Consider the following 144,179-nt stretch of genomic DNA (forward strand, 5'->3'; position numbering starts at 1 on the left):
AAGGCTTTTTGTTACCATCATGACACTGAAGAAACTACATGAATATAGACATTTATTTTCCGTTCTAAGCACTTCAAAACCCCCACTTAGGAAAGCCATACTCAAACATGGTATTGACAATGATTTCATTAATCTAATATCCGAACTTTGTTTAAATTTGATCAAGGATAATTCTCAACAGTCAGAAGTATTTAATCGGCAGGCAAAGCAACATCGTTTCATTTTAGTTGCTGTGGCTTCTAGAAACAAAGAAAAAGTTTTTTTAAGTAAGTGATTTTTTCAGGCGTGCGGTAGCTTTTTCACACTTTTACTGCCAATAATTGCAGGACTTGTAAACAGCTTTCTCTAGATGGCTAAACCCTATAAATTGACTCCAATAGAACTCGCTCTTTCACCCGTGGAATACTTTGAGGACAATCTGAGTAAATTAATTGACAATGAGAATATTGAGGATGGTAAAAACTACTTTTACTTCAAGATGCACTTCACAGAGTGGACAAACATAAGTTCTATCTTGCGAAGGCCAGTGGTATTGATCACAAAAAAAGAACCATCTCCTCAGGATTCTTCTGCTGCTGCTGCTGGAACACACTAAAAGAAGGAGGAATTGGATTCAATTGTGAATACAGAACAAGGAAATTCCTTGTTCTAATAACTCGTAGAACAAGGAAATATTCAAAATATCACGAAAGGAACAAATTACACTCAATGACTGTATAAAACAAAAGCGCAAATTAAACTGAGGAAAATTCCAGACACGAATTATATATTAAAAAAATTATAGGGAAGCCGCAAAAAGATAAACCCTATCTCTGAGCAACTTTTGGCTCGACATAGGCACAAATTTTTGGTAAAATACCGCAGACATGGAATATATGTCTGCTACAGAAACCACACAAATTTGTGGGAATCAGGATATGATAAACGTACATTTTTATTAATAAAGAAAAATTAGCAAATGCAAGGCAAAACTTAATTAAAAGTGTTAAAAAAAATTATCTGAAAAATTTTAGTACTTTTCTAACACAAAACGTTTAGAAGAAAAGTTTTTTTTGAATAATTTCAAAAGATACAGGTTGCAAAAATTAGACAACCTCCTCCCACCTCTTAGAAATATGGAGATAATGAATTTGATCATTTGAAATATCGAAAAAAAAAAGAAAAAAGGGGTTCAAGTTGAAAATATAGCCAGACGAAACTATAAGGAAAATAAACTGAATGAAGTCAGTTAAACTCTGTTATACGCACTTATTGAACTTGCCGAACGAACTAGTATGAAAACTGTACTAAATAAGTACAAATAAGTAGCAGTAATACTACGGAGCCACCGTTACATTGGTAAACATGGGCCGAAATTAATAGAAATATTGGACAAATACTCAAAGTAGCCAAGAAAGGAAATTTCGCTCTCATATGTGGAAGTCGTTTTCAGAAAAATGACTACCATGACATAAATTGAAATTAATGCACATAAAAGCCTTAAGAAATTTAAGTTGAAACCTAAGAATTTTACTTAAGTTTAAAACCACTAAAAGTGGGGAAGTAAAAGTTAAAATAGTCATTGTCACTTGTATATCAAAAACAAAATTACTGTTTGCCATGAAGGCCAGGTATTTTCGGCAGAAGGGCCACTTTTTCTGAAAAAAGAATAGCCCAAAAAAAAATTGTAGCCACAAATTATTAAAACTAATTATTTTGTGTGCAGGTTCATAATAGTCTTTTTAGCTGTAGCTGATGACAAGAGAACTCAGAAACGTTATAGGAGCTACCAGAAGGCAGCCCTGGTAAGCAAACCTTCAGAGTACGGGTACAAGTCAATTGGTAGTGCCAAAACAGGTAAAAAGGCGAATAGCTAAATTCTGAGCTTATCAAATCTAAACTGTAAGCTAAGCCTTGTCCAAAAAGGACATTAAAACTGGAAAAGAGAGATAACATTCGAACAGTCTTTTAATTTCTCTCAATGACCAGACATTCAAAAAAATTTAAAGGTTGAATAAACAAACCAACTGAAAGTAAGCTAAAAAAACGCTACTGACGAAATATATAGTCACAAATGTATTTTGAAAGCCTTTAAATAAATATGGAATTTGCATCGTATAAAATTGTAAATGTATAAATTTTAATAACAGTCGTATTGTAAGAACTGTTGCTAAGCCTTTAAATAGCAGCTAATCACAGTTCTCTGTTATAGTGTATAAATCCATTTGTTAGAGTTAAAAACAAATTGTGTAAATATTTTAATTGCAGTTTAAGACTTATCAGATTAAAAGTCTTGCTGGAGTGATTTAAAATTTGTACAAAGAATAAACATTGCAGTATTTAAATAAATTTTAAGATTACATAGTTATTGTCTGTTTTAAAACAATTTAGTTATTAATCAACCTAACTTATGTAATTATAAAGAATATATAAAGATAATAAATTAGTATTTTGAGTGTTCTGTTTTAGAAAAAGAGAGTTATAACAATTTTTAGTTTTGCTTTGTGAGAAATCTACTTGAAAAAAAATGCTTCTTGTGTGGTTATATTACTACATAGTGTCTTAAAGTAACTTTTAAAAATTTTAACCAAAATTTATGGGGTAGTTGTTCTATTCAAGTTTTGTGACTTCTGGTCAAATGATAAATCAGTGGTGTTGTTAAAAAAAAGAAAAATATTCGGTATTAATGCTTTACTAATATGAGTGTTTAATATGGTATTAAGTGTTTAATAATTAATGCTAATTTTAATATGTAAAGAATACAAATACAATGAAAATAAACCAGAAACGGAATGTTTCTATTTTAGCGGCACATTGTGTATAGAAAACGAGTAAGCAAATAATTACAACGGTTGGCACTACGAGTGCATAAATATGAAAGTAAAAAAGTACGTATAAATAGTGAAGCGAATTCCTTGCTATGACAGTAGTAATACTTTTGATTGTAATTAAATTGTTATTTTGAGCGTTTTGCTAATGGAAAAAGAAAGTTATAAAGCATTTTAGTGTTGCTTTTTGAGAAATTTACTTTGAAAAAAAAGGCTTTGTGTATATTTAAATTACTATATAGTGTTTTAAAATAACTTTTAAAATTTTAACCAACTTGTGTTTTTTAGTAAATGTTATATCTAAGTTTTGTTACTTAACAATGCTTGTGTAAGTTTATTACACAATGCTTGTGCATATACTATGTTTTTAATTTACATTAAATTTCAACTAGGATGTAATGTTATTTGTAAATATAATGTTTGACCTCGAGTCAAAGTATTAATAATTTTTTTTTTTGTAAAATAATCAGTTAAGTATTAAGTTTGAAAAGAAGGATCCACCAAGAAACATAACGTTTCGATTTAAACGAGATAATATTTTTGGAGTAATTAAAAGAGAGAAACGAAATGGAAAAAAAAACTTTACAAAATTGAGTTTTTTCTTTCTACTATATATGTAAAAATATATGTTTTAGATGTATACTAATGAGAATATTTATTTTAGATACAGCCTTAGCTATATTTTTTTGTAAATCAAATTTTTAATAACATTGTTTTGGGCCCATTCCTCAATTATTTCTTTGCCGCTTTTTTGGAAAGTAGCGAACTTAAAAGACAGTTCAAAGATATCCTAATACCATCAGAAACCAAACCATACTTGATCAACTGATATTTGGAAACTACAGATCTACAAAATCATCGAAAGTGAGATAAAAACAGAACTTAATTTAGGCCTAGAATATGTGCTACATAGCCAAATGGCTTATGTTATTCAAATATGTGAAAATGCTTTGTGCTGGAAAAAAATATATGTGAAAATTTTAAAATCAATAATGTTATATGTGATTTACCCAAGGCATTTCTAAAAAAAAACTATATATACGGTATATCAACCACATCACACAGATAAATTAAATTATTAATGGGAATTAAATTTTAACTAAAAAAAATTCAAAAAACTATTCTAATATAAATCTAATTTAAGCAAAATCACTAATATTATGTATAAACCGCTTGGGGTCAAGTAAAACAGACGATGCATATGAAGAGGGTAAAAGAGTAATTGTTAGTACTAGAGACAGAGAAAAGGAGAAACAAGGATGAATTTCAAATTGAAATCCTTCGACAAAAAAAAGAACATGGCCTATATTGGACCAGAAACATAACCCTAAGGAAACCCATTGAGGGTAGATGCACATAATGACCCAAAGATGGCAGCATAATAGCTGTAAACGATTTTAAGTTTTTTAAAAGTAAAATATTGAGAATTGGGACAATTCTTCTTTAAATGGGGAGTATTGTGGTAAAGCTTTCTAATATTAGTTAATTATTAATTTAGTAAAAATATATATGACGCAAATATGAAGTTTGGAAATACCACTTTTTTTATTAAGATAAGAAACATATCCTGCTAAGCTCTGTTTAACGGTAAATTGAGTAATTACCACTTCCTAGCATTTACATGGGAAGGTGTGGTTGATAAAAATGTATAAAAGATACATTTTATCGGAAGGAAAAATCTTATACTAACTCTATGCCGGACTGACCTCTGGTCCGTTGTTTTAGAAATACTTTTGGACTTTGTCTTATCATTGTAAGTGTCTAAGTATCTTATTTATATTTTATTTTTGTTTTATTGAGACTTGTGGCCTACTTGGGACAGCCAGTCCCAGTAGACAGATTATAGCCGATTATATTATATGGTAAATGAATAAAAGTATTGTATTTTAGATTACCTCTCTACGATCTATTTTTAGCCTCTCGAACATACTCAGTCGGTACGCCTCATTAGTTCGGTCATAGCCTAAGGCACGCTACAAAAGTTTATTTACCTTAGGGCCAGAGTTTATCTCCCCTATAAAGGGAAAATAAAGGCATCTATAACTACAACCCCCAAATACCACAAATAACACTTCACAACACGTTACACGTTAATAAATAATACATAATTACCCTTTTCAAAAACATTAGTTGTTCTATTAATTCGGACAGTATCACCAACACTGAATTTTTTCTTGACAATCGTTTCTTTAGAATATTCTTTAAGAAAGTTGTCAATTTTCTCATGATCAGAATAATGAACTTCCGTTGGGGTTGAATTGGACAAGGATCGATGAGGTCGTTGATTATAAAACAACATGATTATATCTAAATCATGAATAAAAGCAGATGTATTTTTCAATGTACAATATCTTGAAATTAAAAGTTAAATAGATCGTATCAATCGTTTGGCCACTGGAGCCGTCAACGGGCTATGACTTTCACAGAGTAGTGTACTATTTTTCACTAGTACTTGTTTAGTGTGAGGGTTAACAAATTCACTACCGCGATACGTTTAAATTTTTTCATAAGAATCCTGTTCGAGAATAGTTTCTATAGCCTGATCAACTTCAACACCTCTCTTCGAGCGAAATAGAATGGCATATGAATAACGACTATAAACACTGATTGCAAGTAGAATGTACTTGTACGGTGTATTGTGACGTCTTTGAATCTCATTTAGAGTTAAGAGATCTGCTTGCATTATATGCAATGGGAAAAAGGCTTTAGTTTTTCAATAAAAATTAGCACGAAGCCTATGATTTCTATGCAGAGTGTAACTTGATTCATTTTGTAGATAGTCTTGTACATTTTTAGTGTGAACACCAGTGACTTTGGAAAGAGTGGGGGGGGACTTAAAATTCCCGCTTCGCCAATATTTTCATAAACACGTCTCAGACAGGAAGCTGGGAAGCGTCAGGTGGTGGCCGGGAAGCGCCTTGGGCCAGAAAGAGCCGCGGGCCGGAAAGCACCGCGGGCCCGCTGCGGCGGGCCGAAGGGGCATTAAATAGTGGAATTTATGAGTAAATTGCTCTGCCTTGCACACATTGAAAATTGTTTGTGATAAAAAAGAGAAAAAAGAATTTAAAACACCCATCATCACCCTCCCACCTAATTTGTACTTTTAAAGAATTTATGTTAATTTTTGTAGACCTAGTTATTTTCTTTACTCTACACATTCAACTCGGTCTGAGATTAAATAGTGACCGTGTGGTAGCACCTTCACACCATCCTCAAGTACATAGACTTTATCTGTTATGGCCGAGATGGCGTTTTTCTCAACTCTAACTGTGTAGTTGTCAAATTGTAAAAAGCAAATCATCATGAATTTCGCTCTTGGGACTAAACTACGTTCCACACAGTTTCTATACACACTCATCTCAAAATTATTTTTTACAAAGTGTGTAGGTACCCCCTTGCAAACTTGTTTGATATCCTTGTTGTGCGTTTCCAAACAGTATACCTTCGGCCCAGGAAACACACCACTGGATATCAGATCGCTACCTGTTTCAGAATTTAACATTAACAATTGATTTGGGGCCTGTCGTTTCACTAGCTCTGGGTAGCGGGATTCATCCCAATTAGTGTATCCCATTCGTGAACTAATGTACTCGCCATTTTCACAATCATTCAATAGATTTTCAGTTTTAACTTTTAACAGGATTGCATCAGTGTCCCCATAATACACTTGAACTTGTCCCTCAATCGGCCACTGTACCTTGCATACATTATAATAAAATGACAATATGAGTTTTTTAGATATTTCAGTTATTGCACTTCCGCCTGCAGTATTTTTATTTAATACAATGTTTATTTTCTTATGGCGCAGGAGCACCATATCAAAGTATTTGATTGTGTATGACCTTATGTTTGGATCTGTAAAGACTCAATTACAACCTTTGGAGGTTGCTACAATTTGACACCAACTGCTATTTTATACAATCTTGCATATTTTAATGAAGGTTGAATTTAAAATAACTCTTTAAAGTTCTTTTTTAACCTTCGTTTTCGCTTGTGAACGCTTGCTGACGAAGGTGTCAATAAACGTTTTCATGTAAGGCTTTTGATCAAGTTGGAGGTCACTTTGAAAATCTGGGACCTTGAAAACGTCGAACAACATCCTTTATAAGTAATAATCACGAGCGATTATATTTCGTCTCTACCGAAAATTGTAAACTAGTTTTGTCCTTATAGTACTTTGTGCAAGATTACATCTCCCACTAAAGACAAGTTGTAGGGGCTCCGAGAGTCCCTGCCAACCAGTCTACTCATGCACGGAAAAACAAAGTCTTTTACCGAGTCATGGATTTCCATGGGTATTTCACCGTCAATTTCAAAAAACCATCAATCTGCCCCATTCTCCTCAACGGTAGCAATGTTGGGGAAATTAAAAGCAAATGGATTGTTAAGTCATCTATAAGTACCAAATGGCAAACAATTGTGAGACATTGCCGACGGATAAAGAGAATTCATATCCGAAAAAACTGCGTCTGACTTTTCATCAGCGTGCTGTCCAGTCGGATCAGTTTTCATGATACGATCCCCGTAAGAACATGCCCACCCCTCATTGATCTCACTAAAAACAGATGATGATCCACATCGGCCATCAGACCTATTTATTATTTGCTGATTTTAAGTATCAAGTCCATCACCAGATGAGGAGCGGAAAAATAATACCCTAAATCCAACCCGAATTCCCCATAGATTTTATCCGTATTCTTGCACACAATGTCCAGAAGAGTGAGAACGTCACTAGCAAAGTACAGTTCACAGAAACTCTACCCATGTTTGAACCTGCTCTTTGCCCAAACCCTCTTAGAAAGTTCGTAGTCTCTAGTGGTGCACTCACTCTCAGTAAGAGAATTTTTAACAGCTTCAATAGGCGGCAATGACACCTCATCTAGTCTCAAGGCCGAGTTTTAGTATTCATATGCATATATGCCCTTACACGTTAATAAATCATACATTTCACCATCGGGGAAGCACTGTTTAAGGAGGGGGAAGCTATAAAAAATGTCACTTTTCTGTACCTGAATCAATTGACTTAAGGACTTTGGGAAGAAACTGCAAGAGTCTAAAAACGGATTTTGTTCAGGCACGTGTTACCCTTGTCAAATGTTTTCCACATTAATTCTAGCAGCAGTAGCTTCTCCGATGATTTGGGTATAATATTATATGAAAAAGAACCATCTATCCTTGCGTCATCTACAACTCCAACCTTGACAATGCGGGCCAACGCCGGTAGAACAAACTTTAAGTCATAATTGGAATTGTGTATAAAAACAGGTACGAAATATTGCTTTCTAACGTTTAAATTGCACGACTGATGTGCAACCCCTCTATAGTTACTCCCTTTCGATGTAATTTCCTGCCACAAATGATCATGGTCGACCACCTTCCTCCTCCCTCCGTTCCCAACACCATCATCAAATTCCCCCTTGCAAACCCAACATATTTTACTATTTTTAATAGCCAATATGTCATCTGGTGATAGGAACAAGGATAGTTTGTGTAACGAAGGCGCGAAATGGCCCTGATCGCTGTTTTTATTAGACTGACCAATGTAGAGCGCACGAAGTCTTTACCACCCAATGCCTCAACTTCTTCCAGCACTTACATTGTATTTCTAGAATGTCGCTATGCGTAAGCGCGAAAGCTGTGACCTCATTTATTTTAACATGATTTGAATTCGAAGAATCGTAGACGTATTTGATTTTTACTTCGCAGTTCAAAGCGATCTTATTGCTGTATAGGAGCGTGTTTTAAAAGTTCTTAAAACATAAGATCGCTCTATCTCCGCTTACCGTCTCCACAGCCTGGTATCCATGACGTTTACTGTGTTTCATGTGATGCTTTAACTTTGAATCAGAGCGAAATCTTGTGAGGCATGTCGGACAGTAATAACATACACACCCATTTTACCCTTCCCCAAAACCCTACTAATATCGGTAATTGGATTAAAATATCCAATTGAATCAGGCTCTGTGGGTGGCGTGTATAGAAGCCGCACCCAATGCTCCACTGATTCAATTTAAGGAGCCCTAACTAGAAATAATACGCCCTTCTTATCGGAATGCTGACCCTCCACAAATTCGGTTTCATACTGCAATACCGTGACACAAATCTTTAAATGTGCATTAGCCCGCTCGAAAATATCTATTCCTTTTAATGTCACGGGAAACTTACCATTTAAGCAAAATAAAAATCTACTATGGGGAACTTTGAACCCTTCCTACCATTAACTGCCAATTCGTCCAACTTTTTCTTAGAGGCATCTTTTTGAAGGGGTCTTTAGGCACAAATTAAAAATGCATACTTGAAACACTGTAGCCTCGTATCGAAAGAGATTCGTTGTATCCCCTGACATCCCTCTAAATCTGAATGATATTTTAAAACTATAGCCCTCTCCCCATGTCCCCCTCTTAAAGTAAAATCCTTTTTAATTTGCAAATATTAACATTTAAATTCTCTATAAATAAAACTACCGACCCGCTACCCCCTCGTTATAATTATAACACATTTTTAAATACAATACATGAAAAAAAAAATACAATTTCAACTATTATTTTATTCAGAATATTAATAGGGGGCACCCCCTCCCACCACCCCAGAGCCCACTCCAAATACATTAACCATATTGTTTGTATTTAAAGGAGTGATATTGTTCAATTATACTCTTAAAAAGGTGATATTTCTGTAAGGTGCATAAGAAACATTTAGAGCCGAATAGCCTATAAGTGTATTGGAATGCCATAACACATTTTTTAATACGATACATGAAAAAAAAATACTATTTCAACTATTATTTTATTAAGAATATTAATAGGGGGCGTCCCCTCCCACCACCCCCAAAGCCCACTCCAAATACATTAACCCTATTGTTTGTATTTAAAGGAGAGATATTATTCAATTATACTCTTAAAAACGTGGAATTTCTGTAAGGTGCATAAGAAACATTTAGAGCCGAATAGCCTACAAGTGTATTGGAATGCCATAAAACACATTTTTAAATACGATACATGGAAAAAAAAATACAATTTCAACTATTATTTTATTCAAAATATTAATAGGGGGCACCCCCTCCCACCACCCCAAAGCCCACTCCAAATACATTAACCCTATTGTTTGTATTTAAAGGAGAGATATTATTCAATTATACTCTTAAAAACGTGGAATTTCTGTAAGGTGCATAAGAAACATTTAGAGCCGAATAGCCTACAAGTGTATTGGAATGCCATAAAACACATTTTTAAATACGATACATGAAAAAAAAAATACAATTTCAACTATTATTTTATTCAGAATATTAATAGGGGGCACCCCCTCCCACCACCCCAAAGCCCACTCCAAATACATTAACCCTATTGTTTGTATTTAAAGGAGTGATATTGTTCAATTATACTCTTAAAAACGTGATATTTCTGTAAGGTGCATAAGAAACATTTAGAGCCGAATAGCCTATAAGTGTATTGGAATCCCATAAAACACATTTTTAAATATGATACATGAAAAAAAAATACAATTTCAACTATTATTTTATTCAGAATATTAATAGGAGGCGCCCCTTCCCCCAACTCCTCCTCTTTTTTTCTCTACAATAATTACCCTGGATTATTGGCTGAGTTGGACAATGATCCGGTCATTAAGTTTGCTTAATTAAGAGTGCAGTGAAATGTAATCTAACGAGAAAGCACGTAGCCTTTCTAATCAAAACAGCTGATATGAACATGCGAATTTTATCATAGATGTATACTTCGAAAAGCTTGCATAATTACAGAAGTTCCCTTTATGTGTGAAACTCAAATGATAGATACGAATAAAAAAGGTTATGTTCTTATGTTATTTGACGAATAATGCATATTTGCTTACCATTATAATTCTTTTATTGTCCATTAGAACGAGTGAATAAATTGATTCTTATAGGCTTATTACAACTTCTATTAATCAACTGACCCAGAACGATCAATTTGTTCGATATATAATGCAAAACAACATGATTATAACTAACTGTAAACCGGTATTTCTAGAATGAGACCATTCTTTGATTACGCAATATGACAATTTCTAGTTTTTGGTTAAAAAAAAAAACAAAAAAAAGATACGTTATGATGAAAGTGCCTCAAAAACCCGTCTGGTTGCTTTATTATAATAACCCGGAGGATTACAAACAAGAATTCATAAATAGGATGAGACAAACTTATAAAATAACTATGCAAGAGCTGGAAAAATGTAAAATAAAACAAGTGCTTGGCCACTAACCCCCAGTCGAAGGAGTCATAGATTTAAAGGAAGAACATCTTGTCTATATAAGGAATAAGGTAAAAAAAAAAGGCAAAAACATTTCGATAAATATCTTGGGCAATACGGACTAGTCAAAAGGTACAATAACGAATATACATTTAAAACGGAAAACCCCGATAGTGGAAGAACTTACAAAGCGCATGTTAGCCGAATAAAAAAAGCCAAATTTCCAGAGAGGTGGGTATCACATCCCTCCTCTACAGATTCGTCAGATGCAGAGAACTTTGAAGAATTTTTAGCAATTAAAATCTAGTTATTCCTAAGAAAAAATCCCTAATACCAGGATTTTTTCCTGAAATAAAAACACCAAAAGATACAAAAAGTTATTCATCGACGAGCGCAGGAGAACTAGATTATACGATATCTCCAAAAACCCAATTTTGCCCCGATAGAATTCCAACCCCTTGTCCACCCAAAAGATCTCCAGACGATATGGTTTCCCCTGCAACACCAAAAGAAGGGCCCTGTTATTGCAGGAAAAATTAAACAGAGCTGCAGAAACCCCTGGTATTACTGTAAAGAAAACTTCCCCCAAGGATTCAACTAAAACAAATCTGCGAGAAGCTATGGATTTAATAAATTTCCCCATAGAAACGAGTCAAAGTACATTGCCCGAGAATAAAACTCCCAAGGATGACCAGAAAGGACAATATCATGATATAACTGTGTCCAAGGTCAAGCCTAAACGATGGACTTCATGGAAGGAAACCCTTGTGCAAAAAATGCCCCATCCCCCTGAAGACATGGCATTCAAACAGTGGAGGAACTCCGCAAAAACCCTTGATTCCTCTCAAAGCTCTCAAGAATCTTTCAAATCTCCCGAGTTGAAAACTCAAAACGAGGACTTAGGGAATAAACCTTCTACTTCCAAAGGAGTAGAAATTTACGAAGGAAGGGCAGGTGATACCTCAAAAATGCACGGTGCAACTTCTAAGACTTATGATACAGAATCATCGGAAACTAGTTCCGAAGAGTCTGACAGCGAATCAGACCATATAGTAGTTAAAGAAATAGGGAAATCAAGACCAACTTCAGCCGCTGCGCATGCGAAGGAAACAAAATTAAAAGGGCAAGAATTTTTGAAAAAACAATACAAAAAGTTTGATCTTATTTCGCTAGAAAAACCGAAAAAGTAAAAACCACAAGAAGTCGAGGAGAAAGTAACGACACAATCGGGTAGAACGGTTAAAAAACCCGATAGATGGAATTACACTTAATCAGTATAGGATTAAGAGATTTTAATGGATAGGCGTCATAAAGGAATAATAATTTAAAAACTTTTAATTTACGAGTAAAAAATCACACAACTATAAAAATGCTGTAGAGAAATTTTGTTCAACATATATCAGTTCCCGAAAACAAATTCTAATTAAAAAGTAATAATGCATATGACTAATTCGAATAATTTCCTTTGATACAAAAAGCTACATGTACCATTCCGGTACGATGTGTCCAGTCCAACTCAAAGAAGCCGGAGCGTTGGCTGGTGGTTCGGAGTGTGGTGGGTAACGATATTATCGTTATCGTACCCAGGCCAGACTTCGAGCCACAAGTGGCTCCCAAATCTCTACATTCCAGGACAATTCCCCATTCCAAAAAAAAAAATTTCGAGTAAAGTTAAATATAAAATTTGTAGAGGCACTGTTAACTATAAGGAACAACCCAAAGGTCGGACTTAGAGTTTTCATAAAAATAACAATGTCTCATATTGCACTCCTAAACTATACCCCCAAAGCAGTATGATCAACCGTAAGGCAATATAGTTTAATTCAAGATATAAGTGGCTAACGAGAAAGGTCTGATGTGGAAAGCTCGTGATGGACTGACGAAGACAAGTGGTGTTGGACCACGTTTTGTGGGAAGCCTGGGGAGGAACTCAAAGCCCGGGCAGCGTTTAATTTGTTGGGTTTTGGCGGTCTCCCCGGATTTTATATGAAAAATTGACCCATGTCTTAACAAAGATTGATGTAAAAAAAAACAGGATAAAAGTATAATTATGTGCTGCTAGCTTACTTATTTATATGCTGCTTACTCGAAAAATATAATGCAAAATTAGATTGTATAGCGATTATTAACTAAGCTTTAAATGTATATCTCAACTGGTCATAAAGGCATATAACAACCAAAATAAAGCTTGGAAGTCCCAACTTTACTTCCATAACCTATCTAATCCAAATATATTTATTCTGTTTTACGCCTACAAACCAGTTTTCTTTGGCCAATGCCACAAAACGGTTATATAAAAAAAATAACCTAAGTTAAAGTGCTCTTGAAAAAATATAATAATAACAAAGTATTAAACAAACGAATTTTGCAAAAAACGGGTAAAATTAATGATAAATTAATTCTAGAAACAAAAAATAAGATGAGGCTTAAGAATATCATCATAATCCTCGTTGTTCATGCAGTGGCCAAAGATATTGTAAAACATGGAGTAATATTCAACCATCAAAATTCATTGCTAGCCAGCCATGACGCATGGGAGATCTTTATGAAATTGGACTCCAAACCCTTCGAGACCTTGTTTCAACAAGTAACAAGACTAGAAAGAAACACGAATGAACTCAAAGAATCGACCAATTTCTGGTGGAACATACTATTGGCCGTATGTTTCGTATTCGCGACTTCCCTGACCATGAGAATCTTACTGACTTTTAATTATGGCAAAATCCCGAGACTAAGAATGCGAAAACCAAGAGAAGAACACAGGGAAACAGCTGAAATGCAGAGGTTAAACCCGGAACCCCCTGAGAACTTCTAAGTCAAGAAAAAGGGAAGACATTAGAAAACGAGTGGGTATAGAGGTCTCCACTCGTCCTTGCTATGTGTTGTTCCCTCATTGTAAGGTTGTTTACGTAAAACCGTGTGGTTATGACGCTGCAACACGCGTTTCTTAAACAGGACGGACGTGCGTGAACAATGCAGGCATGAAATATGTTTTAAAATTAGACCTCAAACTTAATAATGTAGAGTAAATTATATTTATTTAATAAGTATTGAAGAATTAAATAAGCCCTTTATCGTCGTTTCCTTTCTCAAAACAAATTTTAAGACATCTCTGTTTTAGATTTACCAACGGGAATTATTTCGTTTTATTATAAACAAAGTTATATATTAATATCAGTGTATATTTTTATATTATCTTGTAGGGTAATCTTCACCCTAAAATGCACCCAATCGTATTGTTTACTATGTATTAAGACTACTTGAATTTAAAGAACGTGTGATTCTGCCTCGTTACTTTTATTACAGGAAGAGGATTGACATATTGGATATCGAGCATTACAATGAGTTTTCCAGTGCAGATACAACCTAGTTGCATCTATTTTCATCATACCTCAACCAACGAAGAGTACTCACCATACACTCCAGTCAATTTTCATCCCAGCTTCGTCTACAAAAACAACAGTTACCTTTGATCGTTGTTTCCTCGACCATGAACCATATTACGTACCAGGTAACATTATATTTGAATCTCAGCATCCATGGCATTATTGAACTATATAATCACATAAATTCTGAGAACCCCATCGATCAGTACAAGATATAAGTACATAAATATTGCCTTTGATAATCACTATGGACCCATATACCATATGACCGTATAGCTATGATTTTTGATGACCCCAAAAACTATTTATGTGTCACAGACTTACGCGTCGAATCCTTTTCGATCATCTCTCGAAATCCATCCTATCCCCTCTATGTGGAAAGTTCATATCTCTGTTATCCCATAAATATTACAAGATAATTTCTGAAAAATGGACCTGGAAACCAAAATTAACCCCAGTGACCAACCCCTCAGTGACAATATGCCCCTCCCACAAGTTAAAGACAATATGTTGAAGGAGTCACTATAGTTTGATGTCGACCTGTTCCAAATCCAAACTTCAATTCCCCCGTGATTAACCTAGGAATTACCGCGAAGGTTAATAGACGCAAGCCATGAGCTAGCAATTTTATAAAAGACACAAATGAACAATTTTAGACGAGGATAAATTCTCTATGTGCATCAAAATATCCCAAAAATGATATGCTGAGAAGAAAATAAACGCACTCCCAGTGTTCTACTCCTTAATGATAAGGCACCCTAGTAACTATCAAAAAGCAGGTGAGAATGAACTCTGATAGCATATTCCCACACCTGTAGTTGGAAGCATCATTTCCCAGTTGACAATTAGAGAAAGCTCGTCGTGTGAACACAATCGTGCTTGAACTCTCCCATGAAGAAACCATAACGTAAGTGCTTTAAAAAGTTTGCCAAGACGAAAAGAGTGAAGGACAATAATTTACAACAGAAAGATTGAGTACGCTAAAGAGACTCAAATGGTGATGAAATAGATGTGAATTTACATATGTTACTTCTTAATAACTTTATGTTAACTATATGTTACTCCCAATATCCTATCATTAACGTTGCGTAGCAAACATCCCCAGTGAAAATGTTCTAAGGTTACCAGTGAACATGGTAAATCTAATGTTGTGTGTTTTAATTCGTTCTTGTATGTAGTGTTAAATATCCAGATAGAGTTATGTGCAGCATAGTCGAGCTATTCATTTAATGTAGCGTAGATAGAAGGTAGTGTGCCATATAGACAGCAAAATAAAAAAAAAGCCTTGTAAAATGGGAATTCAAAAAAAATCTTATGTAAAGGTAGAATAGCCCCAACCTTGTTGGAAATGTAAAATAATCAGTGTTAGATGTAGAAACAAAAATCTTTGGTATAGTAGCTAGCCTAAAACCATGAATAATCTTAGTCCGGTAGACGAATTTTAGATAGGGATGTAGAATAAAATAAGAAAAGTAATAGAGAAATCTTTTAGCACTCCTGATTAAGCCATAACATAAATATAAACTAATTATGTAGAAGAAATACTTAATAAATGGCGAACATTTCAAAAGCCCAAAGGCAAGCAAGTCGTAATGACGAGACGTCATTAAATAATGGGAAGAGTAATATGTACCGTGAGTAACATACGACATATTTAAAATACAAAGGTTCTTTCCTTCTAAAGATGATTCGGACAGAAATTAAACGTCCCCTAATTGAGTTCAAATACCGCTTCCAAGAGTCTAAATTCTTAATCAGCAAAAAGAGAAATTGCATTCTAGCTTCAGTCAAACAACGACGCTAAACGGTTTGAATTTCGCTAAGATAGTTAGTAATAAAAAGATGCTACGCACAATATTTCTGAGGAAGTTTAAACTATAAGAGCCATGTGAACTTTTGAATCATCAGAAATAATTAAGACAGATTATTAGACGAAGGGTTTGCATCCTTGGGCCACTTGAGCCAATTGTGAGCCAGTTCTTACAGCGCAAGACAAAAAACTACGTTTGATAGTGGGGTAAAAGTGCTTTTTCAAATTATTCGTAAATCAGATTCAACATCATTTAGAGCGGAATTATATTGGCATCCAGGCATTGTGATTCAAGTTATTATGCAGTCATTGTAGAGACTTGGTTATTATTGCCGTCATTTGAAGTGACCCATTGCTGTACACCTAAACATGTAAGTCTCAATAAAACCATTGCTTTTCTATTTTGTGTTTGTTTTATTTTATATGTTTGTATCTAGCCTGACGACAGGTAATTAGTTCGCATATCCCCAAGGTACGCTCCCAAGGAATCTGATCTCCAGATAGCTCGAGGAGAAGAAGTAACATTTATATGGCTACGCATTTTATTTTCTCTCATTAATTGAGGGTGGCGCTAGCCTTGGTGGCACGATCTTTAGCGCTATAAGTGGCGCTATCGGAGAACTTATAAGGTGTAAGTTCACGGCTTTCAAGGTATAATTTTAGACTTGACGCGATCAATCTTCATTACCGCAATTAGGACGGCCATAAAACTTTTATCGCTACAACACCAACCCAGACATGCAAACAAATAGAATCAGACATTCAACCAGATAAAGACAGTCAATTTATATATACAAACCGACAAAGAAAAATACGTGGACTTGAAAACCTCATCCCAGACATGCAAATAAATAGAATAAGACTTGTAAACAGAGAAGGACATGCACTTTACATATACAAACCAACAAAGACAAATACTAGGACTTGCAAACACCCACTCAGACATGCAAACAAATAGAATGAGACATGCAAACAGAGAAATACTGGCACTTTAGGTATACATAAAAACAAAGACACATACTTGGACTTGCAGAATACCGTGCCAGACATGCAAACAAAAAGAATCAGACATGAAAACAGAGAAAGATAGGCATTTTAGATATACAGACCAACAAAGACATATACTTGGACTTGCAAACACCAACCCAGACAAGAAAAAAAATAGAATCAGACAAGCAAATAGAGAAATACAGGCACTTTAGATATATAAACCAACAAAGAAAAATACTTTGACTGGCAAACACCAACCAATAAATGCAAACAAATATAATCAGACATTCAAACAGATTCATATAGGCACTTTATTTTTACAAAGATCCAACGACAAATACTGGGAGTTGCAAATCCCAACCCAGACATGTAAACAAATAGAATCAAACATGCAAACAGTGACAGACAGGCACTTTAGATGTACAAACCGACAAAGACAAATTCTTGGACTTGCAAACACCAACAAAGACATGCAAAAAAAAAGAATCACACATGCAAAAAGAGAAACAGAGTATCTTTAGATATACAAAACAACAACGACAAATACTTGTACTTGCAAACACAAACACAGACATGCAAACAAATAGAATCAGACACACAAACAGAGAAAGACAGGCACTTTAGATATACAAAGCAACAAAGATAAATTCTTGGACTTGTAAACATCCACTCAGACATGCAAACAAATAGAATCAGACATGCAACTAGAGAAAGATAGGCACTTTAGATATACAAACCAACAAAGACAAATACTTGGACTTGCAAACACCAACCCAGACATGCAAACAAATAGAATCAGACATGCAAACAGAGAAAGACAGGCAATTTAGATATACAAACCAACAAAGACAAATACTTGGACTTGAAAACACCAACCCAGACATGTACACAAGTAGAATACGACATGCAAAAAGAAAAAGACAGGCACTTTAGATATACAAACAACCAACGACAAAGAATTTTACTCTAAAAAACCAACAAAGACAATCAAACACAAAGAATATTAAATTAAAAAATAGAAAGAAAGGAACTTTAGATATACAAACCAACACACAACGATAATTGGACTTGCAAAAACCAACCAAGCCAAGTAAAAAAATAAAATCAGACATGCAAACAGAGAAAGATAGGCAATTGATATATAGAAACCAGTATCGACAAATACTTGGACTTCCAAACACCAACCCAGACATGCAAACAATTAGAATCAGACACCCAAAAAGAGAAAGAAAGGCACTTTAGATATACAAACCAACAAAGACAGATAGTTGGACTTGCAAACACCAACCCAGACATGCAAACAAATAGAATCAGACATGCAAACAGAGAAAGACAGGCACTTTAGATATACATAGCAACAAAGACAAATACTTGGACTTGCAAACACCAACCAAGACATGCAAACAAATAGAATCAGACATTCACACAGATAAAGACTGGAAAATTAGATATACAAACCAATAAAGAATTATAGTTGGACTTGCAAACACAAACCCCAGCGTTCAAAAAAAAAGAATCAGACATACTAAAAGATAAAGATAGTCACTTTATATGTACAAAACAACAAACACTACTACTTTGAATCGCAAACACAAACCAAAACATACAAACAAAAAGAATCATATATTCAAACAGATAAATATTTTTTCATTAGATATAAAAAAAAAAATATTAAAAGAATATGTAGTGCTGAACACCAACAAGGACAAGCAGGAGTAAAGAAGAAAAAAAGAAAACAATGAAAGACATGATATTAAGAAATTTGAGCCATCTATGGCAGATTATTAGAATGTCAGAAATAAGCCCAGCTTTACACAAAAACAGAACAAAACATTCAAACAGAGAAAGACATACAATTAATATATACAGAACAACAGATAAAAATACTTGGACCTGCAAATACCAACCCAGACATGCAAACAAATAGAATAAGACAAGCAAACAGAGAAAAATGGGAACTTTAGATGTTAAAACCAGCAATGACAAATACTTGAACTTGCCAACACCAACCCAGCCATGCAAACAAATATAATCAGAAATGCAATCAGAGAAATATAGTCACTTTAGATATACAAACCAGCAAATAAAAAGCCTTGGAAATATAAACACAAATCCAGACAATCAAACAAATAGAATCAGACATGCAAACAAATATAATCAGACATGCAAACAGAGAAAGACATGTACTTTAGATATACAAACCAACAAAGACAAATACTTGGACTTGCAAACACTAACCCAGACATGCAAAAAAAAAGAATCAGACATGAAAATTGAAAAAAACAGGCAATATAGATATACACACCATCATAGACAAATACTTGGAATTGCAACAACAAGCACAGGTAAGCAAACAAATAGACTCAGACAAATAAACAGAGAAAGACAGTAACTGTACATATAAAAACAATCAAAGACATATACTTGGAATTGCAAACTCCAACTCAGACATGCAAACAAATAGAATCATACATGCAAACAGAGAAAGATAGGCACTTTAGATATACAAACCAACAACGACAAATACTTGGACCTGCAAACACCAACCCAGACATGTAAACAGATAGAATCAGAAATGCAAACAGAGACAGATATTCACTGTGGATACGTAAACCAACAAAGACAGGTACTTTTTATTGCAAACATCCACCAAGACATTTATACAAATAGAATCAGACATGCTAATAAATACAGATAGGCACTTTAGATATACAAGCCAACAACGACAGATACTTGAACTTTCTAAACACCAACACAGACATCCAAACAAATAGAATCAGACATGCAAACAGAGAAAGAAAGGCACTTTAGATATATAAACAAACAAAGACAAATACTTGGACTTGCAAACATCAACCCAGACATGCAAACAAATAGAATCAGACATGTAAACAGAGAAAGACAGGTACTTTAGATATACAAACCAACAAAGACAAATACTTGGACTTGCAAATGCCAACCCAGATATGCAAACAAATAGAATCGGACATGCAAAGAGAGAAAGACAGGCACTTTAGATATACAAACCAGCAACGACAAATACTTTGACTTTAAAACATCAGCCCATAAATGCAAACCTATAGAATCAGAACTGAAACCAGAGAAATAAATGAACATAATATATAAAAACCATCAAAGAAAAAAAATAGGACTTTAAAAAACACAACCAGACATGTAAAAAAATATAATCAGACATGAAAACAGAGAAAGACAAGCACTTTAGATGTACAAACTGACAACGACAAATTCTTGGACTTGCAAACATCAACCCAGACATGCAAACAAATTGAATCAGACATGCAAACAGAGAAAGACAGGCACTTTAGATATACAAACCAACAAAGACAAATACTTGGACTTGCAAATACCAACCCAGATATGCAAACAAATAGAATCAGACACCCAAACAGAGAAAGACAGGCACTTTAGATATACAAAGCAACAAAGACAAATTCTTGGACTTGTAAACATCAACTCAGACATGCAAACAATAAAGAATCAGACATGCAACTAGAGAAAGATAGGCACTTTAGATATACAAACCAACACAGACAAATAATTGGACTTGCAAACACCAACCGAGAAATGAAAACAAATACAATCATACAGGCAAACCGAGAAAGACTTGTAATTTAGAAATAGAAAACAAAAAAGAAAATTACTATTAATTACATACAACAAAATATACTAGCACAAAAAAAGAAAAAGAAATGACGGAAGAGAAATAAATGCAATTTAGATAAGAAAACCAACAAAGAAAAAATCTTGGACTAGCAAACAACAACCCAGACATGCACACAAATAGAATAAGACATGAAAACATATAAAGACAGGAACTTTATATATACAAACCAAAAAAGACAAATACTTGGACTTGCAAACACCAACCCAGACATGCAAACAAATAGAATCAGACATGCAAACATAGAAAGAAATGCACTTTTGATATACAAACCATCACATAAAAATACTTGGACTTGCAAACACCAATCCCAGGCTTGCAAACAAATAAATTCAGACAAATAAACAGTGAAAGACAGGTAGTTTAGATATAGGAACCAACAAAGACAAAAACTTGGACTTGTAAAAATCAACCCAGATATGCAAACAAAAAGAATCATTCAATCAAAAAGAGAAAGATAGGCAATTTAGATACAAAAACCAACAACGATAAATACTTGGGCATGCAAAAACCAGCCGAGACATGCAAACAAATAGAATCAGACATGATAACAGAGAAAGACAGGCACTTTAGATATACAAACCAACAACGACAAATACTTGGGCATGCAAACACCAACCCAGACATGCAAACAAATAGAATCAGACATGTAAAAAGAGAAAGAGAGGCACTTTAGATATGCAAACCAACAAGGACAGATACTTGGACTTGCAAACACCAACCGAGACATGCAAACAAACAGAATCAGACATGCAAACATAGAAAGACAGTCACTTTAGATATGCAAACCCACAAAGACAAATACTTTGAATTGCAAAAAACAAACCCAGACCTGCAAACAAATAGAATCAGACATGCAAACAGAGAAAGACAGTCACTTAAGATAGAAAAACCAACAAATACAAATACTTGTACTTGCAAAAACCAACCCATACATGGAAACAAATAGAATAAGACATGCAAACATAGAAAGACAGGAAATTTATATATGAAATCAAACAACGAAAAATACTTGGTCTTTCAAAAATCAACGCAGACCTTCATAAAATTAGAATCTAATATGCATATCAAGAAATAGAGGCACTATATATATACAAACCAACAAAGACATATAATGGGCCTTGAAAATGCCAACCCAGACATGTAAAAAAATAGAATATAACACGCAAGCAGAGAAAGACAGGCACTTTAGATGTACAAACCGACAAAGACAAATTCTTGGACTTGCAAACATCAACCCAGACATGCAAACAAATTGAATCAGACATGCAAACAGAGAAATACAGGCACTTTACATATACAAACTAACTAAAACATATATTTGAACTTGTAAACACTCACCCAGACATGCAAGAAAGAATAATCAGACAGCCAAACCGAGAAAGACAGGCACTTTAGATTTACAAACCGTCAATGATGAATACTTGGACTTGCAAACACTAACCCAGACATACAAGCAAATAGAGTCAGACATACAAACAGGAAAAAACAGTCACTTTAGATATACAAACCAAGAAAGACAAATAGTTGGACTTGCAAACACCAACCCAGACATGCAAACAAATAGAATCAAATAAGAAAACAGAAATATACATGCACTTTGGATAAACAAACCAACCACGACAAAGACTTGAACTTGCAAACACCAACCCAGATTGGCGAACCAATAGAATCGGACCTGCAAACAGAAAAAGACGAGCACTTTAGATATACAAACCAACAAAGACAAATACTTGGACTTGCAAATGCCCACCCAGACATGCAAACAAATAGAATCAGACATGCAAAGAGAGAAAGACCGGCACTTTAGATATACAAGCCAGCAAAGACAAATACTTGGACTTGCAAACACCCACCCAGACATGTAAACAAATAGAATCAGACATGCAAACAGACAAAGACAGGCACTTTAGATGTACAAACCTACAAAGACAAATATTTGGACTTGCAAAACTCATCACTGAAATGTAAACAATTAGAATCTTAAATCCAAAGAGAGAAATATATTCAGTTTTTATATATAAAGCAACGAAGAGAAATCCTTGTACTTACACAAATTAACCATAACATGAACATAAATAGAATCAGACACACAAACAGAGAAAGATAGGCACTTTAGATAAAAAAAGCAACAAAGATAAATTCTTGGACTTGCAAACATCAACCCAGACATGCAAACAAATAGAATCAGACATGCAACTAGAGAAAGATAGGCACTTTAGATGTACAAACCAACAAAGACAAACACTTGGACTTGCAAACACCAACCCAGACATGCAAACAAATAGAATCAGATATTCATACAGAGAAAGTCAGTTAATTTAGATATACTAACAAACATATACAAATACGTGGACTTGTAAACACAAAATTAGACTTACAAGCAAATAGAATCAAACATGCAAACAGAGAAAGACAGGCAATTTAGATAAACAAACCAACAACGACAAATACTTGTACTTGACAACAACAACACAGACATTAAAACAAAAAGAATAAGAAATTCAAACAGAGACAGAAATGCACTGTAGATATACAAACCAAAAATGACAAATACTTGGACTTGCAAACACCAACCCAGACATGCAAACAAATAGAATCAGACAAGCAAACAGAGAAAGAAAGGCACTTTAGATATATAAACCAACAAAGACATATACTTGGACTTGCAAACACCAACCCAGACATGCAAACAAATAGAATCAGACACACAAACAGAGAAAGACAGGCACTTTAGATATACAAAGCAACCAAGACAGATACTTGGACTTGCAAACACCAACCCTGACATTCAAACAAATAGAATCGGACGTGCAAACAGAGAAAGACAGGAAATTTAGATATACAAACCAACAAAGATAAATACTTGGACTTGCAAACACCATCCGAGACATGCAAACAAATATAATCAAACATACAAACAGAGAAAGACAGGCACTCTATATGTACAAACCAACAAAGACAAATACTTGGATTTGTAGAACACCAACCCAGACATGCACACAAATAGAACCAGACATGAAAAAAGAAAAAGATAGGCACTTTAGATGTACAAAACAACAAAGACACATACTTTGAATTGCAAACACCAACCCAGACAAGCAAACAAATATAATCAGAAATGCAAACAGAGAAAGACAGGCACTTTATATATTAAAACAACCAACGACAAATACTAGGACTTGCAAAAAACCAACCCAGACATGTAAAAAAATAGAATCAGACATGCAAACAGAGAAAGATAGGCACTTTAGATATTCAAACCAAAAAGGACAGATACTCTGACTTGAAAACACCAACCCAGACATGCAAACAAATAGAATCAGACACGCAAACACAGAAATACAGGCAACTTAGATATAAATAACACCAAATACAAATACTTGTAATTGTAAACAGCAACTAAGACATTCGAACAAGTAGAATCAGACATTCAAACAGAGATTGAAGGTCACTTTAGATATATAGGCCAACAAAGACAAATACTTGGACATGAAAAAACCAACCCAGACATGTAAACAAATAGAATCAGACATGCAAACATAGATGGACAGGCACTTTAGATGTACAAACCGACAAAGACAAATTCTTGGACTCGCAAACACCAACCCAGACATGTAAAAAAATAGAATCAGACTTGCAAACAGAGAAAGACAGGTACTATAGATATAAAAACCAACAAAGACAAATACTTGGACTTGCAAAAACCAACCCAGACATGCAAACAAATAGAATCAGACAAGTAAACAGAGAAAGAAAGGCATTTTAGATATACAAAGCAACAAAGAGAAATTCTTGGACTTGCAAACATCAACCCAGACATGCAAACAAATAGAATCAGACATGCAACTAGAGAAAGATAGGCACTTTAGATATAAAAACCAAAAAAGACAAATTCTTGGACTTACAAACACAAACCCAGACATGCATACAAATAGAATCAGACATGCAAACAGGGAAAGACAGGTACTTTAGATATACAAACCAACAAATACGTATTCTTGGACTTGCAAACAACAACTCCGACATGAAAACCATTAAAACCAGACTTGCAAACAGAGAACGATATGAAATTTAAATATACAAACCAACAAAGACAAATAATTGGACTAGAAAACACTAACCCAGACATGCAAACAAATAAAATCAGACAAGCAAACAGAGAAAGATAGGCACTTGAGATATACAAACCAGCACAGACAGAAACTTGAACTTGCAAATACCAATCCAAGACATGCAAACAAATAGAATCAGACACACAAACAGAGAAAGACAGGTACTTTAAAAATAAGAAGAAACAAAGACAAATAGTTGGACTAGCTAACATTAACCCAGGTATGCCAACAAAAAGAATCAGACACTCAAACAGAGAAAGACAGACACTTTAGATATACAAACCATTACGACAAATACTTGGACTTGCAAACACCAACCCGGACATGCAAACAAATCGAATCAGACATGCAAACAGAGAAAGATAGGCGCTTTAGATATACAAACCAACAAAGAGAAATACTTTATCATTCAAACAACAGCCCAGACCTTCAAACAATAAGAATGGAAACTGTATATAGATAAATATCGTCCCTTTAGATACATACACAAACAAAGACAAATACTTGGACTAGCAAAACATAAACCAACACATACAAAAAAAAAGAATCAGACAAGCAAATAGAGAAAGATAGTCACTGTAGATATACAAACGAACAAAGACAGATACTTGGACTTGCAAACACCAACCCAGACCATCCAACAAATAGAATCATACCTGCAAACAGAGAAAGACAGGCACTTTAGATATACAAACCAACAAAGACAAATACTTGGACTTGCAAATGCCAACCCAGATATGCAAACAAATAGTATCAGACATTCAACAAGATAAAGACAGGCACTTTAGATATACAACCCAACAAAGACATATACTTGGACTTTCAAACACCAACCCAGACATGGAAACAAATAGAATCAGACACACAAACAAAGAAAGACAGGCATTTTAGATATACAAACCAACAAAGACAGATACTTGGACTTGCAAACACCAACCCAGACATGCAAACAAATAGAATCATACATGCACAAATAGAAAGGCAGGCACATTGGATATACAAACCACACCGACAAATACTTGAACTGGCAAAAACCAACCCAGACATACAAACAAATAGAATCGGACACGAAAACAGAGAAAGAGAGAAACTTTAGATATAAACAAAAACAAAGACAGATACTTAGACTTGCAAACACCAACCCAGACATGCAAAATAATAGAATCAGACATGCAAACAGAGAAAGACAGGCACTTTAGATATATAAACCAACAAAGACAAATACTTGGACTTGCAAACATCAACCCAGACATGCAAACAAATAGAATCAGATATACAAACAGAGAAATACAGGCACTTTATATATGCAAACAAAAAAAGACAAATACCGGGACTTACAAATATCAACCCAAACATGTAAACAAATAGAATCAGACATTCAAGCAGAGAAAGACATGCACTTTAGATATACAAACCAACAAAGACAAATACTTGGACTTGCAAAACACCAACCCAGACATGCAAACAGATAGAATCAGACAAGCAAACAGAGAAAGACAGGCACTTTAGATATACAAACCAACAAAGACAAATACTTGGACTTGCAAACACCAACCCTGACATTCAAACAAATAGAATCAGACATGCAAACAGAGAAAGACATGCACTTTAGATATACAAACCAAAAAAGAAAAATACTTGGACTTGCAAACAACAACCCAGACATGCAAACAAATATAATCATACATTAAAAAAGAGTAAAGATAGTCACTTTAGATATGCAAACCAAAAACTATAAATACTTGGACTTGCTAACACCAACCCAGACATGAAAAAAAATATAATCAGACATACAAAGAGAGTAAGACAGGCACATTATATATACAAACTAAAAAAGACAAGTACTTGCACTTGCAAATACACTAACCCAGACATGCAAACAAATAGAATCAGACATGCAAACAGAGAAAGATAGGCACTATTTGGGGGCTTTGGGGCATTTGGGTGGGTCGAGGGGCCTTTGGGGGCTCGGGGGCCCTTTGGGGTTGGGGTAGGGGGCCCTTTGGGGTTGGGGTAGAGGACCTCACAACACTGTTCAAATGGAACTTGCGTATTATAATGACCACGGAGTTTCACCCTCAAACCATCTTCTAAATCATCTTCTAAAATGCATCAAACTATTTCGCTCAAATCATGTTCTAAAATGCCTCAAAACAGTTTTGCCCAAATAATCTCTAAATGTAATTTATGCGTGTTCCTTTTGTTTTGACATCCCTGCGCTGTCACATTGGAAATTCCTAGGAAACCCTTTCCCGCGTTAATCTCTTCATCTCTAAGATCAAAATATCTCTTCCCCACCGTTAATGTGCATGTGCAAACTTCATCCGGAGACAATTCTCCTGGACGAACACCAAAGACATTAATAGACTTCGCCCGGAGAGAATTCTCCTGGACGAACACCAAAGACATTAATAAACTTCGCCCGGAGACAATTCTCCTGGATGAACACCAACAAATCAATTTCTCGGAAATCCATTTCCCCTAGGGATTCTATGCCCATATATGGTGTTCCTTCCGGAACTCATGAGGTTCGGTTAGGTTACGCAATCAATTTCTCGGAAATCAATTTCCCCTAGGGAGTCTATGCCCATATATGGTGTTCGCGTGGGAACTCATGAGGTTAGGTTAGGTTAGGCAATCAATTTCTCGGGAATCCATTTCCCCTAGGGAGTCTATGCCCATATGTGGTGCCCCGTTCGGACCTCATGAGGTTAGGTTAGGTTACGCAATTAATTTCTCGGAAATCCAATTCCCCTAGGGAGTCTATACCCATATATGGTGCCCCGTTCGGACCTCATGAGGTTAGGTTAGGTTACGCAATCAATTTCTCGGAAATCCATTTCCCCTAGGGAGTCTATGCCCATATATGGTGCCCCGTTCAGACCTCATGAGGTTAGGTTAGGTTATGCAATCAATTTCTCGGAAATCCATTTCCCCTAGGGAGTCTATGCCCATATATGGTGCCCCGTTCGGACCTCATGATAGGTTCCTACCTTAATTTTAAGGCAACAATTAGTTTTTAAACATAATGGGCAAATGAGAGGGTGGGCATGGGCGGAGGACTAGTTGCCCTCCAATAACTTTCTACTATTAAAAAGGGCATTAGTCCTTTCTATTTTCAACCGAATGATCCCTTTTCAAAGTTCCCAGGACAACTCCTTCGATAGGAAGTGCCCTGGTCTAAACAACAACAACAACAAAAAATAACTCATTATACCCACATCGATCTTTACTATATAAATGTCAAGCCTTCCAATCGCTTTCGACTATTAAAAAGGGCACAAGGCCTTTCAATTTCCAATCGAATGAGCCCTTTCTGAAACGACAACGCTTTCTATAAACACCTTATATGCCCCGAGGGCATAAATTACAACCCTTACCCTAAGGGCAGTTAGGGTAGTTGTGATTTATGGTTTTGGCGTGAGAGAGGGATTAGTTGCCCTCCAATTGCTTTCGACTATTAAAAAGGGCACTAGCCATTTCAATTTCCAATCGAATAAGTCCTTTTTGAAATTTCTATGACAACGCTTTCTATGAAAACCTTATATGCCCCCAGGGCTTAACTTACAACCCTTGCCCTGAGGGCTCTGGGGGCGTGGGGGTTGTCAACCTTAAAGACCTAATTTCCAAAGCTTTCAAATACGTTGAACAAAATGGCTATATAAAAATTTTGATTGGATGTGTTCGGGGAAAAAGTGGACATAAGAGGGGGGTTAGTTATCCTCCAATCAGTTTCAACAATTAAAAAGGGCAATAGCCCTTTGAATTTGCACTCGAATGCACCCTTTTTGAAGTTTCTACGACAAAGTTTTCAATAAAAACCTTATATGCCAACCCTTGCCCTAAGGGCTCTGAGGGGGAGGGGTTGTCATCCTCAAAGACCTAATTTCCAGAGCTTACAACTACGTTGAACAAAATGGCTACCTCAAAATTTTGATTGAATGTGTTTGGATAAATGGTGGGCGTTAGAGGGGGGTTAGGTGCCTTCCAATCACTTTCGACTATCAAAAATGGCACTAGCCCTTTGAACTTCCGATCGAATGAGCCCTTTTCAAGTTTCTACGACAAAGCTCTCAAGGAAAACCTTATATGCCCCCAGGGTATAACTTATAACCCTTGCCTTGAAGACTGTGGGGGGAATGTCCTGCTCAAAGGTACGCTATAATTTCCAGAACTTTCAACTACGTTGAACAAAATGGCTATCTCAAAATTTTTATTGAATGTGTTTGGGGAAATTGTGGGCGTGGAAGGGGTGTTAGTTGTCTTCCAATCACTTTCGACTATTAAAAACGGCACTAGCCATTTCAATTTCCATTAAAATGAGATCTTTTTGAAGTTTCTACGACAATGCTTTCTATAAAAACCTTATATGCCCCCAGGGCATAACTAACAACCCTTGCCCTGAGGAATGTGGGGGGGTTGTCATCCTCAAAGACCTTATTTCCAGAACTTTCAACTACGTTGAACAAAATAGCTATCTCAAAATTTTGAATGGATGTGTTTGCGGAAAAAGTGGGCGTGAGAGTGGGGTTAGTTGCCCTCCAAACGCTTTCGACTATTAAAAAGGGCACTAGCCCTTTGCATTTCCAATCGAATGAGCCTTTTTTGAAGTTTCTACGACAAAGTTTACAATAAAAACCTTATATGCCCACAGGGCATAACTTAAAACCCCTACTCTGAGGGCTGCTGGGGAGTGTCCTGCTAAAAAACCAAATTTCTACCTGGAAATCAACTACACTGAACAAAATGGCTATCTCAAAATTTTGATGGGATGTGTTTCAGGAAATGGTGGGCATGGAAGGGATGTTAGTTGCCTTCCGATCACTTTTGACTATTAAAAAGGGCACAAGCCACTCCAATTTCCAATTGAATGAGCCCTTTTCGAAGTTTCTACGACAAATTTTTCGATACAAAGTGCCCTGGTCTAAAGGAAAAAAATGATAAATAATACATTGTGCCAACATCGTTCTTATATGCCCCCAGGGCATAAGTTAGAGCCCTTGTCCTGAGGGCTGATGGAGAGTGTCCTCCTCAAAAACATGATTTCTATCTGGAAATCAACTACGCTGAACAAAATGGCTATCTCAAAATTTTGATTGGATGTGCTTGGGTAAACGGTGGGGGTGGAAGGGGTGTTAGCTGACTTCCGATCACTTTTGACTATTAAAAAGGGCACAAGCCACTCCAATTTCCAAATGAATGAGCCCTTTTCAAAGTTTCTACGACAACTTTTTCGATACAGTACCCTGGTCTAAAGGAAAAAAATAAACAAATAATACATTGTGCCAAAATCGTTCTTATATGCCCCCAGGGCATAACTTAGAACCCTTGCCCTGAGGACTGATGGGGAGTGTCCTCCTACAAAGCATGATTTCTATCTGGAAATCATCTACGCTGAACAAAATGGCTATCTCAAAATTTTAATTGGATGTGTTTGGGGAAATGGTGGGCGTGGAAGGGGTGTTACTTGCCTTCCAAACACTTTCGACTATTAAAAAGGGTACTAGCCGTTCCAATTTCCAATCGAATGAGCCCTTTTCCAAGTTTCTACGACAATTCCTTCGATACGAAGTGCCCTGGTATAGAAAAAGAAAACAAAAAAAAATAAATAATACATTTTGCCAACATTGTTCTTTGCTTAGGCAGCGCGATTGCATTGCCTATGATTTTTGTTCGTTTAAAGCTGGATTTGCATATTCAATTTAAGGTTCACTCGTTTTAAGATTTGTTTACTTATTTATATTAGTAACTATTGGTTGTTATGATTGTTTATTTCTGTTTGTCTTGGGTTTCATTTATGCCTCAATAGCGAAATATTTTTTGTTCGTTTTAAGCTTGATTCGCATATTCACTTATTCAATAAATAAATATTATGATTCGCATATTCAATAAATAAATCTCAAAACGAGTAAAGCTAAATTTGCACTTTACTGAAAAAAAATACAAATGAATGTGCATTGTCAGTTTAATATACATATTTTGATATTTAGTAATCAGAATGTTAATATTATTTGATTTATTAAAGTTATAAAAGAAAAAACATTTATATTTTTTTCAGTAAAGTGCAAATTTTGTTCTGGCCTTGGGAAGGCATAGGGGTTTTGCGCCCAATTTATGTTAATTTCTGATCGTTTTGAATTTGACTCACTTGTTTATTATAATTTCTGTTCGTTTCGGGTTTCATCTATTTATCAAAGCTGATTTGTGGTAGTTTCGAGCTTGGTAGATTATTTTATTTTATTTTTGCTCATTTTTTGTTTAATGGAGTTCTTTACTTATCTTTGAAAAACCTGTTTTGTAGAAAATTTTTTTTAATTAATTTTTGTTTGTTTTATGTTGACATAGTCTTTTCAAAGAAAAAGAAAATAACACTTTAATTCTTTTCGTTTTTTAATAACTTATAGTTTTGCCTTCTATTTGTATGCTGGAGAAAAATTTTAAGCAATTTTTTATAGCATACATCCTTTTAAAAATCTGGACACAAATAGTACTGATTAACTTAGTTTCATACCTCACCTCTAGTCGACCTACAATGGAAAACTTGATACCATTCGCAAAAAAATCTGTTTACTTTCTTTGATAGCTTTGATACACTTACATTATTTTGATTTGGTTAAATTTTAAGGGTAGAAGTATCCTCGAAAGTTTGAATATAATACCCTCAGTCGTTCTTTGGATACTGCTGAGACGCCTTATTGGGAATTAGCATTACCACATTGCATTTTGATTTAATCTTGAGGCAACATTTAGTTTTTAAACATAATGGGCAAATGGGAGGGTGGGAGTGAAAGGGGGATTAGTAACCCTCCAATCACTTTCGACTATTAAAAGGGCCTCAGCCCTTTCTATTTTCAATCGAATGAGCCCCTTTCGAAGTTCCCACGACAACTCTTTCGATACGAAGTGCCCTGGTCTAAACAACAACAACAATAAAAAATATTACTAATCACTTTCGACTATTAAAAAGGGCACTAGCCTTTGAATTTCCAATCGAATTAGCCCTTTTCTGAAGTTTCTACGACAACTTCTTCTATAAAAACCTTATATGCCCCCAGGGTATAACTTAAAACCCTTGCCCTGAGGGCTGTGACGGAGTATCCTCCTCAAAAACATATTTTTTATCTGTAAATCAACTACGCTGAACAAAATGGCTATCTCAAAATTTTTATTGGATGTGTTTGGGGGAATGATGGGCGTGGGGGGGGGGGCTAGTTGCCTTCCAATCACTTTTGACTATTAAAAAGCGCACTAGCCCGTTGAATCTCCAATCGAATGAGCTTTTTTTGAAGTTTCTACGACCTCCCGTTCTATAAAAACAGTATATGCCCCCTGGGCATAACTTAAAACCCTTTCCCTGAGGGTTGTGAGGGACTGTCCTCATCAAAAACATATTTTATATCTGGAAATGAACCACGCTGAACAAAATGGCTATCTCAAAATTTTGATTGGATGTGTTTGGGTGAATAATGGACGTAGGGGGGGGGGGGGGGCTAGATGCCCTCCAATCACTTTCAACTATTGAAAAGGGCACTAGCCCTTTGAATTTCCAATCAAATGAGCCCCTTTTGAAGTTTCTATGACAACGCCTTCTATACAAACCTTATATACCCCAGGCTATAACTTAAAATCCTTGCCCTGAGGGTTGTTGGGGAGTCTGGAAATCGTCTCTGTCCTCTTCATTGCCAAGTATTTCGTACCAAAGATCACTGGGTGATCTTCGCTTGTCAGTGATTAGAATAGAATATAAAAGTTTCTCACACACAGATAGAGACAAACGCGTTTACGTTTTTCACCGCACAGAAATATTCTTGCATCCAATAATTGCCGCGCGCGGAGTTAATATAAGAATCTTAACTGACAGAAAAAGGATATCGATGCATATCTACATTGACAGTTTTCCTTCCGGTTTTTTTGGCTGAAAAAATTCTTTTTTTTGCAAAATAGTGCTACTTAGCAAAAAAAGTGCCACTTTTGCTAAAAAGTGTCCTAATAGTGTCAGGCGTCCCGAAAAGTGCCATTAAAAAAATGTCAAAAGTGACACTAAAGTGTCAAAGGTGGCAACCCTGCTGCTAATCAGCATTTCCAGGCTCTTCCCATTGATACAAATAAACCAGTTAGACAGGATTTGTTATGAAAACATCTACGCGTGTCTTTCCACTCTGGAGTCTTTCCAACATGAATTCAATACTAGGCCTAGGCAATGCAATATCTTACTGTAAAAATATCGTTTAATACATTTTGGATACATTTGGAATACATAGTTTAATACATTTGGAAGTCAGGTGATGTGAAATGATAAACTTTTTTTTAAATGTGAGTTTCTGTTTTGTTTTGTCAAAGTAGCCTATTGACAGGGGAATAAACGCAATTTTGATTCATAGAGAATCAATCAGAGGCTAGGGTTAGGGTACCGTAGATTTGCGCTTCTCCAGAAAGAAAAACTAGGCTATAAAGTGGGGGGGGGGGCCGAGGCAGTGGCTCAGGGTGCCGTGGTTTGGAGAGGGGGGGGGGGGTGCTGCGGCTGGGGATTTGGTCATTTTATCCAATTTTTCGTATTGGTTTGCCGTTTTTTATTATTGTTGATTTTTTTTGGGGGGGGGGGGAGGGGCGTACTCCAAAGAAAATAAAAAATGAAAATCATGATAATACTCGCTTCTTCCTGCAAAATTCTACTTTAGGATATTTCTGGATATTTTTGAACAGGGGTGGATCCAGGATTTTTTTAGGGGGGGGGGGAGGTGCAAAATAGGTTGATCTTAGCTTCATTTTCCTAACTTAACCCCTTTCAAAGATATCCAAAAGTAGCTACTGTAGAATTTTACCCCTTTTTTATGCTCTTTCCAAATATAATAATCATTTTTGTCAGAAATAAATTTTACCCCCCCCCCCGATATATACCAATTCAGGGTATTGATTTGCACATTAGGGGGGGGGGGGGGAAATTTAAACTTACTTATCATTTACATACAGAAATAAAATTTACCCCCACCCCCCTAGGCCTAGTGTGCAAATATATAGGCCTATCCTGAATTGGTATATATAGGGGGGGGGGGGGGGTAAAATTCATTTCCGACAAAAATGATTATTATATTTTTGGAAAGAGCATAAAAAAGGGGTAAAATTCTACATTAGCTACTTTTGGATATCTTTGAAAGGGGTTAAGTTAGGAAAATGAAACTAATATCAACCTATTTTGCATCTCCCCCCCCCCCCCGTTAAAAAATCCTGGGTAAAATTCTACATTAGCTACTTTTGGATATCTTTGAAAGGGGTTAAGTTAGGAAAATGAAACTTTCAGGGATGGTTCTACAGGCTAAATTATGTCCCAGGAAGGTATTTTGGAGTAGCCTACCTACCTCCACTTCTTATTCCTCTCGAGGGTCCTGACCTTTGATGACCTTGATAAATCTGTGTGTTATAAAAGTGAAACCTTGCAAAACATATCTTCTACTTAAATGAAGTACAAAAAAATTGTTTTCAGCTTCACAACTTTGCTCAATCCCAATTTATAAGGTTTAAAAGATATGCAAGTACATTTCCTAAATCATAAAAAAAAACATTGATATGGCTTAAGATTCTTCTCAAATAACTAGAATTGCATTTTCAGAACTAAAGCCAGAGAAAAAGAAACTGATAACTGAAAATTAAGGTAAAGTGTTGTTTTGTCAAAATTTGTCAATACCTGCCATGAAGGCAAATTTCAGGACCCTCTAGATGGAGAAGGAATGGAGGTAGGTACTTCAAAACACCTTCCCAGGACATACTTTAGCCTGTAGACCAATTTCTGAAAGTTTCATTTTCCTAACCTATAATCCCTTTCCAAGATAGCCAAAAGTATTTAAAGTAGAATTTTACCAAAAAAGGCATTGAGTGGTATGTTTACTTGGTAGTTTCCCATTATATGGACATTTTTAAGGAAACCAAAAAACCAAATTTGTTTATAAACTTTGTTTATATTTGTTTATATATTCATCCTATTTTATTTTATTTCATTAGCATTGGCGTGGGACCAAGTTTCTAGGGAGACTGAACTATCAGATAGGCTAAACAGTAAACACAGCTTGGACATTTTCATTTATTTAACTATTTATTTGATATTTTTACTTTTTGATTTATTTGCTTCTTTTTTTGCTAAAGGTGGAGATAGGGCTAGATACCCTTACCTACCTCCACTCCTTATTCCTCTCGAGGGTCTTGACCTTTGATGACCTTTATAAATCTGTGTGTTATAAAAGTGAAACCTTGCAAAACAGATCTTCTACTTAAATGAAGTACAAAAAAATTGTTTTCAGCTTCACAACTTTGGTCAATCCCAATTTATAAGGTTTAAAAGATATGCAAGTACATTTCCTAAATCATAAAAAAAAACATTGATATGGCTTAAGATTCTTCTCAAATAACTAGAATTGCATTTTCAGAACTAAAGCCAGAGAAAAAGAAACTGATAACTGAAAATTAAGGTAAAGTGTTGTTTTGTCAAAATTTGTCAATACCTGCCATGAAGGCAAATTTCAGAACCCACTAGATGGAGAAGGAATGGAGGTAGGTACTTCAAAACACCTTCCCAGGACATACTTTAGCCTGTAGACCAATTTCTGAAAGTTTCATTTTCCTAACCTATAATCCCTTTCCAAGATAGCCAAAAGTATTTAAAGTAGAATTTTACCAAAAAAGGCATTGAGTGGTATGTTTACTTGGTACTTTCCCATTATATGGACATTTATAAGGAAACCAAAAAACCAAGGAAACCAAATTTGTTTATAAACTTTGTTTATATTTGTTTATATATTCATCCTATTTTATTTTATTTCATTAGCATTGGCGTGGGACCAAGTTTCCAGGGAGACTGGACTATCAGGTAGGCTAAACAGTAAACACAGCTTGGACATTTTCATTGCTTTAACTATTTATTTGATATTTTTACTTTTTTATTTATTTGCTTCTTTCTTTTCTAAAGGTGGAGATAAGGCTAGCTACCCCTTCAGTGGAGGGTGCATTCCCTGCCAGTAGAAGCAGGATATAGCCTACAACATATCCTGGTCCTACTGGACAGTATCTGTGCAGTTACTCATGGCTAGAACTCAAAGACCATTTGAATTACCCCTATTCCATGCCTATCTACCTTAAAGGATGCCCAAGGATGGATGGAGGATAGACTACCAATCAACTAGTGAAAGGACATCATTTTTATACTTTTTAGAAAGTTTTGCCCAAGGATGGATGGATGATAGACTACCAATCAACTAGTGAAAGGACATCATTTTTATACTTTTTAGGAAAATGCTTAGCCTATGCCATCTTTTGGCACACAGCCTAGATGTTCTCATTTCTTTTTGTTTAGTTATTTATTCAATATTTGGGTAAAATTATACTTTAGCTACTTTTGGCTATCTTGGAAATGAGTTAGATTAGGAAAATGAATCTTTCAGAGATGAGTCTACAGGCTAAAGTAGGCTATTTGTAAATTTTTACCAAATCATATTATTTATTTATGAATAAAGTGAAGATGCCACTTGATCCCTTTTTTATGTTTTTTTAGTCAGTGTATATATTTGCACATGAGGGGGATGTGGTAAAGTATAAAATGACCTCACTTTTACATCAGAAATAAAATATGCCCCTACCCTCCTAATTTGCAAATATATACCCTGAATTGGTCTATATAAAGGTGGAGCTAAAATTTATTTCTGACAAAAATGATTATTATATTTGGAAAAAGCATAAAAAAAGACATCAAGTGGTATATTCACTTTATTCATAAGTCAATAATATGATTTGGTAAAATTTACCAAAGTATGTCCTGGGAAAGTATCTTGAAGTACCTACCTCCACTCCTTCTCCCTCTAGAGGGTCTTGACCTTTGATGACCTTTAAACATTTTTGTGTTATAAAAGTGAAACCTTGAAAATTAGATCTTCCATAGATGAAGTACAACAAAATTGTTTTCAGCTTCACAACTTTGCCCAATCCAAATTTATAATGTTTTAAAGACATTTCCTAAATTTTTAAAAAAAAAACAAAAAAAAGTGATATGGCTTAAAATTCTACTCAAATAGCAGGAATTGCATTTTCAGAATGCAATTTCAAAGCGGATAATTGAAGCCAGAGAAAAACAAATAGATAATTGAAAATTAAGGTAAAATATTGTTTTCTCAAATTTTCAATAGGTAGGCTAGACCTTTCATGTAGGCAAATTTCAGGACCCTCTAGAGAGAGAAGGCATAGAGATATATACTTCAAATTACTTTCCCAGGACACACTTTAGCCTGTAGACCCATCCCTGAAAGTTTCATTTTCCAAACTTAACCCCTTTCCAAGATAGCTAAAAGTAGCTAAAGTACGAGTATAATTTGACCCAATAGTTGCACTTTCTGGTTTATTTGCTTCTTCTTTGTTAAATGTGCAGATTATGCTAGCTATCCCTGTTATGTAGTGTGCAGAAGCCCTGCCAAGAGAACCAGAATAAAGCCTACAGTATATCCTGCTCCTACTGGACAGTATCTATTCATCTTACAGCCCAATTGATTGAATAATACACAGTAAATAAGTTTTGTTTTTGGTGGTAGCTAATCTACATCCTTATCCTTTTCATTATGCTAAACAAGCATATACTAGTGCATAATATATCACTTAATGGTGTTAAGAACTTACTTTCAATATTTGCCACAATGAATTAATTTTTGAAAAGTTGCAGCATTCTCCTAATGCAATTATATTTAAATAGGCTAAACTTTAAATTTAAAGATATATATACATATATATATATATATATATATATATTAGCCTACCAGCGGCTTCACTATAAGTTAACTCAATTTCCATATGTTTCAATTTCAATTCCAAACAATTTCAATGTTTCTTATTTTTAAAAGCTAAAATCTAATTATATTTTACCTGCCATCTATTATAGGGGTTTTTCCGCCGTCCAACAGAAAATTGTTAGCTAACATTGTTAGAAGATTTCTCTAACAAATCCAATGCTTGTTGAAGGAAATTGTTGGAGAATTTAAAGCGAAATATTCAAAAACAATAAAGATGGCTACTTTTTATGCTTATAATATTGACAAAGAATCGAGGACATCAACTGTTTCTTACAGTAAGTATATTCTTTAGTTAGTTTCCTTAAAAGCCAAGGTTTCCTATTTGACCTTAGAGTTAATGAGAAGTGATTAGAGAGTTTTAGTTGTTTTGTTTTAAATTCAATAATTTTTCTTGATATAGGTTAGCCTTACAGTTATTATTGCAACAAGTGTGAGCCACAGTTCTTTAGTGGGACCATGGACTTTTTATCCCTTGCTATTCTAGGCTAAAAAAATTACTTGGTTGCAAATATGGTAACAGTGTAGACTTACAGCTCTCCTAAAAGAAACATGCCTTAGGGTCATTGTTGCAACAATTGATAGCCACAACTATTTAGTGGGAACTTGGCCTATATATCTATTGCTATTCTATGCTAAACAAATAACTTGACAGGAAATATGGTAACAGTATAGTTACAGAACTTTTAAAGGAAAAATGCTATATAAATTACTAGCCTATATTTTATGTAGCCCTACTAGCCTACATATTTTATGGTTGGGGTTTCCTCATGAAATTGTCCTTGGTAATTCAAAGATCTACCTTTCTGACTAAATTGTTTATCTTGGTATTCCTATTGGAAATACCATTTCTCACACTTGCCATCTCCTAACAGAAGTCATCAAATGCTGCAAATCAGCTTCCTATGCTTCTATAATGTCCACTAAGCTTTGTTTCATTCACCATTATCTTGCATTGCTGTACAACACTGTTGGTCTCCCCCAGATCCTCTACATTGCACTCTTCTTAAAGATTCTTAAAAATGCCAATAAACTGAAAATCCACACCACTTTTTTCTGTTTTGCCAAATATCTACTGTGATATCCAACTTGAACATAGAATTCACAGCTCATCAGTTGTTTTCACATAGCAGATGTTACTATAGCTGTTTCTAAACTTATGGAGAAACATGTCCAGAAGGTTTCAAGATATTCTTGGAGCCAGCTTCTTTAATTCTAGCTATGTTGCCATAGTTGTATAGTGATAATTTACTCTTTTTTTCTTATTCTTTCTTTGTAGTGCTTTGTCATTTTATTTTTGTACTAAGCCAGGTTTTCAATAAATAATAAAAATAATGTATTTGAGAGTTAAAAAATCAATTTTTTTTATATAAAAAGAAATAAGGAAGATGATTTGATTAATGTAAAATTTATATATATATATATTAATAATAAAAAATTTGAGATTGTTTAACCAGTGATCTGAAGGAGTTGGTATGTTTGTGACAAACCTCAACTGGAAAAGATTCTTATCATTATCATTTTGATTTTAATCTGTTGTTTTTAAATTTGTATGTAATTGTTTTGGTTATATTCCTTAAAAGCCAGGTTTTCCTACTTGGCTGTGGAGTTAATCACAAGATTAGTTTAAGCTCTAAATCTTACTTTATCAAAAGTTTGCAATCAGCCCTTTTTTGCAAAATTCACTTTTATTAAGATCAGTGAGGTTAAGCTCTTAATTTACTTATTGTTATGGAGGACTGGAGAAGCCTATGTTGGGTACTGTTTTTTATTAGCCTATGTTAAAGCATTGGTATCTGAGGTAAATGAAAATAGTAGCACAGCTGGGTAGATGAAACTTTCAGGAACTACCTCTTTGTTTGCAGTATGAAAATCAAACACTGAAATTGTAAGAGTTTCAGTTAATTTCTGTTCAATTAAACAAATGTTCCAGATAAAGCCTTACAGTCATTATTTCAACAATTGTGAGCCACAACTCTTTCATGGGACCATAAACTATTTATCCCTTGGTATTCTAGGCTATACAAATAACTTGGCTGGAAGTATGATAACAGTGTAGATTTACAGCTCTTCCGTAGGAATCATGCCTTGAGGTCATTATCACAAGAAGTGTGAGCCACAACTCTTTAGTGATACCAAAGGACTATGTATCCCTTGCTATTCTAAGTTATACAGATAACTTGGCAGGACATATGGTATCAGTGTAGCATTAGAGTTGTCTTAAAAGAAACATGCCTTATGGTCATTATTGCAACAAGTGTAAGCCATAACTCTTTGACTGGAACATGGACTAAGCTATATATCTGTTGCTATTCTAGGCTAAACAAATAACTTAGCAGGAAATATGGTATCACTGTAGTTGTAAAGCTTCTAAAGGGAAAGTGCTAGATAAATTGAACTAGTAGCCTATATTTCATCTAGGGCCTACTAAATACATTATGGGTGGGCTATGATTCTAGTTTTTATATTTAGAAAACCATTTTTTACATATAAAAGGATATAAAAAAGAATATTTTAATCTCGTTTTTTATGTAGAATACATGTATACATTAATAGTAGATAACTTAAGATTTTTTAACTAGTCATCAGAAGGAGTTGAATGGTGTGTTATAGAATCAACTGGAAAATAATTGTATTGTTGTCTTTTTGATTGTAATCTAATGTTTTTAGTTGCCCCCCCCCCATTTCATTGGTAATGGATACTTCTCTCCTAAATTGAAAATTCCTTTGATTTGCACCTTCAGTGAAAATAAATTTTTGGCCATTTGATGAACTGGTCTGATTTTCTCTCTATATGAGAGCAAACCCTCCCAACATTATAGTCCCCCCATTTTATTGACAATGGATACTTTTCTCCTAAATTGGAATTTTCTTTGATTTGTACCTTCAGTGAAGATAAATTTTTCTTTAATTAAATTCATTCCTCAGTTTTACTGGGTCAAAAAGATGTAAATTAAGTTGTAAAAAGAAATGTGGACAACTTAAAAGTCATAGCAATTTGATATGATCAAAAATCTGACAGTTTCGTTTATGCAATCAAATTACCATTTTTAAACAGGTCGGTACACTTCCTTCAAAGGTGGGATAATTTATGTAAAAGCTTTAAACAGTTACTTTATGAAAGCTTATGTAGTGGTGTTTTAGTTTTCGCCTAAACTCAATATAGTTTGCCAATTAATAAATGCTTTGTGCCTTTGTTTCGCTTGCTGGCATTAATAGTTAAATTCTATTTTATATAAGCTACAAACACTTTGCAACTTTCTATTATTTGAATTTCAAAGCTTTGGCGTCAGTTGGGTATTATCAAGTTGATATAAACTCACTGCAACACTATCTTGATCAGAATTTTCGTTTGAATTTCCCGCCCAATATCATGTTTCCGCGAATTGTTAGCTAACAATTCTGTTTCTGCCGTCCAAACAAATTTTTGTTAGCTAACAATTGGACGGCGGAAAAACCCCTTATGACGTCTGTCAAGTCATATGTCACTCATGGGCGCCCATATGGGGGGCAGGGGGGGGCGGCTGAATGATGCTGCCTTATTTTTATATTTTTGTTCTGAGATTTCTATTATATAGCATTAAAATTAGCAATTAGACAAAGTTTGCCCCCCCCCCCCTGGAATTCAGCTTATGGGCGCCCATGATGTCACTACATCATCACCTTCATTTGCTGGAGTTAAACAAATCATTTTAGTAATTGGATTTAGGCCTACTATGGAAGTTATAAGCTTTTATAAAATATAAATTTTTTTTTAGGGAGAACTCAAGCTGCATGAAAAAGGAGAGATAGCCCTCAAATTTAGCCATCTCCAATCATTCTCTTATGATCCTAGCTCAGCCACTATCAGTGGCTGGGTTCATGTTTCCGTGAGGGAAAAACAGCCTAAAGGTTATTATTGATGAGGTGTTTGCTTGAATTGTATAAGGATATGCTTATGTTATCAAGTTCTAGATTTGAAATTTCTAAAATATTTGGGTTAAATTCTACTTTAGCCACTTTTTACTATCTTGGAAAGGGGTTAGGTTAGGAAAAGGAAACTTTCAGGGATGGGTCTACTGGCTAAAGTGTGTCAAAAACAACATTTTACCTTAATTTTCAGTTATCATTGTATTTTTCTCTGGTTTTAGGGTAGCCTCCTTGTGTCTTATAGCCACAACACTCAAGGTCTTCCTCTGAGTAGGCTAGAACCAGAATATCAGACCATTCAGTTTGAAACTTTACTCCAACAAATTAAGCTTCACATTCAGCCAGGATCAATAATCATTTCATTGTTGGAGGGGCTACAAAACAGCTGAGCTGGAACAAGCAGGTTTCACACATTTGACAATGAACAACAAAAGTAATTTCCTTGACCCATAAACCAGTTCTTCTATTCAAAAAGTAGAAATAATGTGGACAAAGTTGAGGAATAAACAGTACCAAGGTACATCCCACCATCAATAAAAACATACCTAGAAGACTACATGGGGCAAGCAGCAGTAACAGCAGAATTGCCTTAAATTGCACTTGCTAGTGATAGGATGGATCCTGTGCCTGCCAGCTTCAGTGATGATGGCTAGTTCTCTGTGGGGTCCCAAGCAGTGGTCCATAGTTTATTGAGCCACTCCTTATCCACTGATGACTTGAATGCCTCCGCGCTGGTAGATGTAACTGTTTTTTCACTGAGGGAATTCCACAAGCTGACAACTATTTGAAAAGAATTTGTTCCTTAGTCCGGTATTTGCTCATTTCTGGAAAAGCTTATGGCAGTAACCACAAGTTCTCTTTGAATTGTTCAGTTGGAAAAGGTCAGGAATGGTATCCTCAGCCTTCAGAAGCTATTATGCTGTTATCACATCACCTAATTTGCATCTATATGTTAGAGATGGTATTCTGAGCTTGCAGAGACAGGATAGACATGGGACATCACAGAGGCCTTTAATACACTTTGTTGCTCTCCTCTGGACTGATTCCATTGCTGCTTGGTCAGTCTTTTTGATGGGGCATGCAACACATAATCTGAATTCTAGCCTTGGTCAAACTAGACTCTTATACAGCTTAGTAATAACATTTGGAGATCTGCTAGTGAATGTTCTTTTGATTAAGCCAAGTGTTTGGTTAGCCTTTGCAATATTTGCTTGTGTATGAATATGGAAATTCAATTTATCATCTACCAAGATATCTCTCTGCATGGCTGCTGGAAATAGCTTTGCAAGACCCATCATTACAAAATGAGTGGGTTTTTCTTCCCCAGGTGGAGAGTTGCATTTTACTGCATTTAATTCAAGCTTCTAAATATTAGTCCAGTGAGTAAATGCATCAAGGTCCAGTTGTGTTGACTCAATATTTTTGGCTGCGTTTGCACAATCAATAAGTTTTGAGTCATCAGCATAGAGGCTTACTTTGCTATTAAGGATTTTTGGCACATCATTTATTTATATATATATATATATATATATATATATATATATATATATATATATATATATATATATATATATATATATATATATATATATATATATATATATATATATATATATATATATATATATATATATTAATATTATATATATATATATAAAAAATTTACAAATTTTAAAATTTTCCACAACTTGCACTTTTCAAGGACGTATCTTTGTTGAATTTTTGTGGTCTAGAAATAAAACCATTTTTTTTTTAAATCAAAGCCACATTTTGGGGGTGCTGATAACTGGTATATCACCTGAAATACGATCAAACAGTTCCTGGTAACGAACTGTAAGTAAGGAGTGACCAGCGGTGTAATTCCATTCTGAATTGAGGGAGGGGGGGCTAAGCAACCTCTGTGGGCCCCCCAAAGTGGCCAGCTCACAGTTTTTCAAGAGCAACATTCCTTCACAGTTAGCACAGGCTTCTACCAAAATCAACTAATAATAGTAAGAAGCAATTTAAAAGTTTTGAATAAATACAGAGAACTTAAGTTGGAAAGTAATTTACAGTTTTATTGGAAAACTAGGAACCAACGAGGTCTCGTTTTTCCAAAAATACCAACCATAGCCACAAAATCCAATGATTTCACACATTTTTTTTTTCACTAAACACCAACATCAGATCACTGAGCCTTTCGTCACCCATTGTTGATCTTTAATACGTAGATCAGGCCTAATTTAGAAAAGAATCCCATTTCAAGCCGTTGTGATAGGCAGAGTAATGAAGATTTGTATAATTTTTAAAACTTCAGAATATGCTATCAACACTGCCTTCACTAAATTGTGAAGTTCTAAGAGATCCTTTGGCCTATTGCCTAAAGACTCTATATATCTTCTCACAAGATCTGTTTGCAAGGCAAACAGGATTATAAAATAAAAGTTCAAAATAGGGATAAAATCCTTTTTAATAGATAGTGTAAAGAAATTCACAAAAAATACCAGATATTTCCGGCACATATACAGTGACCGTCATCAGTAGTAAAACTAAACTAAAACAATTTAAAACAAAAGTTTATATACGAAATCAAATAAAATTACATATTGTTTTATTCTCTAATTCTTTTCAAAGCAAAGGCAGAAGCTAGCCTCTTTGACCTCCTTGGATTTGGTTCATTAGCATTCAATGATATAACATTTGGACAAAGGTCAACTACATTGGGTGAATTGAACTCCACTCTGTCAGATTTTAATAAATTATCATAGATACAGTTCAGCCCATATTCAACTGTATCCCGATTCAAAGCAATATTCTTGAATAAGATTTTCTTTATTTCAAGAGTTTCACGAAAATTTTGCTTTAAACCCCGATCTCTAGAAATCAAAGAGACATTCTTGAACAAATAAAATGGTCTGGAAAATTGAAAATATGTTCTGAAAGGGCTGAAGTAAAATCTTCAGACTTAGAATCTTGCTTCAAAGCCAAAGAAATAGAATCTTTATGCTGTAATAATCTCATTTCCAAACTCTGGTTAGTACGTCCCACACATGAGCTTCCACAAGTACATGGGATCTGATAAACCCCACTTTGTTGCCCCAATGAAGTTAGATCCTTCCCAGAATTTAAAAAACTACCCAAAGTATTATTACTCTTTAAAGCTACCCTTAGACTATTACTCTGTAAAATTTTTAAGTTTTTCACTTAGCCCGGGTACATATGGTAAGGAACAAAAAACATCCTTCTCCCGAGTTGTCTCCAAGACTTTCTTAGAAATCTCTAGAAACCTTTTTCTTCTTTTTGAAAAAGTCTGGTTCCCAAGACTTTCTTAGAAATCTCTAGAAACTTTTTTCTTCTTTTTGAAAAAGTCAGAAAAGACAACTCCTCCGCAAAAAATTTTGGAGAGCAAAATTTATCGTCATGGAAAGGCAGTGTGGTCTCTGAAATTATCTACAAACAGGGTTGTGTCAATGCAAAATTCTTTATAATGCGCTGCCACACTAGCTAGTCAGCTCGTATTGAGAAAGTGCGTCGGATCAAGATCTAATGCAGAGATTCATTCTTAACAGTGAAAGAGCATTCGTGAAGCGGCGTTCAAACTCACAGCACAATCTGTCTATCTCAAGAAAATAATCCCTTCTGAAAGCATCTTTAGTTGATTCTTTCACTTCAGCATGGTCACTTGTTCACAAAGTTGACAAGGTTATAAAATGACGTAAGGTGGAAGCTACTCACTGTGCACGCTTTGGTCTTTTTCATGAGGAACCAGAATTCTGAAAATTTTGCAAAAGGTCTTCAGTGAGGCCACACTCACAAAAAATTATTTTGCTTTATGAAACATTACATCAAAAGCTTTTTCAGTTTTCATGTCAATAATTTTATCTCGCGTAGCTGCAGTAACACCAGTAGCTCTAGAGAAAACTAGGTCTACCACCTGCAGTTGCTCAAACAGAGATATTGTGGCAAAAAACAATTCTGCTAGATGGAGTGTAAATATAAATTCCAATGTCTGAAGACTGGTTGCGAGTCGGTGTGGCTGAGCCCACGCCTGAAGAATGTTTTGGTAATTGATGAAACAGTCAAAGCACAGTTGCATCTATTCAGTACTTTGTTCACCGATATTTATCAGCATACCAATCTTGTAGTAGATGATTTCTCCAACTGAGGAACAGTTATGCTAGTGGCTTTCTGAGCATTAACAAACAGTTGGTGGTGTAAATTGCTATTCGCGATAAAACAATACAGCTCTTGAAGAATGGAGAAGAAAGATGCCATTCGTCTCAAGTTCTAAATACAATCACCCAATACAAGGTTGAGTCTATGAGCACGGCAGTGAATATAAATTGCATTTGGTGCAACTGCTTTAATACCAGCTTGCATACCTGAATGTGGCTGCTCATGACACTGGCTTCATATTTTCATAGAGAAATCGAAAAACAAATTCCCCTCCCCCTTCTGGATGTCAAACAGTAAATTCACCCCCCCCCCACCCAAAATGTTCTTGAATTGACACCAATTGGTAGGTCTCTTATTTGTTTGTTTTTTCATGTTTTTCTCGCCTTTTTAATAAGTTTGTTCAAGCCAATCCCCCCCCCCCCCTCTCCCATTAATAAGGCCTTTCAATTGTGAAGTAGAAATTTTGGTCTTTGATTGTTGGTAAAAATTTCTTTTTAACTGTCCTATTAACAAATCTTGTGTTTTTTCCATATTTTCATTTTGTATAATCTTGGGTATGAAAGATTAGGTACCGTAAAGTCCTTCAAGATTTTTATCGATTCTTTTAACTGTCCTTTTATGTAATATATTTTTTCTTATCTTTCCTAAAATCATAAAAGAATAACTGGTCTGAAATTCTCACTTTGATTGTCCCAAAATTCAAGAAGCTAAATTTCAAGACAATGCATTACAATTCAGTACAGATTTAAGAACACACTCAAAGAAATAAAGAGTACATAATACATATATATAGAGGGGATCACTGCCAGAATCGCGTAACCGACATGTCTAATTTTGCTATAGATCCGTTCTGAATTATAGATCTATAGGCACCGTGGCTTTTACAACAAGACAATAAAATGTGTCATGAAATATGAAATAGGAAAATAAATAAATATGTTCTGGAATAAAGTTCGCAATAGATTGTTGTGAAGTACAGCTCTATTAGAAACGGAGTTGTTTTAATTGAAAACACAATTTTTTTGCTACTTAAGATCAAATCAATATAATTTTGACTACTGATTTGGGGCCAGTTCTAAAATCAGAGGGGGACTATAGCCCCAGCCAGCCTCTCCGAAATGACGCCGAGCGACCCGGTTCAATAGTAACCGAAACTCTAACAAACAGAATTTTGATACCAATAGATCCATCAAAAGAATCAGATTTTTAGGCTGATTTCAAATATACAAGTTTCATCAAGTTTAGTCTTACCCATCGAGCGTGCCTGAGAAAATTTCCTTATTTTCGAAAAAAGGGGGAAACACCCCCTTAAAAGTATATTAATGAAAATCACACCATCAGATTCAGCGTATCAGAGAACCCTACTGTAGAAGTTTCAAGCTCCTATCTGCAAAAAAGTGGAACTAAGAATCTCTTGCCAGAAGAAACATTTTTTCTTGCCAGAAGAAACATCACGGAAGTGTGTTCATTTGTTTTTTTTTGTTTTTTTTTCTCAGGGGTGATTGTATTGACCCAGTGGTCCTAGAGTACCGTTGGAGGGCTCATTTGAATGGAAATTAAAAGTTATTGTACCCTTTGTAAGTGACCGAAAAATAGAGGGCAACTAGGCCCCCTCCCATGCTCATTTTTTCACAAAGTCACCCGATCAAAATTTTGACAGAGCCATTTTATTCAGCTTGATCAAAAAATATAATAACTATGTCTTTGAGGATGACTTAATCCCCCACAGTCCACAGGGGAAGGTCTGCAAGTTATGAACTTTGCCCATGTTTATATATAGGCTAGTATTGGTTATTGGGAAGTGTGCAGAAGTTTTCAGGGGTGGATTTTTTCTTGTAGTGGGGGGTGAATGGGTTGGGGCTACGCGGAAGGATCTTTCCATGGGGGAAGGGACATCACTATGAAGGGGGTGCCGGATTTCCCAGCATTATTTTAAAAAAATGATCAGAAATTAAATAAAAACAAACAACAATTTTTTCAACTGAAAGCAAGGAGCAACATTAAAACTTAAAATGAACAGAAATTATTATGTATATGATTGGGTTCGCCCTCTAGTTAATACCTCGCTTTTTACGCTAAAGTTTTTCTTTTGTACTTTCATCAGAGCTATTTCTTTTTCCATCTTTTGTCATCTTTTTCCAACATCTTTGTAAGGAAAATAATCTTATTCTTCGCATATTTATTTGGAGGCCATTTCGCATACCCTGAAATGGCCTCCAAATAAAGTAGGAAGTAAAGAAAATTTGTTTTGACACATTTATAGCCTTTACTTACATTACTGTAACGACTTGTATCTTCTGTTTCAAAATGAGTACAGTAGGGGAGACCGGCCCACGGCCCGGCCCGGCCACCGGCCCACGTTCGCCACTTTTCTGGTTATTTATTTTTTGTAAACACAGTTTTTGACTTTAGATAATTCTGGTCTGACAAAAACTGTGTCTGACTAAGTGATGTGTCTGACAAAATAACTGCAATGCCTCAATCATCAGCACAACTTTACTTGCCGAAACATAATTATACACGCTATCTATCATGTTGCCTGTTTGAACGAACGAAGAACCTCATTGGCAGCTTTCAAGGTAGATCACTCTGTTGCCAAGTTTTAGCTCTCTGATTTTAGCGTTTGAGTTGCGCCGTGGCTCTTTTAGAGAACAATACGTTTATATCATGGTAAGAGTAAGAGTCTCATGGTCATCATACTAAGAGTGCTGTTCCATTGAACATTCATGCTGTTTGTGATAGATGGACTAAGATTACATGTCTTGCAGGTAGCTTCAAAGATATCATGGGGTTTAGAGGACACTTCCAGGATTCTAACCCTTCACCAGAGACGGAGCTTAATCTAGGTACTGAGTTCCCACTATCACTGTCAAGGTCTGGATTTTTTAATTCCGAGCTGAAATCATCATAATTGCTGCAGTCAGTGCATCCAGTTTCTTTAGTGCAGTCAGTGCATCCAGTTTCTTCGGAGAACAATCTGCTTTCCAAGATCAACCAATTGCTGCAAATTCAATTAAAACTCCTTTAGTTGCTCTAATGAAAAGACGGCTTTAATTTTGGATTGATTTTCACAAGGGCAAATCTTTTCTTCAGAATATGTAAGATCAGCGCTACTTGTTTGATGACAAGTATGAAAAATGCAACAAGAATAGCTAGACTGAGCTACGATGCTAATCGTAATCAAAACAAAGAAAATGAAGAAAATTGATCTAAGAAAAAGAGAAACAGCAAAAGTGGTAAGAAAAAACGGAACAGAAACAGTAGTTAAAAAACAGCTACCTGTTTTCTTTTTTTTTTTCATTTTTCTCCCAAAAACGGCAAGAAAAAAAACGAAATAGAAACGGTGCTGACCCCTACCCATACAGAACGAAGTCTTTCGTGTTAGGCAACATTTGTCAGTTTTTCAGTTGCTGTTTTATTCATTTAGAATTTTTCTGTTGCTAAATCTATACAGATAAGAATTTTTATTAAGCTTTTATAATAGTAAACCAATACAATATTGATTATTGTTGTGTAAAAGACAACCTTAATATTTCGGACACCGTATAGGGTAAAGGTGACTGGTATCGACGTATCTTTTTTTTATTATTATTAAGAACTCCAAGAACATGTCTTTGGCACACCTTTAAAATCAGCAATTTTGGAGAAAACATTTGAAGTTCAACTTTTATCTTGTCTGATACGCACATTAATAATTTCTGTGTATTTACTCAATGGAGAAACATCAAAGTCCTTTTATCTATATTTTTTGTTTTATATAGTGTACATTAACATTATTTCTTTCAAGTTTTAACTTAGTTTACTAATCGTATTCTTTTTCAGGTAAACCCGTCACGGCTGCCTGTTGTTGTTGGTTGCCTTCTAGATGTCGACTGCTCAGAAGATATAATCAAGAACCTTATTTTCGTTGTCCGTGGTCAGTTTTCCACTGATGAACTTGTTGCTGAAGTTGAGAAGCGCAACCGCGTGAAGCTTCTCTTACCATCGTTGGAGGCTCGTGTTCACGAAGGCTCTGTTGAGTCAGCGACTCATAATGCTCTAGCTAAGATCTACATCGATTGTAACAATAATCCAGAGAGGTTTTTGAAGTGAGTAAACTCTATTTTGTTAATCATGGTAAGTAGTGACACCTTCGTAAAAATGGTAAAAAAGCTTACCATGGTAAAAATGGTAAAAAAAAGCTTAAAAGATTAATTAATGAAAGCTTAAAAATATTAAATATTAAAAATATTAAAAAATATAAAAAAGCTTAAAAATTGCTGAAGTTGAGAAGCACAACCGCATGAAGCTTCTCTTACCACGGTTGGAGGCTCGTGTTCACGAAGGCCCTGTTAAACCAGCGACTCATAATGCTCTAGCTAAGATTTATATTGATTGTAACAATAATCCGAAAAGATTTTTGATGTGAGTAAACTCTATTTTGTTAATCATGGTAAGTAGTGGCATCTTCGTAAAATGGTGAAATGACGCAACTACTTTCGATCAATGGTATAACTTGCGGCAATTCAGCCCGGAGTGAGTGCTAAATTATTTGTCGGTTAATGTTAGACTAAGCACTGTTTTGGCTTAATAAGAACTTTGGGGGTGACAAATTTATCATTTTGTGGATATTGAAGGCTATAGTACTGAGGTGTATGCAAATTATTTTCCAGTTCCTTTTTTCAATGTTAAACAAGAAGCATAACTAAGGCAAATGTTGCCCCGAAATCAGTCTTAAAAAAATCAGTCCCTCCGTCATCCCAATATAATGTGAACCGAGTCTTTTGTTTTATTCCCCTTGTGGACTGTGATAAAACCTATTTTTGGAGTAAGGTGCATATCAAGGACATGGTGTTCGCCAGGTCCTAACTTTTGAGGACACGTCCTTGTTTTTAAGTCATAGTTTTTCAAGGGTTGAATAATCTCTTGTAAAGGACTGTTCAAGAGCGGAATTTCGTCAGCTGTGACTAAAAAGTCTTACGATGACATTTTTTTTGGAAAGCTTGGATTTAGGATCTTTTCTTAAACTTTTTTCGCATGCTGACCAAAGGTCTGCGTTGCGCAGGTACCGATCTCCTGATTCAATGCCTTCGGCCGGGAGTGCAATGCGTGGAGGGGGGCAACCCACCCGCCGGGGGGGGGATTTAGCATCCCAACTTCTCAAATATATCGATTAGTTCTCTGCTTCCTTTCTATCTTATTGGGCTCCTGAGATATTTAGATGTTTTATATTTTCTAAACTATGTTACATCCTTTATTATCCTTCACAAAAACATTCTGAATTTTGACTTTTTTCTATTGAAAAAATCTGCGCAATTATTTTCAGTATCTTACACACAAAAAAATTAAAATATGGACCTTTTTTTTATTAAAAAAAAAATATATATATGTATATATATATATACCTTCATACCATTTTTTTATGATCTATTTTTTATATTATTATTTTTATAAAGTTAGTGTGCATACTTATTTGTTTTATAAAATTGTAAGATATATCATTTCTTCTGGAATTTTTTCAATACCATATCTTGGGCGTTTAAAAATATGTTTTGCGTAAATGCGTCATAATAACAGTCAGCGAACTTGAAACTTACTTTTAGTTGTCCACTTTTAGTTGTCATACTTTTGTGATGTAACCTATTACCGCTTAAATTAGTTTAGTCGGATTGTGCTGTTTCAACTGTGGTCTAAAATGTGTCGCATATTTCTCAGCGTAATTTATTGGAATACTAAATTTGCTACGAGTTTCAGCACTTTTAATTTTGATTCACTTCAGTGGGAGCTTCCAAAAAGGCTACATATATAAGTTGATCAATTCCCGGAGAATAAATAAAAATTGTCTCTAGTATCAAGTTTTGTCTACCACATTATGTAGTCTGCAACCCTTTGGCTTGGAAGCTTAGGTGGCTCGCACCTCAGCCCAATTCTTTCCCTCGGTTCCCTATGCCTATCGTTATTATTGGATCTCTTTATAATTGTAATTGTTTTAAAAATAACATTTTATCGTTCAGACTAATTTATATAATAGTTACCATTCCTGAATTCGTTAGAAATGAATTTTTTTTTCTCGCTGACTCGTTTTTTTTGTTTTTTTTTATACGCGTTATTTTAATGCGCGTTTTCTAATTTTTAATTACTATTGGCTATGGTTAGTCCTTAACTAGTTTGGGTCCTTAACTAGTTTGGCTTCTTAACTAGTAGTCCTTAACTAGGTTGCTACCGTTGCAACCATCATGAATAATTGGAGGCATGAAGAAGTTTTGTCACTTTATCATTTGTGTAGTCCCTACATGTATAGCTCTTCCTGGATAGACTTGCAAAATGTTTGCAGAAGTAAAACGTTTTATGTTCTTGAAATAATTTACTTAAATTTGGTCACTTTTTTCTGTCCGTGCATCCTGCCAAAATGCACAATGTTAAGGGTGGAAGAGATTGAAAGTACAATGGTTGAAGATATAAGATATCGGTGATGCGGAAACATCCAAAAATTTTAAGGAAGATATTCTCAAACAAAATATAATTTTCGGGAACATGTTGCAACCATGATGCAACATGAACATGTTGCATTCGGAAACTGTTGCAACCATAATGAATAATTGGAGACATGAAGTTTTGTCACCATATCATTTGTATAGTTCCTGTACGTTTGACTTCCTGGATGTTGCTGGAGGTTGCAGCTACTGTTGCAACCATGATGAATAATTGGAGGCATTAAGAAGTTTCGTCACCTTATCATTTGTGTAGTTCCTACACGTATAACTTCCTGGATGTTGCTGGAGGTTGCAGCTACCGTTGCAACCATGATGAATAATTGGAGGCATTAAGAAGTTTCGTCACCATATCATTTGAGTAGTTCCTACACGTATAACTTCCTGGATGTTGCTGGAGGTTGCAGCTACCGTTGCAACCATGATGAATAATTGGAGGCATTCAGAAGTTTCGTCACCTTATCATTTGTGTAGTTCCTACACGTATAACTTCCTGGATGTTGCTGGAGGTCGCAGCTACCGTTGCAAGCATGATGAATAATTGGAGGCATGAAGAAGTTTTGTAACCATATCATTTGTGTAGTTCCTACACGTATAACTTCCTGGATGTTGCTGGAGGTTGCAGCTACCGTTACAACCATGATGAATAATTGGAGGCATTAAGAAGTTTTTAACCATATCATTTGTGTAGTTCCTACACGGATAACTTCCTGGATGTTGCTGGAGGTTGCAGCTACCGTTGCAACCATGATGAATAATTGGAGGCTTAAGAAGTTTTGTCACCATATCATTTGTGTAGTTCCTACACGTATAATTTCCTGGATGTTGCTGGAGGTTGCAGCTACCGTTGCAACCATGATGAATAATTGGAGGCATTAAGAAGTTTTGTCACCATATCATTTGAGTAGATCCTACACGTATAACTTCCTGGATGTTGCTGGAGGTTGCAGCTACCGTTGCAACCATGATGAATAATTGGAGGCATTAAGAAGTTTTGTCACCTTATCATTTGTGTAGTTCCTACACGTATAACTTCCTGGATGTTGCTGGAGGTTGCAGCTACCGTTGCAACCATGATGAATAATTGGAGGCATTAAGAAGTTTTGTAACCATATCATTTGTGTAGTTCCTACACGTATAACTTCCTGGATGTTGCTGGAGGTTGTAGCTACCGTTGCAACCATGATGAATAATTGGAGGCATTAAGAAGTTTTGTCACCATATCATTTGTGTAGTTCCTACACGCATAACTTCCTGGATGTTGCTGGAGGTTGCAGCTACCGTTGCAACCATGATGAATAATTGGAGGCATTAAGAACTTTTGTCACCTTATCATTTGTGTAGTTCCTACATGTATAACTTCCTGGATGTTGCTGGAGGTTGCAGCTACCGTTGCAACCATGATGAATAATTGGAGGCATTAAGAAGTTTTGTAACCATATCATTTGTGTAGTTCCTACACGTATAACTTCCTGTAGGTTGTAGCTACCGTTGCAACCATGATGAATAATTGGAGGCATTAAGAAGTTTTGTAACCATATCATTTGTGTAGTTCCTACACGTATAACTTCCTGGAGGTTGCAGCTACCGTTGCAACCATGATGAATAATAAGAGGCATTCAGAAGTTTTGTCACCTTATCATTTGTGTAGTTCCTACACGTATAACTTCCTGGATGTTGCTGGAGGTTGCAGCTACCGTTGCAACCATGATGAATAATTGGAGGCATTAAGAAGTTTTGTCACCTTATCATTTGAGTAGTTCCTACACGTATAACTTCCTGGATGTTGCTGGAGGTTGCAGCTACCGTTGCAACCATGATGAATAATTGGAGGCATTAAGAAGTTTTGTCACCATATCATTTGTGTAGTTCCTACACGTATAACTTCCTGGAGGTTGCAGCTACCGTTGCAACCATGATGAATAATTGGAGGCATTAAGAAGTTTTGTCACCCTATCGTTTGTGTAGTTCCTTCACGTATAACTTCCTGGATGTTGCTGGAGGTTGCAGCTACCGTTGCAACCATGATGAATAATTGGAGGCATTAAGAAGTTTTGTCACCATATCATTTGTGTAGTTCATACACGTATAACTTCCTGGATATTGCTGGAGGTTGCAGATACCGTTGCAACCATGATGAATAATTGGAGGCCTTAAGAAGTTTTGTAACCATATCATTTGTGTAGTTCCTACACGTATAACTTCCTGGATGTTGCTGGAGGTTGCAGCTACCGTTGCAACCATGATGAATAATTGGAGGCATTAAGAAGTTTTGTAACCATATCATTTGTGTAGTTCCTACACGTATAACTTCCTGGATGTTGCTGGAGGTTGCAGCTACCGTTGCAACCATGATGAATAATTGGAGGCATTAAGAAGTTTTGTCACCATATCATTTGAGTAGTTCCTACACGTATAACTTCCTGGATGTTGCTGGAGGTTGCAGCTACCGTTGCAACCATGATGAATAATTGGAGGCATTAAGAAGTATTGTAACCATATCATTAGTGCAGTTCCTACACGTATAACTTCCTGGATGTTGCTGGAGGTTGCAGCTACCGTTGCAACCATGATGAATAATTGGAGGCATTAAGAAGTTTTGTCACCATATCATTTGTGTAGTTCCTACACGTATAACTTCCTGGAGGTTGCAGCTACCGTTGCAACCATGATGAATAATTGGAGGCATTCAGAAGTTTTGTCACCTTATCATTTGTGTAGTTCCTACACGTATAACTTCCTGGATGTTGCTGGAGGTTGCAGCTACCGTTGCAACCATGATGAATAATTGGAGGCATTAAGAAGTTTTGTCACCATATCATTTGTGTAGTTCCTACACGTATAACTTCCTGGATGTTGCTGTAGGTTGCAGCTACCGTTGCAACCATGATGAATAATTGGAGGCATTAAGAAGTTTTGTCACCATATCATTTGTGTAGTTCCTACACGTATAACTTCCTGGATGTTGCTGGAGGTTGCAGCTACCGTTGCAACCATGATGAATAATTGGAGGCATTAAGAAGTTTTGTAACCATATCATTTGTGTAGTTCCTACACGTATAATTTTCTGGATGTTGCAGCTACCGTTGCAACCATGATGAATAGTTGGAGGCATTAAGAAGTTTTGTCACCATATCATTTGTGTAGTTCCTACACGCATAACTTCCTGGATGTTGCTGGAGGTTGCAGCTACCGTTGCAACCATGATGAATAATTGGAGGCATTAAGAGGTTTTGTCACCTTATCATTTGTGTAGTTCCTACACTTATAACTTCCTGGATGTTGCTGGAGGTTGCAGCTACCGCTGCAACCATGATGAATAATTGGAGGCATTAAGAAGTTTTGTAACCATATCATTTGTGTAGTTCCTACACGTATAACTTCCTGGAGGATGCAGCTACCGTTGCAACCATGATGAATAATTGGAGGCATTAAGAAGTTTTGTCACCTTATCATTTGTGTAGTTCCTACATGTATAACTTCCTGGATAGACGTGCAAAAATGTTTGCAGAAGTAAAAAGTTTTTATGTTTTCTAAATAATTTACTTAAATTTTGGTCTCTTTTTGTCTGTCTGTGCATCCTGCCAAAATGCGCAATGTTAAGGGTGCAAGAGATTGAAAGTACAATGGTTGAAGATATAAGATATCGGTGATGCGGAAACATCCAAAAATTTTAAGGAAGATATTCTCAAACAAAATATAATTTTCGGGAACATCATTGAACAAGGTTGAAAATTACTACCTCTTTGTGATAATTTCTTTTTTTTTCGCTGAATTTGGTGATTTCTTTGCCGTCATTTGTTCGTTCCTTTTCACAAATCTTCCAACAACATATAATCCATCCAACAACATATGCGGAACAACATATGTACTCTCACTCAATCTCTTACTTAATATGTACTCTTACTCAATATGTACTCTCAATCGGTGATGCGGAAACATCCGAAAATTTTAAGGAAGATATTCTCAAACAAAATATAATTTTCGGGAATTTGGTGATTTCTTTGCCGTCATTTGTTCGTTCCTTTTCACAAATTATCCATCAACTTATCCATTTTTCTTCTTATTTGGTTATTTGGCGATGCATGATCTCCCTGCAATTGTTGGCCCTTTTGCAGCTGAAATCAAACTCCGGGTCGCGTATTACCAATCAGAGATCAATTCCCTGCTGCATCTAGCCTGGCAATTCCAAGCTGTTATTTCTCAAAACTTGTTTATGTCCTTGTGTTTTGATAGTAAGTTAGGTACTAAAGAAATGTTCTTTGAAGATCACAAGGTTTGTTATATTCTTGTCCTATTTCGGGTTTATAGTGGGTTGCGATGTCTAAACGGTATTCTTGACACACATCTACAAGGATAATAACCTTAAATATATTCGTAAGTATATTATGGAAAGAGCATCAAAATTGCTAATATTCACGTGGAATTTATTAAGGAGGTATATCCGTCTGTAGTGTGTGTATATTCTTCTCTTTTATGTAGAACTAGACCTCTTTCGTGTGGCACTAGGTCAATTTTGTGTGGCACTAGGTCTCTCTTTTGTGTTTTATCAGGTCTCTTTTTCTGGTTCGCGCCCGTTTTCTGATATGGCATTTTTTTTTATTTTAAAAAAGATGCAAATTCATTTTTTGTTTTGGTAATTGGTGCAACTATCTTTTTTGTATTCTGATTTTGATCCGAAATAGGCATATACTAAGAACATTGTAGTTTTTTAAATTGTTGAAAACAAAGGCTGAAGTAGTTTCAGAGCTCGGTCTGATTTGGTAGTGGATTTTCTGCTAAATTAACTTTTATGATGTGAGGTGTTTCGAGTTATAATTTCCATTTCTGTTTATTTGTGTTCATACGCGTGCTTGTCCCAAGTTAGATCTTTTCTTTTCCTTTCTTCTTTCGATTCTCATCGTATTTTGAATGCATATAGGGTTTAAACAAACTATTGTAATTATTTTTAGTTTGCGCTGAGTTCCGCAGAATAGCTTAAAACTTCCCATTTGGAAACATAACGTAATTGTTAATGATAAGATAAAATTTCAAAAAATGGAATATTCTTACTGAAAAATAGATGGCGGACTTCTTACCTCTACAAACACACATACGCTTAACGTCTGTATATTATGTTCCTACATATAATTACGCAATGTTTTCCGAGTAAATCGCTTGCAAGTAATTCGATTTGAGGAAAAAGTAAACGAAGTAATGACCGAAGTAATTTTGGAAAAGATAATAAGTTTTAACTACATCATTTTAGCTATTTATCTTATTCTTTGTTGTTTTTTTCGTATATTTTTATATGATGAATTTGTTGCTATTTTATTTACTTCTTTACTTTTTTTTGCAAAATAGAGAAAACCAGTTCTATGACAGTCATATTGTCGGCAAATATTGTGAGAAACGTGATCCACACTTGGCCTGCGTTGCATATGAGCGTGGGAAGTGCGACATGGAGCTGATCAATGTCTGTAATGAAAATTCCTTGTTCAAGTCAGAAGCGAGATACTTGGTAAAGCGCCGTGATCCTGAACTATGGGCTGAAGTTCTTCTGGAAAGCAACCCATATAGAAGACAGCTTATTGATCAGGTACTATATTTATTTCTCACATAATTGATAATGAATAGGGTGAATATATCATCGGGAACAGATTCTTTTAGCTCTCAGCGGTACTAGGACTGTAGCAGTGGTGGATCCAGGGGGGGGGGGGCGAGGTGACCCCCCCCCCTAGCGTAGTTCAGAGTAGTGTAATTTACTTAATTAACTCAAGTTTGCGTTAATTAAACTTACTCCTAACGCAAGTTTATTGGATCAACCTATTTTGCGCCATCCCCCCTAAAATATTTTTTATCGGATCAACCTGTTTTGCCCCCCCCCCCCCCCTCTAAAGAAAATCCTGGACCCGCTCCTGGACTGTAGTTCTTCGTATTGCTTTAGTTAAATAGCTATCGTAGTACTAAAAAAAGAACACTAATTTATGCTACTCTTACAATTACAAAGGAAATAGAAAATAAAAAAAAGGTCTATTGTTAAATATGCTTAAAAAATATGGCACGAAGGAATTTACGAATTTGTTCGTACGGCACTTAACAGGTTGTAGTTTATTGTGATGCCTAGTAGTTCCGCTGATCTGTACAGACGGTGGAAAAATAGATGGGTATTTCTAGTTTCCTATTAGTGTTTTCTCAAATTTTATTATTAAATCATGTCTTCGAGCGAGCGCTTAATCTCGAAGAGATACTTTTGAACTTGGAAGTGCTTAATATGTAGTAATGTAAGATGTAGTAGGATTAATATGTAGGATGTAGTAAAACATCAGTAGCAGTGACCGTCATGATGACGGTCAATGCATATGTGACTGAAACATCTGGTATTTTTTTTGTGAATTTCTGTCACTCTTTGTGAAACACTGTCTATTAAAAGGATTTTATCCCTATTTGAACTTTTATTTATTGTCATGGAAAGGCAGTGTGGTCTCCGAAATTATCTCTTTAACAATTTCCACGTCTTAACTTCATCTTGGAAAAAAAGTTCTACAGGGGTTCAAAATACAAGAGAGATCGGAAAGAATGAGTTTTTTAGACATTGTGGGAGCGAAGGAAGATTTATTTAGTAAGGAGGAGCTAGAAAGGAAAGGGAGGAGCTAAAAGGATTGACAAATTGTAAGGTCACAGGGGCTGGTAGCGTAATAAATGAGTTGATGGCTACCAAGTTACAAATAAGATACTGGAGCTTCATAGTGCTTTGAATAGATTGGGATGGAGGAGGAGCGTGCGTAGCTGTGTTAACCTCTAGCGGCTTGGTGCTGCGATGAGTTGTTAGTAGTAGTAGTAGTAGTTGTAGTAGTATGTGGTTGCCGAGTTGTCTTGGTAGGAATGACGAATGTGACGGTGAAATTCGGACTGAAGTTATTTCAGTCCGAAGTCCCCAATAAGTTTCCAAGGAAACCAGATGAAGCTGGTTCTGACCTTCATAAGAAGTTAAGGAAGAGCCAAAGATATTTTTACACCCTTTTTTTGAATATTCGTAATTTTATATTTCTGGTTTTTGGTAAGCAAGGACGGCAAATGAGAGACAAGCTTACTAATGGGTCGAACGTAACAACCACAAAATATTTCTTAAACTAATCGTAGAAATACTAATTCTTTTAATAAGAAAAGAAATTGTTACAGAAAGCTAGTAGATTTAATTGTTTTAGATGAATGAGAACAGAGCTTAAGGTCATTGTCTAAGTAAACGTCTAAGAGTATTAGGGGTATGAAGAAAACAACAATAAAAAACAGGAAGCTTCAGCAATATTTATTTTGCTAGTGCTGGGATGAGGAATTGAAAGCGTCTTAAAAGTATAAATATTGCTATATTATATATATATATATATATATATATATATATATATATATATATATATATATATATATATATATATATATATATATATATATATATATATATATATATATATATATATATATATATATATATATATATATATATATATATATATATATTTTTAAATAAAGTATAAGTGGCACTATTGAAACTTTGAAGAGCGGCAATACCACCATTAGCCATGGTAATTTCTCCCTGCTTTAAATTTGGCTTCAAGATAAATTGTAACGGTTATGCTGCTCGGGCGGCGTGGAGTGTTTCTAGCCGATTTTAAGAAACTTAAAGCTAATTTGTGAAATAAAATCTACTTGTCTTTCAACTGAAAGCCGGTTGAGGATGATGCTGGAGGGTCCACCATTTCACTTCATGCCTCGAAGCATACAAATCAGAGGGTGTTTTAGGAGAACAGAGCACTTGCCCCGGGCGCAGAAATTTTGGGAGCGCAAAATTTCAATATTATTAATAACAAAAATTCATTAAAATTGCAATAAATTATTAATTAGTTAATAACTTGAAAATAATTTTTCTAACAAATTAAAGTTTTGTTAAAGTTTGACCCAAAAAGTTTGTGGGATTCAAGTGGGGGCAATCAGGTTTTTTTTCCCCGGGCACAATAGAGGCCAGAGCTGCTGCTGATACAGATTAAAATAGATATATCAGTCCGCCTCACACTCGGAGGATTGAAATTACAATGTCTGAAGATATAAGAAACAAGCATGGACACTCTTCTGTTTTTCTGAAGAAACAGAAAAGAAATAAACAGGGCTTGAATGAAACAGAACAGAAACAGAACAGGTCGACAAAAAACAGAAGACCTGTTTCTGTTTATATTCTGTTTTTTGGTAAAAACCGAAAACCGCTTTTTTCGTTAAAAAAAAAACAGCTGCTTAAACAGCTGTTTTTCAAACATTTAAAGGTTAAAGAAGAAAAAAAAATTAATGACAAGTTTTGGTTTATTATCAGTACTATTGCAGCATTTTTCCGCCAAAAAGAAGTTTTTCAATAAAGGGGCGAAAAACTGTCTATGCCCACAACATCGCCATCCTTTTTTATGTTTATTTTCTTCCGTTTTCCCGTTATTTTTTTTTCCTAAAATACCCTTTTATGTTTGTACAGAATCTCCTCGAATTTCCTAGAAATGCATACTAGATACTTGAGACGTTTTGAAAATAAAATGATTTTGGTCGTCAAATTGCGCAGTCAGATCAAAGTCATTAGTGTTTAAGCAGTGGCCATAGTTGCTTTGGCGGGAGACAATCTCCCCCTCCAGACAATGCTTTCCACTTCCCCCGACCTGATGTTTCGAAGCCATCTGAAACAATGTATGAAAGAAGAAAAATGCACGGGAAAATGACACTTCTTACCGTCAAGTTATATATTTTCGTTGCCTTGCGGGTTAAAACAACTTCTTAAGAATAATTATTTCCTAGCCAATTTGTCTGAGAGACAAATCAAAAGGAAATTTATGGTTTAAGGGTACTTCGCATATTTTTGCGCCACTTTGCGCTAGAGAATAATTTTCTAGGCCCTCCACCGAATTCACTCTTAAGTAAATATGTAAAATGAAATTTCTGAAGTTCTGAATTTCAAAGAAACTTAGACCCTTTGCTACACAATACTTTCTTTAAGCATTCTCTTCTCTTAAATAGGTTTTCAAAGGGATGTAAATATAAGTACAATTGCTCTTTCTGATTACTTATTTCGAAAATATCTTTCGCTTTGCCGCAGAAAATACTTTTTCCAACCCATAAGCTTGTTTTATTATAGAAAGTGTTACTACTTCAAACTTTTGTTTTAAGAATACTAGTGGGCATGCTTTTGATTATTTAGGCACGTTTTCATGGTCCATTCCAAAGGAAAAGGGGTAGTGGCAACCTCAACTATCAGTGTTTGAGCAAGTGTAACCTGTCTTCGGATAGCCTGTGCTGCACCCTCGGTTTTGAAAGACTTACAGCTCCCCACTCTTATTCTCCATTACTCTCACCGCCCTCTTCCTTAGACACTCCATCAGTTTATTCAGATTCTTCAGCAAACATATCTTCATTTCCGGAGTTTTCAGAACAAGGGACAGAAAGACTGTCTGAATCATTTTCACCAGTTGGATCGACATCTTCGACTTCATCAAAGGATTCCAAGCAATCTTCTTCAGGGATGTCATAGGCTAAGCTTCGAGTGGACCAAAATCCAATAACGCATGCAAAAAATGAATGAAGACAATGTTAAAAACATGAAGTTCAGGATAGGGCTCATATACTACAGGATTCGGTGACATTGTTCCCAGAATCACTCACAACGCGGAACATCTTATCTGTCATTGAAAACTTGCTGATTGCAGCTTGGATTGCTGAAAGGATGTTAGTAGTTGTATGAGAATGCTCATTCCTCTTGAAATGTGAAAGATAGTGGTGCAACCTCTGCTCATTTTTCATCTTCATGTGGTAATTGGCAGTGATACCTATAAAGCCAGGTCTTTTTGCAGACAAGCAGTGAAAAGTCAAGATAGTCTGAGTGGCAGATCTTAAAGTAGCCTTCTGAACTTCTTTTTTTCTGGCAGCAAAACTTATATGACGTTGGACGGTTCCCCCAAATGGTGTTTTCAAGCCCCCTGTTTTTTTTTTTGTTGTTTTTTTTAAATAAGCTGTTTCATATCTGGTTTATCAAACACAGTAAGTAGCAATTTAAACAGCATTCAAACCTTAAACAGGGTTTTGCAGTAGGGCATCCGCAAACCAGCTTGTTTTGATCAATTGGAAATAAAGAACTCTAATAAAGACGTCTCTCTAATAAAGACGGAAATAAAGAACCGTATCTCTGCTCTTCTTATTCCAGATTTCTCTAATCAATTGCCCTCTGTGTCACTTGCTTTACTATCTGGAGCTTTCCCAAGGGAAGCAGCCTGACTTGATTTATTTTTTTAGTTGGTTTGGGTTTGTTATGTGCTGCACCAGACGCGTATACTTTATCTTTGTGCATATCAATTGTGTGCTTCCTTTTAAGATAGTATATAAATGTCATGACAAAGACTCCCTTAGCCTTTAGGGACGCTCATCAGAAGTTGCACTTAATACTTTCTTTGCTTCCTTTTTTCCGTAGGGTACCTAGAGAGATGTCTTGGAACATCCAAGTCGTCATCAGAAAATGACATCATGCTTGTCTTAAAACAAAGGTTGATTTTAGGATTTTTCACAAAATTAGAAGCACCTTCCAGTAGCCTACCATTTTGAAAGTTGCACCTCCAGCCAAATATCTGATCTTTTTCACCTCAGTGGCGTAATTGGGGGGAAAGGAGGCAATTTCCCCTTGAGCGGTTTTGTTTGCGCCTTGAGCCAAGAAAACCTGTCGGCAAATAAAAGCAAAATGACAGCTCCTAACTACGGTTTCCTAAAAACTTAGACAATTTGCACGACAATATTAATTTTTATGGGAATTTACTTGTCTATAATAGGTATTTAAAAGACAGATACAAGAAATAATATACTGCTTAGCTACAATTTTTTTTTAATTTATTGTGTTGCATGACAAAAATTACCGTCTTCATCCGAAGATTTGTTATCTTACAGAATGAGAAAAGTGTATCAGCATTTTATAATACTTTGGCCAGCTAGGCCAGAATCAGCTAGTTAGGCCGCTGTTTCAACTATAGGCTTTTACTCTAGTTAACTCTAGGCAGATTACTTCCGATGTAATGTAGGATACAGAGGCCCTACCAATAGATTCAGATTATACAGTAATAAGTGCATTGTTTGAATCCTGCTTCACCTAGACAGTATCTATGCAACTTTGTTGCTCAATTGACTGAATGATATACTCTAAAAAATAAGTTATTTTAGCGTAACAAAACTGCACCTTTACTGTTCTCCCACTTAAACACCTACCTACTCTCATCTGACTTCTAAGCCCTAATTTTGCCTAGCAGAGTGCCATCATTTTACTCACTTCTACTTTATTATTAACGCTCCAATTCCAAAAACTGTATGGGGCGTAACCACGCTTCTTCAAAATTTTATATTATGATTTAAAACACAATTTTGTAAGTTCAAAATTTCTTAATATCTCACTCTCAAATCAGTAAAGTAAAATCGAAAACAGAAGAAAAACAGTTAGAAAAAAACAGAAACAGGACAAAATAATTATTATAAAAACAGAAACAGAACAGAACATGTAAATAAAAACAGGTCATCTGTTTCTGTTCTGCTTCTGTTTTTTTTGTAAGAACAGAACAGAAACAGGTACTTTAAAAACAGAACAGAAACAGAAAACAGAAACAGTGCCCATGCTTGGTAAGAAATCGGTTATGCGGATATATTCCGCATATTCGACTGCAGTCTGTGTATATTCTTCTCTTTCGTGTGGTATTAGGTCTCTCTTTCATATGGTACTAAGTGTCTCTTTCATGTGGTGCTACCTGTGTCTTTCTTGTGGCACTACGTCTCTCTTTCGTGATTCGCACCCGTTTTCTTATTTTTTTAGTTTTTTTTTTAGTTTTTTAGCAGAAGCAAATTCATTTGTTATTTTGGTATTTGATGGTATTTGGTATTCTGACTTGGGCCCGAAATAGGTACATGTCAGGGTTTTTTTTGGGGGGGGGGGGAACAGATGTTGAAGTAGTTTCAGAGCTCGGTCTGATTTAGTAGCGGATTTTCGGCCAAATTGACTTTAATTAATGAGAGGTGTTTTTAGTTACAATTATTGTTTTCACACGTGTGCTTATCCCCAGTTAGATCTTTTCTTTTCTTTTTTTCATTTTCTCGGTATCGTATTTTGTGTGTATTAATTAAAACAACTTTTTCCACAAAATAAGTTTTGTAAAGAAATGTTAAGAACTTCATTAAACCAAAAATTAGCAAAAATAAAATAATCTACCAAGCGTGAAACTACCACAAATCAGTCGCGATAAATAAATGAAACCCAAAACGAAGAGAAATTGCAATAAATAACCGAGTCAAATTCAAAACGAGCAGAAATTAACATAAGTTGGGCTCAAAACCCCTTTGCCTTCCCAAGGCCAGAACATAATTTGCACTTTCCTGAAAAAAATACAAATGAATGTGCATTGTCAGTTTGATATACATATACTGATATTTAGTAATCAAAATCTTAATATTATTTGATTTATTGAAGTTATAAAAGTAAAAACATTTAAATTTTTTTCAGTAAAGTGCAAATTATGTTCTGGCCTTGGGAAGGCATATTTTGACTCGGTTATTTATTGTAATTTCTGTTCGTTTTGAGTTTTATTTATTTATCGATGTTGATTTGTGGTAGTTTCGCGCTTGGTAGATTATTTGATTTCATTTTTGCTCATTTTTTGTTTAATGGAGTTCTTCATTTTTCTTTGAAAAACTTATTTTGTGGAAAAAGTTTTTTTTAATTAATTACTATCAACAAACTATTCCAACTTTTGCCACACCAATCGAAGATGTAAGCACAGGTCCAGATCATTGTAAAATCGTAAGCCTTCTTTTTTATCTTAATTTTCAAAGTACTGAGATTTTAACACAGTTGTTTATTGTTCGACTCCCAGGAAAAGTTTCAATCATACAATCAAATCAATAAATTCATTCAAGGTGTTTTTTTTTCTTAGCTCTCAGCCAAATATTTCTTAATTTTCTTAATTCTTTTTAAACATAAAAATATTTCTATTTTCTTAGCTCTCAGCCAAAATAATACTCAGTAGTTTCTGTTGGTTTCCGGTTTTTGTCCCAATTTTACTTTAGTCTTGCTCATTTTAGGTTTTAAATATGACACTACGTTCTTATAATTTTTTTTTTTTTTAGAAAACCCTTTTTAATAAATTTTTCCTTTTTAAAAGACGTATTTTTTTATAAGTTAATTTTGGTAATTTTTGTAAAAATGTTTCATTGTTTCTGCATAAGAATTAAAATGTTGAAAAGTTATATAACTTTTGGGCAAAATCTGAATATTCAGTAAGAATTACCTTCCGTAATTTAGCGCAGAAATTTTTTAACAATATTTTCAGTATAAAATTTTAGGTACAGATTTGCTCCCATGAGTGGACGGAAGGGGGGGGGGGGGCAGAGGGGGGTAGTTGCCCCCCCCCCCAGAACTTCAAATTTAAACTAGATATGGTTGAAAAAGCAGTTGAAAAAGGTAGATGGTTAAAAAAGCAGTTAATAAAAGGTAGATGGTTGAAAAAGCTGGAAATAAACAGATGGAAAGACAGAATAAAAGTCAAACAAGAAGCAATTATCCATAATCAAACAGTTCGTGGTAACGAACTGTAAGTAAGGAGCGACCCGGCTCAATGGTAACCGAAACTCTAGAAAACGGGTTTTTGATACCAATAGATATATCAAAAGAATCAGATTTCAATGCTAATTTCAAATATATAACTTTCATCAAGTTTAGTGCTACCCATCAAAAGTTACGCGCCTGAGAAAATTTGGCTGATTTTCAAAAAAAGGGGAAAGACCCCTAAAAGTTATAGAACCTTAATGAAAATCACACCATCATATTCAGCGTATCAGAGAACCCTACTGTAGAGGTTTCAAGCTCCTATCTACAAAAATGTGGATTTTTGCATTTTTTGCCAGAAGAAAGATCACGGATGCGTGTTTATTTGTTTGTTTGTTTGTTTTTTTGTTTGTTTTTTGTTTTGTCCCAGGGGTGATCGTATCGACCCAGTGGTCCTAGAAGATCTTAGGAGGGCTCATTGGAACGGAAATTAAAAGTTCTAGTGCCCTTTTTAAGTGACCAAAAAAAATGGAGGGCAACTAGGCCCCCTCCCACGCTTATGTTTTTACCAAAGTCACCCGATCAAAATTTTGAGATAGCCATTTTGTTCAGCATGGTCGAAAATATGATAAATATGTCTTTTGGGATGACTTAATCCCCCGAAGTACCCAGAGGGAGGGCTAAAAGATATGAACTTTACCCAATGTTAACATATAGTATTGGTTATTCGGAAGTATACAGAAGTTTTCAGGAGGTTTTTTTTTCTGCTAGTGGGTGGTAAGGGGGGGGCGGGGGTTATGTTGGAGGATCTGTTCATGAAGGAAGTGTTCCTGGGGGCCGGGAAAGCGCCATGAAGGGGGCGCCGGACTTGCCAGCATTATTGATTGGTTATTGGGAAGTATACAACCATGTTCCGGAAGGATTTTTTCTGGCGGGGGGGCTAGAGGTGGGAGTTACTCTGGAGAATGTGGCCATGGAGGATGTTTCTGTGGGGCAAGGGACATTTCTATGAAGGGGGAGCCGGATTTCCAAGCATTATTTAAAAAACAATCAGAAATTAAATAAAAAAAAAACAAGTTTTTTCAACTGAAATGTTAGAAGGAATATTAGAACTTAAAACGAACAGAAATTATAACGTAGGTGAGGAGGTTCTCTTCCCAGTCCATACCTAGATCTTTAAGCTACAATTTTTTTTAGTGCTTTAAAAATAGCTCTCTATTCTAATTAAACGGCCTTTGTGATTCTGGGGTTTGTTAATCAATTTTTTTTTTTACTTTTAATTTAAATAGCGTGGTATTTACTAAGATCAGAACCCCCTCATATACATAATAACATATACGTAATAAAAAAAAAAAATAAAAAAGCAAGCGATACGGCTCAATAGTAATCGAAACTTTTAAAAACGGAATTTTGCCCCTACAAGAGAAAGAATTTTAATGAAAATCACACAGTCAGATTCAGCGTATCAGAAAACCCTATTACATAGGTTAAAGCTTATATCTGCAAAAATCTGCAACTTTGTATTTTTTGCCAGAAGAAAAATATACGAATATAAAAGTTAGTTACGTGAGTTAATTTGTAAAGACATCCATTTAGCGAAATAAAATTAAAATTTTTATGCAAATAAAAGCTGCATTAACTAAAAAACGATCAGAAATTAAATAAAAAAAACAAATTTTTTAAACTGAAAGTAAGGAGCGACATTAAAACTTAAAACGAACAGAAATTATTCCGTATATGAAAGGGGCTGTCCCCTCCTCAACGCCTCGCTCTTTACGCTAAAGTTTGACTCTGTCTCACAACTTTATTTTTTAAAACAATAAAAAACTTTAGCGTAAAGAGCGAGGCGTTGAGGAGGGACAGCCCCTTTCATATACGGAATAATTTCTGTTCGTTTTAAGTTTTAATGTCGCTCCTTACTTTCAGTTTAAAAAACTTGTTTTTTTTATTTAATATCGAGGAAAGATTTAGCTCTAATCCAAGAAGATTGATTAATGCTGAAGCTTATTGATGATTTATGATTTTTGGTGATTAGTTATTAATAAAGATTTCATAGGTATGATAGAACTTGCTGGCAATTTAAGGTTTTGTTAACTGCCAATATGACTTGAGCCCCCCACCCTTCATGAAAGAATCGGCTGCCCCCCCCTAGAGAAGGAGCTACGTACGCCCATGTATGCTCCCATACACTCAAAATTGAAGGTCTGTTTGCCCTCTTATCATTCCCTGAAAGATTTGAATCTATCCACTTATTCGATTTCCCACCCACGGGTCATTGCCTTTAAGGCCCTGAACCTCTCTTAAAAAAATAAAAATAAAAATTAGCCATAATGACTATCAAAAGTTTTTTAACAGCCTCTTAGAAAATTCAAATAGCCACATACATTGTGACTGCTTAGTGGATGAGCCTGAGACTTTCTATCCAAGGATCCTGGTTCAATCCTTAGTGTCGCAAGGAAGAGTCTCATATGGTTTGCTTTTAAATATTTTCTTTCTGTTTGAATCATTTTCTTATGTTTGGTTATATGCGGCTCAAAACAATTTAAGGTATGTAAATTCATAAAATCAAAGTTTTTTATCTCCCCTAGTTTAGCAATAAGGTGAGACAAGATTTTTTTTCTTCTTTAGTATGCTTGAAACTTGTATCTGAAGCTTGGATTAATGGAACCCTAGTTCACGAAAAAAGTGGAACCTAATACATAAAAAAAATTAGTTTGGTGGCATTGTCTCCCAAAAACTGATGCCCGAAAAAGGGGCCAATAAATTTCAAAACATGTTATACTGTTATCATTGTTGGATACATACTGTATATATATATGTTGTACTATCAATATACTGCTATGCTGTTTGGTTGTGTGGATTTTAGTTATCGGCTAAGGACTTTGATCTGCATACTATCATGAATTATATAGTACTAAATGCAATAATATCTCAAACGAAAGCAAATCCGGGGACACCAGGACTCTAAACACAAGCCCTCGAGGACATAAAATTGCAAGTTGAGCGCGCTAACCATTCGGTTGGGGCTACAGTTAAACATTTAGAAATTGGAGCCTAAAAGACATGGGCTTTGCGTTATAATATAGTGTTCAGTTGGGGGGGGGGGCGCTCAGAGTTCAGGGGTAATTTTTTCATCCCTAGTGTGAACACAATACCCATTCAAACGCTGATAACAACACCAGAACAGTTTATTATTAATTCCATTACATTAAGTTTACTTTTACTATGTATAAAAATTAAGATAGACCCCGGCACCGCGCCGGCGGATCGACCGAACGCCGCCAACGAGAGGCCCGGTCGACCGCCGCCGGCAGAGGTGGTGGCGTTCGGTCGACTTTAAATTAAATTTGCGGCAATTCTTTATTGCGTCAACCGCAAAGTCGGAGCTTTTCCTTCACGTGTGGTTTAGTATTTCGATTTGCCTAATTAGAAATCAAGCAGGGCTTGCACTATCCCCGAATTTTCGGGTATTTCCCCGAAAATCTATGCGTCACCCCCAAAAAAAATTTGGTTCCCCGAATCCCCAAAAATAACGCAATCACGGCGCCACCCCTAAGGATTTATCACGAGTGACTTTCCCTGCCAAATATTACTTTGCATACCATAAGTCTTCACTACTCTCTTGTTCGTTAATTTTCGTCTCTTTTGTTACTTTGCATAAAAACCAGATAGATGCAATATGCAATTGCAAATATTGCAATATACACAGTTCTTCATATGTGGACAAAAACAGTATCGTCTGTATGAAATGAGTTAAAATCATTTCGAATGCAGTTTCCCAATCGTTATTTCTTACATCATTCGGAACCAAGAATTTTAATTTCTAGTTGAATAAAATTATAGAACATAATCACTACTATACAGCTTCAGCCTTCAGTTGGATTTTGAAATTGACAGCTGGCAGATTGTTTCTAGAGCTTTTATGTTTGCAGTTTGTAAGTTTTCAGAATTTTTTTTTGTTTTGCTGTTTTTAGATAAGATTTTCGTAATGCTTAATACTCAACTGGTGAACACCTGATAGAAAGTACAATATTCTTTTTTAAAATTTTTACCCCCCCCCCCCCAAAAAAAAAAACCCTCTTCTATCGAGACAAAATTTAGCTATAGACTAAGCAATTTAGAAGGTTGGGGAATTAAAGATTGAAACGGAAGTTACCCCAAAAATATGATAAATAAATAAATTGTAAATTATTGCCTCTAGGGGGGGGATAGGGGGCTATCATTTTTAAAAACCTCATTTTTTTATTGAAAGCAGGGATGCCAAAAAGATAATTATTTTTTTTTCATTTAAAGTAGAGACAGAAGAAAATGATATCAAAGTCCCTGGGAAACCATTGAAATATGTTGATAGACCCAGGGCCCCCCATTGGGACTTGTTCATTGTCTTGGGTATTTTGCGAGGCTACTGGCCTAATTTGGTTTTTGTGTGTGGTCCCTTTTAATTAGATTCTTTGGATCATTGAATGCCACGGCGAATCTATGACTCAATTTTCCAATAATTTGAGGTATATCTTAATAATTTCGAAATTTTTGTGGTTGTCTTTGTACCCCTTTACTCATACCCTCAATTTTTTTTTTTTTAAATGAACACTAAGCTGTTTAACGTTATTTTGCGTGTTCGGTTGAAACATATAGTGACATAGTTAATTATTAAGTAAATTATTTTTCTAATGTAAAGCTGAGACGGTATCCTATCAAGGTGGTATCCAGAGGGGGGGGGGCGGGCGGTAGGGAGGTATTACATTTAAATGCTAATATCTAGAATTTTTTTTATTGAAAGCAGGGATGCCAACAAGTTTTTTTTTTTTTAATTTAAAGCAGAGACGGCATCCTATGAAGGTGGTATCCCGAGGGGGGGGGGGGGTAGTGAGCTATCATATTTAAATGATAATACCTCGATTTGTTTTTGAAAGCAGGGATGCCAATAAGTTATTTTTTTTTTCATTTAAAGCAGAGACGGTATCCTATGATGCAAGATTATCAAAATAACGCATCTGCAATGTTTCAGGATCCGCTTCAAGTTGAAGCAGACGATTTGTGGGGAGTTTGAATCTTAGATTCCAACTTGAAGGGAGGGGTAAAGTGTGATGCTGTATCCAGGGAAAAGAGTGTATGGGTTTTGAACCCATCACCTGGAAACTTTCGATGTATTTTTATGCACTTTGAAACAAATAGTTCTATTAATAAGCCGTTGCTTGATTTGAATTCACTTTATATTTTTGTGTGTGTGAATTTCGTTTTTCTTCAATTGCGTGGTCATGTTCTTGCGGCCTTTAAAACTAGACCGTTTCTTGTCTCGGATCATTCTACGCATTATCTTCGTAATTACGATAATGATCGGATTCCATTCAGTACATCAGTCACATCAGACTTCAACCCCCCGACTGCTGCTTTTTATGTGTGTGTGTTTTATTTTACTCCTCTTTGTTTTTATCTACTTTTTTGTCTTTTTTTTTTGTTTTTCCTTGTTTTTCCGGTCATAGAGCTTTGCAGGGGGGAGGGGGTATTTGACGTATGATATTTTGATGTTTTTTGTTGAATTAATAAATCTTGTCTTAATCTTGGGTGCTTGTGTACCAATGAAGTGTCTCTGTTCTCTAAATATTTTTTTCATACGATATCAGAATTGGAAATAGGCATAATACTCGGTACAGGAAGTATTTCTATAAACTCTTCATAATAATAGGCTGTATCAACCAACGCGTACAAGATTTTGCTGATAATGTCACATCAACAAAATGTCTCAGTTCTGTTAATTTTCTGTATGTTCAACATCAGAAATGGAAATAGGCCTAGTACCCAATGCTTAGTACAGAAGGTACTTCTCTACCTTCTTAATAAAAATAGGTTTTATCAACCAACGCGTACAAGATTTTGCTGATAATGTCACATCAACAAAATGTCTCAGTTCTGTTAATTTTCTGTATGTTCAACATCAGAAATGGAAATAGGCCTAGTACCCAATGCTTAGTACAGAAGGTACTTCTCTACCTTCTTAATAAAAATAGGTTTTATCAACCAACGCGTACAAGATTTTGCTGATGATGTCACATCAACAAAATGTATCAGTTCAGTTAATTTTCTGTATATTCAACATCAGAAATGGAAATAGGCCTAGTACCCAATGCTTAGTACAGAAGGTACTTCTCTACCTTCTTAATAAAAATAGGTTTTATCAACCAACGCGTACAAGATTTTGCTGATGATGTCACATCAACAAAATGTATCAGTTCAGTTAATTTTCTGTATATTCAACATCAGAAATGGAAATAGGCCTAGTACCCAATGCTTAGTACAGAAGGTACTTCTCATTTCGATTACCAGCTTTCAATTTTCTTATGACTTCATTTAAAATAAAAAGAGCTATTGGTACCTATCCAATTTATTGGAGCATTTATTTTTTTGCTTCAAGCATTTTTTTTCATTTCAGGATCGACTGGATGGTCGGCGCGGAAGGAAACGGACCAGGTCCAGGGGATCGTCTCGTAGTTCAAGTCGTTCCCGTTCTCCGCGGGATAAATTTTGTAGGTCAAGAAGTATAAGCATTGATCGAGCTAAAATTGGGAGACCATCAAGGAGCCGAAGATCTCTTAGGCGAACTGTATATAGGTATTTTAAGTCTTGTTTCTTAAAGGTTGTGTTAGGACTTTAATATAATATATGTATTTGTTCTAAATATATATTGATTGAGACTGTACGTGTGAGTTATCTCTAAAGCGGCGTTTCACATGTGTGTCTAGCTAGAATCTCATGTTTAGAAAGGCCAGAAATCAATGTCTAGGAAATTACCGTTGACAAGAAATTCATAGCCTAGCTAAAACTACAAGTTTAGTTTCAAATTTAGTTTGAAATTACAGTTGTCATTTCTAGCCAATCAAGAGAGCTTATGAAGGCAAAACTTTCAAAATTGTAATCCCTATTTTTACTGTCACAAGATAATGGATGAGACAAGCCAAAAATTGCCTTGGTGTGCTTCACTATTATGTCTGATGTTGCATATTTACCTAAAATGAAAAAAACAATTAATGAGAAAACAAAAATTAAATTTCAGTTTAAAAGTGTAAACATAGATGATGAAAATAGTGGAACTTGACACATTCTGATTGGCTGTAATCGAAAATCCTAGACTTTGAGTTCTAGAGTCTAGAAATGGATGTTTAGCTGTAACTTGTCTAGCCAAGCACCAACTTGTGAACAGGTAGTTGTCTAGCCAGTGATGTCTGGCCAGACACATGTCTAGACATGGGATTCTAGCTAGACCCGCATGTGAACGCCGCTTAACAGTAGGCTGTTCGAAAAGTTTGGTTTAACCCCGCTTTCTGGGGCTATAATGAGAGAAAGGTTGAGATGACTAGGGCGCGTTCTGTGGATGAAGGATGAAAGATTGTCCTTTTCAACCGACCGTCTAGGGCTGAACGAAAGAAGTGTTGTCGTCGGTTGAGTGAGAGGATGTTGTAAGAAAAGTTCTAAGGTAAATGGGAACTTTCTGGGGGGGGGGGGGTAAACAGAGAGACTTTGAATAGATTGGGATGGAGGAGGAGCGTGTGTAGCTATGTTGGCCTGAGCCGGCTTCGTGCTGCGGAGAGTTGTTTAGTAGTTGTAGTAGTATTAATATTTTTTTCTAAAATTAAAGAAAAGATGTGACATAATTGACATGATACCAAGCTGAAGAGTTTGTGCAACTAAAATCAGAAGATAATCGCACAGTAAAACAAAAAAAAAAATTAAAATAGGTTTTGAGAAACAATCCCAATTATTTTTATGCAAAAGTACATCAAAAGACCTGGAGAGTAATGACTTTATAACGCCATTATAAAGTGCCATATGGCACTTTTAGGTCCAATTACAAGAGTGGAAAGGCTAACAAGCATGAAAAGGGTACAATAATTTATATGGTTGAAAACCTGATCTGATGTTTACAATCTATACTCTTGTGTACTCCTCCTTCCAGGTCCCTTAATAAGTTTCATAAGCCTTCTGATAACTAGCAGAACAATCATTCAATTTATTCAATCAATAAATTCACGACAAAAAACACTTCAACATATTCTCCCCGTAAGGTTCTATGGCCAGGAAAATAACACTAGAGAAACAAAAATGAAAGAAATACATATTAGAACATTTAATCCATAATATAATAGAACATTTAATGAACGCCTTTTTAGCATTGTTAAAACCGTCAGGATTTTTATTCTCATCAATAACCTTTAATTCAATAGAGCCCTTGAGACTAAAAGGAAACTCAGAAGCTACTGAGCAGGTAATTGGCTACGCTGAGGAAACTTTTGCATAACTATGAATATATTCTCTACCAAATACTGAGACATATCAGAAATTTGCTCATATCTACAAGTGCGGCATTACTTAACCCTTAACATACCGAGGGGGATCCTCGGAGGACCCCAGAGGGTGATTCTGCTGTAAGTATGACATTTAACCTTGATTTTTCTATTCCTTCTGGTTGAGGTAACGATCAAAATTTCCTAGTTATGCATAAAATACGTTTTTTAAAAAAACTGTAAAAAGAATTATAACGAGCCTGAGGTCCCGGCAGGACTCCGCTTGGTATACTACGCTACTAAATTTTAGTTTTTACTTTTTTTTTACAGAATCTGAATATAAAATTATTTGATGCATAAATAATGTATCTGTAGATAGCCAAAGAATGTAAACAACCTTGCAAAACAAGTAGTTGAGAAATAACGTCTTTGTGACGGTCAGGCAACGCTGAGGCCTGCTAAATAATTTTAAGCTTCCGTACCGCCTTAAAAAGATCAGACCCGGGACAGATCTGTTTCACAAAAAGACCAAAGGGATAGTTTTGTTTTAAGTTGTTCTTACGCTAATTATCATTTAAAACCCTAAAATATGGAATTGCTTAAAGTGCCATGACAAGTAAAAAATTATTGCAACAATTAATGAAAAAGTGTAAAAAAAAATTAATTCTTATTTTTGTGAGATTTGCTCGAATTTTATAAATTCATGCTTTTTCCAGATAAATATGCTTGAAAAAAAAAGTTTTTAATGAATCTATGTATTCGAAATAGATATAAATTTCATATTAATATAAGTTTATGAATATAAATTCAAAATATAAAGTTCATATAAATATAAATTCAAAATATAAAGTTCATATAAATATAAATTAACGTCTTAAAGCTCTTTAAAAATACCTTGCCTTCAAAATCAATGGCCCTTGTGTTTCAGCAGTCTTTCATAATGAATCAGGACAGAAAGTAAAACTTTAGCGTAAAGAGTGAGGGCTGAGGAAGGGGAATCCCCTCTCATATACACCATAATTTCTGTTTGTTTTAGGTTTTAATGTCGCTCCTTACTTTCAGGTGAAAAAAAAAATTTTTTTTATCCAGTTTCTGTATGTTTTTTAAATCACTAATACATGTTTTTCAAATGACTAGTTTTCTGGTTATTTTCGTCAATGAATTTAGTTTAATCAATAATGCTCCTCAGACTGTCAACTTAAAATTAGAATCGCTCTAATTTTATTCTGAATTAAGAGTTCTTGCGCCATTTCCATTGATTTTTTACCATAAACTTGCAATTCTAAAACAAATCACTAATAAAAGGAAGAAATCACTAGACGAAATAAAGTCACTAGGCTAGAAAAAACAATCACTAGTGGTGGCAACCCTGGTATGAGGCCAACTAAGCAGAGCAAAGATGTGTCGGCTCTTTTGTACAAATTAGTAGACGTCGTTCGGTCTACAGTTGTTGCGAACTTTAATGACACTGTAACTGTAGCTAGCAAAATATCACTAGCCGAAGTAAAGTCACTAGTCAAGAGAAAATCACTAGAGGTGGGCAACTCTGGTATGAGGCCAATTAATCAGAGCAAAGACGTGTCGGCTCTTTCATATTTTGACCTTAAGGGTTGCCACTCCTCGAGGGTGAAGGCTTTTTGATAGGCCTGTTTGAACTGCCGTCTCTACGAATTAGTAGGCGTCGCTTGGTCCACAGCTGTTGCAAACTTCATGACACTGTAACTGTTCCACCAACTAAGCTACTGGTTTTACGCCTAATTTTTAAATCTTAATTTTTAAATCCTAGCTTGTTTGAAAAAAAAAATGGATACTTAAAAGGCAAAGCAGTACGGCTTATCGGAAGTAAGTCCTTGATTTCGAAAATTCACTAGAGTTTTTCAAGCTTCAATTGTGTTTTTAATATATCAAGACATTCTAAAAAAGAGCTATTCAATTGGAATTATTATTTAAATTTTCGTTAAATTTTATTATTATCAAATTATTATTGAAAAATATGTAATTATTTATTGCTTTTATAAAGCAGACTCTAAAACCCCTGCGCCCTCTGAAGTAGAAGATCATACATTATATCGTTTGTAAAAATTTTTCCTTAAAGCCACTTTTTGTGAACTTTTACCTCTAAAAGCTCATTTTAGCATTCAGGGAACTTTATTAGACAGAGCATATATTCTGAGTAATCATAGAACAACATATCCAAAATATTTATTACATTGCTTATTAATTTCTGACTTTTTGTTTCCTCTCTTTGTAGAAGGAGAATATTTATTGTAATTTCTGTTCGTTTTGGGTTTCATTTATTTATCGATGCTGATTTGTGGTAGTTTCACGCTTGGTAGATTATTTGATTTTGTTTTTGCTCATTTTTTGTTTAATGGAGTTCTTTACTTTTCTTTGAAAAATTTATTTTGTGGAAAAAGGTTTTTTAATTAATTTTTGTTCGTTTTATATTGACATAGTGTTTTCAGGGAAAAAGAAAATAGTAAATTAAATTTTTTCTTTTTTTTAAGACTCTATAGTTTGGCCTGCTATTTGTATGCTGGAGAAAAAATTTCAGCAATTTTTAACAATATACACCCTTTTAAAAATCTGGACACAAATAGTAGTGTTTAATTTAGTTTCACACCTCCTCTAGTTGACCTGAAATAGAAAACTTGATACCGTTCACAAAAAATCTGTTTACTTTCTTTGATAGCTTGGACACACTTACGCTGTTTTGATTTGGTTGAATTTTAATTGCAGAAGTAGCCGCGAAAGTTTGAACATAATACCCTCAGTCGTTCTTGGGATACTGCTGAGATGATTTATTGGGAATTAGCATTAACACAGTGCATTTTGATTTAACCTTAAGGCAACATTTCGTTTTAAAACATAATGGGTAAATGGGAGGTTGGACGTGGGAGAGAGACTTATTGCCCTCCAATCACTTTCGAATATTAAAAAGGGCATTAGTCCTTTCCATTTTCAATCGAATTAGCCCTTTTCGAAGTTCCTACGGCAACTCCTCCGATACGAAGAGCCCTGGTCTTCATATTGACATAAAAATGTCAAGCCTTCCAATAACTTTCGAAAACTAAAAATTGCAAAATTTTAATCGATTTCTAAGCCCTTTCAATTATCAATTAAATGAGCCCGTTTTAAGGTTCTACGACAACGCTTTCTGTAAAAACCTTATATGCCCCCAGGGCATAACTTACAACCCTTACCCTTAGGGATGTGAGGGGGTTGTTATCCTCAAAGACCTAATTTCAAGAACTTTCAACTACTCAAAATTTTGATTGGATGTGTTTGGGGAAATGGTGGTGTGAGAGGGTGGTTAGTTTCCCTTCAATCACTTTCGACTATTAAAAAGGGCACTAGCCCTTTCAATTTCCAATCAAATGAGCCCTTTTGAAGTTTCTACGACAAAACTTTCTATAAAAGCCTTATGTGTCCCCAGGGCATAACTTACAACCTTTGCCCTAAGGGTTGTGGGGGGGGGGAGGACTGTCATCCTCAAAGACCTAATTTTCAGAAATTTCAACTAAGTTGAACAAAATGAATATCTCAAAATTTTGATTGGATGTGTTTGGAAAAATGTGGGGCGTGAGAGAGGGGCTAGTTGCTCTTCAATCACTTTCGACTATTATAAAGGGCTTTACCCGTTTCAATTTCAATTCGAATGAGCAATTTTTGAAGTTTCAACGACAACTCATTCTATAAAACCTCATATGCTCCCAGGGCATAACTTACACCCTTCCTTTGAGGGCTCTGCGGGGGAGGGGTTGTCATCCTCAAGGACCTAATTTCCAGAAATTACAACTACGTTGAACAAAATGGCTATCTCAAAATTTTGATTGGATGTGCTTGGAAAAATGGTGGACGTGAGAGGGGGGTTAGTTGCCCTCTCTTACTTTCGACTATTAAAAATGGCACTATCCCTTTGAATTTCGAATCCCTTTGAATTGAATATGCCCCCAGGGTATTACAAACAACCCTTGCCCTGAGGGATGTGGGGGTTGTCATCCTCAAAGACCTAAATCCCAGAATTTTCAACTACGTTGAACAAAATGGCTATCTCAAAATTTTGATTGGATGTGTTTGGAGAAAAGGTGGGCGTGAGAGGGGGGTTAGTTGCCCTCCAATCACTTTCGACTATTAATAAGGGCACTAGCCCTTTCAATATCAACATCGGATGAGCCTTTTTTGAGGTTTCTACGACAATGCTCTCTGTAAAATCCTTATATGTCCCCAGGGCATAACTTGCAACCCTTGCCCTGAGGGCTGTGGGGGAGTTTCCTCCTCAAAAACATAATTTCTATCAGGAAATCAACTACGCTGAACAAAATGGCTATCTCAAAATTCTGATTAGATGTTTTTCAGGAAAGGGTGGGCGTGGAAGGGATGTTAGTTGCCTTTCAATCATTTTCTACTATTAAAAAGGGCACAAGCCACTCCGATTTCCAATTGAGCCCTTTTTGAAGTTTTTACGACAACTTCTTTGATACAAAGTGCCCTGGTCTAAAAAAAATTATAATAATTACAGTGTGCCAACATCGTTCTTATATTCCCCCAAGGCATAACTTAAAACCCTTGCCCTGAGGGCTGTGGGGGAGTGTCCTCTTCAAAAACATAATTTCCATCTGGAAATCAACCACGCTGAACAAAATGGCTTTCTCAAGATTTTGATTGGATGTCTGTGGGGAAATGGTAGGCGTGGAAAGGGTGTTAGTTGCCTTCCAATCTTCGACTATTAAAAAGAGCACTAGCCGTTCCAATTTCCAATCGAATGAACTTTTTTCCAAGTTTCTACGACAACTCCTTCGATGCGAAGTGCCCTGGTATGGAAAAAAGTATAATAATAATACTTTGTGGCAACATCGTCCTCTACTTAGGTAGCGCTTGGACTTCATCACCTCTACAAAACAAGTAAACGCTTAGCATTTATGTATTCTGTTCCTACAAGTAATTACGCAATGTTTTCCGAGCTTGCAAGGAATTCAATTCGAGAAAAAGGGAGGAATTCGAAAAGAAGTAAAGTAAACGAAGTAATGACCGAAGTAAAATTGGAAAAGATCATAAGTTTTAACTATTTCATTTTATCTACTTATGTTATTCTTTGCTTTTGTGTATTCTTATTAAATGAATTTTCTTCTATTTTTATATAATTCTTCTTTTTTTTGCAAAATAGAGAGAACCAGTACTATGACAGTCATATTGTCAGCAAATATTGTGAAAAACGTGATCTACACTTGGCCTTTGTTGCATATGAGCTTGTGGAATGCGACATGGAGCTGATCAATGTCTGTAATGAAAATTCCTTGTTCAAGTCAGAAACGAGATACTTGGTAAAGTGCCGCAACCCTGAACTAGGGCCTAGAGTTCTTCTGGAAAACAACCCATATGGAAGACAGCTTATTGATTAAGTGCTATATTAATTTCTCATATAATTACTAATGAACAAGGCAAATATATTATTGGGAACAGATTCTTTTAGCTTTCTGCGGTACTCGGACCGTAGTCCTTCTTATTGGTTTATGTTAATAGCTATCGTAGTACTAAAAAATAACCGCTAATTTATGCTACTTTTACCAATACGAAGGACATTGAGAATAAAAAAGGTCAATTGTTAAATACGCTTGCAAAATATGACAAGACGGAATTTACGAATCCGTTCGTACAGCACTTAACGGGCTGCAGTTTATTGTAATTCCTAGTAATTCTGTTGATTTGTACCACTGTATATAAATAATATGCGGTGAGATCACGGCTAAGGGATGTTCAGCTACTACAAGCTTGGCGCGTATAAAAGCTCCGCCCAAATATTCGTACGATCTGTCATCAGTGGTCCAGTGTATATTACCCTGGATTACGGATTTTGGCATAAACTTTCTCAAAATGCATTTGAAACCAAATCGAGACTTCGAAACCTACTTGTAATTTCTTAAAACATCCAACAATAACATTGCACTACTAATTACCGATTTTTATATTTGTATTGGAATAAATTAATTTAAAATTCGATTTTTAAAAATTTAGTTTTACAAAGGTAAAACCAAGTTTTGCGTTCAAGAGAAATCTGAATTGTCTACCCGTGAAAAAGAGTTCAATTTTCTGATTAGCCTAACTGAATATTAAGGTAAGCCTAGCAAAAAAAATCAACGGTAAAATTCTGCTTTAACTACTTCTGACTATCTTGAAAAGGGGTTAGGGGTTAGGTTAGGAAAATGAATATTTAAGAGAAGGGTATTAATACCAGAAAGGTATTTTGAAGTACCTACCTCCACTACTTCTCCCTCTAGAAGGTCCTGACCCTCTAGAGAGAGTGCAGTACAATTTTGTTTAAAAAAAAGTCCACTGTAGTACAATTTTATTGTATTTAAGGCTGTAGCCTGCATTTTTGTTCGGGAGGGGGGGGGGGTACAAAAAAAATTGAAAAAGGCATAAAACATTTAGTTTATATACATTCTATTATGGTTTTTACAAGTCGGACACAAATTCCGGAAGGGGTTCAAATGAAAGATTTCTTTCTAATTTATAATAGAATCTTCCAATGCTCTTATCTAAAAGAATTTCTATTCATTTTTTAACTGCTTATTTAGCGTTTTTGGTATCTTTAATGTTGGATGACTTCAATAAATAACTTTTTAAATGTCAAAATAAAACTTCTAGGGTCCTGACCTGACCTTTAAAAATATGTGAGTTATAGAAGTGAAATCTTGCAAAATAGATCTTCTGCTTAAATTAAGTACAACAAGATAGTTTTCAGCTTCACAACTTTGCTCAATCCCAATTTATAAGGTTTTAAAGATATACAAATACATTTCCTAAATTTTGGAAATAAAACATTGATATGGCTTAAATTCTGTTCAATTAGCCGAAGTTGCATTTTCAGAGCTAAAGCCAGAGAAAAAGAAACTGATAACTGAAAATTAAGGTAAAATGTTGTCTCATCAAAATTTCAATGGTTATAGACCTGTTGTGTAGGCAAATTTCAGGACCCTCTAGAGGGAGAAGTAGTGGAGGTGAGTACTTCAAAATACCTTCCCAGGACATACTTTAGCCTGTAGACCCACCCCCGAAAGTTTAATTTTCCTAACCTAACCCCTTTACAAGATGGCCAAAAGCAGCTAAAGTAGAATTTTACCACGAGAAGAAACGAAAAAAGCACAAAAAGGACAATAGAAAAAAACAGAGAGAAAGAGAGAGAAACATAGGGAATAAGGAAAGTAAAAAGAAAGGATAGGAGATATTTAGCTCAGAAATGGCTCACAAATTTGATCCTACCTATTGTCTAATAGAAATTGTCACGTCTATAGAAATTTGAATTAAGCCCTAGAACCCTAAAAGCAATAGATTTCAATGCAATTATATACTATAAACAATCCTAAATAATAACTTGAATGTGGTTGAGATCTGAAATCTATAATATTATGTTACAAACTAGATAGACTCCCAGAGAGCAGTCCCCATGAGATAAGTCACTTTGTTTTTGAATGCTCATAAGAGAGTATGCGTTTTGTCTCTTAAAGACAAGATTAAACAGTCTCATTCATGGGCGTAGGGAGGGTGGGAGGCAGGGGGGCAGATGCCCCCCCCCCTAGACCCTCAAATTTACATTAGATATGGCTGAAAAAGCATATGGTTGGAAAAGCAGTTAATAAAAGACCCTCCATCACACTATCGACTGCCCCCCTCCTAGACAATATGCTGCCTACGCCCCTCGGCTCAGTAAAGAACGTGCATGCAGTCAACAGGTTTCACTAAAAGGTGATAAATTTTATAACTATTTTTTTTAACTATACCCAATTTTGTCCCACAGGTCGAGGACTAAGTCGGGACTACAAAGAAAAATCTTTTTGTTTTGGAAGAGGAAGGGAAACCTAGAGTAGAGTTTTGGGTAAGGGAAGAAAAACTTTTTTTTTTGTCTAGTCCTCAAAAATAGTAGACACTATAGTTTTTTCTTTTTTTTATACTTGTCGTCAGACTGCTTTTCCACAAATAAAGTATAAGGGCACTTACATGTTATCCCAACCGCACTCAAGAAGTAAATTTAGGTTAACCATAATGAAATATACCTAAATACGATTAAAATATAATATTCAGTGACAAAATTATGTTATTTGGTATTTACAATATGTAGAAATTACGGTGTTTATAACAAAATTATTTAGTAACAAAATTATACTTAACCACCTCTATATCTTAAATGCTATATTAAAATATACCTGCATAATAGTTTATTTCACTTAGGCTAAGCTGATTATCTGAGAGTGCACAGAAAAACCGGTTTTAGACAGATCAAACTTCTTGAGTGTGTCAAGACACCTGAGTACCAGTTTAAGTATAAAGTAAAAGTGTAAAGTCAAAAGCCTAAAGAAAATGCCAAAAAGATCTTGCCATCCGACAGGCTAATCGGCTAGCAATGAATATCTAATCAATCCGGCATGGACATCTCACCACCCTCATGCTATCCAGAGAGAAAATGAGACATCACAAAAGCGTATAAATTTTGAAAATACTTTTCTGGATGTCTTTAAGCAGGCTAGTCATCTTGTTAAAGTGCTGTTTGTTTTGTTTTTATTTTTTCTTGTCTTTTATCATGTTTTCTTGTTTTTTTTATCTTGTCTTGTTTTCTTTTATCTGTTTTTATCTTGTCTTTTTCTTCTCTTCTCCTACTCTATTAGTTATGTGGTTACGTTCATCGTAATGAAAAGCCTTTCCATTTACCTTGATCATACAACAGGAGATCTATGCACCGGAGATCGGTGCTTCGACCTTCCACATGAATAAATAGTAGTGTTACTGGGTTTGATCTTTACCCCTGAAATTCTTTTCCGACTTGTAAAAGACTGACAAAAATACATAAAAAAATTTGATGCAACATGTAAAGTATTTTATTCCCCCCCCCCCTGAACAAAAATTCTAAATACGACCTTGTTTGTTACCTACTAAGATGCTTTCAGACACAGTAGACAGAATATACCAGTAAGCTTATCGCAGATCATTTCTGTTCTTCGTTCTCGTTGCGAACAAAAAGCTCCTCCCACTTATTTCTGCATTAGCGGGAATATTGGTTAGTCTGTTTCCGATTGTTTCAATGCACTTTGATGGAAATAGACGGAAACAGACTAACCAGTATTCCCGCTAATCTGATTTCGCCTATGTTTATATCTGCAAAAACGTTCTCCGGAGCACTCGCACCCCGGTCCGGGTTTTTATAATGGGTGAGATAGAGAATGATCATACTGGATTATATATGAACTTTGCTTTCAGAGTATTACAAAGTTTAACATAAATAGTAAGGATATCTAGGGGGGATAGCCACCTTTTACCCAAGATTTTATCCGTTCATTTAGGTTTTAATATTTTTTTGTTCCAAAAAATGAATTTTTCATTTAATAGGAGTTGATGGCAATCATTCAGTTCTTCTAGATAGAAGACTACCTGAAGTAATTTTTTCCTCCATGGAACATAACTAAATATAAAAAGACGTTTATAAACGTTTTTTCAACTGAAAGTAAGGAGCAACGCTAAAACTTAAAACAAAGGAACAGGATTTATTCCATATATGAAAGGAGCTGCCCCCTCCTCAATACCCCTGTCTTCACACTAAGGTTTCGCAGTAGTTAAAAAAAAATATTTTGATTCTAATTAAACGACCCTTGTATTCAGGAGCCATTCTTTAAAAAAAATTGACAGGAGGTCGAACTTTAGCGTAAGGAGTGGGTTATTGAGGAGGAGAAAGGCCCTTTCATATACGGAATAATTTATCTTTGCTTTAAGTTTTAACGTTACTCCTTACTTTCGGTTGAAAAAAAACGTCTTTTTGGTTTAATTTTTGATCGTTTTTAAAATAAAGTTGAGAAATCCCTCTACCCTTTAATGGACTCTCACCCCTCTTTTGTCACCTTTTGTCAGTCTTTTACAAGTCGGAAAAGAATTTCAGGGGTAAAGATAAAACCCAGTAACACCACTATTTATTCATGTGGAAGGTCGAAGCACCGATCTCCGGTGCATAGATCTCCTGTTGCATGATCAAGGTAAATGGAAAGGCTTTTCATTACGATGAACGAAACCACATAACTAATAGAGTAAAAGAAGAGAAGAAAAAGACAAGATAAAAACAGATAAAAGAAAACAAGACAAGATAAAAAAAAAACAAGAAAACATGATAAAAGACAAGACTTGTCGTTTTTAAAATATCGTTTTTAAAATAAAGTCGAGAAATCCCTCTACCCTTTAATGGACTCTCACCCCTCTTCACACACACAAAAATTCCTCCATGGAAATTTTTCCTAGCGTAAAATCCACCCCTCAGGATATACCATCGGAGAATTCTGCAAATTTCCCCCAGAGAATTTTTTGCGGACATTTCTGCCCGAAAAATTCTCCTCGTCATTCTTTAATTTGAAAAAAGAATTACTTTCTATTATTGATCATTTTTTAAGTCATGCCAAAAAAAATCTATATGGAAAATGTTTCCAGAAATCCTCCACCCCTCCTCCTCAAATGGGTGGTTTCTTCTGCACATAATTTCTCCTGATGATAATGCTCCAATGGATAAATTTCTCTCGTGGTATCCTCTCCCCATCACAGAAACATCCCCAATAAGATTTTAACCTCTCTAAAAATTTTCCCAGAAATTCCCCCAGAACATATCCACATGTAAAAATAAATCGCCAAAGAGAACTTAAAACAAATAAAATGAATTTCGTAAAGGAATTCTTACAAATTCTCCCATGTAAAATACTATCTGGAAATTCCAACTCCAAAACCTCCCTCTCAATGATAAATTTTTCTTGTAGGATATTCCCCTCTACAGAGCCTCTTCTCCCAAGAAAAAAAACAACAACAAAAAACAAGTCTGTACACTTTCCAATAAGAAATACTATGGTATGTGTTAACAATTGGCAAATTTCATAGCTTGCAGCCCTTTCTCCGGGAGCTTTGGGGGTCATATCATCCCCAAAGGCATAGTCATTGGACATTTCAACTGAGCTAAAAAAAAAATGGGTATCTCAGAATTTCCACCAGACGATTTTCAGGAAGAAAAGGGCTTTGGAAGCTAGTTCTCCTCCAATATTTTTGGTCACTTAAAAAGGACACTAGAACTTTTTATTTTCATTCAAATGAGCCCTCTCTCAATCTCTTTGGACTATAATGGTTCGACATGATCACCCCTGGGATTAAAAAAAAAAAAAAAAAAAAAAAAAAAAAAAAAAAAAAAAAAAGCATCTGTAATCTTTCTTCTGCAAAAAAAGAATAACAAAATTCCGCATTTTTGGGACCTCGACACCTCTATAGTAGGGTTTCCTAATACGGCAAATCTTATGGTACGATTTTCAATAGCTTTCCTTAACTTTTAGGGCATGTTTCCTCTTTCTTTGAAAATCAGGCAATGTTATGTAGTTCGTAGCTTTCGAAGGATAATATTAAACTTAATGAATCTTATATATTTTCAATCATCATAAAATTCAATTTTTCTATGTATGTACGTATTGTTATTAAATTCTGTTGTTGTTGTTTTTTTTAGTTTCAGCCACTATTGGGCCAAGTCACAACTTACTTACAGTTCGTTACCACGAACTGTTTGATAAAGCTATAATATTTAGCTATTCTGTGTAGTTTTACATCTAGTATAATTTGGTATTCAACATTACTTTTAAAATTTAAAAATACAATCGTTGTTTTGCATTTTCCGCGGGAAAGATTTATCAGAGGGTGGAATTTCCATACTAAAGATGAATTTGATTTTCGTATCCTTTTCCCCGTCTTTGGATATCCAATCAAATAAATTATTTCGGTAATTTGTATGAATATAGGGCAAAGAAACATTTTTCAGTGTGGGCTAAACATTATTGTGGAAAACAAGACGTTTGAAAGATACTGATGTTTGTGTTTATCGACTCGATGCATTATCGCGTTTTCCGATTTATAGGCCCAATTCCACAATGAAGGGGAATTTCTACACGCGGGGGGGGGGGGTCCTGAAGGAGAATGCCTTGCAGGGGAATTTTCTGGAGAAATATTCGAGTACTTTTAAATTTAAAAATGCGATCGTTATGCAAGGGTACAATTAATTCATTGCATCATCTTGTTCTTCAATTTATGCACTCGGTTTCCCAATAAAGAAAATTTTTCGGGGGGAATACCCAGGGGAAATTTTCAGGGACGGGGGGGGGAGTGGGTTGGAGAATGCTCAGTGAGGGGAATTTTCATGGAAGAATATTTTACTTTTAAATTTGAAAATGTGGTCATTATTAATATGTAGGGAAAAGAATGGGGGAAAATTCTATCGAACACCGTTTTCAAGGGGTAATCTTTCACAAGGTGTATTCTCCTCGGGGGACCTTCACTCGAGGAAGTTTTCCTTGAGTTCCCTTTCTTTTCAACATCACAGAAACGCGCAACGGAAAAGCTAATATGCTTATGTACTCGGAAGAGATACAGTCTTTGCGAAAAGTTCCAAAACCTTTCTTGACTCATAAACTTAGATTGGATAGCAATTCCTAGGAAGCCATTCTGCATTAACTTTAGCTTCTTTACGATAGCTTACTAGCCACAAGTAAAAACAAAGTTCTAACAGTTGGAACCAGTGAGCAGGGCATCATCTTTGGGGGACGACGAAAGCCCCCCCCCCCACCTTTTTTTACCCGAGCAGTAACAACGTTCTAGTCGGTAAAATAATGGAGCGAAGCGCCACTATTTCACTGGCTCAACTTATTATTCACGGTAAACGGGCTGATGGAAATAAATGATATAAAATCAATGAAAAAAAGATCAGTCTCTGTCGGTACAAAAAAAAAACAATTTTAATATCAATATCACCTAAATTAGTCAGCAAGAATCACCAGTCAGTCTGTAAAATTTTGCCCCACCCCAAATATTTTGACTAGTGACGCTACTGCCACTGACAGGAAAGGATATGAAGTTATTTAAATAAAATTACAAAAAAACTTCTTATCTTCTTAAAACAACCCTTTCATTCCTTGCCTGTTTGTTTGGAATTAATACTATCAGCATAATTGCGACTAAAGGTGGCTTAAAAAAAACTTCAGACCCAAGATTTAAAGGCTTCAGACCCAAGAAGTAAGGCTACCTTTCCATGCACTAGTGACGCCACTGCCACTGACAGGAAAGGATATGAAATTATTTAAATAAAATTAGAAAAAAAAATTCTTATCTTCTTAAAACAGCCCTCTCATTCCTATCTTGATCGAGAATTCTCCAAGATCTAAAAAGAACATGCAAACCTTGTTAAAAGTGTAGGAAAACATTGTGAAACTAAGATTATTCAGCTTGGTACGACTTTGTATGTGGCTGGATCATTAATTAACAACTTTTTGTATGTGAGAAATCGAAAACAACTAACAGTTTAAGGTTTGTTTGGAATTAATACTATCGGCATAATTGCGACTAAAGGTGGCTAAAAAAAAACTTCAGACCCAAGATTTAAAGGCCTCAGGCCCATGAAGTAAAGCTAACTTTTCATGCAATAACGAGAATAAATTAGACCAAGAAACAAAATTTACCTGTTTGGATGTTCACTTCACGAAAATTCGAATCAAACTAGACAAGATTGTGTACCACAAAAAGAATAATTCGTCATTCAAACGAATCTCAGAATTTAATTCAGCTGACCTTAATTGCGAAATCAAAGTGGGATTTGAATTGTAATGGACAGTATCTCCATTGATATTTAAAATAATAATTTTATCTTACTTTAAATAATATAAATAACGAATTTAAAACTTAGCACAAAATACCTTCGAACTTGAAACTAAAAAAAAAAAAAATATCAGAGACAATATAAAAATAAGATGATCTGATGTGTTGCTTTTTCTTCAAAAAATAAAGTTTTTCAGAGATGAAAACTTTGCGCGACTTATGTTCTTCTACGCGGCTAAAGCATCATAACCTCTACAAAAGGGATTTCTGATGTTTAAATACTTATATGTCTAAATACATAGAACATTTAATATAAATTGGAAAAGAAAAACATTACAATTTACAATCTCTGAAAACAAAGCTCCCGGTAGAATTAAATAAAAAAAACAAGTATTTTTTAACTGAAAATAAGGAGCGACATTAAAACTTAAAACGAAAAGAAATTATTCCGTATATGAAAGGGGCTGTAAAGAGCGAGGCGACCTCAACGCCTCGCTCTTTACGCTAAAGTTCGACTCTGTCCCACAACTCTATTTTTAAAACAATAAAAAACTTTAGCGTAAATAGCGAGGCATTGAGGAGGGGATTGGGCGTCGCCGGCCAATTATAACTTTAAAAGCAATACAAGTCATTTTTGTGTGTGACTTATTGAGCAATTCATGTCAATTGGTGTGGCCTTCTAAATATTAATGCCCTTTTTCAATGAATCCAATTTATAACCTTTAATTTCAATTAACTTTCACACATTCTCTAAAAATCCCTCAGTCTAAAAAATCTACGTTATTTATGTAATCTTGAAGCTGAGTACTTCGGTCAGCCATTTCTTTCCAGGGTTACCACCCGGTGATAAAACTTTTACTAGATTCTTGAAAAAGAATCACTAAACCGGCAGATAAATCACTATATCATTAACCAGAAATCACTAGAATTATAATACTGTTTATCATTGTTATTAACAATTGTTTTGTTTATTTACCATGTTCTATACAGGCGCACCTATAGGAAGGGGGTAAAATTACCCCCTTGATGTGGAAAAATATCTTTAGATTGATGTTTTGTTTTTTCTCAAGCGAAGGTTATCCTTGAAAATTTAAGAAATGCCTTTTTGCATCTTTATGCAGAGAATAGAACAAAATCCTTGCTTCCTCCCTGTATTTTCCTGAATTCGTACCCTTGGCTTATACCCCGATCACTGAAAATTGGTTATCGGTTATCTAATCAAAATATTTTATTTTTTTTTTTAATTTTTTTCCCTTGTCGATCCACTGTGGTTCCCCCCCCCCCACCCAAAAAAAATTTAGAAACTATTTTTTTGTTTTTTACTCTGAGCTAATAAATGACAAACAGCTCTGCTGGTCCGATCATCCAAAGATCATGGGACTAAAAACTAACATTGCAACCACAATTTCATAAAAATCAATCATTTTTGGCTACCTGTAATGAACCATAATCTCGAAAGAAAGAGGTGAAGGGGTTCTATATCTCCTTCGGTGTAAAATGAATATAAAGGTTATATGCTATTGTTATTGTTTAATGCGTATTTTGCTAACACTTGCTATTTCCTCCGTCCGTCTACAAAAAAAGATATATAAAATAAAGGCTATTTCAGTCTTTCAGCAGACCTGCTGCTATTTATTTAGATACTTGCCGAAAAATGTTGTTAAAAACAGAAGTAAATCAACTAATTTTTCATTTAATTTTTCAAGTTAAGAGGCGTTGGGGCGTCGCCGTCTCAAGGGACGGCAAGTTGGCCTTCTCAGCTTGCCAAATATGAACTTCCTGAGACTCTAGCCTAGCCTACCATCCCTCCTGCTATTTATTTAGATAATTGCCGAAAAATGTTGTTAAAAACCGAAGCAAATCAACTAATTTTTCATTTAATTTTTCAAGTTATGAGGCGTTGGGGCGTCGCCGTCTCAAGGGACGGCAAGGTGGCCTTCTCAGCTTGCCAAATATGAACTTCCTGAGACTCTAGCAACTAACCTAGATACGGTTCCTACCATCCCTCCTATACCCTTTTCCTGATTCCAGCAATTACCTAGCCCTGCACGGTCTAATATATTATTCACCTGATTTGGCCACGAACCCTTCCTCGTATCTTGAAGCATCATTAAAAATGTTTGTTTAACTAACCTATTATCTTCTATCGAGGACACCCTGTCCCAATATTTAACCATACTAATTAACCTACTCTGTCTCATACACTTTATTCCTGTATCCCCTCTCAGCACTAATACATTAAACTTATTATCAAGGCCTAACATACGCTTAAAAAACCTCAAATGCATTCTTTGTAAATTTACCCCCTTATCAAACCACCAAAGCTCCGCCCCGTAATGCAAAGCTGATCAAACCCTAGCATTAAAAATATACTTTATTAGTCCTACATCCCACATTTCCTTGATACTACTTTTACTTAACATTCCTAGTAGTCTATTTCCCTTACTTTCTACCATCTTAAGATGTTTCTTCCATTTCCCATCTGACGATAGCCTACAACCTAAGAACTGAAATTTGTCAACATGGTCTGGTGTCCTACTTTCATGCGTAAACTGACACTGCTAATCTATATATAGTATTAAATAAAAAAAACAAGTTTTTTTTTAACTGAAAGTAAGGAGCGACATTAAAACTTAAAACGAAAAGAAATTATTCCGTATATGAAAGAGGCTGCCCGTCCTCAACGCCTCGCTCTTTACGCTAAAGTTTTTTGTTGTTTTGAAAAGTAGATTTGTGAGGAAGAGTCAAACTTTACCGCAAAGACTAAGGCGTTGAGGAGGAGACAGGCCCTTTCATATACAGAATAATTTCTGTTCGTTCTAAGTTTTAATGTCGCTCCTTACTTTCAGTTAAAAAAACTTGTTTTTTTTTATTTCTGAACGATTTTGAATTAATACAAGTTTCGATTTTGGCTCACTGTACATGAATAATTAAAACGAAATTTGCATATTAATTTTACTTTGTTTGGTTAAATAGCTTTCTCGAAAGTCATTTAATTTTATTTACGATCGTTTTTATTAGTAATAAATATACGTAACTTACGAATTAACTTACGTAAAAAACTTTTAGATTCCTTATTTTAATAGGTATATCAGGGGGTTCGCCCCCTAGTCAATACCTCGCTCTTTATGCTAAAGTTCGAATTTTGTTCTAATTCTTTAAATTTGCCCCTTAATCACAAAGGCCGTTAATTAGAATAAATAGCTCTTATGAAAGTACTATAAAAAACTTTAGCGTAAAGAGCGAGGCATTGACTAAGGGGAGAACCCAATCATATACGTAATAATTTCTGTTCGTTTTAAGTTTTGATGTTGCTCCTTACTTTCAGCTGAAAAACTTGAATTTTTTTCTTTAATTTCTGATCGTTTTTTAAATAATGCTGGGAAATCCGGCGCCCCCTTCATAGTAATGTCCCTTCCCCCATGGAAAGATCATCCAACGTAAACCCTGATCCCCCCCACTACCAAAAAAATTCCCCTCAAAACGTCTGTATACTTCCCAATAACCTATACTATATGTAAACTATATGTAAATACTATATGTAAACATTGGGCAAAGTTAATAACTTTCAGCCCTTTCCCCGGGGACTGTAGGGGATTAAGTCATCCTCAAAGACATAGTTATTATATCTTTCAACCATGCTGAACAAAATATCTATCTCAAAATTTTGATTGGGTGACTTTAGGAAAAAAATGAGCGTGGGAGGGGGCCTAGTTGCCCTCCATTTTTTTTGTCAATTAAAAATTTCACTAAAACTTTTAATTTTCGTTCTAATGAGTCCTCCCACGATATTCTAGGACCACAGGGTCGATACGATCAACCATGGAAAAAAAAAAAAAAACCAAAAAACACAAAGAAATAAACACGCATCCGTGATCTTTCTTCTGGGAAAAAATACAAAATTCCACGCACACAATTTTTGCAGATAGGAGCTTGAAACTTCTACAGTGGGGTTCTCTGATACTCTGAATCTGATGGTGTGATTTTCATTAAGGTTCTATGACTTTTAGGGGATGTTTCCCCCTTTTTTCAAAAATCAGGCAAATTTTCTCAGGTGCGTAACTTGTGATGGATAGGATTTATTTGAAAGCAGCATTAAAATCTGATTCTTTTGATGTATCTATTGGTATAAAAATCCCTTTTTTTAGAGTTTCAGTTACTATTGAGCTGGGTCGCTCCTTACTTACAGTTCGTTACCACGAACTGTTTGATTTGCCATCTTCATAAGAAATCTCCTGGCGATGCTCGTGACGTCACCCTTGCCTTTTCTCTCCCTGAGCCCGGTAAGTATTTGAAAGAAATATTTATGGTACATATGAAAACATTTTCTCAGAGGTAAGTAAACAATCATATTAAAATGTGACAAAATCTGAAATAGATTATTTAAAAATTCAAGCTGAAAATGAAAAGGAATTGCAATTTTTTCCATTGTTTAATTAGGTAGAAGGTGAACAAATTATCGAGGGCATTTTATGCTCCTTCTAAACACAAAAACAGATTATTTTGTAAATTTTATTTTAAGGTCTTAAAGGGACCCTTAATCTGACGCCTTGCTCTTTATTAGGAAATAGTAACCAGATATTATGAAAAATACCTTAAAAGAATCAAATATATACATACATATATACATATATATATATATACATATATATATATATATATATATATATATATATATATATATATATATATATATATATATATATATATATATATATATATATATATATATATATATATATATATATATATATATATATATATATATATATATATATATATATATATATATATATATATATATATATATATATATATATATATATATATATATATATATATATATATATATATATATATATATATATATATATATATATATATATATATATATATCTATATATCTATATATATATATATATATATATATATATATATATATATATATATATATATATATATATATATATATATATATATATATATATATATATATATATATATATATATATATATATATATATATATATATATATATATATATATATATATATATATATATGACTCCTTTCTTCGGCACATTTTCCGAAAAATTTAATTTCTTCGGCACATTTTCCGAAAAATTTAATTACCTCTAAGATAAAATTGACATCTTTAGTAGACAAGTAGGCAATCTCTGTAGGTTAATCCATACTCATCATATTAGTACATCATACATGGTAAAAAACATAAAAGATAAATAAAATTTTCAAAAATTCTATCCTTTTCATTTTGAATTTTAAAATAAGATGCTCCTTGATTTGGATTTTCTTGTTTTAGTTAGTATAACAGTTCGTGGCAACGAACTGTAAGTAAGAAGCGACCCGGCTCGATAGTAACCGAAACTCTAAAAAAGAAAAGGAATTTTTATACCAATAGATACATCAAAAGAATCAGATTTTTATTCTGATTTAAAATATATAAGTTTCATCAAGTTTAGTCTTACCCATTAAAACTTACGTGCCTGAAAAAATTTGCCTTATTTTAAAAAAAGGGGATAAACACCCCTAAAAGTCATAGAACCTTAATGAAAATCCCACCAACAAATTCAGCGTATCAGATAACCCTACTATAGAGGTTTCAAGCTCCTATCTGTAAAAATATGGAATTTTGTGCTTTTTGCCAGAAGAAAGATCACGGATGCGCGTTTATTTTTTTTTATTTTTTTTAAGGGATGATCGTATCGAACCAGGGGTCCTAGAATATCGCGGGAGGGCTCATTCGAACAAAAATTAAAAGTTCTAGTGCTCTTTTTAAGTGACCAAAAAATGGAGGGCAACTAGGCCCCATTCCACGCTCATTTTTTTTTTTCCAAAGTCACCCAATCAAAATTTTTATATAGCCATTTTGTTCAGCATGGTCGAAAAATATAATAACTATGTCTTTGAGGATGACTTAATCCCCTACAGTCCCCGGGGAAAGGGCTGCAAGTTATGAACTTTGCCCAATGTTTACATATAATAGTATTGGTTATTATGGTAAGTATACAGACGTTTTCAGGGAGGTTTTTTTCTGGTAGTAGGGGGGGATGAGGGGTTACGTGGGAGGATCTTTCCATGGAGGAAGTTTTTATGGGGGAAGGGACATTGCTATGAAGGGGACGCCGGATTTCCCAGCATTATTTAAAAAAAAACGATCACAAATAAAATAAAAAAAAACAAGTTTTCAACTGAAAACTTTTCAACTGAAAACTTTTCAACATAAAAATTTAAAACGAACAGAAACTATTACGTATGTGATTGGGTTCACCCCCTAGTCAATGCCTCGCACTTTACGCTAAAGTCTTTTTTTAGTACTTTCATAACAGATATTTATTCTAATTAACGGCCTTTGTGATTAAAAGGTCATTCTTAAAGAATTGGAAAAAAATTCGAACAATGAATATCACAACCTTCCATGCAATATAGTTTTAGATAGCCTATCGAACCACATTTTTTCCCATATGTGGTCAGTCAAACGAGTGCCTAGAACTATCCTTAGAAAGATCAAACTAACCTAAATTGAATTGTGGTGAGTGTTGTCACTCATACAAGGTTATTATATTCATTTTCAAGTTGTGCTATTAAAGTGTCTAACGTTTTAGCCGATCTCTAAGCTAACTATTAGTATCTTGGATCTACTGCTTCTACAACTAACAACTCAATTGAACGCCAAGTCATCTGATGGCAACACAGCTGTGCACTCTCCGATTCCATCCTAATCTATTAGAAATTCTCTTTTTATCCCTTCCAGAGAATCCTTTTCTTATAATTTGTAACAACCCCATTTAAGGATTTTGAGCCCAGATTAATGGTCAAAAGTACAATCTTTAGCAATGGTCATTTCAACTGTAACAAATGGCACAACCAAATTAACCTGTCATTACAGCCAAATGGTTCAGCCATCTTGACCGGTCTGTCATCAAAGCCCTACAAAAAAGGATCGCGTCATCCTTTTACAGTTTACTGTTTAATATTTTTATGGCTTTATACCATATGGCTTACTATTATTTATATTTTTTATGGCTTATATAAGCCATAACTTTTATGGCTTATTATCTAATATACGGTCAGTCAAAGGAGTATATGAGATTATTCTTAGACTTTTGAAAACACCCACTGGAAAACCAGAAAAAAACCTTTTGCAAAGACTAAAAAAATTCCCAGGGTGCCATTCATCCATAAACAACAGATTAACTAACCCAGACAAACAAATGGTTCAAAAAACATAAAGAGACTATGTGAAAGAGCAAAAGAATTATCAAATTATTGTCCACCTTGAATGTATCATACTGATATGGAGTGTTAAAGGGCATAGAGTGAATAATCCTTAGAAATATTCAGTGTGAGAGTGGTTTGGAGAATTCATTTTTTTAATAATATTTTTTTCAATTTTTTTTTCGTTTTATCATTGGCAATGGGTCCCAGGGGTAGTCCTAAAATTTCTTAAGTTTTATTTTACAAAAGAAACTGGTTGTTCTTTAAATAAACAAATAAATAAATAAATATATATATATATATATATATATATATATATATATATATATATATATATATATATATATATATATATATATATATATATATATATATATATATATATATATATATATATATATATATATATATATATATATATATATATATATATATATATATATATATATAGCCTTGAGCTATAATATATTGAGCTATAGTGCCTTGAGCTATAATATATTCAGTGACCTTGAGGATTATTTCACAGGATTATTTCTGCTACAGATTATAATCTAAGGTAAACTTATTGATATGGACTATTGCTTGGTTTGGATTTTTAATGAGGTAGCAACAACAGTTCAAATGTTAAGGGAAAGAAAAGGAAGGAAAGAAGGGAAAGAAGAGGAAAAAGGAAGGAAAGAAAAAGGATTATTTGGCTAATAAAAATAGTTTAGTAGCCAAATTCTCTTTTTTTTTTTTCGCTGATTAGTGACAGCCTGTGCAGAAGAGAGCGGGAACAAACACAAGAGCCGTATCGGTACCGGCCGGATATTGATCCTTAAACTGCTGGGGAAAGGCGATTTGGGTACCCGCACTTCCCACTGGTTTTGTTACCTGTATCTCGTCAGCATTCTTTCTGTGTAGTTCATTCAGCATTCATTCACCCAAGAAGCGAGTAAATAGCCAGAGGCGATACGTATATTTTTGCGAATACTTTCTGGACCGGTTTTGGATGTGATTAAGGACTTAGATTGTTAATTATTGTGACATCATTGGGTACGATTGGACTTAATTTGAATAGATTATAAGCAGAGAAAAATGGAACAAATCAAGTTTTTATATAGCCCTTTTTTAAATTTCATCCAGTGTTCACTTAACTTCAAAGATATTCCCCATGAATCGGTTGTAAGCACTGCCGTGAGATTTTATGACAAGGAATCTGTCACACAAGCCGCATGATTTATACGAGATCAATTAGATAAAGATGGAACCATTTTGAAAGAGCGTAGAAGCACAATAAATGCATCTGTTTTTGTAGAAGATGCGATTCATGCTATGAAGGAATTGGACGCTAAGGGTGATTTCCCTTTCAAATTCACTATTTATGATCCATCTGAGACTCCTTCCATACCTCACGATGTATTTACCTCATTAACGTGCAAACTAAACGAATATGGTGAAAAAATGAATGCATGGCTGGACCGATGCAATGCCAGTTTTGTCACTAAAACGTGGCCTACTCCCAGCGAATCTCTAAGTATCCCGCTTCACGTAAAAGAAGCACCACCCGAAATCTATAAATCGTGCCAAAAGCAGAAAGAATTTCTTGATTCCAATGGTGCATCCGGAAAAGTACAGAAGGTAGTTACGAGAAGCGATACGCTGGTGTTGTATGTTAGAATCGAGCATGATGCAGAAGCTATAGCTAATAGCATAAAATTGAAGCCCGCAGCTGTAGTTAAAGTCCATAAACCGAAACTCCTGGCTGTGGCTAAATTTGTCCCTGAAGATACGACAAACGAGGAGAGTGGGTCTGCTATGGAAGGTATCCAAGAAGCGATACACTATGGTACTAGTAAGTCAGTCAAGCTAACATTCAGAGACAAAGAAGCTCTTGAAAAAGCACTGAAATATGGAGTTTACGTCGGTTATTGCCATATCAAGGTGGACAAATATGTTCCCGCCCCTCTGAGGTGTTTTAAATGCCAAAAGTTTGACCACTTGCAACGAAATTGCCCTAACAATGCGAAGTGTTCCAGGTGCTCCGGCAATCACGAAAATCCTAAAGACAATCCATGCGTCCATGACACTAAATGTGCTAATTGCTCTGGAAAGCATCCATGTTATAGCTCGCAATGCCCGGTTTATAAAAGACAATTAGAGGCTAGTTCAAACAAACGTAAACAATGAATGCAACTATCTCGCTTTATAGCAGAAATAAATACGGGCACGTTCCACACAAGCTGTCTCTTTTAAGTGATCTAGTAACCAAGCATAGCATAATATGCATTCAGGAACATTTGGTAACAGCCGATCATTCAGCAATCCTTGACCGATTTCCAGGAAAGGACTATTTTTTACAGCCTGCTATCCGCAACAGCTCAGTTAGAAGGCCGAGTGGTGGAATCTTGATCACTGCAGACTCCAATTTGCAATGCACGCTAATTGATTCATGCGATTATTTTTCTGCGATCAGAGTTCCTGGTCCAAATGGCTTTATAGTCATATCAGTGTACCTCCCTACAAATTATCGTGATGTCCTCTCAGAAAGGCGTTACACGAAGGCTTGTGCGAGACTCGGGAGGTTGGCCGAACAATACAAGTCAGAAAAAATTATTATATGTGGGGACTTCAACTGTCAGCTTCTGGATGATGATCGTTTTTTCACCATATGAAGGGGGTGTCTACCAGACGCTATGGCCCCAGTTCCAAACTCCCAGTCCTTCAAGTTTATTCATAAATAATCCTTGGTTACATCAGATATCGATAAATTTTTCGTAAATTTCCTACTTTAGACAGAGATTAAAGCATTGTTGACTTAGACCACAATTGTAGCGATAACCTTGGGATTAGCTTGATGGTACCATTCTCCATCTACAAGCGTTGCCCCGGGCGATCATGGCTTATCAAGAGTGAATGGCAAAGGATAGATCAGTCCTTGTACAAAGATATTCTTGACTCAACTCTTGCTAAAATCAAAGTACCGTTCCACCTGCTTACTCATGGCCAAAATCAAGACAGACTAGCCCTGAACATCTTTTGCTCCGAAATTGTTCATTTGATGAAGCTTGCGGAATCTGCTGCTGTTCCAGTGGCAAAAGTGTACCCCAACACTCGTAAAAAGGGATGGGATAACCCAAATGTCAAGTTTGCCAAGAAGAGATCCAAGTTCTGGTACGAATTGTGGAAGGACTGCGACAAACCCCACTCTGGAGTAGTTTTTCAGTGCTTTCGACATGCAAAAAAAGAATTCAAACGTACTGTCGAGAATAAGCAAGTCCAGCAAGTGGAGAAGCTGTCGTGTGATTGCAGGAGTGACCCAAACATCTTATGGAAGCGATTCCAATCTAACAGGGCCGACGCTAATGTGCAAAGTCCCATTCCCGATGAAAGTTGGGTAAACCATTACAAGGACGTGTTTGCGCCACCACCCAACGAGATGGACTCCATATATAAATCTACGTTAGATAGGCAATTAATCAGCGCAAAACTCCGCCGCACTGATGTCATTGTTTCTAAATGGCATATTGAGATAAATGTGAGAAAATTGAAAAAGAACAAGTCTCCAGGGCTCGATGGGATCACTCCGAGGCACTTACAGCACGGCACAGAACGTTTACATGAGTACTTAGCCTTACTATTCCAAATGAGCATCGAGCAGGGACTCACACCTGCCAACTTTCATGGCTGCCGCACATCCAATATTCTAAAAAAGAATCGAGATCCCTTGCTTTGTAAAAGCTACAGACCAATCTCAGTTTCATCGGTTATCAGCAAAGTATTTGAGAAGGTACTGTTGCCCCATATTATGTCGCACGCTCTAATGGGAGACAAACAACTTGGATTCAGAAATGGGTTGGGCTGTGGACACGCCCATCGGCTACTAAGAAGAATAATGAGGTCTACATCTTTAGTTAAAAAGCCACTCTTTGCCTGCAGTGTCGACATTTCCGCTGCGTTCGATTCTGTCGTTCAATCGCAGGCACTGGGGTGCCTCTTAGATTCAGGAGTTGACCCCCGCATTGTTCTTGTTCTCCATGACTGGTACTCCCACACGCATATTCGTCTAGGTTTGGGATGGGAAATAATCGCCGGTCACCGCAAGCAAAAGCTTTCTGAACCCATTCAGCTCTTCAAAGGAGTTAGGCAAGGATCTACTCTAAGCCCTATCATCTTTAATTCTGCGATTTACTCTGTAACTAGATTAGTTCGTGAGACCTTCTTTTTGGAGGGCTTGGATCTAAGTTTCATTTCTTATGCAGATGACTTGTTGCTCCTAAGCAGCATGCTGAGGGGTCTACAAGAGAATCTTTGTCTCTTAGTGACCCTATACAGAAGAATAGGACTACGAGTCAACATAGAGAAAACCGAATTTATCGTTTTTAGCGGCACCAACTCGACCAATTCCAATCTTGTCCTTGAAGGTATCAGAATCCAGCAGTCCCAGTCCCTAAAATACCTTGGTATCACGTATGGCCAGACGCCTAGGTCAACTAGAGGCTTGTTGACTGAATCAGTCTGTAAATCTATCCGCTCAGCACATGGAAAAGCTGTCAAATGCAAGTGGTCATTTAATCAATTTATTAAGTAAAAACTATTCAACTCTCCTGCCATCTGGTATATATCACACTTGTGGGAAATGTTGCCCCTCACCGAGCGTCAAACAATATGAACCATGCATTACAGATTTTCAAAATTTGTACTGGGGCTTCCGCTGAGATTTTCTAACACTGAGATCTCATCCATATATGGAATCCTTGATCCATCAACCAAGGTGATTGATCTGGAACGGAGAGCCTCAAGACGATCCCTCAGTAAACTCTACGACTCACCGCTGACTCAACTGTTTCAGTGAATGAAATACCTGTATTTAATTTTTAGTGTTGAACATATTTTTCTTCTTTTTTTGTTTCATTTTGTACTCCGCTTTTTTTTCTCCATTTCTCCATTGTAAGCGGGCATAAATAAATATATATATATATATATATATATATATATATATATATATATATATATATATATATATATATATATATATATATATATATATATATATATACATTCAATTACGAAACAACGTTAGGAAAAGACATCCCAAAAGGCTCAAGGAATGTAGATATTCTCATCCAAATTCTATCATCTCATATCTGGGACCGATTCCATATCTATTACAAAATATCACAAAACTCATCTCGATATCACAAAACTCGATTCCATATCACAAAAACTCATGCACTTCTTCTATACTAAGCTATTAAAGGGAAAATAACCTTGCACCAGCATAGTTTGTCATAGTAAAAAAAAGGTAAAGAGTACTATACTGGACTCCCTACCGGCAGTGCTGATGCGATGATGAAATACCGTGCATTCAGTTCTAAACCCGGTTTTTCATTTTTAAGTGAACGGGCTGAAAATTCGACATAAATCATTTCATTATATTTAACAAATAATGGAAAAGAAGCGACAAAACAATTTAAAGAAACTCCAATCAAATCATATTTAAAAAAAAAAAAAACACATTTGTTAAGGCATAGCGTAAAGCGGCCGAAGAGCGGTCATTCGCGTAGAGCGGCCAACCTGAAAATAAAACCAAATGAGAAATAGAATATAATCACTCTCATACAGTAAAGGCACTAAACACAAAAACAGCAAAGTTAGACCCAAAGTTTGAAAGCAGTAAATAATTTAGCTGAAATATAAAAGGTGATGCTCTCAACTACCAATTATCAAATTTGATTAACTATTCTTTATTTACAACTGGAACTTCGACAATTACTCATAAATGCCTACCAACTGTAAAGCCAACAATTGGCGGGCCCAAGTTGGCCTGAAAAAGCCTCTGCCTCCAAGTACCAATTTTCGAATGCTGACCAATGGTCTGTATCGATATTACCGATGCACAGATACTGGTCTCCTGATTCTCTGCCTTCGGCCGGGAGTGCAGTATGTGGTTAGGGGCGAATCACCGAGCAATGTCCGTGCCCCCCCCCGCTAACTTCTCCAGGTTCCCATTTAAAGCTGGGTTAACTCTGGTTGATCTTTACATATTCATACCACTGACTCTCATTCAAATAAATAGCTAACGACACCAGGATTCGAACCCATGTCTCACGGACAAAAGATGCACCGCTCCATGTACCCGCTTGGCTATAATTAGGGATGGGACAAAAAAAAACTTTCCCCGGTTTTGATCCTTATTAATTCTAACTTGGATTCTGGTTCGACTCCTGACTCCAAGAATACAACATCCTTGACAATTAGAGTCTCTCAAAGGAGTTGACTACTAATCACCTGGTGCTACCAAATTTCAGATATAAAAAATAGTAATGAAAAATGTACTGACAAAGGTACTAAAAATAATATAAAAATAATTTATTTTAAAGCTCAGTAAGTAATATAAAACTCGTAGAAGCAATCAAAAACATGCCATGTTAATTACATGACAAGAAGTTAAAAGTTCATTTTCAAAATTTAACGTTGCAACTGAAATTTCTTGAGGCATTACAAAAGATAGGAATGGCGGGTTAAACCAAACAAACTCGCCAGGGAAGGGGGCAGGGGATAAAAAATTTATACTATAAATAGCAACAAATATACTTCGTTTTCTAAAGGGCTGTATTTTCAATTTTGTTTAAGTGCTAAAAATTTAATTTCTATTACAATGATTAAGTGTGTAACATTTTTAATGTTTTTCTATTCATATACTCTGAGAATGATTTAGAGAAAGATAAATAAATAAAAAAAACTAGATTTTTCGCAGAAAATATTCAGCAAAACATTTATCGTACTATAGGTCTATGTAAAAATGGCACCTGAATGAAAATCAGTGAAGTGGAATTTTTTGCTCATAAATTGACCACAACAAAATATAATTAGGTTTTGAATATGAAACTGAAAGATTCAGAAAGGATACTTGACAGATGAACAGTTACTCTTTTACTTGCATAATTTTTACTTTAATAACTGTTTTTACTTATAATTTGAACACAACAAAATATTATTAGGTTTTAAATATGAAAATGAAAGATTCAGAAAGGATACTTGACAGATCAACAGTTACTCTTTTACTTATATAACTTTTACTTCAATAACTTTTTTTCATTTATAATTCAGCCAGAATCAAATACAATTAAGTTTATAAAAATGATATTAGGAAAGATATTATCAGTTATAGAAGCAAATAAATTAGTGTAAACTGAAACTTTTCATTCCAAAACACTAAATAAATGTGAAAACGCGTAAAAAAAAGCGTAATAAATGCGTAATAGCTATAAAACAGTGTACAACTAAAAATAACCCAGGGCAAAACAGTTAGTCCAGTAAACCTACGCAAAAAATCGACGATCTAGGACAAAATTACAATATAAATGATTTTTACACCATTTTGTAGAGAAAAAAATTCTGTACAACATACCAAAAGTCCCCAAGAATCTCTTTGTCAGAACAGGGAGAAAAACGGGAGAGAAGTGCAAAATCCAAGGATAAAATTGAAAATCGACGACCAGTAGTTTTTGATGCTAATAATGGCGTTCCTGATACTCTTGCGTCCGAAAAGGTTGACTTTGCGTTTTTTTATTGCTGTGTAATAAGTCGTTCCCCCATTTCCCCATTTACAGGGGGAAAAGAGAGGGGAAATAAAGATCCCGCACATCAGTCTGCAAGACTTATTTTCTGGGGTTTCCCAGTGCGAGAAGAATGAATATGTTACATTGATTACTCTGTCATTAGCATTTCATCCCCCCCTATTTTCCAGTTACAAGGGAAACAGAGAGGGAAATCAAGATATTTTCTAAAAGGAAAATATAGTCAGACGGCTCTACAGAATTTGAAGCGGAGACAAAGGTCTATCAACTCAGTTTTACAACCCTCTAACACCGTTTTGACGAGACTTTAATATCCTACTCCCTGGTGCTTCTCTTTTCCACTTTTCTCAAGATTCACTAATGGTGCACTTACACATAGTGGAAATCTGAGCGGATTGTGAAAACCGAGCTGATTTTCCCACCGGTTTTGTGCTTGAAATTTTCTCTAGCCGAAAACTAGTGGTCGTTAAGATCGTAAAGTGAATTCAAACTCTAGTGAAAATTTGGAGCTTTCCTTATAGCTCAGGTGGTTTTCAAATGTTTTATTTTGTGAGCTAAAGCAGAAATAGAAGGAAATAATTTGTGTTACTTGGAAAGTGCGACGCGTCACGCTGGTTGGACAGTTCCTGAATTCTATTTTTACGTGTGAACAAGCGGTAAACCTTACGTACAACTTAAGGTACTTTGCTTCCTCGCTTTACGTCCTATTTCTGAGAGCTGCTTCATTGGTCAAAATTCTTAACTGCACCTCCTGGCTTGAGGCTGATCAGAGGTGTTGATCTCACAAATCTTATGGACAGATTCGCTTTGTGGGTTGTTTTCGTGTCCGAAACAGGGCTTAGGTTTGGGGTTTAGCCACAAGTGCGACTACAATGTGGCTCGTGCAAAAAGCTCCTCTTTCTAGCCAAGTGAGTTTTTGTTTGTAGTTTTCATATGACACCCTATTCATGGAGGAAGAACATGAACGTTGCAAGCTCTGCAGCCGCAGCATCCGTACTGGTGGTGAAAGTGTCAGAATCACAAAAAAGGAGCTCTTTGGATCAACGAGGCCAGTGTACAACGGGGTGAACAGATATCAGTTGAAGACGGTGAAATAATACACAACCAGTGCAGAAAAGACTGCTGCCATCCGACGTCCCATAGCTTGTCTCGTGCAAAGAAAGAATGACGATTTCGAGTATACTCCAGCAGGTTGGACAAGTGTCTTTCTTCTTCTACAACAGAAGCCAACAGGAGAAGTCTTGTGTACAAACCCATCCCAACCATCACCTTCGACGACAAGATCGATGGCATTGACCTACTATAGCATGCAAGCTGGATACATGACACGATACGGGACAGATGGAGTCAATTTATGCAAGCAATTCACCATGGGTCTCACAAAGGTGCATCGTCAATTTTTTTTCTGCCTATGATCGACTATAATCCCTCCGATCTTTCTTGTGTATATACGACCTTACATTTTATCTCCGATAAAGCACGCCAGCACGGCAGTTCCAATGATCACTGGTCTCCATTGCCGTATGAGCTTTCTTGGAGCGATCGGGCACTTGATGACGGTAACAGGAATAAAAGAAGTACTCCAATGGCTATATACCGGTAACACTATTAAGCATATCCTTAGCGGCAAGGTTGTTTCACGAGCCTTGAGAGTACACAAGCTTATAGATGCAGAATTGCAGATCACTCTCATTTCCAAATCGTATGGTTTCAACTGCATAGATGACATACATGCGAGACATCAAGATTTTGCAGAAGCTCCGGCAATATATATCGCTCTATTGAATGAGGAAGTAACACTCGAAGACGCATCCAACGCAGACATAGTACGTCGAATACAAATGCGAATGAGGGAGTTCCAAGACACGCTGCAGAACAAAAGGACTGCAAAAATATGGCTTTAGTATTCAGAAATGTTTGGAGTGCTTAAGAAGGACATCCTGGTAGAACGGACCGGAAACTGAGTGCAGTATCTTCAAGCATTCTTTGAGATACTCCCTTACTTTGCAGCTGCAGGCCCCAAACTGTAAAAGAAGTCGGTGAAAATATTTCTTCAGCAAATGGAAGAGCTGAAAGAAAGTAACCAGAAGCTGTATAAAGACATCACGGATGGGATGTTTGTCTTTCGAAGAAGCGATAAATTTTGGGCTGGGCTCTCTCATAACTTTGTAATTGAGCAAGTACTAATGAGGTTGTTGAAAACAAGCGGGGGAATTACGAGAGGAAATGGAATGAGTTAGACGCAAAGGTTGATCTGGACAGTGTCAATGCCAGTACGACCTGAAATTAATGAGCTTATGCAGTCACTCACCGGTGTTGAGTACGTGTCATCTGGCCAGCACTTTTCCGCAAGACCAGCTCGGACAGAAAGAGATAGAAAGGACATAAAGGCTTCAGTAGCTTTTTTGCGCTGTCCTGTCCGCAGGACAACTGCACTCTATTGCGCAATATATCGAATGGCAAGACAGCAGCAAGGGATGTCAACGCGGATGAAGCAAGGGCGATAGAAAAATGAATTCTGAAGTCAATAGACGACGCCGATGCCGATCGCTATATCTTCAAATGTAAGAGCAAAGCAATTACGATGGCCTATCAAGGCAACATTTCCAAAGCTGACGGTGAAGACATACAAAATTGACGCAAGTCTTCTGTTCCAACGTCTTGCAGCAGCGGCAACTACAGCTGGAGGGAATGTGGAAGAATCACTCAGATTCAAACTATCCAGCTATCCTACTGCCCTTTTCGAATCGTCAAGCCTGCCATGACAGCCAGATAAAGTGGAGCTAGCAAAAGCTATTTGAAAATTAGCAAATGCAGAACCTGTGAACGTCCTAACAAAAGAGTCAGAAAAACAGATGATCAATGCCAGATGGCTGTTCCAGCATATTCCATGGAAAACAGGAAACACTTTCGAACAGATTTGCAACAGTTACGTTTCCTTCGTGACACAGGAGTATTCAAATGCTTCTGTCATCTTTGATGGTTAGACTTTAGGTCCGTCTACCAAAGATGTCACCCAAGTTAGACGATCGAAAGGTATCCAGTGTCCGACCGTCATGCAGAGAGAGATGAGGACGTTCTGATTGCATTGAAAGGTGTTGATGCCGACAAGGAAGGGGTAACCACTGTAGTCGGAAAAGACACTGATTTATTGATCCTTCTCCTCCATAACCTGCCTCCGGAAGCCAGGGATCTCTATTTCGAAACCAGTACCAAATCAAGAGCGCTGTCAACTAAATACTGGCACATCAACTTTATCAAAAGATCGCTGGGACAGGTTTGTCACTATATTCCCGTTGGCCACGCTCTTCTGTGTTGCGACACGACGTCCCGTTTGTTAGGGGTAGGAAATCAGGCTGTCCTGCCATTCCTAAAAAGCCATGAAGAATTTAGGAATAACTGTGAAGTGTTCCTTAATCCGCGATCTAGGAAAAAAGAAACCCAGCTAGTCAGTGAAAATCTTTTGCTGTGTTTCTACAAGGCTAAGAAAGGGGAAGGTCTCAGCAAAATTAGGTACAGGGTTTTTCTTGAGAAACTGAACAGCCCAAAGAGATCAACTTTTGTAAACTCAGAGAGAGACTTCCATCAACTCCATCGGCTACGAAATTTTATTCTTATTGTCTTCTATCAGTTAATGGAATGGCGTAATACTGTGTCAGAACTCGACCCGTAATACTGGGGTTGGCGATTACGTGACGGACGCCTCACTCCGATCATGACAGACATCGGACCTACTCCACCTCATCTGCTAAATGTGATTCGTTGCAGCTGCACGCGCTCCAATTGTGACAGTTCACGCTGTAGTTGCCGAAAAAATGGATTGCCTTGCACACTTGCTTTTAAAGACTGCCAAGGGATTGCGTGATCCAATAAAGATGTTTTTGTTGATAATTATGAAGAAGACGATGTTTAGTACAAATGCTTGATCTTATCCTTTTAAGTTTAATATAACCCGTAATTATCTTTCGCTCTGATTATTGAAGTTACCTGATTTGTTTCATTTCTTACATTTAGTTTTGTCTTATGTTTCTATTATATAGTCGAAGTAAATCTGCTCACGTAGTCTGAAGGCCCGGTGCATTGTCTCCCCTACGATAAAAACACTGCAGAAAAGCAAGATACAAATCTAATACCGTGTTTTTTTAAATCATCGAGTCAAAAAACGTTGAGGGCAACATTTTGACCAGCCATATCACACAACTCTCGAGGATACTGTTTTCCCCCTCCCCCACTAAAGGGGGAAATCGAACCAAGTCCAGCGATAAAACAAAATATCTTTCTTTTTTCGATATCTCCGCGCAGAAAAAGAGCAGACGTGAAGTTAGAGCGCACAATAAATCTGCCCCTGAGTTTTTACAATTTTCCCCTTCTCCCCAGTTTTTTACCCTGTTCCGCCCAGGGGATTTTTGGGGACTTTTGATATGTCGTATTATTTTTTTTCTCTGCAAGACGGTGTAAAAATCTTTTATATTGCAATTTTGTCCCAGAGTTTCGTAGATTTACTGGACTAAGTGTAAAACCAGCATTCCTCAATGTTTTCACCCTAGCAGAACATTCAAAATAAACACAGTTTTGAACCGATTTTATACCCTGAGCCATTATTATTTATTGCGATATAAACAAAAGAATTTTATTGTAGGACAGATTTGATTATTTAAATATTTGTTTCTTTTAATTCAGAATAAAAATCGTTGGCTACCTGACCCACGTACGTAAATTAAAAACAAGAGCAACAACAAGCGTAAATCAAGTTTTGACAAACGGGACTTCTGAGCGTTTAGAACTAACATACAACTATCCGTGTCTGTGCATGAGGGGCGTGAGGGTTGCACGGACCCCCCTTCTCAGAACGAAAGAAACTATTCGACTTTTTTGGCCATTTCCCCATAAATTTAAAGAAGCGAGTTTCAACTTTTTTTTCCCCTTTTGGAGCTCTGAAAAAACATACAGATCACAGAAACCCCTGCTCCCCTATATATACCCTTCGTACCTGAATATTTCTACATATAACCCAACATATACCTACTTGTACCCCTACATATACCTACAACCCCTACATATACCATCTGTACCTGCAACCTTTTAAACTGAAAGCAAAGCAATTTATTACAAAACTAAAAGCTGATGTGTGATTGGTAAGGAAAGAGCTCTAGGATAAAAATAATGAATAAAATTATTTTAATATTAATTCTAATGTAAATTTAATAGAATATTCTAATATATATATATATATATATATATATATATATATATATATATATATATATATATATATATATATATATATATATATATATATATATATATATATATATATATATATATATATATATATATATATATATATATATATATAAATCTAATATAATTTGCTTTTTATTGTTTTAACGGTTTGGAGAATCCTTTTAATAGCCTATTAAAAGGAGTTTGAACCCGGTCAAAAAGTATCTTAATACTTTTAGATTAACATAAAAGATAAAGACTAGGAATACGGTTTCGGACTTTACAGTCCCTCCTGGCGGTGCTGATCTCCAATTCATAATTCTTCAGCCAGGAAGCAGGACGGAGATGGGGACCAGCCATCTTTTGCTGTGGCACACCCTTCCTGTTTAACATCCCCAGATTTCTCCAGGTACCCATTTGGAGCTGGGTCGACTCTGATTGAGCTTATAGAGTCAAGCCACTGAACCCCGGTCTAAACCCCCTAACCTACGACCCTAACCAACGACACCAGGACTCGGACCCCCGTCCTCTTTGAATCTATTAAAAACAAAATGCGTTTAAGTTTAGTCAATCCGCATGTTTTAAAAAGATTCCGAAAATTTATCGTAAATTATCTACAAAATAAAATTTACAATACATATAGCATACTTCTTCCGAACTAGTCCAACGAGTAATTCAGATCAGCGTCTACTATTTTTTTTTTATACCTACAGATGGCGAAATATAAAATGAAATTTTAAAAAAAAACGTGGGCAAGCTGATGAATTCACTCCTTCAGATCAAAGTAGAAATTTCTGACACTCGGGATGCTTAATTGTCAATAAATTAAAGTTTTGAAAAACTAAGTAAATAACCATAAGTCACTAGGTCCAAACGACGAATGTACGTGCTTTTATTTGTTGTTGTTTTTTCCCACTGCGGTACCTGAACAGAGGGTTCTTACTTCTGCATCACTTTCATAACTTCTGTCATAAAATGAAGTAGAACAGACATTTTGTTACCACAGCAATTCGGACCTTGTCACATCTACTCTAGTAACTAGTGTTGTCCTAGTTTTGCTATTTGGGAGAAACAAAAGTTCACTCTTCATTGACAGATTTTGGCATTAGATTCCGGAAACCCGCCCAATGAACTAGAAGTTTTTGGACGGATCGGTCAATCTGTCAAAGAACGATTGGTCTCCTTAGTTTAGGCTCCGAAATCTGTAAATGAAAACCAGAGGGAAAGTAAAATGTAGTACGAAGGTCTGAACAAACTCTAAAAGTCGTCATAGGTTTTTGACAAATTTCAAGTTTTTTGGAAATTTTTTCACTGATTTTGTGAAATTGGTGGTGCCACCACTGCTAGTATAAGTAGTAGTACACAACAAATCAGTAGTACAACAAAGCAGTAAAAAACTATGGTGATAGGATAATTGGAAACAAATGAGAGAGAACGAGAGAGAAGCAAGGGAAAGAGAGGCAGACTAGTATTAATAGTGTTTATTAATGTACTATTATGTTTATTAGTGTATTGTATTATTGTTTATTAAGTATTAATTAATGAACAAAACAGGTCCTGATTCCCAACTCCTTGTGTCACAACAAAAACCAAACAACCAAACAACAAACAACCTTGTGTCACAACAAACATGTGTCACATACAATTAATATGAGCTTCGTCTTTCCAACAAAATTAGTAGTTAATTGCCATAAAGTAAAATTCTGGCTAAACCAACAAAAACATAAGATGTGGTCAGAAGGTCAATTTTGCGAGCCTCTTTTTTTGCACAAAGTTTAGCTTCGCAGCGTTCTTGTTAATTGTGACGACAATGCATGGATAAAGCAGCGCTTGGAAACATACTCTCATTGCAAGATCCTCTCTTTAGGATAAGTGAACCCTGACGAAAATGATATCGAGACGGAATTGTACGGCAAAAGCCTAAGTTAGCTGTGTTTAAGGTGAATTATTAGCAGTGGCGTAAATTCGCAAACACTTATGTGGGGGGGGGGGAATTTTTTTTAAAATCTAAATTTGTTGTTTTTTCCCTCAATTTTTACATTTGAAATACCAAAAAAAGTATTTTTCATAGAAATACTCCCAAAAAGGGACATTTTTTACAATCTAAGGGAGGGGGGGGGAGCAAAAAAATCAAGGAGAAACATATACCCCCCTCCTCCGGTTAAAGCTGCTGGTTGATTACAGCAATTGAACCCACTGGTTGTTATTAACAATAGTAGCTATTCTAGCCTTGGTTTGAGATTTTTCATACTTCTTCTTCTAAGACAGTGAGGGGGGGGGGGGGAATATTTTTTTAAAATCTAAATTTGTTGTTTTTACCTCAATTTTTACATTTAAAATACCAAAAAAAGGATTTTTCATAGAAATACTCCGAAAAAGAAACATCTTTTACAATCTAAGGGGGAGGGAGCAAAAAAATCAAGGGGACACATATACCCCCTCCTCCAGTTAAAGCTACTGGTTGTTTATAGCAATTGAACCCACTGGTTGTTATTAACAATAGTAATTATTCTAGCCTTGGCTTGGAATTTTTCAACCTTATTTCTTACAAAACATACTGAACGGATAACCAGAATGATTTTATTTTCTTTCATAGACAGCGCGCTAGCGCTGCCTAAGTGAAGAACGATGTGGCCACAATGTGTTTTTTATTCCGACAGGCACTTCGTATCGAAGGAGTTGTCGTAGACACTTCGAAAAGGGCTCATTCGATTGGAAATTGTGGTGGTTAGTGCCATTTTTAATAGTCGAAAGTGATTGGATCGCAACTAAATCCCCCCCCCCCAGCCCCGGACCCATCATTCCCCTAAATACATCCAATAAAAATTTTGAGATAGCCATTTTGTTCAGCGTAGTGGATTTCAAGATAGAAAATATATTTTTGAGGAGGACACTCCCCCATAACCCTCAGGGCAAGGGTTTTAAGTTATGTCCTGCGGGCATATAAGGTTTTTATAGAAGGTGGTGTCATAGAAACTTCAAAAGGGGCTCATTCGATTGGAAATGCCAAGGGCTAGTGCTCTTTTTAATAGTTGAGTGATAGGTTGGCAAATAGCCCCCCCCCCCCCACGCCCATCATTCCCCCAAACACATCCAATCAAAATTTTAGATAGCCATGTTGTTAAACTTTGTTGAAAGTTTTGGAAATTAGGTCTTTAAGGATGACAGCCCCTCCACCCCCATAACCCTCAGGGCAAGGGTTGTTAGCTATGCCCTGGGGGCATTTAAGGGTTTTATTGAAACCATTGTCGTAGAAACTTCAAAAGGGCTCATTCAATTGGAAATTGAAAGGGCTAGTGTATTTTTTAATAGTTGAAAGTGATGGGATAGCGACTAACGCCCCTCTCATGTCCACCATTTTCCCAAACACATCGAATTAAAATTTTGAGATATCTATTTTGTTCAACGTAGTTGAAAGTTCTGGAAATTTTTTCTTTTAGGATGAAAACCCCCTTCAGAGCCCTCAGTTCAAAGGGCTCATTCAATTGGAAATTAAAAGGGCTAGTGTCTTTTTTAACAGTTGAAAGTGATTGGATAGCGACTAACGTCCCTCTCATGCCGACCATTTTCCCAAACTCATCGAATTAAAATTTTGAGATATCCATTTTGTTCAACGTAGTTGAAAGTTCTGGAAATTTTGTCTTTTAGGATGAAAACCCACCCAGAGCCCTCAGTGCAAAGGACTCATTCAATTGGAAATTGAAAGCGCTAGTGCCTTTTTTAATAGTTGAGTGATTGGACAGCGACTAACGCCCGTCTCACGCCCACCATTTTCCAAAACACATCCATACAAAATTTGAGATATCCATATTGTTCAACGTAATTGAACGTTCTGGAAATTAGGTCTTTTAGGATGATAAACCCCTCAGAGCTCTCAGTGCAAGGGTTGTAAGTTACGCCATGGGGGCATATAATGTTTATATAGAAATTTGTTGCATAAATCATAGGCAGTGCGATCGTGCTGCCTAAGTAAAGGGGAGGACATTCCGCACAACCCTCAGGGCAAGGGTTTTAAGTTATGCCATGGGGGCATATAAGAACGATGTTGGCACGATGTATTATTTATTAATTTTTTCCTTTAGAGCAGGGCACTTCGTATCAAAGACTTTGTCGTAGAAACTTCGAAAAGCGCTCATTCAATTGGAAATTGGAATGGCTTGTGCCCTTTTTAATATTCTAAAGTGATTGGAAGGAAACTAGCACCCATTCCGCACCCACCATTTCCCGAAACACATCCAATCAAAATTTGAGATATCCATTTTGTTCAGCGTAGTTGATTCCCAGATAGAAATTATGTTCTTGAGGACAATCCTTAGGGCACAGCCCTTAGGGCAAGGGTTGTAAGTTATGCCCTGGGGGCATATAAGTTTTTTTTTATAGAAGGCGTTGTCGTAGAAACTTTAAAAAAGGCTCATTCGATTGGAAATTCAAAGGGCTAGTGCCCTTTTTAATAGTCGAAAGTGATTAGAGGGCAACTAACCCGCCTCTCACGCCCATTTTTTCCCAAAACACATCTAATCAAAACTTTGAGGGCTCATTCAATTGGAAATTGAAATGGCTAGTGCCTTTTTTAATAGTTGAAAGTGATTGGAGAGCGACTAACGCCCCTCTCACGCAAACCATCTTTCCAAACACATCCAATCAAAATTTTGAGATATTCATTTTGTTCAACGTAGTTGAAAGTTCATGAAATAAGGTCTTTTAGGATGATAACTCCCTCAGAGCCCTCAGTGCAAGGGTTGTAAGTTATGGCCTGGGGGGCATATAAAGTTTATATAGAAAGTTGTTATTTGAAATTGCCCTTTTTAATAGTCGAAAGTGAGTAGAGTAATTAACCCCCTCTTATGCCCACAATTTCCCCAAAAACATTCAATCAAAGTTTAGAGATAGATATTTTGTTCAACGTAGTTGAAAGTTCTGGAAATTATGTATTTAAGGATGAAAAACCCCCTAAAGCCCCCAGGGCCAAGGTTGTAAGTTCTGCCCTGGAGGCATATAAGGTTTTTATAGATAGAGTTGTCGTAAAACTTCAAAAGGGGCTCATTCAATTCGAAATTGAGAGGGCTATTGCCCTTTGTTATAGTCGAAAGTGATTGGAGGGTAACTAACCCCCCCCCCCCCCTCACGCCCACCATTCCTCCAAGCACATCCAATTAAAATTTTCAGATAGCCATTTTGTTCAACGTAGTAGAAAGTTCTCGAAATTAGGTCTTTGAGTATGACACCCCCATCTCCCCAGCACTCAGGGCAAGGGTTGTAAGTTACTAACTGGGGGCATATGAGATTTTTATTGAAAGTGTTGTCGTAGAAACTTCAAAAGGGCTCATTTGATTGGAAATTGAAAGGGCTAGTGCCTTTTTTAATAGTTGAAAGTGATTGGAGAGCAACTAACGCCCCTCTCACGCCCACCATTTCCCCAAACACATCCAATCAAAATTTTGAGATAGCCGTGTTGTTCTGGAAACCTGAAAAGACTATGTCAATAAAAAACGAACAGAAATTAATTAAAAAAACCTTTTCCACAAAATAAGTTTTTCAAAGAAAAGTAAAGAACTCCATTAAACCAAAAATGAGCAAATATAAAATCAAATACTCTACCAAGCGTGAAACTTCCAAAAATCAGCATCGATAAATAAACGAAACCCAAAACGAACAGAAATTGCAATAAATAACCGAGTCAAACACAAAACGAGCAGAAATTAACATAAGTTGGACGCAAAACCCCTATGCCTTCCAAGGCCAGAAAAAAAATATGCACTTTACTGAAAAATTATAAATGGTTTTACTTTCTTAACTTTAATATATCAAATAATACTAACATTCTGATTACTAAATATCAGTATATGTATATTAAACTTACAATGCACATTCATTTGTATTTTTTCAGTAAAGTGCAAATTTTGTTCTGGCCTTGGGAAGGCATAGCGGTTTTGCGCCCAAACTTATGTTAGTTTCTGCTCGTTTTGAGTTTGACTCGGTTATTTGTTGTATTTTCTGTTCGTTTTGGGTTTCATTTATTTATCAATGCTGATTTGTGGTAGTTTCACGCTTGGTAGAGCATTTGATTTTATTTTTGCTCATGTTTGGTTTAATGGAGTTTTTTACTTTTCTTTAAAAAACTTATTTTGTGAAAAAAGGTTTTTTAATTAATAGCTATATAGAAATATAGAAATATATATAGAAATATTTTAATTAATAGGTCTTTCAGCAATAGAAACTCCAAAAGATCATTAAAGCCAGTCAATATGTTCAGCCATTAAAGCCATTAAAGTCATTAAAGCCAGTTCAGCCACATCATACATAGATAAGAGCAATTGCAAAGATTAAATGACACATAGACGCAGAGCCGCATATATTGCAACTTAAATTACCTTCTATCCAAGTCTGCCTGCCCTCTTTCTTCTTCTAAGACAGAGGGCACAGTTGAAGTGACAGCCAGCTTTCCTGCCAAGTCTAGCTGTGCTTCATCTGCAATTCGCTGCATTAAAGTCTCCACTTCATCAGCTGGAGTTGACAGAGTAGTTGTAGCTCCAATAGCATCCTCAACTACCTAAATAAATTATATTTTGAATCACAGATAAGAGTTTCTACAATAAGATGTAGAAGTTTTGAAATAACATACAAGAGTATTCATACCTGCAAACATATCAAAATCTTTAATATGTTTGAGAAGTAGAAGTTTTGAAAAAACATGTGAAATTATTCAGACCTGGAAACATATCACAATCCTATTCATATCTGCAAACATATAAACATTCTTGATTTGTTTGAAAAGAATCAGTTTTGAAATAAAATGTGAAAGTATTCACACTTGCAAACACATCAAAATTCTTGATATGTTTGGGAAATAAAAATTTGAAACGACATTTGAAAGTAATCATACCTGTAAATATATCAAAATTCTTTATATGTTTGGGAAGTAGAAATTTGAAATAACATTTGAAAGTAATTATACTGCAAACATATCAAAATTCTTCCTTAATTGGAAAACCGAAGTAACCTAATTACAGAAAACAGGACTATTGCATAAAAACTCGGACTTTTACATCTAAGAACAAAAAATAGCGCTCTTTATAAAAAATTCTCATTGATTTGCCACCTTTTAGCGAAGTTATTCTATTCTGGAAGAAACTAAAACTTTAGAGATCGTTTACCTATTTATAATTTTTTATAATTTTTTTTCTTATTATAATTATATAATTTCTTATATAATATATTATATATTATATAATATATATATTATATAATATATAATTTCTTAGTATTATAATTTTTCTGTTCTTTCAAATGGTCTCTGAGGGGACTTTATAAGACTCGCCGTTGCTTGGCAACGGAAAATTCAATTTTATTCTATTGGATATGCCAGCGCTTTTCCTAAGGGCAGAGTTACCATATGAGCGAAAGTATCCTATCACGCTAATTTCTTTCTTTAACACTAACGGCCTAAGAAAAATTAAGCTGATTCAGTTTGCGATTGCCTACTGACACTCCGGCTCGGATTCTTTATGATTTTGAACCAACTAGTAGTTGCTGGAAGCGTCCAAGAGGAAGACCGATGGAGTGATAGTTTCGGGAATATCTTGGACCAAGTTGGAATTTCGCTGTCTGATGCAGAGGCCCTTGCTGCAGACCGTTCCACGTGGAGAAGGCTGATGAGGCTCTCAACGCCACCCCCTTTTCACAGTGAGCTTAGTGAACATTTTGTGGCCTTATAGCAATCTTTTTACATTTTGACAACACAATTTTTATTACAAAATTGTGGCTTTTTTATAACCAAAGTCCTTGCGTTGGTCACGCTTCAGATGAAATCAAACCCTGGGCTCCCTATTTCAAAGCAAAGATCAGAGCATTTTTAAAAGTATTTCCAAAAGTTTATTTCTTGGACTATCTTCATAATGGTTCTTCTTCAATTTGGTGGCCATACCTGGAATGCTATAAGGCCATTTTTCGTGGATTGCTGATTACAGGCAACAATCTAATCAATATCCTATTTCAAGAGCGACTCAACACAGAATTTGTTGGGGTAGAGGTAATTTATTTTGTTAATGTTTGAAGTACAATGGCTTTATGTAACCATTATGCCCAAGCCTTTTATTATTTCTAATCTTTAAGGATTTTAGATCTTTTCATTTTTTCTTGTAACGCTGGAGAGGTCTAGTCTTATACAGATGAAAAATTAATATTGATTGCTTCTTTTCTTTTTCCTCCTACTGGCCGTGGACCCGTTTTTTTTAAATTCATTTTTGAGAAACAACTTTTATTCTCAAAAAGGAGAATAATAATTTAAAAATAACAATTCGAAACGTACAAATAACAGTACAGTAGGGATATATCCTTCAATTTGACAGTGAAACAAGCAAAATGTGATATGTGACCAAGGCCGTATCCAGGGAGGGGTTACGGGTTTTGACGCCCCCCCCCCAAGTCATGTTGGTCCGGCTCGTAAAAACGTGACAAAAATGTATATAAAAAAATTCTTGATACTTTTTTAAAATTGTTTTTTTATAACCCCCCCCCCCCCGAAATACGGCCTTGTATGCGATCGAAATTTCCGGAGATTCTTGTTGGTGTTTCATTGTCAAATAAAAAGATTTTTTCCTATTGAAATGTTATGTTTATATCAAGGACAGGCAATGTGGTCTTCTAAAATGTCTAAATCATTCGAAAAACTAATCAACTTAATTATTAATAATAAAAATAACATTTTCATCATCATTGGTCACCTGTTCGTCTTTATATCTGTTAGAAACAATTTAGTTTATTAAGGAGACCAAAATTTTATAAAGAAATACAAAAAAAAGAAAAAAAGGTATACAGGTGGAAATACAAACTTGTCAAGCAAAGAATACTAGATGACAGTATACAAAATAACGCAAGCTCTTCAAATTATCTTACAGAAAAACATAAGAGAAAACTACATTAGTTCTGACTCGTATGGAACACGTAGAGGCTAAGTTTCAAGCCACAGAGGTCAGGCACGCGCGGTAATGAAGGCGGACTACATGGCTCATCCTGAAGAAATCTTACTTTAAAATCAACAGCTTCTATCAAAATTGAAAAAAAACTGAGAGTAACGCAAATCAATTGAACCCCCCTCCCAAAGTTAATATTTCTACAGCCCGTTTTGTTTTCTTTCTTACCTCTTTTACCGACAATATAGTTACATTTGGTTATAGTTACATATAGTTATATAGTACCAACATAGTTACATAGTATAGTACCATAGTTACATAGTATAGTACCATAGTACCATAATATAGTTACCATAGTATACTATGGTACTATATGGTATATATACTATATGGTACTATACATAGTATAGTACCATAGTATAGTTACATAGTACCGATATAGTCACATAGTACCGCCGATATTATACACGAGAGAGTTCTATAATGGGTCGAGCCTCCAAAGTTTCATCGGAACTGTGCGCCCCCAGCCACATTCAGAAACATTTCTTATTTTGTAAAGCTGAAGACAATTCTTGTCAGAGGCCTAAAAGTAAAGTTTGTGCTTGTCCTTCAGCCAAGACCTACAGTGTGGCAGCCGAAATAGAGCTTTATAGTTAAAGACCATCTGCCAAGCTTTAAGCCCTTCGAGCCATGTTTCTGCTTGAGGCGGAGAGCTCCGTTTAAGCAGGCAGTAGCATCAAAAGTCTTAGACTAAATCTAAAAGTGTGTCTGGGATGATTCCCTGGCCACGAGACCAAAGCAATTTTCTTAATATAACAAAAACAAAAAATTTATAGGGTCAAAACAGGAGCATTTTCTCATGGACCTAAAGGATATTGAAAAGGTATTTTTTATTTTTTTAATTTTTTTTTTTGTAGCCATGGCACATGAAGCTTCTGTGCTAAATAAGTTTATCTATCTTTCTAACTAGGGTAAAAGTCCCAAGTCAGCCTTTACTGAAAGCACCAATAATGTCCAATGACTACGCTCCTTTCCTCCCTTAGATCTTTCATGCATCTAACTTTTTTTTTATTTATATAAAATCAACAATTATTTATCCACTGAAAGGCTCTTGTCTACATTTAAACTTTATTTGTGGTATGAAGCAACACTTGGTTCTTTAAGTAATTTTGTTTTCTGTCTAGGAAAACAAATTAAAACTTAGAAATAATATATATACATATATATATATATATATATATATATATATATATATATATATATATATATATATATATATATATATATATATATATATATATATATATATTACTGCTTATTAGAAACTACTTACTGAAGTTTTGACATCTAAATCCTCAAATTGCTTTTCAAATTTGTCCATTGTAGCAGAAATCTTCTCTAGGTCCATACTACCAATAGCTTTGTCTAGAGACCTGACAACTTGACCCATATTTTTTGTAAGCTGAAAAAGAAGATACAGATTTAATACTTTTTTTGCTCTTTGTTCATGTGTTGTTGTTTTCTCTGGGTTAAATTTTTATTCTAGCCTTGTAATCATTAATTTAAAGGTGACCTTCATTTTTGCTTTTATTCTTGGTATTGAAGACCGTCTCAAAAAAAGGGACAAGAGCACAAAAACCACCAATCGATAACTGCATACACTTAGTCAAACTGATTTCTTATAATGTTAGAATTTCTTTGCAGCGACAGAACAAAAATCTATTTTGATCTGCTAAAAATATTTCCTTTACTTGAAAAATAATCAAAAATTTTTCTGTTCTTTCAAATGGTCTCTGAGGGGACTTTATAAGACTCGCCGTTGCTTGGCAACGGAAAATTCAATTTTATTCTATTGGATATGCCAGCGCTTTTCCTAAGGGCAGAGTTACCATATGAGCGAAAGTATCCTATCACGCTAATTTCTTTCTTTAACACTAACGGCCTAAGAAAAATTGTCAGTGTCAGTAGGCAATCGCAAACTGAATCAGCTTAATTTTTCTTAGGCCGTTAGTGTTAAAGAAAGAAATTAGCGTGATAGGATACTTTCGCTCATATGGTAACTCTGCCCTTAGGAAAAGCGCTGGCATATCCAATAGAATAAAATTGAATTTTCCGTTGCCAAGCAACGGCGAGTCTTATAAAGTCCCCTCAGAGACCATTTGAAAGAACAGAAAAATTATAATACTAAGAAATTATATATTATATAATATATATATTATATAATATATAATATATTATATAAGAAATTATATAATTATAATAAGAAAAAAAATTATAAAAAATTATAAATAGGTAAACGATCTCTAAAGTTTTAGTTTCTTCCAGAATAGAATAACTTCGCTAAAAGGTGGCAAATCAATGAGAATTTTTTATAAAGAGCGCTATTTTTTGTTCTTAGATGTAAAAGTCCGAGTTTTTATGCAATAGTCCTGTTTTCTGTAATTAGGTTACTTCGGTTTTCCAATTAAGGAAGAATTTTGATATGTTTGCAGTATAATTACTTTCAAATGTTATTTCAAATTTCTACTTCCCCTATTAATTGCAATTGATTTTAGAAAAGCATTTGACTTCGTTGATCACAAAATCCTTTTAGAAATAATGGCGGAAAAAAATATACCCAGATTTACTATTAAAATCATAAAGAGCTTCTTAACAAATAGAGAGCAAACTGTAAAGTATAAAGACCAAATTTTCCACTTCTCTGCCAGTTTTTTTGTGGAATTCCACAAGGAACTGTGATCGGGCCGCTGGGCTTCCTCCTCATGATAAATGAAATTGCTGCTGAGCTGGAGGACAGATGGAAATACGTTGAAGACTTGTCCTTAACGGAAGTCGTATCTGAGGATTCGAAGAGCAATGCTGCTAGTTTCTTCGAACAAATTACCTCAGAGGCGGCTGAACTAAACATGGTCGTGAATAAAGACAAATGCTCGGTCACGACATTTTATTTTCTTCGGAATACTCAGCCGTCTTTCGAAACTCCTATCGCTTCCAAGCTAATAAGTCATAAAATAACTTTACTTGGTGTGATGATTTCTTCTGACCTCTCATGGCGGGAGAATACAAAGACAATTGTAAAAAAAGCTAACGGCGCAATCCAAATGCTAAAAACACTGAAAAAATTTCGAGTTCCTAAGGACAACTTGAAACTAATATCTTGCACTTTCATCCACCCCTTAGTTGAATATGCTTGTCCGGTTTGGCACTTTGCCGTTACCCAGGATGAAAAATATAAAATAGAACGAGTTCAGAAGAGATCACTGCAAATCATTTATGGCGGTTCCCCTCTACCTCACTTTTACCTCAAAGAATTTAAGCTTGAATCCCTTTCTCCCCACTGAGAAAAATTATGTCAGAGATTCGGCTTCTCCCTCCTCCGACATCCCATCTACCGATGATTCCTTCCCCAACCTTTTGTCCCGGGAAGATCTCGTCCCCCAAGGGAAGTGGATAAGAAGGTTCCGAAACTGACCCCATTCCACTGTAACACCATACGCAACAGTAAAAGCTTTGTGCCAAGCTTTGTGAAATATCACAATGATCTCTAGTGTTTTTATTCTTTAGTCTATTTTATCCAGACGAAGTTTTATCAGATAAATTTCTTCTCAATCTCAAGTGTTTTTATCCTTTAATTTATTTATCCTGACGAAGTTTTATCAGACAACTTTATTTTGCTATTTATGACTAAGAGACATCATATTTGGGCTTTGTCCAGAAGAGCTATGTCTTGTTTTTGAATTCAAAGGAATTTGAATAAGTTGCAACATTCCAGCATGATTATGAGCAAAATTTTTAACTGGTGACCTAGAGCGTTATCTAGAATGTATTGTACATAAAAGGTACAAAGTATTTTACTTGGGCCCAAGGTCTCTCTCTGGGACTGAATTTCCAAATGTTGTAAATCTATAAAACAGGAAATGTGTTCAAAAGACTATATAAACAGGATACTGCTTTCAAACCTTAATAATAATATGAACGAGATAACCATTATTAAATTGTTTCAAGCCTCAAAACCTTAACCAAGTTTTTTTTTCAATTTCCACGCTCCAAAAGCTGCATAAAAGAAAGACAAACAATTGATTAAAGAAACCATACAAACCCCTCTAAGCATTGCAGCTGAATGAACTTTGGACTGAACAGCATCAACCTTTGAGGACATTCTTAGGTAATTTAGCGCTTCATTCTTTTTCCTGATAGCGTTTTCAGCATAAATCCTTGCACCTTCTATATTGCCTTGCTGAAGAGCTTTTTTGCACTTTGACTGCTGGACTGCTTTATCCTTTTCAGACTTTTTTGACATCTTCTCTAACTGCTTAGCACAAAATCTTAGTTGAAATGATGTGTCTGAAATATAAACACGAATAATTTATTCTGTGTAAAAATTTTCCAGACTTTATAAATGAGCAATAATTGTATATTTATGTTTTTTTCTTGAAAACAGCTCCTTATTTTTTTTCTGGAAAATTGGTATCTCAGGATATTCTTGCATAAAAACGATCTAGATAGGTTAAAAGTCTCAGAAAATTCGTTAACAGCCTTAATTTTTGTTTTTGCAAATGACTTCATGTACTATGCTAGTACATCATATAAGCATTTCTTAAGACATCATATAAGCATTTTCTTATATGATGTCACACATAGTATAAACAGGATTGTTGAGTTTCTAACACATCAGTTATTTATACAATATAATGTCTGTTGGAAGGCCTAAAAAACAAAAATTTGCACCATCAACTGCAACAAATTCTTTATGGACAGCTAAAGCAAAGGCCATTATTAAATTGTCTGAAGTAATCAAAATCCAAAAACGTGTCAAAAATGAAAATGAAGAGCAAAGACACACGTGGTTAGAAGACACACAACACAAAGCATGTGGGCGGGTCAGAAATGCAAATGAAGAGCAAATACACATACAGTTAGAAGAACAGCGGCTGAGTGTCAAAAATGAAAATAAAGAGCAAAGATACATGCGGTTAGAAGAGATGTGACACTGGGCATGTGAGCAAATCAAAAATTAAAATGAAAAGCAGACTGACACGGTAAGAAGACTTGCAACACTGAGCATGTGAGTAATTCAATGAAAATCAACCTGGACAGCCGGAATCAAAACGTGTCAAAATTGAAAATGATAGCAATAGTGATTGGGTTTGGGATTTTGACATGGATAAGGTCATCAATGCCTACCATACCTTCGTAAAAAAAAACAAATGCTTGGCAATATGTATTTCACAATCACAAAAGACAAGCCAAGGTAAAACAAACCCAACAAATCGAAACTGATAGCGATGATGATTGGGTTTTGGATTTTGCCATGGATAAGGTCATCAATGCCTACCATACCTTTCAAAATCAAAAACCAGGACTAGATATATTATTGGAAAAAAAAGAAGTTTTTGTCCCACCACCTGAGCAATTAAAAGAAACAAAGATGGTAAAAACTCTAGCTTTTTGAGGAGTCGTGAGGTTAGAGTATCTGCTGGAGGATATAATACAGATTTTCAGATTAAAACTGACATGAGATCACCTCAAGGAGGTTTGTTAAGCCCCATATTGTTCATTATTTATTGCTGTGACTTGGACCTCTCAACTGTCCTTGGCTGCAAAACATATATTTATGCAGAAGATATTGCACTAGTTACAACTGGAAAAACACCCCATCATCTACAGTCAGTGATGCCAAAAGCATTGAATAACGTACAACAATGGTGTAAAGAGAATAATATGATATTATCACCTGAGAAAACAGTTGTTATGCTGTTCTCAAAAAGTAATAATACTCTAATACCACAGGTGAATCTTAAAAATCAGGTCATTAGGGTGGATGATTCTTTTTGTTACCTAGGCCTAATTTTGGACAATAAAATGACTTGGTTGAGACATATTGAGTATTTACTTGGTAATATAAAAAGTAGGTTAAACCTTATAAATGTAATGTTCCTAGGAAAAAGAGGCGCTTCTTATAACTGCCTTAGTAAAATTATAAAGGCTGTTATTGATACTAAGTTTGATTATGGCAGCTTTATATATGGTGATACTAGCAAGAAGAATTTTAAAAAGTTAAATGTAGCTTATCATAGTGCTCTTAGGCGATCCTTAGGCTGCCTTAATAGTACCCCTGTTCCTGCAATGATGATTGAATTGGGGGTGAATACCCTTACATTACGACGTGATAAGTTACTTGTGAAGTATTTTGCTAAGAAGGCTAGTCTAGATGATGATCTTATTAACATAGAACTATTAAGAAATTACAATAGAGATACTAGATTGAAGACCAGGAATATTCCTGCTTTCTTTTGATGTATTAATTTACTTTCTAATGAGTACCCAAATATAACACCAATAAATGAGATTGCCTATCAGGATAGTGTATTAAATCAACCTTTTGAAATAGAGGATAATATATACTTCCCTATATCTGACCGTGGTAATGAGGATAATGTGACTTTAAAACAGGACTGGTTTAGACAGACTGACCATTTAAGAGACCATATACGAATTTTTACTGATGGATCTAAGTCAGATGTGGGTGCTGGTTGTGCAGTAATGATTCCCAGTATTTCAATTTCATATAGTTTCAAGTTACCAAGTAGCCTATCTATTTTTTCAATTGAGATGATAGCATTGTATAAGGCTTTAGATTTTATAAAGTCATATGGACATGCACAGAGATGAATAATTTGTTCTGACTCTGCATCAGCCCTCAAGTACCTGATGAATGAAGATGACCCTTGTTGTGAGATGATTTATAGTATTCATCAAATTGTTAAACCATTAAAATGTATGGGGAATAATATGCTTTTGGTTTGGGTCCCGGCACCTGTTGGAATTGCTGGAAATGAATCTACTAATAATATGGTTAAGTGGGGTATTTTAAATTGGCAGAGTGTAATTGTAAAACCTACACAAAGTGGTTATCTAACATGTATCAATAATCTATTATGTGAGAGGGAAAGAATTGAGCACATAAGAATTTGTATAAACTCAATTTTAAAGCTATATTGTTATAGGCCACTGAGTGATGGACTAGTACATAATATTAGATTTGTTGCTGCTTCTATTTTCAGATTGAGGACAGGCCATGCAGAAACCCGTTCAGTTTTGCACAAGTGGGGCTGAGCTGACTCTCCGTATTGTGATATTTGTAATGAGTATGATGATGTTAGACATATCCTAATGAAATGTAGGAAATATGATGTACAAAGAAATGTATTTAGAAGTTTAATTTTAAAGTATTTCAGTGCATTTACAATGAGAGCAATCCTTGGTCATGCTAAGTCCCCTAAGTGGGCCCATAGAAAGGCAAATATCCTTATTGACTAAGTATATAAAAAATTGTAATTTGCATAACGTTCTATAATATTTGTGTTTTTAATTTTTTTTTTTTTTATAATAGATGTGAAATAGTGTTTTATTATTATTATATTTTTACTAGATATGTTATTTGACCATAGCAGAATGAGATGTACAAAAAGATGTCAGTGTTTTAAATAAGAACACTCTGTACAACGTCCTAGTACAGTCCCATGATAGATAAGTGTTGACGTGGCCTGTGCCAAACATATATTTGTGTGATTCAATGTGACGTGGCTCCATTTAGGACCCAAGATTTAATAGAGGATCGCACGTATACGAGCGGTTGATTCACTCAAACGTCAACTAAACAACAACAACAACAAAGATGGTCATCAAGCCCACCATACCTTTGAAAATCAAAAACCTGGACTAGGTAAATCTTCCAAAAAAAGAAGTTTTTGTCCCACCACGTGAACAATTGAGAGAAACAAAAGTTTGGCAAAATGTCTTTAATACTGACAAAAGACAAGCTGAGGCAAGAGTTAAAGGTACAATAAAGAAAACTTAAAAGATTCACTAGGCCTACTTCTAATTTAAGGTCCATTTGGACATCATAACATCAAGAAAAGGCTCATATTGATTCACAATAGGTGAGATTCAAAAACCTGGAGTATCAAATGAGACAAGACCCAAAAAACGAAAATAGTAAAGATGGTGGGAGCATAGAAGATGTTAAAAGTAGAATAGTAGAAGTTTGGAAGAATAGGAAGATAAGTCTACAAATCAAGATAAGAATATTAGAAGCTACAGTGATGACAGTGGTCAAATATGGCTCTGAAGCATGGCCACTTCAAAAAGCGGATGAAGATTTACTAGATGTATTCCAGAGAAATTGCTTAAGGATTGTTCTGGGTACCTGGATGACTGACCGTATTTCGAATAATAGGCTGTACGAAAAATGTGGTTCAATAAAGCTCTCTAGGGCTATAATGAAAGAAATGTTGAGATGGCTAGGGCACGTTGTGCGGATGAAGGATAACAGATTGCCGAAAATTGTTCTTTTCGACCAACCGTCTAGGGCTAAACGGAAAGCAGTTCGTCCTCGTCTGGGGTGGGAGGACATCATAAAGAAAGATTTAAAGGAAATGGGAGCTTCGTAGGAGGGTGTAAAAAGGAAGACTTTGAATAGATTGGGATGGAGAAGAAGCGTGTGTAGCTGTGTTGGCCTCAGGCGGCTTGCTGCTGCGGTGAGTTGTTAGTAGTAGTAGTAGTAGTTATAAATGATAATTTGTTGGAAGAAAAAGAAGTTTTTGTCCCACCAGCTAACATTTACCAAATCTACAACTTGGACCATCATGTAAGACTAGACCAATAAGATCAGCTAGAGCAAAGGACATTCGCAAATTGTCTGAGGTAATGAAAATCCAAAATGAAGAAGAGAGAAAAATGGGGTCAGAAGATAAGCAACAGCAGAGTCAAAATGTGCTAAAATTGAAAATGATAGTTATGATAATTGGGTTTCGGATTTTGACATGGACAAGACCATTAGTGCTTACCATGCCTTTGTTAAAAAACTAAGTTTTGGCAATATGTATTTCATAATGACAAAAGACAAACCAGGGCTAAAGTTGATATTCAACACTTTATAAAAGCTCCAAGCAATGAAACAGCTATATATAATAACATTAGAGTTTATAAGGACGTTAGCCAAGAACCTGATACTGCACCAGCTTCTGTTAAAAAACAAAGGTTTGGCATTATGTTTTTCTTAATGACAGAAGACAAGCCAAGGCAAAAGTTAAAGGTCCAATAACAAAAAAATTGTACTTTTACAAAGCAGCTAATTCTAATGAAGGTCATTTTAAATGTTTAAGGGGTTGATTGATGAAAATGAAGCATGGATAAATTTGATTAGAATACTGGTTAAAGTGAGAATCACAACAGCTAAAAAAATGGAATGGAACAAATGACAGTGAGAGTCACATTGAAAAAATGGCATAGAACTAATGAAAGTGAGAATCACATTGAATTTTAAACAAAAATTTGAACAGTGATCTGTGGTTGGAAATTGGAAAAGACGTATTTGTTATCTGTAACGCATTAAGAAATTAAATGACATGATGGATGAATCTAAACTGCTAAAGCAAAAGGTGTGGAAAAAACTTTCTGAGATAAAGATGAACAAAAAAGAACAATGAAATCTATGATTGGAAAACAAGAAACAGCAATGATTGGCCACAAAAGAAAAATTTCTGCAGTAAAGATGAACAAAAATAGACACTAAAATCTATGGTTGGAAAGTGAGAAACAGTGACGACTGGCCACAAAAACGATCTAAATAGGTCAGGACTTTAAGAAAGAAATTGCATTTTTTACAGGGTGGCTGTATCAAACCTTTGGTGACATCAAGAAAAGGCTCAAATTGTCTGCAGTTAGAAGACAAGCAGCCATGAGAATCCATATATAGAAGCCTGCCACTTGTCAAGTGCAAGGGCCCAGTGACAAAGCTGCCTTCTTTAAGAAAAAATTCGTATTTTTCACAGGGTGGCTGTATTGAACCTGTGGTGATGTCATGACATCAAGAAAAGGCTAAAATTGTCTGAAGTTAGAAGATAAGCAACAAAGAGAATCCATATATACAAGCCTGCTGCATGCCAAGTGCCTGGTTTCCTCTAATTCTAGAGAAAAAGAATAGAATGTAAACTCTAGAAAGGGTAGACTACTTACAAAGTTTCAGCCAATGGTTGTCTTGGATTAGTTCTTGAATTAGGACCGACAATAGAAAATAGTGCTGGGAGTGTCTGCCTTCTTTAACTTATAGGTTAGAATGGCATCACCTTTGTTTCTCCTGTATAAAAGTGTTGGGAATCTCAGCTTAGCTTGTCTTGCATTGTAGGAAAGTTCCCACATGCTGGATATCACTTTCATGGCATGCCTCTACACATCTTCCAAAACTTTTACAACCTTTTTTAAAATGCAGGGAGAACATTTTAAACTTTGACATTCCATAGACATTCCAATTTTGAGCTTGGGACAAATAAGACCCTTATACAAGAGACTAATATTATTTGGGGAACAAGGGGAAAGGGTATGTTTAATCAGACCCATAGTTCAACTAGCACCAACAGCAGACTTCTTAGCATAGGTACTGAATTTTCGCTGGTTGTCAATGGTGACTCCAAGATCTTTGGATGGTCTAAGAGAAAATAAGAGCAACAAATACTTATTTTGCCAAAGTGAATGATATGGCACTTGCAAAAATTGAATTCAAAAATCCAAGCCTTAGCCCATTCCCCAAGCAGTCCAAGACTATTTTGTAGAGGGCATGACCTTCACATGGCAAGGATGGTTCAAGAAGCTTTGAGTTGTCATCATAGAGTGTTAATTTACTGCTGATAGTGGATGGAGCATCATTGAAAAAGATACTAAATATTGTAGGACACAAACACTACCCTGAGGAACTCTATGCAAAACTTGCTTAGAAAAAGAAAGAATATGCTTACCAGAGTCATCAAATAACTGAACACATTGAGATGATAGGTGAAGAAAATCAAGGATCCCGAATAGGGATTTTTCTTCCAGCTTTACTGCACATACCTTAATTTCAAATCACATGTGACAAACTTTGTCAAAAGCTTTAGAAAAATCAAGCAGAATCATGACAGCAGGCACCTCAAAATCAAGAAAATTAGTGATGTGGTCATAATATTCAAGGAGATTTATATAAACACATCTTCCAAAAGGAAAGCCATGCTGTCAACTGTGCATGATGCTATTTGCTTTAAGGTGTTTAATAACTGCAGAGTTTACTATTCTTTCCAGAACCGTTACAACCACTGATTTTTTGTTGATAAATAGGTCAATAATTTTCAATAAGGTCCTTTCTACCAATCTTAAATAATGAAATGACATAGGTAATTTTCTAATTCAGAGGTAGTCTGGAAAGATTCAATGATAAGTCAAATAGCTAGGAAAACGGTTGACACAAAACTGTTTGATATTCATAAAAGATATAAGGATGAATACTGTCAGAAAAAGCAGATTTATGCATTTAAGGGACATAACTTCCTTTAGAACAATTGTACCAGCAATCAAAATTGTTTCCATCTTAAGTGATATATCATATATAAGAGGAAAAAATAGTACAAGAAAAAGAAGAAAAAACAGGTGAGAATTGCTTGTTGAAATTTTCAACTTTCAGCTCTGTAGTAAAATGTGGTGTTGCTTTGCTTGCTTGCTTTTGTTTATTTGCTTGTTTTGTTTTTGCTTATGTGTTTTATTCACAAGTGCCTGGGTATGATAAAGCACAATCTCAAAAACACTACATGGTGTCATATGTGAGATTACCAATCAGGCTCACAAAATTAATCGGCCTGTAGGTAACCACAGACTGGCAGACAGCCATGGATGATGAACAACCAACCATCAACTGGATCACCCCTTGCCTGGAAGACAAATGGAAGAGATTTGAGAAACATGTCAATCTAATGTTTGATGGACCTCTTTCAGGAAAAACAGAAAAATCAATGTCAGCAAACCTCCTAATCTGGGCAGGTGACAAGGGACATGACATCTTTGAAACATTTATATTCATGGATCAAGATAAGAACAACACTGAACCATACCTTGCAAAATTCAGAGAATATGCAGCACCAAAAGCAAACAGCTTGTTTGCCCAATTTGTGTTCCACAAAAGAGAAATTAGAAAACAAGTATGGAATATTTTATAACAGAACTGAAGAGACAGGTAAACCCATATGGATATGCCAACCCTGACAAAATGGTGAGTGATCGGAATTAGATACAAACAATTCAGACAGCATCTGCTTGTGGAATGAAATACTCTTATTTTACAAATTGCCAAGCAGAAGTGTTGTCTCTACAAAATAGCCCAGGCACAGTTGCAATTTTTGAAGGAAAGGAATTGCTGGTGAAAAAAGAAATTGAGGCTCTCAAAAAAGCAAGCACTACCAACTACCTAGGCAAGATAACAGACAAAAAAACTGAAAGATGGCCCAGGGACTGTTACTTCTGTGGGAGAACATACTCTCCAGCCCACTTGTGCCCAGCACCAAGTGCAACCTAAATAACCAAACTTGAGTTCAATTTGAACTGAACACTGGGGCTCGAGCAAATATACTTCCTGCTAAGTATTTTGACACCATAAAGACACCACCAAAAATCAAACCAACTGCCGAAAAACTAACAAGATACTGTGGATCAAGAGTCCCAGTTGGAGGAACATGTCAGATCATGGACATGTCATGTCATGGGCATCTACCAGTCCTAAGTACCATCAAAGCTACAGTTCCATGTAGTCAAAACAGATTCCATTCCTATTCTAGGGTTCAGATTCAGTATTGATCTGAATCTAGTCAAACTGGTCCAGAATGTGAACAAACCCAAAGAGACAAATATTAACAAAGCTACTGAACAATTCAACAATGTATTTGAAGGCATCAGAAAACTTGAGAGCAAATGCTACTTCCACCTGAAAGAAGGTGCCATCCCAAAAGTTTATCCAGCCAGAAATGTTTGTGCTTCCCTTAGAGATAAACTAAAACAAGAGCTCAATGAAACAGAACAAGAAGGCATCATCAAAAAAGTTACCCCGTCCATAGAATGGGTAAATTCAATGATATTAGCTGTTGAAAAGAAGGATGGTAGTCTGAGAATCTGCATTCACCACATTGACCTAAAGAAGGCAATCATGCACCAATTCTATCCCATACCTATTCTGGAAGACACAACTAAAAAACTAAATGGAGCCCAGTATGTAGTGGAAATACATCAGAAATCCAAGAAAAGATGAAATCTCTATTTGCCTTGAGATTTTTCCTAGATAGTAATCCAACACCCACTAGGCCATAGAGATTCCATTTTACCTAATATAATGCCCCCAAAACAGTCAACTCGTAATACCAATGCGACACCTACTGGGGGTTTGAAAAGAGCTTGCATTAGCCCCACCAATAGAATGTTTCGTATGTGAAATAGACCTAAATGATGACTCCTTGGCAATTCTCTGTGATGGATGCGGAAAGTGGATATGCATTGACTGTATGGATATGCCTGAACCCAAATATGTGTTGCTCACAAAAATTTCTCAACAGGATGACATTTGCATAAAGTGTCCAATTTACAAACACTCTTGTATGACTCCAAGCAGTTCTAACCAGAATCCAAGTGATGAGAATATTGTCAAAGCTACAATAAACAGTATGGAGAGAGATATTATTGATAAAATCCCATCCCAAGCCATTACCAAAGATATTGTGCAGTCTTCAGTAAATAACCTTGAAACTACACTCAAAGAAGAGATTTCGAAATCAATTAATGTCAGCTCTTGAATATCAAGTTGCTGAGAAATGCTTGATTTCTGATGTGCATGCTGAAATTAAAACCCTTGTGCAACAAGAGACTGCCTGGTCAAATAATGATTTTGCCCAACATTTCAATAATGAGGTTCAGTGCCTTTTTGCTGAAGAGCAGGATAGACAACATAGAGCTCTAAACATAGTTGCATATGGTATCCCATCACAATCAGACAAACAACTCTACATCCAGTCATACCTCAGCCAAAATTACAAACTCCAAGGCATTCAAATTTCAAATGTGAAAAGACTTCCCATCCCTGCAAACTCACAGTCCATAAATACACGCCCACCACCTATCCTCTTCTCTGTTCCCAGTGTAGACATCAAAAGAAAAATCATTAACAATTCTTGTGAACTCCATGTAGATATTCAGTTTTGCAGTGATGCATCAAAGACCAAGTGTGGTAAATGTAAGGCTCTCACAGATATGCTAAAAAGGCAAATTAACTCTGGTGAAAAAGATCTCATCATTTTCAAAGGCCAAATTGTGACAAAAAACTTTGCTGTTAATTGCAGTTGGAAAATTCCAAAGCCAGCCCTGATCCTGGCTGCAATGGAGATATAACAGTTTGTCCCTCACCTCCTGTAAATATTCTTGCAGTTATCCTCTTTGCTTTGTAGTGTTAATACTAGTGTATCAACTGAAAATGAACTTAGTGAAATTTTCTTTTCATGTGATAGTTTGAGTCAATCCAGCTTCCTCAGTACTATCTCTGAATTAACATCTACCTTGCCTTTGTCAAACAGTTGCAGCTACAGGAGCTCTGCCACTGGACGACTGGTCACAAAAGCCTCAAAATAATAATACCCTGAGTGTCATCTCTAGCAATGTTGATTCTCTTACAAACAAGCTTCTAAATATCCAAGTGCTCTTAAAAGATGAAGAAGCAGAGATTGCTGGGTAAGTGGAGATTCTGTCAAAACTCACTGCAATACCTGTGACCAAAAGTTTGTTGCAGATATCTGGTCTTCAGTGCTTCACTAATCTGGGGCAGTCAAACTGCAGAAGAGGAGTTGGTATTTATATCAGGGAAGGTTTCCAGGTTAGTCTTATTAACCATTTAATTTTCAATGTACCCTGGGTGGAAAGTTTATGGCTTGATATTACTCTTCAAGAAAATCAAGAAATCTGTATTGGGTGTGTAAATAGAAGCCCTAGTGCACCCAGTCTTGATGATTGTGAAATACATCTGAAAACTATCATTGATGAAATGGCATCTATGGTATCATCTGATTTGATAATTATTGGTGATTTCAACTTCCCATTAATTGAGTGGGTTGATGATCTAGGTCATGTAGTATCTAGCAATGGAGATTCACCATTTGTGTCTTGCTTATCTGACAACTTTGTTTGCCAAACGGTTGACAAGCTGACAAGGCATTGTGGCAACCAGAACCCTTCCTTGTTGGATCTTGTAATTTTGAGTGATCCAGATTCCCTTATCAGAAATAAATTTCTTCCTTCAGTTGGCAACAGCAACCACTCAGTCATCCCCTCTGTGGTGTCCTTGAACATAGGTCTGCAACCTAACGTTTGTCCTCAAACTTTTATTGACTACCAAGCAATACAGAAGGAACTAGCCTCAATAAATTGGTCAAAACTAATTATTTCTGATATTAATATATCATGGAAAAATGTTAAAGAAGCCCTCCTATCAACTGAAAAAAAGCACTCCTGTGTCATCTACTGAAAACAGCCAAAAACACTTCCATTCCTCACAAAGGATACAAAAAGAACAATCAACAGGAAAGCCAGAGCCTGGAAAAGGTACAACAAGGAAAAAACTCAGGAAAATTGTATAAGGTATGCAAAAGCTTGGAATCTTGCCTCCAATGTAGTTAAGAAATTGAAGTTTCAACATGAGGAAAAGCTTGCCACAGATATCAAGGCAAATCCCGAATCTTTCTGGAGACATGTTTCTGCCAAAAATCCTAACCGTCACACCATTCCTGACCTCAAACATAATGGCATAACCCAGTCATTGCCAATACATAAGGCTAATGTATTGAATACCCAGTTTGCCTCTGCCTTCACCATCCAATCTTGTTCAACTATCCCTGCAGCACCATCAAACTTAATATGTCATCAGAAGCCAAAATTACCAAAGATATGGTCTTAAATAGCCTGGAAAAACTTGATGTTAATAAATCCTAAGGATCAGATGGAATACACCCAAGGCTTCTCAAGGAATGCCAAATTGTTCTCAGTTCTCCCTTGTGTAGACTCTTCTAACTGTCCCTAAAAAATGGAGAACTATTGTTGGATTGAAAAAAGTCCTATATTATACCAATCCACAAAAAGGACCCCAAAGATCATGCAGAAAATTACCATCCTATTAGCATCACTTCTGCAGTTGTAAAGGTGCTTGAGAGATTTGTCATTAGAGCTCTAATTCAACACTTGGAAATTAACAATATCCTCACTTCCAATCAACACGGCTTCAGATCTTTAAGATCTGTTGATACTAATTTAATACACACATACAAGTATGTTACATCATTATTGGATAATGATTTACCTGTTGACATGGTGCTCCTGAACCTCTCAAAAGCATTTGACACAATTTGCCATGAATTCCTCATCACCAAACTAAAAGCAGCAGCTGTTGATGATGTTATTGTCCAGTGGATACAGAGTTTCCTTTCAGAAAGAACACAAGTTGTAAAGTTCACAACTCTCAAGGTGTCCCTCATTTCTCCTTGTTTACAACCATTTTAAGCAGCATTCCCCAGGGGACCATTCTTGGGCCAAGTTTCTTCAACTTATATATAAATGATGCACCCAATCTTCTCCACAGACCTCCTCACTCTTTATGTTGATGATTCAAAAGTTGTTGGTAAAGCAGCCACAACCTCTGACTGGCAATCTATTCAAAAGGACCTTGATATTCTTGGGACATGGCTCCTCTTCTTCAATGCTGACAAATGCCATGTAATTCACTTTGGCAATCATAACACACATCAGCAATACCATCTCCAAGGTAACCCCTTTTTTGCAGTCTCTGAAGGAAGAGATCTTGGAGTCATTGTTGATTGTCAACTAAAGTTCAGCACCCATGCAAAATCTGTATTGTTGCCTGCCCTCCAATCTCTCAGAGAGATCAAAAGAACTATCTCTAGCAGACGCACAAGTGTGTTTATGAAGCTCTACAAGGCACTAGTTTGCCCATACCTAGAGTTTGGAATGTCCCTTGTGTCACCCTATTTCAAGAAGGACAAACAAACTCTAGAAAGAGTTCAACAAAGAACAATTAAATGGTGAAAGGCCTCAAGCAAATGCCATACAAAGAGTGTTAACATCACTTGAAGCTTCCTACTCTTGCATACTGGAGGAAACATGGTGACATGATAATGACCCACAAAATTAGTTCCAAAAATGTTCTCCCTAATCTCTTTACACCCCCCCCCCCCGAATGTTGTGACAAGAAGTTATTCCAAAAAAATCTTCAAGAAACACTTCTTAGTCCAAGAAAGAAGCCATTTTTTCAACCAACAAGTAACAAACTTATGGAATCTACTCTCTGAAGATACAGCGGCTGCTGATTCAACAGGTGCATTCAAGAAAAATCTAGACAAAGAATGGCTACAGCAAGAGTTCCTGTACAACTAGAAAGCAGCTGAGTCCTCAACCCAAATTTAGCAAACAACCCATAGAAGTCATAGCAGAGCATTACAAGGATGAAAATCTTTAATTTTGCTCAAAGCTGTGATTTAAGGTAAGTACTTTAGCAAGATGGATGCCAGATTGGCTATTGGTTACTCATTCTAGACCCAGTAGCTTCCCTTATGACAATGTTCAACACTATCCATGGCAGATATTGCTTCATAGAAATGCTCTTCAGGATAAGATCAGCCCAAGATGAATTTTAAAGAAAAATTAAAAAAACATTGTAGGGTCTTGAAGGTTTTGTGGTGAATGTTGATGAACTATTAATATATGGAGCAACAATTGAAGAGCACAATAAGTGTCTCCTTGCTTTCCTAGAAAGAGCAAAACAACTCCATGTCAGGTTTTACAAGAAAAAATGTAAATTGTGTGTCCCTAGTGTGCTATACTGTGGACATATCAATGATTGCAATGACTAGTGGATTACAACCTGATCCTGAAAAGTTGAGTCATCAATAAAATATTGAGCCCAACCAACAACAAAAAGCTAGCTACCCTGCTTGGCATACATAACTTCTTAGCCAAGTACATAATAAACCTCCCCTCAAAGAACAAGGAACTTCATGGCCAAGAAGGAGAAACTTCAGAAGAAGTTCATCTGGGGAGAAAAACACAAAGAAGCCCTGAGAGAAAAAAAAATCAACAGTGTCAAATCTATCATTCTTTGACCCATCATGCAATTCCATTGATCCTTCATACCATTGTCTTGGAGCATACTTGTCATTTAATGCCAATGTCATTGCTTATGCCTCTAGATCCCTGAACAAGACTGAATACAAAAACTGTCAACTAGAGAAGGAGTTATATGCAAATGTCTTTGGGTGTAAGCACTTTGGCCATTATCTCTATGGCAGAAAGGTGAATGCCACAACCAACCACAAGCCCCTGGAAAACATAGTCCCTAAGCTCCTACAATAAGTGCCAGCAAGAATTCAATGGATTTAGCTGCAGATTGAACCTTATGACCTGACACTCAGCCTTATGACTTGTCTATCAGCTTTTTGGATTCCTGCCAGTCAGTGATACCAAACTAGCAGAAATTGCCAAAAAACTTACAAAGACCCCCAGGTCCGACAACTAACAAATAACATCAGGATTGGATGGTCAAAAATCCAAAAGCTCTGCAGCAATGATCTCTTGTTGTACTGGACAATACAACACAGACTGACAGTTGACTGCAGTCTCATCCTCAAGGGAGAAAGAATCATCATACCTGAAAAGCTGAGATCAGCAATACTGAGCCAGTTGGAAATGCTTCCCACTTGGGCATTGAAAAAATAAAACAATAAGCAAGAATGATTGTCTACTAGCTAGGCTTCAATGCGGACATTGGGAAATGATCTTTACTCCCATCTCTATATAGGCTACCAATTTAGGGGGGACTCCACCCTTTGACTACAGGAAAAAATTAGTTTATAAGCTTATATAGAATGGTACTATCCAATCTCCTTATAATTAAAAGCATTTTAGTCATCTAGTTGGATAATTTGGCCCATCTGTATAGGAAAAATCTAAATTTGCCAACTAGTTGACTAATAACTTTTCCCTAGCAACACTTAAATTTGCCAACTAGTTGACAATAAATGTTGCCCCAGCAAAACTTTCCTTTTCCAACTAGTTGACTAATAATTTCTCCCGGCAAAACTTAATTTTTCCAACTAGTTGACTAATAACTTTTCCCCAGCAAAACTTAATTTTGCCAACTAGCTGGAAAGAAACATTGCCCCAGAAAACAATTCATTTTCCAACTAGTTGACTAATAATAGTTAGAATTTAGGTAAAATTCTACTTTAGCTACTTTTGGCTATCTTGGAAAGGAGTTTGATTAGGAAAATGAAACTTTCAGGGATAGATCTACAGGCTAAAGTATGTCCCGGGAAGGTATTTTGAAGTACCTACCTCCACTCCTTCTCCCTCTAGAGGGTCCTGACCTTGGATGACCTTTAAAAATCTGTCAGTTATAAAAGTGAAACCTTGTAATATAGATCTTCTGCTTAAAATGAAGTCGAACAAAATTGTTTTCAGCTTCACAACTTTGCTCAATCCTGATTTATAGAGTTTTAAAGATATGCAAATGCATTTCCTAAATTTTGAAAAAAAACATTGATATGGCTTAAAATACTACTCAAATAACAGAATTGTATTCTCAGAACTAAAGCCCGAGAAAAAGAATCATATAACTGAAAATTAAGGTAAAATATTGTTTTGTCAAAATTTCAATAGGTCTACCTGTCATGTAGGCAAATTTCAGGATCCTCTAGAGGGAGAAGGAGAGGAGATAAGTACTTCAAAATACCTTCCCAGGACATATTTTAGCCTGTAGACCTATCCCTGAAAGTTTCATTTTCCTAGCTTCACCCCTTTCCAAGATAGGTAAAAGTAACCAAAGTAGAATTTTACCAGAATTTATTCTGTATAGCATAAAATATGTTAATAGGCTATTCAAATTCTTTCAAATTTAATTATCACTATTGTATTACAACTTCCATTTCTCTCCCTGTCTCCCTCTTAATGGGAGATTTATTTTGAGTTATATATTGGGCTTTGAAGCCAGGGATTTTTGTTTTATTTCCCAGGATAATTAGTCTTTACCTTGTCCCAAAAGTGAGATTAAATTTGTGAATAAAATAGAAATAGAATTAGGTAAAATTCTAGTTTAAGTCCAAACCTAACCCCTTTCCAAGATAGCAAAAAGTAGCTCAACTATAATTTTACTATTTTTTTTAAGATAAGATTTTTTCCACCAGGATTAAGCTAAGTCTAAACTACTTTTAGAATTACTAGGCCTAATCACAATGAAGGTGGGCCTATGCTTTCACCTTTCTTGGGGAAACAAAAAATTACAATTATACACTACAAATCATTATTTATATAGAGAATCATAGAACTTCAGCTATAAATTGCTCTTACCATCCATTTCTGCTCAAAAATACAATAATAATAATTTCCTTATTTTTCTTTCTTGTCTTCAATAGAGTAAGGTTGCCAAAACTTTTAGGGACAAGAGTGGCCAAATCAGCCAAAAAAGGACACTTTTAGTACTCGATAGAACCTTCGCCAAATCGTAAGCATCCTAGTTTACCCTGCGATAGACAGGCTATTCGAAACTTCCGGCGGACACTCTGGGTCACAGTGATCGGGAAGGTGGAGGCCTTTGATCGGTAACCCTCTATAATAATATATAATACAATATATATTGAAAACCCGTCGTATACAATAAATGTACAATGACAGAGTATACAAAAATACGAAAAGAGGGAACAAAACGATAATAATAACAACAAAAGCAACAACTTCTTAAAAAGTATACAAAATAGTACGAAAAGTGGAAACTGAAAGATAGCATACTCAAAGATTACAACATAAACAACAACTTCTTCTAAAATACCAATAAACAAAAAAACTTTTGAAAGGAAAAAAAAAAAAAAAAAAAAAAAAAAAAAAGTAAAAAAAAATAAGGGAAAAAAGAGGGAAAATAAAAAAACCTAAATTGCCCACTCATGCTTTAGAATTGCTGGTTTTGTTTTTTGCCGGCTAATAAGTGTCTGAACAGATAGATTTGGGTCCGCTAGGTTATAGCGCCGAATCAGAAAACTATTTTTTGTCCAAGGTTGCAATTTTAGTAGGTACTTTGCAAAACGGAAAAATACAGAGCGGATTTTAGACTTTTCACGGTTTGCCAATAAATTCCAGAAAGGGGTCACATATTATATATGTGGCAGAGCGGTAGCGTTGTAAATACTTGCCAGTAGTGGACGGTTAAATCTCAGAGTGGATGTAACAATCAAAGCATAGGAGCTGGATATTCGCCGTTCAAGATGTGAGATCAGGAGAGAACGGGTATGCTGTAATGAGGAACCTATTGGAAGCCCCAGATATACTATTTTATCAACTGGTTTTACTGAGCAATCACCTAGTGTGATATTATTAGGAGGGTCATTCTTCCAATCATAAAGCAAAGCTTCCGACTTTTGGGAGTTAAATCTCAGACTAACTTTCTCGTAGTTGGACTGCAGACATGAGAATATTTCTGAAAGGCGGTTAAGCGTCCAACTGAGATTCAGCGTGTCATCGGCATAGCACACTAGGGAGATGTCAATGGAACTGAGAATGCATGATGAAGGACAGCTGTCTTGAGGTACAATAATGTAGTTATTGAAGAAATTGGGGGATAAAACTGCTCCCTGACGGGCACCTTTATGGATTGGTATCAAAGCTGACCGTGGGGCTAGCGGAAGGCCTTTATCGGGAGGGAGCTTGAGTCGCACGCGAAGGTGAGAATAAATATCACGGAAAGCCCGGATGATATTTGAGTTCACTCCTCTTTTAGCTGAATTTAGCAACATACGTGCATGAATCAATGAATCAAACGCTCTCTGCAGGTCTAAGCCCCCGATCGCTAGACTTTCTCCTGATTTGTGTGCATCCAGGAGTGCATATGCAACGACATAGAGCGCTTCCGCACAACCAATGCCGAGTTAGAAACCGAATTGTCTTGGTGGACTACAACACAGTTTTTCAAACTCATCTAAGAATAAAGGTTCAAATAACTTGCAGAAAGTGGTAGCAACCGTGATTGGACGGAAAGAGGAGCATTGCATGGTAACTTTTCCTTTTTTAGGAGCTGGCGTAAGATCTCCAATTGAGAAAGAGGTTGGGACAATACCCTGAATGAGGATAATCCGCATTAGGAGGGTTACATGACTAATGAGAGCGGGCCCACCCCTTTTTAGATGGAGTGCACTGATCCCGTCAATCCCAAAAGAATGTTTAGGCTTTAGGTGAGATATGGCCCTACATACAGCTCCCTCCGTTACAAGATAATCACTCCGAGGACAACTATCTAAGAAGTCGTCCAACTCAGCTTCGTATCTTTCGTTGAGGGCTGGGTCAGGAGGCGAAAATTCTGACCCATAATATGCGTACCATTCAGAATCAGGGATTGCAGATGCGGATAAAGACTCATCGCTTTTAGAGGAAAGAAAACGCCAAAGGAGAGAAGGATTAATTTTGGCCCGTGTAGATTCGATATCAATCATCTTTTTTCTGTGAGCTTTTAGCTCCTTTGCGAATTTTCTTTTTGTGAGCAGGTGGATTGAATTGACTACCCCCGAACGGGGTCGTCCGCAAGAAACCCAAAGTTGAAGCCAAAATTTAGACTTAGAATGGATATCCACTAACTCTGGATTTTCAGACCAGCCTGGAAGGGTATGATGACGGGGTCTACTTAGTGGGACGGCAGCTTTTTCAGCACAGCGAAGGGCATGGCCAATTTCTGCGCAATAAAAGTCAACTGATAGTTGTGTTTCCTCCCTTGAAAGAGCAGTTAATCCAGAGAGACGATGGAAAGAGACACGGATCTTACTAAGGACTCTGGCGGCTTCTTCTTGAAATAAAACATGGTTAATTTTACGACAATCACGGCGAGACCTAGGATGTGTTTTTGAAGTTGTTTGCGTTTGTGTATCTGAGCTGTGGCAAGGACTATCGGCTGAGAACTGTATTGGTAAGTGATCAGAGAGCTGAAAATCAAGCACAACCTTGACAGGCGAAATCCTGAGATTTGCGGACGCAACGACGTGATCGAGATCTGATGTGGACATTAAGGTGTGTACATGTGTAAAATTTAAATCTTTGCACTTGAGATCAAACTGGTCTCCAAAAATACTAAGCAACAACGTAGAACGTAAAGACCTAGATAAGAGCGATTCATTCAAGTCGCAATTGAAGTCACCAACTAGTATGCATTCAAGGCTTAAGGATCTAATACGGTTAATACACTGGCCGAGTTTATCACTAGAATAAGTAAAAGCACGCTCCAAACGCTCATCATGGTAATTTGTAGGCAAATATACATAATAAAAACACAGCCCTCAACACGAATCGCCAGAAAACTATCATTGACTTCAAATACACTAGATCTTAGAGTCGAAAGAACACAAGTTTCAAGCCCAACTGAGGGTCGTCCAATTAATAGGATCTGCGGCTCTGAAACTGTATATACAGATACTGAACTATTAAAAATAATAATAATTTTAATGAGGATTGAGACGAAATGTTATTTTAAAACGACAACTTAATTGTGATCAAAAACATCATCCTAGATCGTACTTTTTTTTGTGAACGAGCCATTAATGGTCCACTATACAAATTTAACTGCATAAGATTCAGATATCATTTCTTGTGTGGAGTACTAGTTGAGTGACATTTTACACTGTAAAATGTGTGACTGCTAATTTGTCATTCAAAGCAGAATGTCGGCTGTCTGCATGGTTCATCTCGCGTAGAACGATGTTCACTTGAGGCAAGCCTAGAGCATACAGGTTCAGCCATACACTGGGAAGCGAGATGACCGATTTTGTGACAGTTATAGCATCGTCTTGGCAAGAACTTAAACGGATCAGCAGGTAGACGCTCGTAGCCGATAGTCACCGAAACACTCAGAAATTGTTGGAGCTCAATAAGAGTGTTAAAATACACTTTGAAAGAACGGAATTTTCCGCACTGTTCAGTCCTCGTACTATTCGGGATTAGATTTTTTAGTCCTTCACAGTTTATATCCTCAGGGACATTTCAAAAGCACAGCTATGTGCAGGGGTTATCGAACAGTAATTTTGAGATCGGGCTTGGAAGATTTCGCTTTCTCAACGATTTTCGCTGCTGCAGCTTTCGACCTGACCACTAGCTTCCATTCGTTTGCAGATTTGCGAAGTTGACTAATGTCATTTGTATTTTCACAGAAACTGTCTATGAAAGCTTTCCGGTCATTTGGGCCATTGAGCTCCTTGGGGGGATTTTTCAAGACGACAGAATAGGTAGAGTTTCTGGGGTTGGACGTTTCAGATGCACTACGACTGCTTGTGAAAATACTGGTGGCTGGAGCGGACTGGGTGGCCAAAAAATTATCAAGCTTCCGAGAAAATTCATTTACTTTGGCAGTAACTGTTGCATTCACCGCATCTCCGATGACCGGAACTGAGCAGGGGTTAAAGATGACAAATTTTGGCATGCTCACATTTTTTTTCGCAGCTGAAACTAGAATTTTGCATATTTCAATGATATTGTCTTCATCTTTAGAGTAGGTCACAAGACGATTCGTAATATTCAATTCAGTATGAAGGATTCGCTTTGCCTTTTAAAATCTACATGTGTATAGAAAGCAACAAACGCTTTTACGATACACTCCAATTCTATTCCATCTGTTAGTGCTCTCGTTACACAATTCAGTAACGTATTCAAAATAATTTTTTCACTTTCAGCCATCGCAGTTCTAAGCGTAATTAAATCTTACAGTAAAGTCACAAAACAATGACTTGCCCGCAAGGGGTCTTTTTTAAGTCCCCCCACTTTCCAAGAAACGCCTACTAAGTATCAAAATGAAATAATTCAATCCAAATGAATAGCAGACATTCACTAACGAGAGACGTAAGTGAAGTGTTGGAGGCTGCCTACCTTGTCCCCGCACTTTAAGGGGCAAGCCCAGCGGGTACCACGGCTCTTGCAGACAACTCTCTCACCCCTCTTCTGCCTGCTTCTCTCCTGTCACTTTTATCGCAGCGTAAATGCCTATACTGTTCCGAAAACTATTTTTGATTTTTTGATCTATGTACCTGAGACAACAAACCTGGGCAAGTTGGAGAGAAAGAATAGTCTCGAGCTAAGTTTGGGTGAGCGGGATAGCCCTTAAAAAGACCGTGGGCGAGAAAAATCATAACAAACCTTTGTTTGCAGAGGGTTCCTTTGACTGTTTGTGAAGAAAGATAACCAGGGGTGATCATAATTCCAAAACTCGTCTGATAGCTGCCTCTAGAGAAAGTCATCGGGTGTTGGCGATCTGCAGCGATTTGTAATGCGTAGACTGGGGGAATTCCTGTATCTGGTTGAGCTCTGTGATTCTTTTTGGGCTTCCTGCAACAAAGTTTACAAGATCTTTCATGAAGAGCTCCAATCCGTCCGGAACAAACTTGGATGCATAGCTAGCACACAGCGTAGGTGAATGGCTTGTGTATCCAAGGGTAAAAAGGTGTGGTAATGATTCCTGAAGCAGTGCACCTAGTCCAGCATGAACCCTGGTGTTGACAGATGCATTATCATAGGCAATCCTCATCGGATTGGAGAATGGAACTCGAATGTCTTTGAGGTAATTTGTATTAGCTTTTTCTGTCCTTCACTTGATGCATCAGTCACTTCTACCAGACCTAAGAACTCTTCCTACACTAAAAGAGTTTCAGGATGCTTGTACTTTGCAATCATGACAAGCGTTTTTGCTGAACTCTTGTCTGTTGTCTCGTCCACTGTGAGCAAATAATGTGCTGTAGTAAGAAGGTCCTATAAAGTCTGACACTCCTACTGAGCCATAAGGTCATCAATCATTCCCATCACTTTTGTTCTTTTAAGCTTTACCTGACGAAGAATATTTGAGTCTGGTACAGACGCCTTTAGAACCGGTGTTAAGGAATCAGCTTTCTTGAAAGGTATATCCTCGGGAGCAAACCATGCCACACGGCGCATTTCACACATAGAGATGGCATGCCTCTTCTGCAATGGAGACTCAAAAAGGGGGTTAATTGGCGTCTGACTTCCGTCCATCTTTACCTTCTCTTTGTGGGATTCCCTCTGGCTATGAACAATCATATTGTATTTTGTCCTCGTCCGAGTTTTACAGCAGAACTTGCGCCGTGCTCTTTTTCCGTCATATGGTGATCGTACCACAAAATGTTTCAGATTTTCAACTTGTTTCAACAAACAAAGCTTCGTTTTCTTTGTGCTACTTGTGATTTTTTACGTTTAGAACCAGTACCTGTTTCTGACTTGTCTGCATCACAAACAGTACCGATCACTAGCTCTTCTAGCTCACTTTCAGAACTGCTCAAACCAGTATCAGAAGTATCAGCTACTACTTCAACCTCCCGCTTTTTGGTCCTGCTGTCTTCCTTTTCTGTTTAGTATCACCACCTGCTTTATCTACAATATCAATATTCCCAGTCAACAGCTCTTCTGGTGCATTATCACTTTCATCGCTGCTTGACTCAAAATTAAAACCATCACCTATTCCTTCGCCCATAATGCGAAATTTCTTGCTTTTGGTACAATGCATAGCCAGAGGTGTAGCTTTGTTTTGATTATCGCCGACAATATTTAATATGTTGGTATTGGGTGATCCTTATTCTCTTTGGTCCCCATTATCTCCACTTAGTTTTTGCTTTGCATCAGGGACTTTTCCAAGGCTTCCACTGGTACTGCATCTATAATCAACAACATCAACTGCTTCAGAGATTTGTGGTATTGAGGTTTGGGGTCTTGTTAAGGTTTTCAAAAAGAAGTCGCCAATGCTCCATTGTTTTTTCTTTGAATTTTCACTCATGACACCTGAAATTTTTTTTATTTTACACTGACCATATATAGTTAAATCAGCTCCTTTTCTCATATGTCTCTTCTGGTCCAGTTATTACAGAAGCACCCTGAAAAATGAGCTGCTTTGGCAAATTCATGATTTACAAGATTACTCATTTTAGTCAGACTGAAAATTGCAATTCTTTTGAAAAAAGAAAAAGAAAATATTATTAATTAAAAAAAACAAAGAATCACAGTAATATGTGATTTTCAAGATTTTTTTAGCATAATATACAGCATTAAAATATATTCTCAGATACACTTCTTTAGCATTTCATATTTTACCAGAAGTCTGCATACATTTGGAATATAGGACCACAATGAGATAGCTAAGAAATTAACCAAGCATTTATTCAGAACTCAATTTTCTATCTGAATATAACAGTCCCTTCCTAAAACCTTTTGAACAAAAAACAAAAAACATAGAGGTAATCTTTATATTGAAAACCAGGTCTACTGCATATCCAGTATTATTTTTTTTTATTACTTTCAGTAAAAGGCTAGTTAATTTTAAAGAAAACTATGCTGCATTGGTACAGGGGCTATAATTTTTCTTTTATTAAAGAAGAATTAAATGAGAGAAAATTCAAATTCAACTGTTTAATACATTGTCTTAGCTAAAGCCTAACAGAAAATGGAATAGACATCTT

At 35.8% G+C, this 144,179-nt stretch overlaps 2 protein-coding genes across 5 annotated transcripts; one reads left to right on the forward strand and one right to left on the reverse strand.

Annotated features, from left to right (window-relative positions):
- Nucleotides 1-33,146: 33,146 nt before the first annotated feature.
- LOC148945761 (clathrin heavy chain 1-like) lies at nt 33,147-80,214 on the forward strand. Of its 4 annotated transcripts, none has more exons than XM_089098472.1 (7): nt 33,147-33,329; nt 37,927-38,112; nt 48,667-49,134; nt 49,721-49,986; nt 57,712-57,946; nt 72,372-72,550; nt 79,388-80,214. In XM_089098472.1, exons 3-7 carry the CDS (start codon nt 49,066-49,068, stop codon nt 79,620-79,622), a joined length of 984 nt encoding a protein of 327 aa, XP_088954598.1. In that variant the 5' UTR covers nt 33,147-33,329; nt 37,927-38,112; nt 48,667-49,065; the 3' UTR covers nt 79,623-80,214. The 4 variants fall into 4 exon arrangements, with proteins under 4 accessions (XP_088954598.1, XP_088954600.1, XP_088954601.1 ...); XM_089098473.1 differs by lacking the exon at nt 33,147-33,329 and adding an exon at nt 35,318-35,874; XM_089098474.1 differs by lacking the exon at nt 37,927-38,112.
- Nucleotides 80,215-100,501: 20,287 nt separating this feature from the next.
- Nucleotides 100,502-137,124, reverse strand: Chmp1 (charged multivesicular body protein 1). The gene is made up of 5 exons (XM_089097820.1): nt 137,047-137,124; nt 120,899-121,143; nt 118,133-118,261; nt 114,259-114,437; nt 100,502-100,658 (listed from the first exon to the last, which is right to left on the reverse strand). The coding sequence occupies exons 1-5, from the start codon at nt 137,051-137,053 to the stop codon at nt 100,637-100,639; spliced, it is 582 nt and encodes a 193-aa protein (XP_088953946.1). The 5' UTR covers nt 137,054-137,124; the 3' UTR covers nt 100,502-100,636.
- Between the last annotated feature and the right edge of the window lie 7,055 nt (nt 137,125-144,179).

The sequence above is a fragment of the Artemia sp. Qi Xiang Cuo genome, chromosome 12, assembly GCF_049724085.1.
Source record: "Artemia sp. Qi Xiang Cuo chromosome 12, ASM4972408v1, whole genome shotgun sequence".
In the NCBI taxonomy this organism is placed as follows: Eukaryota; Metazoa; Arthropoda; class Branchiopoda; order Anostraca; family Artemiidae; genus Artemia; species Artemia sp. Qi Xiang Cuo.

Excerpts from the sequence above, each read along its gene's own strand:
- Chmp1 (XM_089097820.1), bottom strand. Across the intron at positions 118,262-120,898 it reads CAGCTGCAATGCTTAGAGGG|CTTACAAAAAATATGGGTCA; the intron begins GTTTGTATGGTT and ends CTTCTTTTTCAG. Across the intron at positions 100,659-114,258 it reads CAGGCAGACTTGGATAGAAG|GTTGGCCGCTCTACGCGAAT; the intron begins GTAATTTAAGTT and ends TTTTATTTTCAG.
- LOC148945761 (XM_089098472.1), top strand. The coding sequence starts at position 49,066 with ATGCTAATCGTAATCAAAACAAAGAAAATGAAGAAAATTGATCTAAGA. Across the intron at positions 49,135-49,720 it reads AAAGAGAAACAGCAAAAGTG|GTAAACCCGTCACGGCTGCC; the intron begins GTAAGAAAAAAC and ends ATTCTTTTTCAG. Across the intron at positions 57,947-72,371 it reads GAAGACAGCTTATTGATCAG|GATCGACTGGATGGTCGGCG; the intron begins GTACTATATTTA and ends TTTTCATTTCAG.